The sequence below is a fragment of the Antechinus flavipes genome, chromosome 3 (assembly GCF_016432865.1).
Source record: "Antechinus flavipes isolate AdamAnt ecotype Samford, QLD, Australia chromosome 3, AdamAnt_v2, whole genome shotgun sequence".
Taxonomy (NCBI): domain Eukaryota; kingdom Metazoa; phylum Chordata; class Mammalia; order Dasyuromorphia; family Dasyuridae; genus Antechinus; species Antechinus flavipes.
In genome coordinates this window covers 579,035,274-579,157,169 of record NC_067400.1, presented here as the reverse complement: position 1 = coordinate 579,157,169, position 121,896 = coordinate 579,035,274, and the positions used below count along the sequence as shown (strand labels likewise).

The following is a 121,896-nucleotide window of genomic DNA, read 5'->3' as shown; positions in this document are numbered from 1 at the left end:
CAGCCTGGAGGCCTTGACACTGCAGCTTCTAGACCCAGGGCCTGACCACTCTCTTCTGTTATCCCCAAAGACTTTTAGGAGTCAAGGTAATTACTTGAAGCCTCCAGGCTCAGGAGGAGGATGTCGGTAGCCCTTGGCCAGAGCTGGGCTTCTCTTGGGGATCGCCTAGAGGCCAATCTCATTTTACCGAGGGGACCTCCGCAGTCCAGCAAAAATCGATTTCCCAAAGAGCACGATTGGTGTAGGGTGCAGAGACTATAAGTGGGCAGACTAGTCCGACTCTGCCTACAAAGACAAAAGAAAAACCATGCTTGCCATCAAGGACTAGGTGGGGAGAAGGAAGGAAAGAACAACATACACAAGTAATGACCTCCTGTTGGAAGGAGCCCCAGAGATCAATTAGTCCATCCTCTTTTTACAATAAGGTCATCCCCAGGTCCTCGGACTCAGAAGTCTAAGTCCATTGTGCCATTTATCTCCCATCTGAAAACGTAAATGAAATAAACCCCAGGTTATTTTGGGAGTGGAAAGGGATCTCAGTTTTCCCATTTGTAAAACAAGAGGGAAGGGGTCCTCAAATTCAGAAGTTCAGCGCATCCAGCCTCCCAGTCAGTCGGTCGATTAGCATTTATGGCGCGCCTACTGCGTGCCAGGCCCTGTACTAACCGCGGGGGATGTAGTCACAGCCCCACTAACAACAACTCGCCTTTTTATGGCTCTTTCGAGTTTGCAAAGCATTTTTCATACGTGATCTCCTTTGATCCGGGACAAATCCAGGCCCACTACAGTCTGGATCTCGAGGCGCTCTGCAAGCGCTGAGCTGCTTTCGGCTTTGACAGGCGGTCTCAAGCGTCCACACGGGTCATATCATTAAGAGAGAGAAGGAAGTGTCAAAGGCTAAATGCTTATTATGGAAATTAAAAGAGAGACGCCACGACTGGCCCAAAGTCACAAATAGGAGCGGACAAAAAGGGGCTCTGAACCCGGGTTCCACTGTAAAAAGAGAGGGGTGGCGTCACTGAGGCAGACGGGTCGCTCCGGGCCTCAGTTTCCCCATCTGTAAGATGAGGGGCTGGATGGAAAGCAGCAGCAGGGCACCCTCAGCGCTCGGCAGTGCTCATGCAGACACACCCCTTGCCCAGCAGACGCGCTCACGCCGCAGGTACCGCCCGCTTTCAATCTCCTAGATCCCCTCGCACGCCCTGTAGACGTGGAGCCTAGGTCTGCTCTGGACCGGGCCCCGCCCCGCCCCGCCCCGCCGCGCAAGAACAGCTCCCCGCCTCCTGCCTGGCCCCGCCCCGCTCCGTCTCGCCCCTCCTTATCCCAGCCTAAAGACACTCGCTGGAGCAGAGACGCCTGGTGGCCCCGCCCCTGCTTTCTATTGGCTTACGGGCTGTCACCCTGTAGCGGGAGGCGGGGGCGGGGCGGGTGGTTGCGAGGGCAGGCTTTGCTTTGTCATTCGTCCCCCGTGCTGACGCTGACGCTGCCGGCGCGGCCTGGCGCTCCGGGGTCTGCGGAGAGGGCTCGCGTGGCTGCGGTCCGAATGTGTTCCGCGGGGGGTAGATGGGGGGCTCAAAGGGAAACTAGAGTGCCCCTTATATAATGAGGCGACCGCGGAGAGCGATGTAGTGCTGTGGCTTGGGGGCCCTCGTCACATGTTGTTCCGTGCGCGATGCTGGATTGCAGAAGCTTCCCGATATGATATGCCGTACAACAAATATAAGATGATGATATAAGATAATGTGGTCATTAAATATAATGCAGCGTAATGTACCGTCGCAACAAAGCATCATATAAGATGTTATATTTATAGGGCCTATTTATAAGACCCTATTTAAACTCTCGCTGATTGGCCTAGGAGCTGCTCCAGACCCCATTGTGATTGGCGCGTTCTTCCGTCCGTCAAGGAGGCTGGCTTTAGACTCGGCTGGGCCTAAGCAACCTCTAGGATTGGTTAAGGCTACAGAAAAGGTGGCTCCAATTGGTCGGTCTTGCCGTCGATCGGAGCGGGGGAGGCGGAGCCGGAGGGCGGCTGGCCGTGGGGCGGGCGGGCCCCGGAATTGTCATTTCTTTGTTTCCGAAGGCGGAGGAGGCTCCGCGGCCCCCCCCTCCCCGGCCCCCGCCCCGGCCCCGTCCCCACCCCCTCCCCCCGGGGGCTGGCTCCGCGGCGGTGACCGGCCCCAGGGTAGAGTCCAGGCCCGGAGCGCCGGGAGCAGCAGCGGCGGCGGCGGCGGAGGAGGCGGCGGCGGCGGCGGCGCGGGGCGGGAGGGCGCCGGGAGCTGCGGCTCGGGCTCGGCTCGGGCGGCGGAGGCGGAGGAAGAAGAGGAGGCGGCGGCGGCGGCGGCTCGGGCTCACGGCCCCCCAGCGGGAGGAGGATGAAGCGGCGGAACGCGGACTGCAGCAAACTCCGCCGCCCCCTAAAGCGGAACCGGATCACCGAGGGCATCTACGGCAGGTGAGGCCCCGGCCCGCCCCGGCCCCGTTATGTAAGCCCGGCCCCACTAGGCCGCACGCCCGCCGCCCGCCGCCCGCAGGGGGCTTCCCGGACGGCCCTGGGCCGTCTGCCGCCCGGCCTGCTCCGTGGAGGTGGGGCGGGACCGGCCGGGCCGGGCGGCCAGCGGGGCTAATGCTGCCGCCACCGCCGCCGCCACTGCTGCTGCCGCCGCTGTCTGCAGCCCGGGGGAGGGGGTGCCCGAAGGACACAGACCCCCGAGACTGACACATGGGCAAGGGACCCACTCCCAGACACACGCGGGAGGAGAATATCCCGACCCCCCCAGACACACACATGAGCAAGGGACCCACTCCCAGACACACGCGGGAGGGGGACCCAGACCCCACCAGGCACATGGGCAAGGGACCCATTCCCAGGTACCTTCGAGATCCCTCCATACATTAACAGACCTTTGAGTGGGGGGACCAAGAGCCCCCACCAGACACACACACACTGGGGAGGGACCTACTCACAGCCAGCCAGCCCCCTAGACAGATGCGGACACATACACATGGTGGAGGGATCCACTTACAGGACACCCCCTTCCCCAGACACACACACGCGCACACACACGCACTTGAGAGGCAGACTATCTTTACTTTCCCCACCAAGATGTGTGTATATAGGCAAGAAACCCAGTCAAAGATTACCTTCTCAAACACACATGGCCTAGAGAGACCCACTCATGTATCGCATCCCCCCACACACATGGGAAGGGGGACCTACTGAAAGACATTCCCCCCACTCCTGACACACACAGACTAGGACCTACTCACAGACTAATACCCAAAACTTGGGCTGGGGAGTCTCCATCATAGACCAGGACCCTGCCAGAGACACATAGACCCCAAAACTCCTAGAGAAGTCCCCCATCTTCAAAGGAGACCCCTCTCCATACAACAGCCACCCTGGCAAGAGACTTCTCCCAAAAGGTGCCCTCAAGATATGGACACATTCGCCCTCAACAAGAGATCCCTGTGATTAACAACTGCTAGTCCTCACAGATTGATTATCCCCTAAGAGAAAGCTCCCTACAGACAGAAACCCCCATCCTCGCACTAGACTGTGCAAAGATACTCTCATCACACACACATCCTTATCCTCACCTAAAAATCACCTCCCAAACATAGGTATTTCTTTCATCACAGGCTATATACTCCCCAAGATAGCCCACACATAGTTATCCCCTTCTTTCTGGGAGGTACCCCTCAAATTACCCACATGCAAACACGGCATCTATTTTTTCACTCTTGCTTGCCCTTCCTTATGAGAGGCCTCCCAGTAAGACAAGCTCGACACACTTGGCTATTTCCTTCCTCACAAGAATATCCCCAGAAGACAGTCTCTCCTTCCTCATAAGAGAACCTCCTCCTCAATCAGACAGACTCTACACACCTGGATAATCCCCTTATATACAGACTCCCCCCATTTCTCACAGAAGGTATCCCCCCAAACTTTTTTGTACCAGAGATCCTCCACAAGATGATCCCCTTGGGCATCAAGGGTACCTTCCTCCACTCATGGCTCCAAGGAGTCTGCACACAGCTCCCCAATACATGGCCATTCCCTTCCTCCTATGGGAGGACTTCCACAAAACAGCTCACACAGCTGGAACTTTCTCCTTAAAGGTCTGCTTCAAAAGGTGCCTTTCTATAAAAGCATCCTTATAACAGGAACTTACCTGGAAGGCCACAACAAAGACTGCCCCTACTCAGAGATTAACCCTCTCAATATTGGGGACTCCTTTCACACTCCCTGTCTTCTCAGGAGATGTCCCTCACAAGCAGCCCCCCACAAAAGACTTCCTTTCTCATAGCTCCCCAGACCCCTCCTCTGATCCTCCATTCTGGGCCACCCCCTTTTCTGTAGCCTTCCAGATACTTCCTTACTCAAGATCTCTCCACTCTTAGTGCAGCCTAGTCACACAAGACATTGCTTTCCTCAGGAGGCCCCCAAAAGAGAACTCTTCTTTAGACACCCCTTTTTTTTAGAACATCTCCGGAGACTCCCCCTTCCAGGAGACATTCTTCTATAAGACCTGCCTCTTCTCCCAGAGAAGGCCTCCACACACAGATACCTACCTTCCTGCACCCCTCCTCCTCCCCCCTTTTCCCACAGAAGCTTCCCACAGCTTCCCCCTCTCCCCCATATTCCTCTTTACACACATACATACACCCTTTTCCCCTCATATCACTATATTCAGAGAGGGGACGAGGTTTCCCTTCCCATCTGAAATCTGCCCTCATGCTCTGCTAAGAGCTGAGGAGGGGGGAAAAGAAAGCCTTTTTTGAAAGAGCATTTCTGGATGGTCCGGGACTTGAGATTCCTCAGTGGATAAGGTTTTCTGTGTGAAGAAAAGATGGTATGATCCAAATGGCAGGTGGTGCCTTTAGTCTTTCTGGCCTAGTTCAAGGGGCCAAGGCTGCTCAGCCCCTCAGCAGTTCTCTGGGCTGGTGGAGGGCTTTCCAGGCCATTTTTTTTCTTTCTATTCCACTTGGGTACCGAGGAGAAAGCTGCTGCAAAAATCAAGCACCCTGGACCAGATCCAGGCTTCGATGGGGCTACTGTTATTCTGTATTTTGCTCATTGTAGACACTTTCTTGCTTGATTGTATTTAGAGAAATGATTTTTAACATTACAAAGAAAGTTTTTCTTGGAAACTTGTGACAGATAAAAAATCCTTTTAGAGGCTTTGCCCCCAAATCTTGTGTCCTTTTTTGGCCTTAACCCCTTCTTCCCCAATTCTAAGCAACAGTAGCTTAAAGGTCTTTCTGTGCTTAGAGAAAATCTACAAATTCATGACAATTTCAGTGTTCATCATTTAAAATCCTGGGCCCTCTGCAAGATTCATGCACAACAGTCATTTCTGTTCTTCTCACGATATTAATTCTAAATGATATTTATTGTGGTCGAGGAACCTATTAAAAAGGAGAGTAAATGGAAGATATCTAGTGAGTAAAAGTTTACTTCAGTTGCCTTCAGTGTAAGGTCTTAAACTTTTGTTTTTCTAGCTAGGGGGTTTATAGGAGTAGGTGAAGTGACTGAAAACATGCAGGATGTCACTGTATACTTTTATACGTTATTGCTCCCATATATGAGATGACAAATTAACTGACTTTTTAAAGTCATTAAAATATATATATATATATCCAAGAGCACAATTAAAGCAGAATTCTAGAATTTGTCCTTATGTGATGACTAAATCTATTTCAATCAAAACTATAAATAAAAAAGTTTTCTCTCTTCTCGTTTAACTTGTAAAACTAAGTATATATTTGATTTAAGTTGAAAACCACAATTCTTCAATGAAAAGCAGATCCCTTTGTTATTAAGAAATTTATGAATAATTTAACACATGATAAGGGAGTTTGGAATAAATTATGCTAGAATAAACCTACAAGGGATAACTGGAATCTGAATATCTGCTAAGTATAGTGACATGACAGTAGTCTGCCAATTATAGGAGGAACCCTAGTATATTTATCTGTGTCCTCTTGTGGTTCAAGTTTTTTGATGCATTTTGTTCAAGGTCCATTGTCTTGTTACTATGTTGCTTGATGGTTCTTTTGATTTTGGATTCTCTTCCTTGTATAACCTGATGATAAAGCTCTTAGGGAAGCTAATGAGCCTCAAGTCATCAATTTCTTAAACTTCCTTAAGAAACATTTAATTATATCCATCATTTATTCCCTTTGTATGTGTGCAGGCATCTTAGTTGGGCCTCATGAGGTGATACATAAAAATGGATTTAGATATTTTTTCTAGAAGATATCAAGTGAAATCCTCCAGATCTTTATGTTTCTGAGTTTGTTATGGAGTACTAGGATTAAAAATTTCAGTGAGTCTCTTCTAGCTCAATACTAGTTTCTAAAGGGAGATTTATAGCAAAGTCCAAATGCTTCAGTTCTAAATTGAAGGAATAAGCAGGCTAATTGTAAATCTTAATCTGGGCAGTCTATGAAGTTATTTTTAAAAAATTGCTTGATAACTTTTTTTTTCAAAATGATTCCCTTCGAAATCCTATGTATTTAAAAAAAAAAAAAATTCATTCTGGGAAGTCCATAGGCTTCACTAGATTGTCCAGAGGCTCCACAGGACACACAAAAAAGTAAAGAACCACTATTGTAAATAGTGTTTAAAGGTTCATGAATATTAGTAATAGATATTTAATATAAGTTAAATTAATGTAATTTCTATTTAATATAAAATTTTATATGTAAGGTTTGGGCTTCCTCCTCCTCTACCCCATTTCCTGTTGTCCATTTGATTCTCCACAGGTGGCTAACTTATTTCATTCACCAAAAACTGTTTTCATCTGATGCTGGCTACTATCCTAACCAACTCGGGGCAGACTTCCCAAGTACTTTATCCTCTTTATGCCTTACTTGGAGTCAGTACTGGATAAGTGCAAGGTGGTAGATTAATGATGTGGGAGTTCAGAACTCAGTGTTGACAGAGGAACTTCTGTTATTTTAAAAAGTGTTCCAAGCAGTGTGTCAATAATTCCATGATATGACAAAGTGTGGAAACCTTATATTGTATTATAGACTAACAAACATAGGCTTCAGTGCTACAGCAACAAGCTAGTATTTGACTTTAACTTTCAAAGCTTCTTACAAGTCTGTATGACTGAAAAAGGTGGATACCTTTGTAAGCTTCGAAGCACACCTTATAATCAAAACTTACTGTAGGTTCTTCTCTTGCTCAAAAATCCATTTGGTGGTAAAAGATTCTTTGAGTAACTATTGCCACTGGTCTCCTTTCTAGCAGCTGTTATACTGTCTCTTGATTCAGATAGAGCTCATGGTCAATTTAGAGGGAATGCTAGGAATGTGTTTCAAACTCAGAAAAAATGTTTTTAAGGAAGCCAACTTTATATCATCTTAAAATTGAAGAACTGAGGAAAATTTAAAGCAAATAATATGTGAAAGAAATCAACCTGTTTAGAATCAGTGGACACCTGTCTTTCGTTCCTAGATCTTCTCCTTCCTATTCATGTGACCTGCTTGCTCTCTGAGCCTCAGTTAACTCATTTGTAAAATGAGAGGAATAGGATAGATCATCTTGAAGATTCCAGTGCTGATCTTGTGATCTATTTTTATTGATATGTTTTGTTGTTTACCAAACCTATGATTTCTTGTGTGTAGGGAACTCTTTGAAAGGATCTTTCTTTACCAATGCAGATTAATACCTTCTCTAATTTATGGAATGGAAGAGAAAAAGAAATGACTTGTCATGTAACTGGTAGGGGAACTTGAACTTCTCTCTCTCAAGAACCACTTTTCCCCCCTTCTTTTCCACATTATTTCTCATAGATCTATATAACTGTCTATTGTGTGTGTGTGTGTGTGTGTGTGTGTGTGTTTAATGGGTTCAAATCCCTTCTCAAACCCTAGTATGTGGTCTTGGGCAAGTCACTTAACCTGTATTTTAGTTTCTTTGTCTGTAACATAAGGGGGTCACACTCCATGTCCTCTGAGGTTTTTTTCCAGCTCTTAATCTATGTAAATCGAGAGGGTTGGATTGGGTCCTCTCTAAAGTTCATGCTAGTTTCCAATTCCTTTTGATTCTATTTTTTAAAAACTGGAGTATTTGTGCTGGTTAAAGGTTCTCATCACAGAATTTTGGGTTTGGAAGAGATTTCAGAGGCCAGCTAGTTCAGCCCTGATCAGACAAGAATCCCCTCAGCACATTTGACAAGTGGTCATCCAACCTTGACTTGATGCCTCTAACCTAGGAGGAGCCCATTGTTCCCTTGAGGTAACTCTCATGGTTGCAAAGAATTAAATCCTAAATTTGTTTATCTTCAACTTCCATCTTGGCTACATTTCTTTAGTTAAACTCTTGCTTATTAATGCCCTTTCTAAATTGTAGCAACCAGAATTAAATATACTTCTCCGGACATGTTCTGTCAGGGCAAAATAGAGCAGCATGATCACCTGGACACTGAACCTATCTTGATGTTGCTTAAGTCCAATGGCCATACTTGGCTTCTGTTGATATCACACTGCTGATTCCTTATAAATTTGCAGTCCTCTTTCTCCTCTACATCTTATTACACAAATTTCCCCCATATTGTAGTTGTGAATTGGCAAACACAATGCTGAGAGTTCATCCCAATTTAGTTTCATCATGTAGGATTTGGCCTAATATTTTAGCCTATCAAAATCTTTGCATCTTAACTCTCTAAATCGACGAAATTGTGAGAAAATTTAATGTATTTAGTAGAGCATTCTAGTCCATCTGTGGTTCCATATAACTATGTTTAAACTCCAGGAGACATGAGTCTAGACCAATTCCCCTTCATTTAATGCTTGGGAAATGGAAGCAAATTTTCCTGCACAGCTACTTTTAGTGACTGATTGGTTTTTGATCTCAAGTTTTTCTACTTTAAGCCCAGTCTCTTTCCATGATTCTTCACTGCCTTTTTTTTTTGCTTTTCCTTCAGACATCTAAGTTCTCTTCGTTCCAGAGAATTAAATGTTTCTTTTAGTTCTAAAGTCCAGCTTAATCTCCTGGGCTTTCATTTTTCACAGCAGCAGGAAGGCAGCCTGCTGCCATTGGCCTTCCTGGTTCATGTGTTCTGCAGCTGAAACCCTAGATATATCAGTGTTGTTGCCACGCCACCTAAAAAAGAGCAGTACTCTGCTCCTAGTCTCAAAAAGTATTCTATTAATGAAGAGAGACTTTAACTACAAGAATGCTAGCCTAGAGATGAGTGATAATGTTGGTATATTTGGGAAAGATCAGAATAGAGCAGAGAAATGGAAATGTGGGTTCTGGAAGGGATCTGCCCCTGGGTTCCCAGTTTGATAAATTTGGAAAAACTGCCAGATAAAATTTTGATAATTTTTTTATTCCCAGTTTTAAAAATGCTTTCTCTCTCCTATATTCCTTAGGGATACATCTACCAGTGCTGTTTTGTAGACTCTTTTAAATAGCTATTACTGGATTGGGAGAATAGGTCAAATTTTTTTTAAAGGATCCATTCTAGATTATTTGCTTAAAGACTGCTTATTATTAAAGGCTTATTCTTATCACAATGATATTACTACATCTTCCCCTCCCCCTCTGATTTTCCTTATTTTTCTTGTACCTCATTATCTGGAGATGAATTTTAACTCTAGGCTTTATAACTTTCTAATTATTTCCATTTTCATGCTTGTGATATTACTATTTATCATTGAATCTACTCTTGAGTTCCCTAAACCCAGAGAAACTTTCTCCTCCTCCTCTCTCTTTTGCCTGAAAAGCCTCTCAATGATGAAGATCTTTTTGATATTAACCCCTTGAATTTTGTCATTTTCTAGGCCTGCAGCCAAGTAAATAATACTTAAGCAACTTTGACATATCTGCTGGCTTCCAGAGGAGTATAGAAGTTTCCCAAACATACTTAGGAAGCTCAAAGTAGAATATTGTATTAGGTTACTTTTCTAGATAAAGTATAAGATAAAAATTAAAAATTAAAGATAAAAGATTAAAAAATAATCAAGTGATTGTTCTGTCCTCACTTCTAATCTTAGCTTACTTGTATTTGACTTGTTTTCAAGGATTAAGACCAGAATATCTGTGAATTAGCTCTTCTACAAGCTATGGAAGAAAAATGATACATACCAACAGTAGGAGCATATTCTTTGGAAGGTGTTTTTTTTTCCTCGTCTTAAAATAGCTAAGAAATGATTGCTACATTAAAATCACATCTTCAGGTGTTTATCACCTGTCAACTTAAAAAAAAATCCTTAAAGGCTACTACATTTTAATTTGACTTTAATTGAATTAAAATCAACTCAAACTCAGCATAGAAATCCTCCTCGATGTCACAGCACTTTTATGGCTCAGGTGCTTATTCCTCCTTCTTCTGCTCTATAACCTTATGGGTGGTCACTCACTATTGAGTCGTGGGATTGTGACATCAGAGGTTAAGTTTTCCCACCCTCATCAGCTCTGTTGTCTTTCTCCTTCCCACCCCTACCCCCACCCCTTTTTGAAGTGGTTTTGCATTTAGTTGGCTGAAATGGGGCAGTCCCATCACAGCATCCTGGGATCCATTTCCTGTCCATCGTAGGGGAGGTGGCCAGAAATAATCTTTCATTATTATTACTATTACCTTGTTCGAACGCCAAATAAACCTCCCAATGCCACTGTAAGTACTTTGCCTATGTCAAAAATGAAACAGTTGAAGATTCTCTGAAGAGAATCAGAGACCTGTCCAAGCCTGCTGCAGGAACCCCTGACAGGGCTAAGATGATCACTGCCTTACATCTTTTGTATGTGACAGATGGATCAGGAGCTAGATTTTCTTTTCTTGTGCCTTTGTTGCACTGACCATCTATACGTCATGTGTCACCATATGATCTATGGCTTTTTTTTTTTTTTTTGCATTCTCTTTGTTGCCATACTACAGAGTAGAAATTGTACTGAATGTGGAGCTAGAAGACTTCTAGGTTTGAATTGCAGCTCTACTGTCCGCAAAGTTGGGGTTAAGTTACTTAATTGCCCTCCACCTCGGTTTCTTCATTTGTAAAAATAAGGGGGCTAGACAAGCTCCCTAAAGTATCTCCCAACTCCACATTTCATGATACTTTCCATCTGTATAATGTAGTTATTTTACACTAGCTACTCCAGGATGTTGTTTATTGTTAGTGGTTTTTTTTTATGGTGAACTGGAAACTGACCAAAAAAAAAAAAAAAAATCACCTGGCATATCAATGAGGAGACTCTCATCTAATTAACATTTGTTTCTAGTTTGGTTATTTATCCTCATTGTGTTTTCTCATACAAATAAAGATACTGAGAAGTAATCTTTCTTGAATTCTTAAAAGCTCATTGCTTGTTCATGCCTTTGGCCCAGAGATGTAATACATTTATAAAGGGCTCTATATTTTTCAAAGTTGGTTCATGCTTGTTACCTAATTTGCTTCTTACAAGCTTGTGAAGTAGGTAGAGGTAAAATGAATCTAATAATATCTCCCTCACAAAGTTGTTGAGAAGCATATGAGATAATTTAGCTACATGATTTGTAAATCTTAAATGCATTAAAAATGCTAGTTTGTCTTATCTGTTCTTATTCCCATTTCCCAGATGGGGAAACTTAGATACCAAGAGATAGTGATCTGCCCTAGATCTTGTATTTTGTTTAGTAACAAAATTAGGGATAACAGTCCTGCCCTCCTCATTCTTAATCCATTTTTTTTTTTTTTTAAACTCTGCATGGAAATTGTTATAGTCTTTTCTTCATCATAAGTTCCCAATGCAGCTCAGGGTTGTCAGTAATAACTGATATTTTTATAGAGGCTTATTTATATGGATAGTATTCACAACAGCCCTGTAAGGTGAGTACCATGAATGTGATACTCATTTTATAAAGGAGAAAATGAGGGCTTAGAGATCTTAAGTGATGGCCCACAGGCAGGTCAGTCAGTGGCTCTGCTGGAACTTAGAAATCAGGTTTTCTAATCATTTTGAGGTATGAGATGTAAAAATAGTTTTGGAAAAAATCAAATAGATGGAAGATAGATTTTATTGTTACCTTATCCATAACGAATAACAATATTCTTAGTTGTCACAAAGACCCTGCTCCCTCCCCTTACACAGTGCAAGTGGCCTGGAGTTTTTGAAGAGAGGTGATTTTGCATAGTGGATAGAATGCTGACTTGGATTCAGAAAGACCTGTGTTCAAATCCCACATTTAACTGTGGGACCAAGAACAAGTAACTTAATCTGAGCCTCGGTTTCCCCATTTGCAAAATAGAGATGCCTATCGCAGTTACCTCACATGTTTTTTGTGAGGTTCAAACGATGTAATCCATGCAAAATACAAACTTTAAAACACTATATAAATATCAGTTATTAATTATTACTGAAGCTTCTGCCAGTGTCGCATAAACTAAAACAAATCTTACCAAGCTGAAATGGCATTGAATATAGACTCAATGGCAAGTTAATATTTCTCTGATTTGGGGACCAGCCCGACATCCAGAAAAAGTCATGACTGCTTGATCTTCAGGTGATGGATATTTTTTTGAAAATAGTTGTTCATAAAGCCTTAAGACAGAGGGGATAGAAATTTGCATTGGTGAAGGAAGGAGTATCTTTAGTGATGAAATCACTTATCTTGGATATATCTTCTGCCTGCCCTCCATCAGCTGTTAGACATTGGCAGGCCCATCACTCCTGAGGCCTTCTCAGAAGTAAGATGGAGGTTTGGGGGAGCACTACTCAGTGATTTCTAGTGTCCCAGCTTGTGTAATTCATAGCTTATAAATGCCTTTCACATAAGAAATGTTTATGGATTTTCTATCCTTTTAAAATATACTTTGCAGTGGGGGGCTTGCAATTCCCTGTGCTGTTGAGGTCGTGTTCACCACCCAAGAGTAGGAATGCTGCTTCTGTGCTGAAGGTTTTCCCAATAATGCATCTAGAAGTCCAAACTTGAAACTTGCACCACTTGACCCAACTTGAAATGCCTTCTTCTCTTTTTTGTATGAGCTTGTGGAAGAGAACCACACCCCATTTTTTTTCCTAAAGCCACCTCACCAAGTTTCTGAGGTAGGCATTTTCCATCAAGGCTTTTGTGTTTTACATTATGCTGTAAAACAGTAGCTGTTGTTGCAATCTTTGGTTCTGGTGGCTGAGGCATTATCCAGGAGTAGAGTTTAACAAAGTCTTCAATCTGTTGTCTTTTTTGGGGGGAGGTGGAGGGTGGGGGAGGTGGTTGATGGAAGTATTTCTTCACATGAAGAGAAACCCCTGTGGTTTCCAGTACATTTCACCAGATAATTCAGCAGAGCCTTCATAAAGTGGGGATTTAGGTAGGAGAGAGAAGAGAGAGAGACAGAGACAGAGAGGCAAAATGTCATAGTGGATGGGTCCAGAAATCTTGGAAGGACTCTTCTCTTCCAAAAAGAAGAAATACAGTCAATGAGAACAACGAATCTGCAGTATTTGTGTGTGTGTGTAAATCTTATAATTGTGGGTTTCTATGTTGGTGGTATAGCGTTCAGCCTCTCTTCCCATTCCCTATCATCTCTCCCCCTATTCTTAATTGTCTGGTGAAATTTTGTGGTCATTTAAATATCCCTTTTGGTTATTGCCAAATTCTTTTCTCTTTTTACAAACAGATTATTTTAAGTCTTTTCATTTAAGTTGTATTTAGGTAATGACCTTCTTCTTGGCTAAAAGAACTTTAGAAAATGAAAGTTAGGACTCTGCAAAAATTTGGATGTTTCTAATTTTGGGACAGGCAGCTGAGGATGCCCAGATTATTGGCGATCGTATTTATGAGGAGGCAGGGGACAGGGCAGAATGGGAAGTACTTTGGATTTGGAATCCAAGAGACTTGGTGTCCAGTCCCAGCTTGGCCAATGTTACGTAGAGTAAATCTTTTTGCTCCAAAACTTGAGGTTTTGCCCTGGAGAATGTAGAGATTTGACTGGATAACTGGAAAAAGTAGATTTTGAGAATAATGAGAATAGACATTTTGTTTCACTGGAAATCTTGATGCAAAGTCTGAATGTCATTCCTTGAGTGTGTTGGAACTGGAGTTCTTGGTAAAGTCTGGTTGTCCTTTGTGGCCCTCAAGGTGGCTTCCAACTCTGATGACAATGTGAGCAGTCCTTGAAAAGAGACTTGGTGACTATGAGATTCTCAGAGATGACCTGTGAGAGACCAGGAATTTGATGGGGGGGAGAGGGGGGAGGGGCAGCATGGCTCCCTCATAAAAGCCTTAAAGGGGACGTTCACTTTATAATAACAAAAGGATGAAAAAAAGGAAAAAGCAGCCGAACCAGGAGTATTGAGAGCTGAAAGACATAAAAGGCGAGACAGAATCCAGGCTAAAAATGCTGAGCAAAGAAAAGCAGGCAAGGATTGAGAGCTGGGGCTCCTAAACTTAGGCTCTGAAGTTTTCCACTTATTCTGTAAATGACCATTAGTCTTCCTTGAGAAAAGTTCTGGTTTTGAGAAGTAGTGACAGTACTGTCTGTGGTGATTATATGGGCTAAGCCAGTGGAAGTGACAAACCTCTCATGATACAGGAAAAAAAAAAGTGTTCTTTACTTGGAAACAGAGTTTAAGTATAAAGTATTCAGTATTTTTCTTCCCACTAATTCATGTAAACACATCTGGAAAACCAGTCCTGGATGGCATGGTATTACCATGGGAAAAATCAGTCACATTTGGCAAGAGATGGTTACAGAGTTCTCTCAGGAAAGGAGAGCAGGGTAACGGGGCCTAGGCCTTAGCACTGACTTGGAGCAGGTTGCTTCCCTTCACTCTGCTTCATTTGGTTTATCCATCTAAGAAAAGGGGGAGAAAACAGGTTATTCTAAGACTCTTTGATGGAAGTTAGGAAGAATGAAAATTGATTTTAGGAAGCTCAGGAGCATAACAGCAAAAGAGTAAGAAGAGAATATTAGGATAGGGTGGGGAGACAAAAAAGATTACTGCCCTTTTATAATTTATGTTCAGTGGAATTCAATTTAAAATGTAAAGTTCCAGCATCAGTAAGCTTAATAATTGCATACCTTTATTTTTTTATTTCTTGCTTCCACAAATAGTAACCTGCAATATTAGATTTCACCTTTCTGCCCTCATTTTTTTTTTTTTAATATAGAAAGGTTGAAAAATGCCTTGTAGTAAAACATTTTCTTTGTCAAGGTTTTTCCTCCCACAGCTTTCTAAATCAATAGAAAAAAAATGGAGAATCTAAACTGATTTCACAATTGCCAGTCATCTTTGGATATGGCAGAATCTTAATTGATCTTTAAAGAATGAGGCAAGAGATATTCATTAGAATTAATATCTATCCTGAAGTGTTAACTTTCTGATGAAATAATCCTAGATTATTTGGTAGATACACTTGTAAACTTCAGAATATTGATGTGTATAAGCATGTTGATGTGACTGAATAAATTACTGTATTTTGTAAAGCTATCTTTTTTCATGAAATTTCCTAAATCTTTTAGTTCTATGAGATGGGGCCCTTTGACCAAAATAAAGAGCAAGTATACGAATTAAAAAAAAAAAAAAAAACGCCCAACCTTGCTTATTAGGTTATGCCCTTTGGTTTTTAGAATGGGGTCAGTCAGAAAGATGAGCCTTGGGGGAAGCAGGTTGAAGGTAAGTAGCAAACATGCACTTGCGACCCAAAATATGCCCAAGTGCCCCTGAATTAGATTAAAAAATAATTGGAAGATTTAACAAAGTACATAAAAATACAATAAAATATAGGCAGTATGTTACTTTCTAGGTTTATATGTGGCCTACAAGCCTCCTTTTCTATTTGAGTTTACACCACTTTGTTGTAGGGTACTGCTTTGTCAAAGACCGTTTTTCATCCTCATGGTGTCACAACCCTGCTCAGAAATCTCTCAAAGCTGGCAATTGCCTACAGGATAAAATCTAAACTCTTTAGACTGTCATTTAAAGCCCTCCACAGTACAACTCCAACCTACTGTTCCAGTCTTGTCTCCTACTGTTCCCCTCACATACTCTGTGCTTCTGTTAAATTGGATTATTTTCCCATTTCCAGGCCTACTCCCTATCTCTCTTTCCCTAATCCCCTCCTCCAGGAATGCTTTACTTCCCTAGCTCTGTCTTTTTGAAATCCTATATATTCTTTTAAACTGTTGAAAGGCTACCTTTTTCCTAAAACCTTTCCTGACATCAACACAATTTTACATGCTTGCCCTTTACATAATTATACTGCACCAACCTGGACTGCTCAGCCATTTCCTGCTCACATCTGCTCCCTTTCTCTTCTTCTCCATGCTCTTACCTATGCTGAGATGTACTTCGCACTTAGCTTCAGCTGTTTGAATCATTCCTTTAAAGTCTAAATTAAGCTCACTTTCTTTCAATCAACCTACCCTAATTTCCCAAGCTAAAATTACTGTCTCCCTTCTCAAAAGTTTCTGGGACTCTGCCTCAAGTACATTCTACCTTATGTTACATTTGGTTTTGTGCACTTGTATCTATCTCTTTTTTTTAGGTCATATTTATTTAATATTTTCCCCAGTTACATTTACAACAATTTTTTTACATTTTTTTTTTTTTTTGGATTCCAGATTCTCTCCCTTATCTCCACCCCCAACCCCATTAAGAATATATGAAGTTATGCAAAACAACTTGTATCCTCTTATGGCACTGTATAACTTCTGTGGGTAGAGACTGATATTTTTTAATCTTTGCATTCCCAGTTCCAAACACAAAGTCTTGTAAATACTTACTAAATCATGCTGACTTGCATATACCTTCTTTCCCTGACTAATAAGCCTTTTTTAAGAGGAAGACTCAAGGCTAGAATGGACCCTTATGTATAGTTGGGATACAGTAAATATCTATTTAATTTTAATAAGAGAGCTGCATTTCTAAACTGTACCAAAAAGAGTAACCCTGTGAAGCTGTGAAGTTAGTTGTTGAAAAAAAAAAAAATGAAACAGGTAAATGGTACCTATATCAAGTAGTCAAGCCAGAGCAGAAGAATCAACAGTATTGGTCCAATATATGATCATTTCTTCTTCCTTCCTAAGTATAAGACAGAATTTTTCTTTATCCATCTAATTCTAACACATTGTCTGTCATTTGAATGGTTGTTTTTAACTGATGAAACAAGGTGCTACATCCTCTATTGGGATTCTGCCTTGCCTTGGAGGGACTGGGGCAGAGAGCAGGAGCAATTGTTGCCCACTTGGGCAGTAGAGATAGTTAAGGTGCACCTTTTTATTTGTTTTGGAACTGAGTCCCCCAGATCCTGAAAATAAATGCCTTTCCATTCTGTTTTTTAAAATGCATTAGACTAGTTCAGCAAGGATGTTAAATTATTCTCCAAAACAAATAAATTTCCTGAAACTGGAGGATAAATATTTTAATGAAAAGTAGTGCTTCAAATCAAGTCAGCAGAGGAATCAATTACCTTTCTGAATTCATGGAGAATTTTGCCAGATACCTGTTTAACTTTTCCTTCCAATGAATTGCATTATCCTTTTCTGCCACCTTGCTAGAAGATTTAATATCTTTTAGTGAGAATGAGGGCACAGTTCTCCTATGGACAACAGGAATATCAAAATGAAACTGAAAGGTGACCGGTGATTATGAATATCCTTTTCTGGTTGGCATGGATTTCCTGATTACACAGCATTCCTCCCTGCCCCTCCCCACCTCAGCCAGCAGAAGCTTATCATGCTGCCAGAATATGTTCTTAGCGAAAGTGTTTCTTGGAAATTAACCATATTTGACATGTAAATGATGTGCTACTGTGGCTCTCATATCCATGAATGCACTTAATTGTCTTTAAAGGCTCTTCAGCAACTGATAGTCTGAATCTCTGTGAACTGTCCTTCTCCATTATGGTCTGGAGAGTGACTTCTGACTGAGTAACCAGCAGAACTCCAGCCCTGCTAGGTTCTTTTGGGTTGGTAAGGGTTCCAAGGAGTAATCCCCATTCAAAGTTCCTCCATCTTAGACTTTTTTCTCTTATATGCCTTTTGATTTCCTGTCACTCAGAGACAACCAGCTCTCTCCAGACTGCCCATGGTCCATCCTCTACAATGTTGCACCTTCCTTGGTGCCCTCTAATATTGCACCAAAAGGAGGCACAGGTGTATTCCTTGAAGCCTACTGCCACTTTCAGATCTTCCTGACACTTCTCTTCCTTTGAAGGTTACTCCATTTTTATTTATCATTTGTGCAGCTCCTGATGGCATCTACCTGCTGGCTCTCAAGACATTCTTCCTCTTAAGAAATTCAACACTCATCTTCCACTTTACCTCATATCCACAATTATGCAGAGGAACTTCAACATGCATATTGATGTTCTGAGATATCCTGTCCTCCTAGTTCTTTGGTCTCCTAATTTTTGAACCTCCTCAATTTTTGTGACATATACTTTCCCTCAGCCATACAAAGGAATAATCACATCATCATTTCCTATGTGTCTTATTTTAAAAACTCTGAAAATCCAATGAACCCTTGAAATATCTTCTATTTTCAACTTTCCCTCTGCCTCATACTTTGCTTTCCCTGTGATCTTTCAAGGAATCATCTTGTTCATTGCATTTTCTTTCTCTCTTTTTTTTCTTGATCTTATCTTTAATCTGTTCAGCTTTATGCTGCCTTCCATTCTTGAGGTTCCTTGGACGAAGTCCTTTCTCACTCCTTGCCCCAGATGTGGATTACCTCCCACCATCTTCTTCCTCCACTCTTACTCATGTTTTCCTGAATGAAAGGAAGTTGTATTGAATGGATCATTTTAAAATCTGTTATGTAGTTTTAACTGAGCCCTAACTGCTATTAGTTATTGTCATTTAGTAATTGACTCTATTGTATTTCTCACAGCAGCATTCCAAATCTTTCCTCTCAAGTCCTTCATGATAGCCTTTTTTTATCTGTTCTCAGGCTCAACTTCTTACTAAGAAGATAGACACCATTCATCCTGAGCGCTTTTTCTCTCCTCTGTTTTAGGTTTTCAAAGACCTTATCATCTCTACTCCTTCCAAAAATTGGGCCAATCTCTTTATCAAAACTTTGTCCTGTGCCCATGGTGCTGCCCTCTTCCAACTTCTCTTGAAAATTTCCCACAAAATCATTCTCTTCTCTCTCTCCTCTTTTATTATTCCCTCTTTAGTCTCTTACTTTCTGGTTCCTTTCTGCTCCCTACAAAGATACCCAGTCCCTACCCCATCCTTCACTTACCGATAATATCCCCTAAAACTAATATACTGTTTTCCTCTTACATCGTACCATTCCTAGAAAAAGATGCATGCAATATTGTTTTTACCATCTATCTCCACTCACTTCCCACCTCCTTGTCTGCCAATATTATTGTACAACTTGAAACTATTCTCTTTAAGGTTACTCTTTTTTTAAAAAATTACTTTTTATTGATAGAACTCATGCCAGGGTAATTTTTTACAACATTATCCCTTGCATTCACTTCTATTCCGATTTTTCCCCTCCACCCCCTCCCCCAGATGGCAAGCAGTCCTTTACATGTTAAAAAGGTTATAGTATATCCTAGATACAATATATGTGTACAGAACCGAACAGTTTTCTTGTTGCACAGGGAGAATTGGATTCAGAAGGTATAAATAATCCGGGAAGTAAAACAAAAATGCAAGCAGTTTATATTCATCTCCCAGTGTTCTTTCTTTGGGTGTAGCTGCTTCTGCCCATCTTTGATCAATTGAAACTGAATTAGCTCTCTTTATCGAAGAGATCCACTTCCATCAGAATACATCCTCAAACAGTATCATTGTTGAGGTATATAATGATCTCCTGGTTCTGCTCATTTCACTTAGCATCAGTTCACATAAGTCTCGCCAGTCCTCTCTGTATTCATCCTGCTGGTCATTTCTTACAGAACAATAATATTCCATAACTTTCATATATCACAATTTACTCAACCATTCTCCAATTGATGGGCATCCATTCATTTTCCAGCTTCTAGCCACTACAAACAGGGCTGCCACAAACATTTTGGCACATACAGGTCCCTTTCCCTTCTTTAGTATCTCTTTGGGGTATAAGCCCAGTAAAAACACTGCTGGATCAAAGGGTATGCACAGTTTGATAACTTTTTGAGCATAGTTCCAAATTGCTCTCCAGAATGGCTGGATGTGTTCACAATTCCACCAACAATGTGTTAGTGTCCCTGTTTTCCCACATCCCCTCCAACATTCCACATTATCTTTCCCTGTCACTCTAGCCAATCTGACAGGTGTGTAGTGGTATCTCAGAGTTGTCTTAATTTGCATTTCTCTGATTAATAATGATTTGGAGCATATTTTCATTTGTCTATAAATGGTTTCAATTTCTTCGTCTGAGAATTGTCTGTTCATATCCTTTGACCATTTATCAATTGGAGAATGGTTTGATTTCTTATAAATTAGAGTCAATTTTCTATATATTTTGGAAATGAGGCCTTTATCAGAAGGGTTACTCTTTTTTTTCTTTTTTGAATTTTTGTTTTCCCCAGTTACATGTAAAAAATTTTTTTATTATATATGTACATTTGGTTTTTTACATATTTCCTTATGAATCATGTTGGGGAGAAAAACCATAAGAGAAAGAAAAAAAACAAGAAAAAGGAAAAAAAAAGGTGAACATAGCATGTGTTGATTTACATTCCATCTCGTCTCCATAGTTCTTACTCTGAATGCAGATGGCTTTTTCCATCCATAGTTTATTGGAGTTGCTTTGCAACCCTGAACTGCTGGGAAGAAGAAAGTCTGTCGTAGAGTTGATCATCACATAAACTTGTTATTGCTGTGTACAATGTATTCCTGATTCTCTGTTTCACTCAGCATCAGTTCATGTAAGTTTTTTCAGGCCTTTCTAAATATCAGCCTGTTCCTTGTTTTTATAGAACAATAACATTCCATTACTTTCATATATGATAACTTATTCAGCCATTCTCCAGTTGATGGGCATCTACTCAGTTCCCAATTCTTTGCCATCATAAAAAGAGCTGCTGCAATAATTTTTTTGTACATGTGGAATCCTTTTTTTTTTTTTTCCTTTATGGTTTCCTTGGGATAAAGACCCAGTAGTATAACTGCTGGATCAAAGGATGTGTACAATTTTATAGCCTTTTGGGCATGGCTCCAAATTGCTCTATCATGAGAAGGTTGTATCAGTTCACAATTCCATCAACAATGCATTATTGTCCCAATTTTCCCACATCCCCTCCATTTTCATTAACTTTTCCTGTCATCTTAACCAATCTGAGAGGTATGAGATGAGATTTCAAGAGTTGTTTTAATTTGTATTTCTCTAATCAATAGTGATTTAGAGAATTTTTTCATGACTATAGATGGCTTTAATTTTTTCATCTGAAAATCGTGTTTATATCTTTTGATCATTTATCAATTGGGGAATGACGTGTATTCTTATAAATCTGACTCAATTCTTTATATATTTTAGAAATGAGGCCTTTATCAGAAACATGGACATAAGAATTTCCCCCAACTTTCTGTTTCTCTTGTAATCTTGGCTGCATTGGTTTCGTTTGTTCAGAACATTTTTAATTAAATGTAGTCAGAGTTGTCCATTTTGCATTTCATAATGTTCTCTAGTTGTTTTTTGACCATAAATTCTTCCCTTTTCCAAAAATCTGATAAATAAACTATCCCTTGCTCTCCCAATTTGCTTATAGTTTCACCCTTTATGCCTAAATCATGTATCCATTTTGATCTTGTTTTGGTATGGGGTGTGAGATGGAGGCCTATGCTGAGTTTCTGACATATTATTTTCCAGTTTTCTCAGCAATTTTTTTTAATGAAATAGCAAGTTCTTAGCCCAGAAACTGGAGCTTGGGGGTTTGTCAAATACTAGGTTACTCTACTCATTGATTATTGTGTCATGTGTATCTAACCTATTCCACTGTTCCATCACGCTATTTCTTAGCCAGTATCATATGATTTTGATAACTACTGCTTTATCAGTCTGGCAGTAGAACACTGGTAGCCAGTGTTCTTTGTATTTTTTTTTTTTTTTTAGTCATCAGTTCCCTTGATATTCTTTTGTTCTTCCAGATGAATTTTAGTATTATTTTTTCTAACTCCATAAAATAATTTTTTGGCAGTTTGATTGGTAGGGCACTGAACAAATAGACTAATTTAGGTAGAATTTTCATTTTTATTATAGTAGCTTGGCCTTCCCAGGAACAAATAATATTTTTCCAATTGTTTGGATCTGACTTTATTTGTGTGAAATGTGTTTTGTAATTGTATTTATATAGTTCCTGGCTTTGTGTTACCACATAGACACACAAATATTTTATTTTGTCTACAGCTATTTTAAGTGGAATTTCTCTCTCTCTTGCTTCTGAGCTTTGTTAGGTAACATAGAAATGCTGATGATTTGTGTGGTTTATTTTATGTCCTTTAACTTTGCTATTAATTAATTAATAAAAAGTTATTTTTTTTTAATTGTTTCAAGAAGATTATTGAATGATTCTCTAGGATTTTCTAAGTATACTATCACATCATCTGCAAAGAGAGAGTTTTATCTCCTTGTTGTCTACTCTAATTTCTTTAATTTCTTTTTCTTATTGCTAAAGTCAACATTTCTAGTACAATATTGAAAAATAATGGTGTAATGGGCATTCTTGTTTCATCCCTGATCTTATTGGCAATGTGCCTTGCTTCTTCCTATTATAAATAATGCTTGCTATTGGTTTTAGATAGATCTACTTATTATTTTAAGGAAAACTCCATTTATTTCTATTTTCTCTAGTTAGCAGTGATGCCCTCATTGCCAAATTCACCAACTTTTTTCTTAAGTCTTCAGCCTCCATGATGTCTTCAAAACATTTTACAATGTTGATTTTCTGCATTTTCATTACACTTTTCACTTTTATTACTGATTCAGATATTTTTCTGCACATATAGCATCATTGTTTATCCAATCCTAACCTCTCTCCTGAACTCAAGTCTCACAGCTGCCCATTAGACATGTCAGATTGTGTCCTATAGACATACTGAACTCGGTATCCTTCCCCCATGCCCTTTCTCCTTCTGACCTTTCCTAATATTGTGAAATGTGCCACTATTCTCCCTGTTACCTAGATACATAACTTAGGGGTTATCCTAAGCTCCTGACTCTTTCACCCCATGTCCCATCTGTTGCTTCTATCTTTGATACATCTCTCCCACATGCTCCCCTCATCACCTCATGCCTAGCCTATTAAGGCAGTTTTCTAGATGGCTTCCTTGCCTCCAGTCTTTCCCACACTCCAGTTTATTCACTATTCAGCTTTTAAGTGATCTTCCTCAAGTGTAGCTTCTGACTTTGTCACCACTCCCTTCTCAATCCTCTCCCCTACAGTTCAGAAAAGGCCATTTTAGCCTGGCCTCTTCTACCTTAATAATTCGCTAGCATCTTATTCCCTTTTATGATGACCCTGGTTTCCTTTCTGTTCTTTGAACAAGATTCATTCATATTCTCTCTCTCTCTCTCTCTCTCTCTCTCTCTCTCTCTCTCTCTCTCTCTCTCTCTCTCTCTCTCTCTCTCTCCTCTGCTTTTTCTACTGACTTTTCCCCATGCTTGGGATGCCTTCTCTCCTCCCCTCTGCCTCCTGCCTTCATTTCTCAGCTAAAATCCTACCTCCTGCAAGTTCCTCCTTAATGGTAGTGCCTTCCTTCAGATTACCTCCAGTTTATCCTCTCTCTATTTTGTTTATTCATATTTGTTTACATGTTATCTCCTCCATTAGAATGTGAATCTCTTAAAATAGGGAGAGTTTTTTGCCTTTCTTTATATCCTTAGCACCTGGTGCATGATAGGTGCATATTCACATATCTTTCTCCCTGTCGGTATACCTTAAAGTTTCCACAAGTTCTGTGACCCTTTTAATGAAGATAACTCAGAGATCTAATATCTGACCCAGGACTCTCTCCTAAATTCTAGTCCAGTATTACCAATTGCTTATTAGATATTTCCAATTAGATGTCCTGTTACCATTTCAAATTAATTGTACCCCAACTTGAACTCATTATCTCTCCCCTTAAACCTGCCCCTCTTCCAAACTTCCCTCTTTCTTTCAAGTTTTTCTTGTCACTTTGTTTTGCAGCTTTTGGATTAAGCTTGACTCTTCACTCTCCCACACCCTCCAAGTCCAGTCACTTGCCAAATCTTGGCAGACCCACCTTCATTACATCTTTTCCTCCTCTCAATGTCCTTCCCCTCCCAATACCGTGACCTGATTCAAGCGCTCATCGCTTCCAACCTGGATGATTGCGGGAGTCTCCCAGTTGGTTTCATGGACTTGAGAATTTCCCTTTTCTATTACCTACACAGCTATCAAAGGGATAGTTTCCTAAAACACAGGTCTAACCACCTCATTGCCTCCTCCAGAGACTCTAGTGGCTTCCTATTAGCTCTAGAATAAAATGCAATCATCATTGTGGCTTAAAGCCCTCCCCCCTCTTAAGTTTTCATTCTTAGTACTCCCTTCAGGCACGAGGCATGATGGCCCCCTTAGTGTACAACATTCTGCTCTTCCCTCTGGGAGCTACTTCCCTGTGCCAAAGTTTTCTCAGAGCTTTCCTTCTACATGCGCAGGTTGTCATCTCCTTCAGAAAACCTTTCTGAGTCTGATTGGTCCTTATTTCGTGTTTATCCTGTATTTGCATAATTGTGGGATGTTTATAGCCCTCAGGTGGAATATTCACTCTCTGGGGGTTGGAAAGCTATTTTATTTTTAATATTATATTTATATTTATAATCTCTATATACATCACGCATTATTTAATACATAGTAGGTGCTTAATAAATGGTTGTTCATTTTTGTATACATATTCTCCCACAAGGCTATTTGGATACTTAATAAATGTTTGATTAATGAATAATTTTTTTTATCTAATTGTATTGTCTATTAGTTCAGCATTGAAATGTATATTAAAATTAAAATTCAAGGCAAAATTGTTTTGTACATTTCTAGTACATTTAAAAAAACTTTAACTTCATCTAGTTCAGAACTGATGGGGGTAGACTATGGGGTGGACTGCTGGATGCACTCTAAAGATTTGCTAAGCATAGGGCAATATAATGGCCAAAGACATCAAAAATAGGCAGGTTTGAAAAACATTTCCTTTCCTTAGTCTTATGTATTTTGAGATAATGAATATGAAGTATATTTGTTAACTTGAGGATCTTAAAAATATTTAAATGAATAAATGAATCTGAGAACTACAAAGAATCTTGGCCAATCTAGACCTATCTATGTAGCCTTCTGGAAGAAACAGCTAAGAAACTTGCCAAAGTGGACTACTGATTCTATTTATTTGTTTAACAGGCGTTCCTTTGCTCATATCTTGGGATCTTTCTAAGAGAAAGACCCAACCTAAATTGAAAGCTAGGTTTTCTAATGCCATGTGAATTTCTCTTGCCCTCTTTTATTTCTGTGCTCTTTTTTAGTTCTAGGCAAACCACTCTCAAACTCTAGGCTTTCTCTCTGTGTAAAAAGAGAGGATTTGGTCTCTAAAATTCCTTCCAATTCTAATATCTTGTTAATCTACTTTACTTCTGAAGAGAATTGGGAGAGAAGAGAATCATAGAGAGGCAAGGAAAATTACTAAGGAATATGGCCACATGCTATATGATTTTTGTAAATGTACAGTATTTTTTTTTTTTTGGGGGGGGGTAATGATTTAATTCTGTAGGAAACTTGCAATTGACATCTGTTCCCTAAGTTACTTTCACTACCCTTGGCTATTTTGGAGGGTTGTTTGTTTTTTTATTTGAATGCAGATTAGCACAGAGTGGGCCAGAGGAGAAAAGGAAAAACAGACTGAGCACTTGAAGCATATACGGATATGCATCAAGAATTTCATGGACCTCTGCAAACAGATGTAAAAGGGGTGGGGAAACAGCAAATTTGAGGCCTTTCAACCATGACATTTTCCTCTAATGAAGAACAGCTTGCAAGCTATAATTTCGAGTGTGTGTGGCAGTATTTTGAAGCCAGACAAATAACACGTTTTTAAATAGTGGTGAAATTTAAATGTTTTTGCCACTCTAAATGTAGTTAAGTACTTTTGGTCATCACCAGACTTGGCATAGGAGTATCATCTGTCTTGTCTTGATAATACATAGGACTTTAATTAAGAAGTATTTTTTTTTTAAAGACTGAGGTGGGTTATAATAGCATCTCTTTTTATCTTTGACTTTCTTCATTTTCATGATGAACACCAGAGCTATCAGATAGGCAACCCATAGGCCCCTTGTGCAAATATGTGCATCCTGATTCAATTCAAAATCTAATTGGGAAATGTCTAGATAACTAACTAAAAATGTAATAGAACATACATAATGTTAATATGTAGTTTTTTTGAGTCACTGTGTAGTCTGCAGGGATGCTTATGCACATTTTGGTGGCTCCTTTTCTGTTTGAGTTTGTCACCCCTGGTGAACACAATTACTTAGATGCTTCTCTTGATCAGAAGTAGTAGATGTTTTTCCAGCTCTTAACAACTGTCAGTGAATTAACACTTTTATTTTTATTTTCTTTTGCAGTACATTTTTATACCTGAAATTCCTGGTAGTGTGGGCGCTTGTGTTGCTGGCAGATTTTGTCCTGGAGTTCAGATTTGAATACCTTTGGCCATTCTGGCTTTTCATCAGAAGTGTTTATGATTCCTTCAGATATCAGGGTTTGGTATGTTTACTAAAAATTATTTCCAATCACATTGTCCAATAATACATAATAAATTTCATTTCATGGTCATATCAGGGATACCTCTAATAATGGATAATGGAAATGATTTAGTATGGGTACAAATTGAATTTCCTTACCTTAGTCTTTGGCCCCAGTATATCTCTAAATGGCATTTTGTCTCATTACATTAGGCAAAACCAAAACTCCTTAGGAGTTTGTAGAAATAAAAACACTTAGATGATTTTTTCTAAAGACTTTTCAAACTTCCCAAACCCTATGATCCTTTTTATTCCTCAATCCAATAGAAAAAGTTGAAGGCCAGAGTTGTTAGTGAAGAGTGAAACATTGATTCAGATCAGATGAGATAATGAATTTTTAAAGTGCTGTTGTTATCAACATTCTCATTATTTCAGCTGGTTTGTTTTATTGTTTTTACTGTTAATACCCATGGCTGTTAGTTCATTAGTAGAACCAAGGCCAGAGGTTTCTATTGTGGCCCAGTAAGTATTGTTCTAAAGCATACTCATTGTAGAACCTCCTTAGCTCCCTCATACCCTTATCTGCCTCCTGTGTACCATAGTTCATAAAAGGAGCCTACTCAAAGATTGCAAATGGGTCTGGGTAAATCAGTGGCTTGAAAAGACCACATCTTAAGTATCATAAAATGACTTGTTAAACTGCTGCCTCCACTCTTAAAGATAGATAAGTCTGTCATGAAACCTTGTAGTAGTGAAGTTGACTCAGAAAAGATTATTCTTTTTGAGGGATAAAACTCATGGTCTTTCAGGTTTAAAACCTGTGAAATTCCCATGAAGTTAGTGCTGGCTAATTTTGCTTTGGAGAAAGGGACCTTTCTCCTTAGAGAATTAAGTATTATAAATAGTAGTCATCTTTAATGTAGAGACTTGGTCCTTTGCTTAATGAGTTACTGCTTAAATATTTACATTGAATTTAAGTATTGTGAGCTTACTTTAGAGTTTACTGTATTCAGTTCTTTTAGAAACTTATTTTCAAATGTTTAACAGATGTTTAACTGCTGCCTTTTGATGGAAAGTAATTTGTGTTCTGATATTTTGTTTTGCTTTTTTTTTCTTTCAGGCCTTCTCTGTGTTTTTTGTTTGTGTAGCATTCACCTCAAATATAATATGTCTCCTGTTCATCCCTATACAATGGCTTTTTTTTGCTGCCAGCACCTATGTATGGGTACAGTACGTCTGGCACACAGGTGAGTCTTTTGGATTTTTAAATGAATTGAAACTTTGAATAGTTTTGAATTCTAAAAGAAAGGAGAAAATACTTTTGGTGTAAAATGTGATAGAATAAGGATGAATGTGTGCATTTTAAACTGTTTTCTGGATTACTATTAGATTACTATTAAGAGTCAGTTTGGTTAGTGGACCTGGGAGTCCAGAGGCTAAGATTCCAGTTCTCAACAACTGTGGGGTAATACTCAAAATCACAGTTAAAATCTATCAAGATAAATCACTCTGTGTAAGCTTTAGCTTTTTTGTCTGTAAAAAAGAGAGAAAGAGTATATGTCAGGTTAATCTCGTATTCTGAGATCCAAATTTCTGTATAGATTGAGTTCATCAAAAGTTTGGCCTTCAGCTTATTAGTTATCTAATTAAAACTTTTTAGTAGTTTTCAGTCCAACATCTTTGTGATCTCAGTTAAGTTGCAGGCACTGAAACGTGTGAAACCTTCAGTATGTAACTTTTGATGAAAAAATCTGCCGCATGTCTGCAACCATTCACTCTTCAGAGTTAGCCATTAACAAATAATATCTAGCTTATTTATTTAATAACAAGAGTGCTGATACTATGTGGTCTAAATGAAAAGATTAGGCTGGTATAATTTTTATATTTCTTCAGAGGCCAAGGAAAACCTGACTTTTTGGACCAATTCTGAACCTGTAGGATTTCAGCACTAATGAAAAACAAACAACAATAAATGATAAATCTGTCATAGAATAATAAAACTGAAAAGGCTTTAGAAATAATCTAGTCTAGCCCATCATTCTTCAGATAAGGAAATTGAGGGTGGTGGTAGTTACGGTGGTGGTTTTATTTGTTTGGGGGAGGCTTTGGGATTAAATGACTTCCCCAGGGTGACACAGCTGGTGTCTGAGGCAAGATTTGAACTCAAGCCTTCCTGACTTCATAGTGGGTGCTATATTCACTGTACCCCTTAGCTATTCCCACATTGATATCTTGTAGAGCAACTTCTGTTCATATTCTTCTATAAGCTTAATAAAGTATGATATTTAAATACTTTAAGGAGCCATGATTTTATGAATGTGGGTTCTTCCAGCAGTGGATGGGGATCACAGGGCCTGGAGAGTCTTTGACAGTTGCTAATAAATTATCCTACAGAAACCTATGTGGTAATGATGAGCTGGAAGGGTCCTCAGAGGCCATCCTGTCGTGGACAGGCCTGAGAATGAGACTTGCTGCCACACTGCCTCAGTGTGAGGGCCTCTGCTTACCCAGATTGGTCCACGGATAGCAGACCGAGGTCATGGCCAGCTGGGAGTTCTAGGCTCTAAACTATTTTTTGGAATAAGTTAACAGGTTTCTCATTTAGCATGAGAAATATTTCTTAACCTTTGAGTCCCCAACTTGCTGTGCTGGAGTGTAATAAATCAGTGATGATCTTCCTATTGTTCAAAGGAACTTTTCTTTGGTGTTAAAATTGTAGTGGGAGAGTGGGGCATGATTAAAAGGTGTTTCCAGAAGGTCCTGGGGAAATGGGAAAATTTAGTAACTTGGAAATTTCTGAAAGAGGGTATGGCTTATAACTGGATTATGAAAAGCTGTTGTCTTGAGAATGACTCGGTTTGGGTATGTTTTTTACACATATTCATGAAGCACTTCTGCTCTCTTGGTCTGGGGAAAGCCAATTTCTTGTGTGCTGCATCTACAATAATGCTACCTGTTGTTGTCACTGTCTTCAGACAGCTCTGTTACAGCACTATGATGCTAGAAGAAAAGCACTAGGGAAAGAGTAAAGACCAGGATGGCAGTTCCTGTTCTGCCACTAATTTCCTTAGTGACTGACCTTTGGTTTCCTCTGTGAAACGACAGTATTAGAAGTGATGGAAGATGCCTTCCAAATCCCGTGGGACTAGTCTTTTCCCAGTTATCATTAGGAAAAGGATCTTGAATATTTTCAAGTTATTGATAGAACTTTTTCTGTCTTTTCTTATGCACTCTTCTGTAGTTATATTTTCCCATCTGATTAATCTCTCATGGTTTCTCTCATCAAGTTAGTGTGGATGTTCTCCCTCCCCTTATCTTCCCTTTCCTCTTCATCTCCTCCTCTTTTCCCTTATTCTCTTCATCTTCCTTTCCTTGTCCCTTTCCCCTCTTCCTCTCCCTTTCCCTCTTTAATTTTTAATTTCTAAAGAACACCTGTATTGGACAGAAGTATTCAACTTTGTCTGCATACACCTTCTAATCCTGGACTTTCCTTCCTCATCTGTAAACTAGAACAGATTGGACTAGATGGTCTCAAAAATCCTTTTCAGCTCTAAATTCTGTGATTGTAAAGTCAAGTCTAAAATATTTCCATAGTTTTGACTTTGAGAAAACAGACAAAAAAAAATCTATCGGAAAAACTAATTTTTCTTGGTTCTTTGGAAGGGTAAGTGTTTTTTTAATTCCCAGCAAGTTGAAAGCTTTAATGAAAATCATGGAAATTAAGTCAAGAACTGCTTCAGAGTCACTTCAGTTAATGTATTGCTGATATCTGTTTCTGTGGTGCTTTTTTTTCCCCTTTTTTTGCAGAAAGGGGAGTATGTTTGCCCACAGTGTCCCTGTGGATACTCTTTGTTTATATTGAAGCAGCAATTAGATTTAAAGATCTCAAAAACTTTCATGTAGACCTCTGTCGTCCATTTGCTGCTCACTGGTGAGTATAGTATGCTTTATTAAGTTGTCTTTAAATGCTTTTTTTTTTTTTTTTAGCTTTTTTATTACATATTTTAATCATTGCCAGTATTGTAAATTTCTCATTTTGCACTCATTAGATTTTTGCACAGAAGGATATCTTCATGAAAGAATAAATTTCACAAAGAGTGCACTTGAAATTTCCAGGATATAGGGTCTGGCCCAGAGAGTGTCTATGTCAAATCCCTATTGGCTCAAATTGTAGTGTAGAGTTTGTAATGTAGAGAAAGAAGTTCTGAACTGAGAATCAGCTTCCAGGCAGAATCCTGTTCCTCTTCTTCCAGAACTCTCTATTTGTAAAAACTCTCAATAAGCCATTTACCTTGAAGAAACCTCCATTTCTTTAGCTGTGCAATAGAGACAATAATGGTCATATAACCTACTTCATGGGATTATTAGGAGCACCAAATGAAATATGTGATAGAATACTTTATTAATCTTAAAATGCTGGGTAAACATAAGGTATCATTATTATTCACAACTTAATAGAGGAGTATTCCAACCAATGAAATAATGAAGTGCATTATAAACTTACCTGCTGGCTCCTTTCCCTCATTATTGCAGAGTTCAGAAACTATATATGTTATGTAACATTGCAAAGCGATTCAGACTTTGCCAGTGTATGAGTTAGTTTGGCTAAACTGTTATATCTTTTGTTTATTCTTTGTTATAATGCACAGTTCTTTGAAAGAGAAGTTTATATTGAAAGATTTTGTAATGATATAAAAACAATAGTTGTCAATAAAAATTTCTTTAAAAAAAAACAATAAAGTAACAAGTATTTCTGAGGAAAAATTAATGAATGCCTTTAAGCAAAAAATAAAATCTTTAAAATATTAGTATTTAGATGTATATCATTTATCATTTATCATCAGTTTATCAGTTATCATTTATCAAGAAAATCTTTTTCTTCCTCTGAAACATGCAAAAATTGTGATCTTTTAAAATAAGGCTTAGTTGTCATTTCTTTCCCATTGCTAAAAACCAATTTGCTTAATTATAATTTCTCCCAAATATGTCCATGTTTGCTAATATTTAATGCATAGACTACAATTAACTTGTTTCCAAGCCAGAAACATAGATCTTTTCTTTTGAACTTTTAGCATAGTTGTATGAGTAAAATAAACCCATTATAACCTTTTGCTTTAATTTTTATAATATGCCTTCATTTGGACTCATTATGGTGATTGATAGAATTTGGATGCCAATAAGTTTATTCCCAGGTTATTAAAGTATTTGTTTGCTGAAATGACATCAGGTTGGCTGATGAGTTGACTGAAAACATTTCAACTTGTCATCTTCCTAAAGACCGGGATAATTAACTGGAGCTGGCTTCCTGATGTGTTACCAACCAGATGCTGGTGCTGATGCCATTATATGTTTATCTAGATCAGTGGTGTCAAAGCCCAGTAGAGACAGGAGCCACTGAGTTGCACATAAGGATTCCTTTGGGCACATATTGACTCAAAAAAACCCATATTAACATTATGTTTTATTGTGTTTTTATTCATTTTGTTAAATATTTCCCAATTACATTTAGTCTGGTTGGGACCTCACTCTCAAGAGTGTTGTTTGCTGGGCTACATGCTTGACATCTTTGGTCTAGATGAAGATTCTATTGAGGTTATGGTATTGTGTTTGCAGAACAGTTTTCCAGAAATAGGTGATGGTGGTACCCTTCTGGCAACAAGAAGATTAAAAAGCTAAAGCATTCGTCTGAATTTGAATCCTGCCTTCTGGTACTCAAGAGTCTCGGATGATGGCCTATTGGATTTGTTTTTCTAACTTTGAGATCAGTTTATATTCACCCAAAGAAAGGAGGTCCAGTGCTTTTCACATAGTATTTTTAAAGGGCAATCTTTGCACAGTTAGTACTTAATGGTTGATGAATGAAAGAATGAATGAATGAAATTATATAGACCACCCTGCCTAACATTAAGGTAAAGAGTATTACAGGAGTGGATCAGTTCCATAGGAGCTCTGTTGCAATGGCAGTTGACCAAATAGTGTTAAGAGTGGGATTCTGGGACATTGACAATAGCCTGTGATGACACATTAATGTGAAATTAGGTTGGCAGTGCTCTTCGAAATATTCTTGTGCTCTAGTAACTCTTATTAGAAGACAAATATTCCTTTTTAAAAAACACATAATCTAGTGTGAGGTTAAATTTATTTTGTATGAAAATCATGTTTCTCTAAAGGTGATAAAGACCTGGTGACATCTTTAATTAGATTGAAGTCACAGAGAGCGTCAGACTTGTCAGAGAGTCAGTCTCATTGGTCAATTAGGAATGAGCCATTCTTGTCACAGTGTTTCTTTTCTCTTTCATATGTTCTCAGAGCACTTTGTTTCTTAGGTACTCTTCATATTATGATCTAGATTCCATTTATTCAGATGTAAATTATCTGATTCATGTTACTTTTCTTTTCCCTTTCTATTAGTTAATGAGCTCTTTGGGGACCGGGACCTTGTCATATGTACCTCTGTATCTTCTCTGATACCCAGTACAGTGTTCTGCCTTGAATGAATGAATGAATGAATGAATGATTTCCTGTAGTCAATGTCACCATCACAATCACCTAGAATTTCTCAGTAGTTCTAGTTGTAGGGGCTCTCACAGGTACATGAAACACGTGGTCTCTCTCTTGTATCTTAATGTGCTTTTATTGACTGACCTGTCTTCTTTCTAGTATTGGGTACCCTGTGGTGACCTTGGGCTTTGGCTTCAAAAGTTACGTAAGCTATAAGATGCGGTTAAGAAAACAAAAAGAGGTGCAGAAAGAGAATGAATTTTACATGCAGCTTCTTCAACAGGCTCTCCCTCCAGAGCAACAGATGCTGCAGAGGCAAGAGAGGGAGGCGGAGGAAGGTAGGTCCAAAAGCTCCATATCTGCTTCCTTACCATTCAGTGTGCCTGAGGGCGATGAACATTGGACTGGATGCACAAGACCTGGTTCCAATGCTGGCTGCCCCACTGAGTGGCTGTGTGACCACAGACAAGTGGGTATGAGAACGTTTGTCCTCCCAGCATCATGGGGGATTTGTGAGGAAAGTGCTGAGGAAGGTTCTTAGACAGTTGGAAAGGGTGCGGCCTTGAAGGCATGGTGTTGCGTTGTTTATTCTTAGTATCAAAACACAGGTACTTTGAATGAACAATTACTAGATGAGTTTAAGAACCAAAATGTTACCAAGATTAGGATGCTGAGGGGTGTGTGTGTGTGTGTGTGTGTGTGTGTGTGTGTGTGTAATTGCATTTTTATCTATACACAAACATACATATATATACTCACACACATTTATGCAAGTATGTCTCTGTGTATACATATATATGTGTACACACACACACACACATATACATGCATACATATAAGTTTATATTGCATTTACCCAGAATAAAAATAAGAAAAACAAAGTCGGGCCCATTTGAAATTGATTTTATTTAATATACTGTAAATGAGGCTTTGAAGTGGAGCTTTTTCTAATGAGATTCAGCCACTGGGAACCCTAGCTAATAGAAATGGAAAAATTAACAGTGGCATTTGTTGACTTTAATTCAGGAAGAAAAGGATGGTGTGTATTCCATGAACCTAGCTACATTCTGGCTGACTGGCTCGGATGACTTAATAAGCCCCTCCCAAAACTAAATCCAAGTCATCAAATATTTATTAGTAGCCACTTGTACTGAATGAATTTGTCCTAGTTAATCTCTGGAGAATAAGGCACAATTTTAGATAAGACCCAGTCTGTGCCCTCATTCATTGTCTGGTTTAATAGGGGAATGTTAGATACCTACTCATAATTCTTACACTTACTAGTGTTAGAACAACAGGATGCTCTGAGAGTTACAGGGGAAGATTGCTTTGCTGGGCATGGGAAGAGTCAGGAAAGGCTTCTTTGGGGTAATGTTGTAGTCATGATTTAAAGGATGAATCAGAGCTTGGGGGAGGAGGGTAGGGAAGGAGGAGAAGGACAAGACATTGGGAATATCATGGACAAGGGCATGGAGGTAGAAAGTATCATGATTTGAGAGCGATATATGTATGACAGAGTATAGTTTGAAAATATATTTCCTTCCTTGGCAGAAATATTGCGATTGAAGGTATGAAGGTAAAGAAGGAAATTACTTTTAAATCTCCCATTAATGTGATATTGATTACCTGTTTAAATTTTGGAATCTTCCATTTCACTAGCAATCCTATTTTTACATTTTTAATTAAAATAATAGTTCATATGATTATAGTTGTTTATTATTTTTAGGCAGGGAGATGTAGTGGTTATAGAGCTGCCCTTGGAATGAAAAATCCCTGGGATTCAGATCTTACCTCTGGTACTACTGTGACCCTGGACAAGTAACTTAATCTATTAGTGCCCCTGTCAGTTGTTTTATGGAATAGTTGCCTGTTTGTCTTAGGTGAGGAAGCTTCTTTACTATGGTTCCCAAGGCCAATGAAATCACAAGCCTAGATAAAAAATAATTTTTAAGTATTCTTTCTAGAAGAAGTGTGGTATGTTGGAAAGAACCTAAAACTGGAAGTCAGGAGACCCAGGTTCTAGGTCCAATTCTACCTCTGATTTTTGTGAATGCCAACTCTAGGCATTCACTATTTTTGTGAATACCCTTGTTAATGCCCACTCTGCATTCACTATTGCCAGTCTCTCCTAATTCTCAGGCCCTCAGAGAAATCTCCGGTCACTGTCTTTTGCAGTGCTTACACCAATGTTACCAAGCTTCAGAGATCTCTGGCTATCATTTCATAAGAACGATGGTTTAATTGCACAATAGAGCACTGGAGAACAGCCATGTGCAAACTCAAGGTCTTTTATTCACGTGTTCACATCCTGCCCCCAGCTGACCTCCTGCTGACTCCCAATGAACACCAGGTCAGAGAGAACCTACTTCCTCAGCCCCCAGCTTAAATAGGGTCTATGAGGTCATATGCACAACTAATCAGAGAAAGAGATGCCTCCCGTTAATGTTGTGATCTCAATGTAGCCAGAGTTCCCGCCCACGAGGCGTCTTTGTTTACCCATAGAAACCACTTCTGGGGGTCTCAAGCATTATTGCCTGTAACTTCTGATGCACTGTATGTGACCCGACCCTTACAGATTTTACTGATTACCTTGTAAATCACAACACTGTTGAACTTCAGTTTCTTCATCTGTAAAATGGGAATATAATATTGCCATTGCCTGTTTCACAGTGTACCCATTTACTCACATTTTTGTAGTCCTCTGTGATTATAAAGCATTTTCCTCAAGAGTCCTGTGGAACAAGTTTATTATAATATCCTATTTTTCAGATGAGGAAACTGAGACTCTGAATGAGGGTAAAGGTGATTGACATGTCAAACATTAATAAGTAGTGAAGCCTGGCTGGGTCTTCTGGACTACAAGAGTAGTGTTCTTTCCTCCATGCTGTGCTGCTGCTTACCGAGCTCTCCGTTTAATTTAGATGTCATCTTAAGAAGAATGGCTTCGAATAATATAGACCTGATCTTGACACTTCCTAAGAACCTGACTTAGCCCACTTTCCATGAAAGTGGTTTTTCCAGGCGTTCAGCTCCTCGAGCCTACTTAGTTGTTTTTCAAAGCTGTATAATGTGATCGGGTTGTTGCTTCCAAATGAGGATGCAAATGGAGGGAGTGTCCCAGCCCTGGATAATGTAATGTGCTGAATTGATCTGTTCTATGTCTGTAGAAAACTAAATCCTGTTGTGTGCTGTTTGTTTTTGGTCTTCTAGCAGCCAAAGGATTGTCTGATGTGGACTCCTCGATGCTGTTACACCACAACGGAGGCATTCCAACCAGCAAAAAGTTATCTACAACTTTGCCAGAGCTAGAATACAGAGAAAAGGGGAAAGAAAAGGAAAAAGATGCCAAGAAACACAATCTTGGAATAAATAACAATATTTTACAGCCCGTAGACTCTAAAATACAAGAAATTGAATATATGGAAAACCATATCAATAGTAAAAGATTGAATAATGACCTGGTAGGAAGTACAGAAAACCTCTTAAAGGAGGACTCATGCACTGCCTCCTCAAAGAATTACAAAAACGCCAGTGGTGTTGTGAACTCCTCCCCTCGAAGTCACAGCGCCACAAATGGGAGCATCCCTTCCTCATCCAGTAAGAATGAGAAAAAGCAGAAGTGCGCCAGCAAAAGTCCAGGCGTGCACAAGGACTTAATGGAGAACTGTATTCCTAACAACCAGCTCAGCAAACCAGATGCCCTGGTAAGGTAAGTGTACAGCAGGCCGCACGCACATTGAGAGGTGCCTTTCTCGCACCTCTGTATTTGCCTTGGACAAGATTGTCCCTTGTGAGCTTGTTGAGAAGCTGTTTATTGAACAGATTTTAAGACTTCTCATCATCTAGCTTCCTAGCCTATGGATAAGATCCACATCCCTTACCTTTGTAGTGGTTGAGACTTTCTCATTTTATAGATTTCTGTTTAGGGCTCGGTCAAGGAACTGTTTCTTTTTCCAGAAGTGTGCCATTGTAGCAGACACTGGACTGGGAACATGGGCTGTGGAGATTCGGAGGGGTTGAGGGTCATGAATTAAAGGAGGAGGAGGAGGATTCATATTGGATCAGCATTCATAAAATATAGGTATTAAAAGGATGTTCTTGACTCTTGGCCCTTTTTATTTGTTTGTCCAAAGTTCTCTTGACTCACTTTTCCCAAGAGAAGAGCTCAAGGCCTGTTCTCTCAGGTGATGATATTTGTTTTAAGTTTCTAAGAGGAAAAGTGGTTGTTATTATTTCCCCCTGGGGCTTGTTTCTACCTATAGCCCCTGTTCTCTGAAATTTAGTTTTCTTGGGGTCACTTTCCTTCTAAGTAGAGAACATTGGGTTGGGAGATTTAAGAGAAGCTTTTTAAAAATTTCCATAGGCACATATAATGTCAGAAGAATGTTGGTCCAAAGGTTTAGATTTGATGGTCAGATAGCTGAGAAAAAAGACCCGGTAATTTTGTTGGGTTGTCATACCTGAAATTCAGGCTGCATTATGTTTATAGACATATTTACATATTCCTAGTTTGGGGTCATGAGATGTTAGAGCATGCAGGGACCTTAGAGATCATCTGATTGTCAGAGGTTCTTAACTTGGATTCTATGAGTTGGTTTGTTTTAATATTTTGGTAACTGTTTCAATATAATTGATTTCTTTTTCAATCCTGTGTACTTTATGCATTTAAAACATTCTTCTGAGAAGAGCTCCCTAGGCTTCACCAGACTGCCAGAGGGGGTCATTCATGAAGAAAAGATTAAGATTCCCTGATCTAATCCAACTCTTCATTTTTACAGAGGTGGAAATTGAGGGCCACTTGACCATTATCCCACAGGTAGTTATTTCCGGAGTCAGGTCTCTTCCACAGCTTTGTTGATTACCCAATAACCAGTGTTCTTTCTGCTAAAACACATTTCTGAAGTTTTCTTTTATTGGTGAATATAGGGCAAATTGAAATTGATCCATTTTTATGTCCCTCAAAATTAAGGTATTAGGAGATCGGTCTCAGAGTATGTAGTTGGGACAAGGATTAAACTGATAGTTGGATTGTTTGATGTCAACTCTATCATTTCTAAAGGTCTTGGGGATCCTTATTTAGAAAAGCAGGCTTTTGCATTTAGATGAGTCATAAGTTCTTTGTGAATTAGTATACCAACATTCTCACTTATCTGGATGGGAACTTTTCTCTTTATTATTATTTTTTTAAATTTTAAGGGCAGCTAGATGGCACAGTGGATAGAGCACTGGCTATGAAGTCTGGAGGACTTGAGTTCAAATGTGGCCTCAGACACTTAACATTTTCTAGCTGTGTGACGCTGGGCAAGTCACTTAACCCCAATTGCCTCAGCAAAAAAAACAAATAACTTTAAAGAAAAATCTTGCTCATGCTCCCATTTGTTGTTGTTGTTTTGGTAAAAGATGAGAACTCTAAAAGGACTTTAATTTTTCCTCTTATATACTGTGGGATCCAAATGATTAATTTATTTGATTTTTGTTTTTGTTTTATTCTCATCTGAGAGAATATTGTCCTGACTTTTCTCCTTAAACTTGCATTTATTAGGTCAAAATACATCTGATTTATATCCAATGAAAAATATGGTAAAAAAGTAATGACTAAAATTGCATGTGGATGCCACAGCTAAAGACTCAGCAGATTTGGTGTCTCCCAGATCCTCATTGAAAAAAAAAATCACACACACACACACACACACACACACACACACACACACACACACAAACTGTATCCATTCTTTTGTGGTTGCCTATGGGAACACACTAGGGATTCCCTATCTCCATGTCACAGGGAGAATCAAATGATACCATATTGGTCAGGCTCTTGAAGGACCTATTAGTCCCCTTCCATTTCTGATACGGTGTGACAGGACACAGACTAACCCAGACTTGCAGTAAACAAAGTCCCTCCCTGCCATAAGTTACAGCTCTTTTCACCCAAGGGTGTTGGTTTTTATAGTGGGTATAACATCCGACATATAAGTTCTCCTTATAGATACAATAGACCAAGTGCTGTTCCTTAAAAGGCAAGAACAATATATCTCCATATGAGTGCTGCTCCTGATACTCTGAAGTCAAGGGTTTGCCTTACCTGACCTGATTTTTGTTACTAAATAGCTTAAGGACCATCAAAAAGGCTTCATAGGATTGACCCTAGGCCAGCACAAAAGAGGGGGCAGCCCTGCCCTTTGTGGACTGGTTATATCACGCCTGGAGTTGCAGTGCTGCTGAAAAGCGGGCGAGGACTTCTTGAAATTTCTAAGGTTCGGGTCGACTGAAATAGCAGAGATGTTTGGTGAGGCAGGTCTTCCTAATGATGTTTCGATTCGTGTCTTTGAGACACTTGTGTGGAAGGAGTATCCTCGTGGTACTGGATAGCAAAGTTTTTGGAAGCTCTACAGATATCTTGACTCATTGTAAGCCCAGCCTTCCTAACAGAACTGGTTGAAAGAGTAGTGTTTTCCCCATGTGGGATGCTTCTCAGGTGGAGTTTGGATGAATGCTTGTCAGGAGCTCTCAGAGGGGCCTTCCTGCTTCCAGACAGAGTGCACTTAGACATAGCCACCCGGGTCCCCTCTCAGAAGACTTGATGATTGTATCCCACCTGATTGTGTTCTGGTCAACCAGGGGGGCCTCCAGCTGGGCTGTGGTGCCTGGCTTTCAGCAGATTAGGTAGGGAAGATGGATCCCAGTACCCGACCTTTCACTTCTCCTCTAGGAAATCGGTGCCCTTCTGAGCGACCTGTGAATGGGATGTTTTAAGCAGTTATCCATACAACTTGTGAAGGCGGCAGCCTTTGGTTTAAGCGTAATGGAAAGTGGGCCTCCATCTGTGGCTGCCCCCCTCAGACTGCCCTCCCCTTGCTCTGGCCCTTCTCCTTCCTCACATTGACTGCATGACCTCATATTGCACTTTGTTTTGTAACTCTGTAATGCACTTGCCATGCCATGCTGGGGCTGAGAGCCGGCTTGGTGTCCTACCTGCTTGCTAGACTGTGTTTCTGTCCCAGCCTATTTCTGTGGGACTTAAAGGAGGCTTTCCCAAGAGTCAGGCCAGTAATGCTTAAAAGCAGTAGGCCTTTCTTATAGCGCGTCTCTTACTCCATCCTAGGGAAAGCTTGAGGCGTAACATGAGACGTCCTTGGGTGGAAACATAGGCCAAGGGGCAGCCCGAGAAAGCTACAGCCAAGGAGGTCATCCAAGCCTTTGGCCCAGGGGTCTTCAGCCCATGGTAGGAGGCGTGAAAGGAGCCGGTGCGGGTTCAGCAGCGGGATGGCCTTTGGCCTGTGCGTGCAGCGCGCGCTGCTGGGCGGTGCTGGCAGACGCTCTGCCTGCTCGCCTAGTTCTCTTTCAGCACAGCTCCCTGACACGGAGGCAAGCACTGGCCTTTCTGGAGGGTGCAGGGGGAGTGGTTTCTTGCTCGGGCAGGTCTGATTGGCTCTCACCCCTGATGTCACAGCAGGGAGATGCTAGGGATTAGCTGAAGGAGGATCCGGCTGTAGGGGCACAAGGCATCAAAGTTCCCAGCATAGGTTAAGGAGGTTTGGAGAAAGAAGGGAGAAGGAGGCTCCCCACCAGAGGCACCCATCGCAAGTAAGCTCAGAGAGGCCCCAGAGTGATGGGGTTTGGGAGGACCATCTTTTTCTAGAAGAGGAGGAGCCATGTCTTAAGAGACAGTGGAATGGGAGGGGCTGGATCTTTGGCCCCTGAGTCAGGAGAGGCCTAGCTTCACATCCTGGCTTCTTACCTTGGTAAGCTAGGGTACCATGGGTACCAAATGGGTACCACGGGTCTTAGTGAATGCTGCTGGTAAGAGCCCGGCTTGGGAGAGCAGGTTTACGTTTGTTCCAGATAAGCATTTTGGAGGAATCGGTTAAATAACTTTAGAAAAACCTAAAATCTACTCTTCTGACCGCTTTCAACTTAATCCCAGAAATTACATTTGTTGGCCCTAGGATACATGAGAAAACTTTCCAGACTTAGAAACTCTGTAGATAGTAGAGAAGTTAAAGGATAAAAGAGACAGGAATAAGCATTTATTAAGTGCCTATTGTGTGCCACACATTGTGTGCCACACATTGTGTCGTGTTTATATATATTTGTAATATGTATTATTTGATTTCTTCCATTTGAAAACTGGAGACACAGGAACTGATATTTCTTAGGAAGAATGGAGGGAAAGAGTGGGTGTTAAGTATTGTAAAGGTAAAGATAAACTGGTTTGGAGGCCATGCAGGAATCCGTGAGAAAAATTTGGCAACCCTTGAAAAGAACATTGTTAACCTTATTAGCGCAAAAGAAATGTGAATTGTAAATCTGAACTGTATCCTATAACTAAATGAAAAAACCCCATTTAGTTCTTCCAAAATACATTCCATAAAGGTGTGCTTGCTATAGTGGCACCCTGGACATGGATCAGTCAATTTGGACATAAGTTCTAGCCTGTTCAACTCATTGTGACCAAAGGAACCAAGGAACTGGGCTTGCCTTCCTCATTTGTGAAATGGAAAGAAGAATCATTGTATTGCCTACCTGAAAAGAAGTTGTGAAGACCAGAGAACTTGATTTGTAATCAGAAAATGCATCAGGAAAGTGCTCTGTCATTATTGCCTGGCTAATAAGTTATTTTATTTTGGTTCTTTACAGCTTTTTTTTTTTTTTTTTAATCTTGATTTAAAGTGGTGTGGGTCATTGATTATACTTTAATTTTTTTTATTTGGAAAGATATTCTAGCTGTAGAATGTTCATGAAGTATTTTAACTAACCATTGACAAAGGGTGGGAAGAAAACAGTGGAGATGACTCCGTATACATTTTTTCTTGAGGTTCTCATGCTAACAAGCCAATTAAGGATGTGATTGCACTCAACAAATATTTGTTGAAAGTGGCTGCTGTGTGCAGACCACACCATGCCAAATATTAGCAGACCCTTACTATACCAACTGGCCAAGATAGTCCGACTGCCCTTCTGAAGCTTAAAAGTTGAATGAATTTGGCAGGTATTCAAAGAGCGTGAAGAATTCCTCTATTCAATTCAGCAAGCATTCACAAAGCATCACCGCGGGGCTTTCTGAAGTCTAGGCTCAGGGCATGAGACGCAGGTAGGACTCATGGCCTTTGGGTGTTGGAAGAATAGTGGGAAAAGATGAATGCTCGGCAAGTATATTGTGAATGAGAATATGTTCAGTAAAAAACAAATTCAAGAGAGAGAGAGAAGGGGAAGACTCAGTGAAGAATTTAGCAGCTGGTCGTGTCTTTGGTGAATGGGGAGGGGTTTCAAAAGGCAAATAAAAATCAGAGAGGAGTCCATGTCAGGCATGGGAAATGGAAAAGAGTGTAAGAAGCAAGGGAAGAAAACACTTATTGAGCACTTATTGTACCTGCACTGTGCTGCCCTGGGGATACAAATACAAGCAAAAATTATGATTGTCCTCTCAGTCCTCAGGGAGTTTACATTCTAATGGGAGAAGATGGCATATAAAAGAAATATAAAGAACATGAGAACAAGGTGAAGGACCTTGCCCAAGAGCATGATTTTTGAAACCTAGAGAGTAAGGAACAGAGAGGAATGAAGGCAAGCTAACCTCTGCCCTTTCACAAAATGAAGACTCCAGGAGAAATTCACCAGTGGAGAAAGGGGACAAGCTTTTCAGGGGGACATTCCAGGATGAGCTTGCAGGTGAGACAGGATTTTGAAGTCTGGAGGGTCAAGAATAGGCCTAGTATGACCCAGAGAGGGCCCAGCATTATGGAAAACTAGCTACTTGAACATAGGAGAATAGGTTGGAGTAGACGTTGATATGAAACAGGCATTAAATCTGTTCTTCATGGTCTTAGAGGCGAGAACCAGGAATGATGAAGGAAACCCACGGAGAGGCAGATTTTGGTGAAATGGGAGGCAGAGCTTCCTAACAACTAGCATTGTCCCAAAGTGCAGTGGGATGCCTAAGGAGATAAGTTATGAGTTTCCCATCAGTGGAGGTCTTCAGGATGACCTTGGATGGATGACTACTTGTTGAAAATATTGTAAAGGAAATTTCTTTTTGGATCTGGATAAGAAATAACGTGTTAGAGTTAAAGAAAACTTTTAAGAGCCCCCTAATGCCAATACTTCATTTTGCTGATGGGGAAATTGAAGGTAGATCCAGAATTCTAAGTTAGATCTTCCGGCTTCAAGTACAGTCCTCTTTCCAGTATACCATGCCGATGAAAATTAGAGACTAGATTGTGAAAGACTTGTAATTCCAAGCTATGGAAGACAAGAATGAGCCTCTACAAAGTTTATTGACACCATCAGATCAGTTTTAAGAAGACTGATGTGGCAGGATGTGTAGAATGACTTGGAAAGAGCAAGAAGATCATCCAGGAGCTTATTGAAGGTAGTATAGGCCAGAGGTGAGAGGGGTATTAGTAGTCTTAGGTGTGGAAACAGAAATTATCCCATTACTGAAAAACTGAAGCAAAATTGCATTGTCTCGGGCTTATTTCTAGCTATGCTGTCTTCCTGCAAAGGGGAAAAGGTTCATCTTTTTAGCTTGTACTACTTATTCTTTATATTTATCAGGAACTGCTTGCTGTTCAGTTCACTAGTATCTGTAGTGTTTTTGGAATGGGTCATGTTTTTGATCACACAACTTAGATCTTAGATCATCTGCTTCAACTCACCTTCACATAGGGGAACGAGAATGTTGTTTATAATTGCATTTTACAAAATTTTGAGCAAAATTTCGAATCAGAGCAGGTGGTAAATTCTAAAAGAAGTATTACATAGCACTGGAAACAACCTTAGAATATAGACTATTAAAACTGGAGGGGGCCTCAGAACATAAAATGTCAGAACTGGGAGGGGCCCTAAAACGAGATTCCTAACCTTTTTCTACTCTTTTTCCACTTGAGAAGTCTTTACATGACCCTGGGTATATAGGTATACAAATCATATATTTAGTGATAATTCATAATTTTATAACTCCCACATTCAGTTATGAGACCCTAAACCACAATTTAAGAAGCTGGCCCTTAAAACACAGGATGTCAGAACTGGAAGGGAGCTTAATTGAATGTTAGAGCCAGAAGAAATTTTAGAGATCATCAACTCAACCATTTCATTTTTAGAGGAGTAATATAGGCTCTCAGTGGTCAGTTGACTTTCCATAGTCTCACAGCCAGTTAGTGGTAAGTCTATAATTAGAATCCAGGACTCCAGGCCCCCAGTCCAGTGTTACTCCCCCTACACTTCTCAGCTTAAGCTAATTTGGTAACTGGCTTCCTTTTTAGGTATTTGTGTTTGTTAACTCACAGTAATTAGACATATGCGGAATCTTATGTGTGTGCAATTTTTGTTGGCAAAAAACTGGGTCCCCGAAATATCTTAATCATTTATTTACTAGGGCCTAACTTTTTGCCTTAGTACCAAAAATTGTGGCACAGCATATTTTTTAGAATTGCTGGATTCATTTCTTTTGTAGCTTGCTACCTACTGGCTAATTAGTATGAATATGAGTCAGCTATTGACCTCTCTCAACCCCAGTCTCTTCCAAAAGATAATGAATGGGTCAGACTTGATGGGCTATCTTCCAGCTTTAAAAGTCTATAATTTGACTCCTTATTCCTAACAAAGACATCAAGGGCATTTCATTCCTGAATTTTTTTCCTTTAGTCTCTATCAAGGGAAAGAGGAGGCCTGGGTGGAGGAAGGAGTTCAGGCAGGATTGGAACTAGCTTTCACTGAAGGAAGTGTCCAGAAAAGGGGGTAGGTTCTTGGCTCGCCCCTATAGGACTCAGTATTATTCAGATGTCCTGAATGTGGTCACAGGATTTGGAGTTGAAAGAATCTCAGAGATCCTTGAATTCAGCAAGGCCCAGGGAGTTTGAATTAATTACCAGAACCACATGGACAGTTTGTAGCTTAGTGCCAATATGACACCTGGGGTTTAGATTCCAAATCCATTGCTCTTTGTATTATCATACAAATGATTAAAATCAGGTTTATCAGGACTTATTAAATCAATAGCTGCATTCTTAACAGACAACATTTGGCTGGTTTTGAGTGGGGAAGGGTAGAAGTGAGATTAAGATTATGTCAGAGTTCTGATCCCAACTTCATGTGACCATGAATACATCACACATCATAGGAACTTGGTTTCCTCATTTATATAATGACTGGATTGTTTATGAATTATCTCTTGTACCCCAGTCATTTTTTTTGGGAGAAGCCATTTATCCTTTCCCTAAAATCTTAACGTCATATCAACCGAAAAGATCCCTTGCCCTTTTTCCTGCCCAAAATCAGTTATCTCTTTCCTTCTTGAACTCTCTTCTAAGCACTTTGCCTGTACCTTTTTAAGCCATTTATAGAAACAAAGAATCACACAATTTCTGTTGCAGGGAATCTCAGAGGCTATCTGGCCCAGTCTGTAGCAGAAAAAGAGCTCCATATATGGAATACTTGACGAATGATCCATCTTCATTTAGAGATCTCTAAGGAAAAAAACCCACTTTGTTCTGAAGTAGTCTATTCTATGCTTGGATGGCCCCAATTGTTAGGAGGTTTATAATTATAGCCAATCTCAGTTTGCCTCTAGAATATCCATACTTGCTCCTAGTTAATGTCTTTGGGACAAGCAGAGCAAGTGTAATCCCTCTTCTCAGATATTTGAAAACAGCTCTCATATCTTATTACTTAAGTCTTTCAGGTAAAATAGTCTTAGATTCTTCAGTTGGCCCTCATACCCATGATCCTTCACTTCAGTTTCTCTTTTATGGATACTCTCCAAAAATCCTTCCTAAAATGAGTTGCCCAGACTTGGACATGACCAGAGCAAATTATAAGGCCATCATTTGTTTTTTAAAAAAATCTGGGGGTTACAGTAGTCTATAGTAAGCCAACTGTACAATGATATGGCAGCCAGATAGACTATACAATTTGGGGTTTCCTTATCTTATACTTATGAAGTCATATTTTCAAACCCAAATATTTGCTCTTATTAAATTTCATTTTATTAGATTTAACTCCACATTCTAGCCTGTCAACTATTTTTGGATCTGTTATCTCATGTATTAGCTACTCTTCCTGAGTTTGGGTCCAAGCATTGCACTTCCTAATCCTTCTAATTATTCATTGTCTAACCTACACCTTTTCATTGTTTCTATAGAAATAGCTTCAGACCAGCCCTGACATCAAGAGAACTTGAATTCAGATCTGGCTTCAGATACTTAACACTTCCTAGCTGTGTGATCACTTAACCCCAATTACCTTAGCAGAAAAAAGAAAGAAATAGCATCAGAGACTCTCAAATACTTTGCTAAATTCTAAATGAAGTACCTACTTGATCTGCTTGTTTTGAAACCCTATCAAAAAAAGAACTAAGTACAAATAAGGAAAAGAAAACATATACCTGTTCTAAATGAAGCATACAGACTCTTTTATCATCACTATTTTTCTCTCCTAAGTATTTGTAAGTTATTTTTTTTAATAGTACATCTTAGAATTTTTATGAAGAATCTAAATTAAACTATTGTACTGTAGTTTTGTAGGTCTCATATTCTCTCTCTCTCTCTCTCTCTTTCTCTCTCTCTCTTTTGGAAACTTGGTTAATTTTCTCTTCTCCAGTATTTCTCATTCTCCAAGATAGTTCAGATAATTATTTATCACCAGCAACTCACAGTCACATCTCCTTTTCAAGACTGGAGCTTCCTTAGGCTGAATGACTTAAATTTATCAAAGGGAGCTCTTAGCATCTCAGTTACCTTGGGTATCAATTTCCTATTAGTCATTTTTTATTCTCTCTTTTCTAGTCCAAAGATCATTCTCTTTGTAGAAGCAAAGTGAGAGTGGAAATCTCTGCCAATTCCCCTAACTATTGGCTCTCCTCTCTCAGCCCCCTCCCCCCATGGCCTGCCTAAATAAATGAATGAATGAATGAATTGATCATTGTTTTAATTTTCCTCACTTGCCCTTAGTTCGCTCTGAAATTTAACAGTCTTGATATTGATTTCACAATACCAAGCCTTCCTTTTGTATTCCTCCTATTACTTGCCCATGCTTCCATCTTCTTACAATATATAATTATAAAAACATTTTAGAATGTTGGAGAATTCTAATTCCCTATGCAACTACACTACTCTCTTAAGATAAGTCCCTCTTTTCCTCATCACAACTTGCTTATCTTTTTGTCCACAGAATTCCATTCCAGCAACAAATTAGTGTGCCTGTCCTCCCATCCCTCTCACAATTGTAATTTTCCTTTGTCATCTTTGCCAATCTTATGGTTGTAAGGGGAGTTCTCAGAATTGCTTCAATTTGCTTTTTCTAGTTGTTAGTGATCTTTTTTTCACATAGTAGCTGATAACTTGCATTTCTTCATTTGATAACTGTTTGTTTCCTTTGACATAGCTAATAGGGCATGGCTTTTGTTCTTATATATTTGTATTCCTGGAATATCACATTTTTAAAAAGAGGAATTTGGTGCAAAGATTTTTTTCCAAAGAATTTGGTCAGGTAATGTTCCTTTCTAATTCTAACTGCATTTGTTTTTGTTTGTAGAAAAACTTATCAATTTTATATGATAAAAGGTGTTTATTTCATCTGTTATCTTCTCTGTTTAGCCAAGAAATGTATGTCTTCCTTTATATCTAGATTGCATATCCATTTGGAGCTTATTGTGATTATACATATACATCTACATACACATACATATAGATATGTGTGTGTAAGATGTTTCCTAAAACTGATTTCTTCCAAACTCCTTTATGGTTTTACCAATAGTTTTATTGATTAGTGAGACCTTACCCCTTGTAGTTTGCTTCAGTCAAACATTTTGTTGTACTGAGTTCAACTGTTAGTGGACTTTGTCTAATTTGTTGGGTGCATTGTGTTTTGCCAAGATACAAGATGACTCATCTCTTGAGTTGGGTGCTGTTCTGGCATTACCTTCTGATCTGGGTGCCTACTACTTAACAGACTTTGCTTTCTGACTACCTCAGCTTGTCTGTGCTCAGAGCATCTCTAAGATCCTGGTAGTAATGTGTTTTATGGATTCCTGAACTAAAAATAGAACAGTTTGTAGTGCTTTTTCTTCATCATATTTTTAAAAATGTATTTTGAGAGCTTTACTAAAATGTCCCTAAGTGACCTGGACTCCTTTTAAATTTTAACTGTCACTATCCTCCCATAATGACTTTTTCTTTCTCTGCCTTATCTCTCCTTGGTTTGGATATCAGGACAATATTTGTCTTATGGAAGAAGATTATTCTTTTTCCCTATTTTTGCAATGTATGTAACATTTTAATTGTTCTTTGAATATTTGTTAGATTCACTTGTAAATCTGTTACTGAGGCTTTTTTCTTTCAGAGTCCAATATGACTCTGTTTTTAATATTTTTAAGTATTTAACATTTTTCTTAATTTTTAGCTATTCCACGTTATCAATTTTGTCATATAATTGTGCAGATTAATTTCTAATTCCTTTTCTCTTTATTTGTTGAAAAAACATTTTTTCTTCATTTTTGATGTTGATAATTTGATTAACAAATCAGATTTGTTGACAGTTTACAGGCTTATAATCTCACAGATCTAGAAAAAGAAGAAACCTTAAAAGTCATCTCATCCAATCCCTAAATTTTTCACATGAAGAAGTAGAAATCTAGCAAGTTTAAGTAACCAGGTAGTAAGCCTTATAAGTAGAGTTTTAATTCTGGTCCTCTGACTTCAGAACCAGTGTTTTGGTTGGTTTGTTTGTTTTAATGTTTACCACACTGAATATACATCTCTTTTGGTAGCTTTCTTTTAAATAAACCTAATTTCATTTATCATTTCATAGGAGTTTTGTGGTTATTTTAATTTTGTATTGCTTGTTTGGTTTTCAGAATATCTGCTTTTGTGTTTAGTTGTAGAAGTTTGGAAGGGGTTGATTTGTTGCTTTTAGTTGCTTTCCCAGTTCATTGATCCATTTTGGTTTTTAGTTTTTGGTTTATTATTATTATTATTTTGTTTTTTGTTTTTGAGGACATACGTTTTTCCTGAAAGACTAATTTTGGGTACATTGTCAAAGTTTTGGTATATTGTTTCATTGCTGTAATTTTTTAATGAAATTATCTGTTTTTAAATTTGTTCTTTGACTTATATTTCTTTAGGATTTAGCATTTAAGTTTGAATACTTTTCTTCATTATTTATTGGTTATAATTTTGTTAATTTATAGTTAGTAAAAATATGTTTAATATTTCTGCTTTTCTACATTTATTTGCGGTTTTAATTTTGTGAAGGTGACATAACTTATCTGAGAATTATGTATGTTCTTTTATATTCTTTTCTATTCCTATTCATTAGTCATTAGAAATTGTCATATTTAACTCCTCTAAAATTCTGTTTAATGTATTTGATTTTTTCTGCTTTCTTGTCTATGATCCTGTACTCTTTTGAACTGTAGGTGAGTTTATTCAGTTTACATTTATGACTATAATTGTTAATTGTGTGTTACCTTTCATCATATTCTCTAATACTTTTCCCTTTCTTTTCTTCCTGTCCCTCTTTTCAAAGAACAAGGAGATAGAGAAAGAATAGAAATCTGACTGGCATTAGAAATCTATAATTGAAATCATCTATTTCTATTACTTTGCCTTTGCCCCTTCTCCCTTCACCAAATCCAGATACCAAGTTTAAGCTCTCTTATATTTTCTTTCTCTTTTTAATCTCCCCCTTATGACCCAACTTTTAGAACTGACATTTGTTTTGCTTGGGGTCATTGTCTTTTGAACTCTACCCTCTCTCTTAGACACTCATCTCTCTTCTCCTTGTCCCCACCTGTTTCCTTGTTGAAATTAATGTATTTCTACACCAAAATGTATGTTGTAAGTGTGTATATATGTGTTTTTGTTTTAACTATCCTTTATTTGGTTAAGAATTAGGTTATGACATATTGGATTGCTTGCTGTCTTGTGGGAGGAGGGTAGTGAAATGGAGGGGAAAAAATTTGGAACACAAAGTGTTTGTAGAGGTGAATCTTGAAAAGTATCTTTGCATGTATTTGGAAAAATAAAATTTTCATTAAAAAGGATCCCTCTCCCTATATTTGTATATTCTTTCTCATATATCCTGATTTTGTGACATAGTAATTTTCTCCTCCCTTCTTTCTCATTTCTTTTCTAATATATTCCTTTTTCTCTCCCTTTTTTCCTTAAACCAGCAAAGCAGAAAAATACCATGCCCAGTTCCTGTGTTTGTATGTTACTTAATTCCTCTGTGACCCTTGAAGACAGTGAGATTCTGAAGGGACACTTGTATCTTCTCCAACTATTGGAATGTAAGCACTTCCTCTTTTAATCCATTTGCCCAGATATAATTACATTCCCAGATTTCTCTTGAATCCTATGTCCCACATTTCAGAATTCCTCTTCAACTGTGGTCTTTTCATTAGGAATGTTTGAAATTTCTGCACTTTATCACAGAACAGTTTTCTCCTACTCAGATAATATTTAGGTTTTTTTTTTTTTTTTAAGATGTAGTTCTTTTGCTTTCCATATTCCAAGATTTTCTTTCCTTTAGAGTAGTTACACCATAGTCTTATGTGATCCTGTCTTTATTTCTTGAACCTAGAACTCTTTCTTTCTGACTAATCATGTCATTATTTTCTTTGACATTAAAACTCAGAATTTTAGTAATGACAATCTTATATGTTTTCAATTTGGAGTTTCTTTCTGGGGTAATCAAGGGATTCTTTTAGTCACTTTGTCTTTTTTTCTATTAGATCAGGGCAGTTTTTTTTTATGATATCTTGAAATATGGAATTCAGGTTTTTGGTTTGATCATAGCTTTCAGAAAGTATGAGTCTTAAATGATCATTTCCTAATCTGTTCATTTACTTTTGAGAATACATATCTGATATTTCCTCCTATTTTTTTCAATTTTTTAAAACTTTGTTTGATCTTCTTGACTCATGAAATCACTGAATTCTAATTATTCCACTCTTTTTCAGGATATGCACTATTTGGGAAAGGTTTTCTACTTTCTTTCCCCAACTATATATTCCTAATTTTGTTCTTCAATTCTCATATGTCACATCTAATTTCATCTTCTAATTCTTTATTTCTTTCAGCCGTTCTTATAAAGCTCTTGTGAATTAAGTAGTTTACTTTTGCTTCTCTACATTTTCTTTATTGCTGTTCTATCCATTGCTGTCTTCAGGTATTTTCTGAGGTTTGTATTAAGAGGTGGGTTCCCCTTCAGCTTTTCACATAGCCAACTTAGCTAGAAATGTGAGGTACTTACTAGGCTTTGGTCACTCAAAAGCTTCACCAGACCAGCAGGGGAAGGGAGGGGAGGTAGTTGAAGAAGGAGATTTATTGGACCTTGGTGATTTTTTTGTCCCTCTGAGATGAGTGGGGGTCAAGGAGCATAGAGGGGGTTCACTGAATCTGGGTCAGTTGTATTGCCTGCTTCTTTAAGCCAGGCGAGGAGGGCTTGCCCTGGTCTTGGGTCAGTCCTTCCAGTTTTGGAGCATGATAAGTAAAGGATACACTGGGGTCTGTCAGTCCCATCCTCTCAAGTCACTCTTATTTAACTTTTTCTCAAGTCCTTCGTATATCTCCAAATTCAGTACCTGACTTTTTTCACAGTTTCACCATTTTACTTGTTACTTTCATAATTTTCTTATCAGTATTTATTTATCTGTATTCTTCTACTGTGCATACTTCTTTTTTTGCAGGCCATAAGTAGAATATAATGCCTTGTAGTTATCACATAATGTATTTTGATTATTTGTGTTGTTTTAGCATGTACACTATAAATATGAGATTGTATGATAGTACTAAGTACACAAGAAATGGAATAAAAACATCATCAGAAACATATATAAATGGAAAAGGGAATGGGTTCATGATGCAACAACAATCAGGAATCCCTAAAACAACCTCATGCTTAAATTGATATGCACAAAATATCAAAAGAACTATAGAAGGCTTCTCCTGTCTTGGGTAAGTCTTCAGAGGAGGATTTATGAGTAGGCTTGGACAAGAACTGAACAGGCTGATGAGGTGGAGATGTTAGGAGCTGACAGTTGTAGCTCATCCTTGATTAGATCATGGATCTATTGGAAGTGTTCCTGCTCTAGAATGTAAGCTTATTAAAGGCAGAGACTGTGCCATTTTATCTTTTTATTTATTCCTGTCCTTGAACTTCCATTTATATGCTTCTGTGATTAATTATATTTATCAAATACTATGGAAGATACATTAAGACATTATCAAAGAGCTTATACTAGGGAAATGTAAGTCGTAGATCTTGGTTAATTGATCTTTGGTGATGGATAAGGTGAGGGAAGAGAAGGAAAAGGGTAACAGGAAGGGAATAATAAACACTTAGCATCTACAATGTGCTAGGCACCGTGCTAAGGGTTTTACACAGATTATCTCATTTGATCTTCTCAAAAAACTTTAAATATAAAAGTACTTCTATTACACTCATTTGACAAATGAGGAAACTGATTAAATGACTTGCCCAGGGCCCACACAACTAGGAAATTTCAGAGACTAGATTTAAGAAATATAAGTTATGAGATAATGAAAAGTTACTTTGAATTAGGGTTATCTAGGAAGGCTTTTTGGAAAGAGAATCTTTTCTATGCTTCATCTCAAGAAGCTTTGGGAAACTCCTATACCATTTTGAAGACAGAATATCCTGATTGGTAGGGAGATTAAGTAGGCTTCTTGGGAAGAAAGGATACTGGGTACTTGAAGAATTTTTTGGGTACTTTTCTAAGCATTGCTTATCCAAGTGGATTTAAGGTGATTATCCCTTCTAAAGTCCCAAGCTTATTTTCAGAATTCAACTTAGATAATAGGTTATGATTTATAGATATGAAAGTGGTTTACAAATTATTATGTAAATCTGCATACATGGTATAAAATGTGTTATAGTCCATGAATAAGAGGGAACTGCGGTGTTATATCAAAGCACCACATCCACATCACTTTACCTCCTCAACTGGAGAATAGAGATGATAATATTTGACTACCTTACAGTATTGTTTAAAGGTTCAAATGAGATAACGTTTGTAAAATACTTCATAAAATATGAGCGATTGGCTGTTGGCTATTATATGTTGCAAGAATACATAAAGAACCTATTCACATTAAAATATTATGTAAAGTAAATTAAAATGTGTAAATTGTCACTTTCTGATCCCATCATTCCCCTTTCAAGGACAACTTCATGCTTTTGTTTTGTAATTTTATTTTAAATTCCTTCAAAGAAAAGGCATCCTGAAATGAATTGACAGATCCTAAGAGCATTCTAGCCACCTTCCCCTGGTAAACTGTTGCTCTTGGTACAAATTCACCAAATGACTTTTGTAATCTCAAAGAATTTCAGACAACCTTAAGGCCCTTAAGATGTGCAGCTCTTGGTGCACCTAGGCCTTTGGAGTTCCTGCTGGTTGATCACTCTTTCCTTAAAGGGACATGTTGTAACTTTAGATGTAAAGGACACAAAATCATTTTTTGACTTACAAAATAAACTGTGGTTTCTAGACTCACGAGTTTTTTACTCCCCACTAAACTATGATTCCCACAAAGTTATTAGAAATTATCTTTTCCTTATGAGAGTTCAACCTCCTCTGTGTATATGTTGAACATAACTGTGTATTAGGGTTTTTCTTTCAAATTATAAATTCTATCAAGGAAAACCAGGAATACAGTCTACCTCTTACTGTTACTCTAGGTTCAAAATTTGAAGTTCTGCCCATGAGTGAGTTGCAGTGTGCCATGGTGCAAAGAGCCGGGCCTCTGGATAGAGTCAGAAAGCTTGGGTCCCCATCCTGGCCCTATGCTTAATAGTTGAGCTGTCAAAGGAGAAATCCCACAACTTTCTATTTTCTCAGTGACAAACTGGGGAACCTTGAGACTTCTCTTCCTGTTTCACTGGATGGTTTTATAAACTGTAAAAATATTATAAGTATAACAGGGAATAGTCTCTAAAATGAAGATGTGTCTAATTTAAAAGGAAAGGCTATGTTCTTATGTACTAATTTTAAGGAATAACATTTGGGACAAGAAATATATGTAAATGAATACCTTAGTAAATATGAGTCCAAGCCTTTATTATACAATATTAGAAAAACTTTATTAAATCATCAAGGGAAATTGGGTTTGACTATTTTTTGCTAGATGGAAGCGGGAAAATCCAAATCCTAAATCCTTCCTATGTTTAAATCAAGGTAAGAAACAGTAGCAGTGCAATAAGAGAGAATATAAAATATTCTATTAAAATACAAAGTCCTGATATCTCTCTCTTCAAGTGATTCAGAAGCCTCTGTAATTAGAAACATTGTGTGTTAACCAATGAAAAAGCACTCTGGTTCAATTTGTAAAGGGTTTTTTTTTTTTTTTTCAGAAAACTTTTATTGATACTTCCAAGGCTAGCTACAAAAGTATTTTCAATGTTGGAGCAATACAGAGAAGCATAAAAAAGTAGTGCCCTTGAGTTGGGTAGCGTAGTGTAGTGAGGCTGCTGAAAATTGTACACAGACAAATAGGCTAGAGATACAGAGGGACTATGAGGGAAAACTAGGAGGAACCTAGAAATATAGACCATGAGCAAAAGATGAAGGAAGAGCTTAACTTCAGGGGTCAGAGAGAGATCCATGGGAACATTTGAGCTGAGCCTTCCTTGAGTGATGTAACAGGTGGAGATAGGGTGAGGGTGGGGATTTCCACCTAATGAATAAAATGAATAAATTGATGGAGTAAGGTTAAATGCCTTTTTTTTTTTTTTGAAATGTCAAGCATGGGATGATTTATTCTTTATCAGAAAAACTTTAAGGAGGCCTTTGAAGGATTTCAGATAGTGTATTAGAAAGCTTAATCCGGTAGCATGTGCATACTTGAAGATCTCCTGGGGAGGTGATTGGAGAAGGCCAGGCAAGATCTAGGAATTAACGTGTACTTGTGGTTATGGGAGTGGTAAGAATGGGACAGAGTTGAAAGAGTGAACCACATCTTGCTTCTTGGATACTGCCACAGGATGTTCCCCTGAAATAAGGAGCATCTTACTGTTCTGTAGGAGATAGCTTTCTCCAGTATTTCCTGAGATGTTTAGAAATTGAATGTGAAAGTCATGCCTTTTTTGGACTTCCTGCTGTATTTTTGTAAGAGACACAAGGGGAGAATTCCATGTTTAATTGTGCTGCTTGATGGCTGTTCATCATCTGGCAGCAGGTTAATGTACTCTGGCAAACAAGGCATCTAAGCAAGCCATGAGAACAACCATTACAAATCTAAGGGGACCTTTATTCCCATTTGTCTTCCTCCACTCCCATCCCCTTAATACACGGGAAGGATTTGCCTGTATTGTCATCTGAAACAAACGGGATCAAACCACAGATGTGTAGATATGTGTATCCATCATTTTCCCATCATCATGGCAGAATAATTGAAAGAACCCTCATTTACTCCAACCTTTAGTTAGGTGGCGCAGTGACTAAAGCACCAGCCCTGAAGTCAGGAGGCCCTGAATTGCAATTTGGCCTCAGACACTTAAGATTTCCTGGCTGTGTGACTCTAGGCAAGTCACTTAACAGTTGCTTCAGGGGGAAAAAAGTATTTAAACCTAATTGCAAAACAAGAAAAAAACAAATAGAAAAATACAGAAAAAGGTAAAACAGAACAAAACAGTCATGTGCCCAGCAGAACATCAGGAAGGTTCCAAAATATGTAAGAGATTCCCTCTCTTCACAGACTATATACTAAATGATCTATGAGCAAAAATCCATTTCTCTATTATATTTGTAGGAGTCAACATAACCTTCCCCCCCCCAATACTTCCTAGGCCTTTCAGGAATACAGATTTCCACTTCTAGAAAGCATCTATAATAGTAGAAGACATTATATTCATGAGTGTCTGTTTTTATAATAGCAGACAATATTATATTCATGAATGTCTGTCTTTTCCTTATTTCCTATAAGTTATACTTTTGTTTTCTGCTGTCTACTTTTTGCTTTATTTTTTCCATATTTTCATCTTTCCCACCTTTCCCAGGCAGGCTATAGTTAAGCATGGATATATTTTTATCTGCTTTTGCCATTAATTATAGCTAAAAAAAATGACTATATTAAAGAACATTATTTTGTGAGTATGTGAGATAATTTATTTGGTAGCAGTGTCTTCTTTGAGTGTGGATTAAAGTTATTATAAAAATATAGCAAACCATACCTTATGGACTTAGGGAAATTGTTCTCTCTAGAGGATGCTGTCTAAATTAGATATAAAGTATGTTCCCTTGAGCATAGGTGCTTCTGAATTATTTGGAAATGTGGACCCATATTTAGACATCTTTATTTTCTGTAGTCCTCAAAATCTTTTTAAAATAAATATTGTTTATTTAGCAATGTATTTACTTAATACGTATGTATTGCGTGCACAATGTAATTCACTTTTTTCAAGGATTCTCATGACATCATTCTTGTGGGTATTGCCATCATTCACACAGATTGCTGCCTTTCTGCATCTTAGTAGCCTTTTCATGAATTACTGTGGCCAAAAATTAAATAAATAAAAAGTCTGGTTGCCAGTGTGTTGGTGAAGGCCTCTATGAACTCTGTGACTGGTGATCAGTATGACAAAGTTTTAGACCATGTGCTCCACCAGGAGAGCCTTTGGGAATCCTTCCAGGCCATAAGTGGCCATAGAGTAAGATTTTGTGTGGTACACTGAAAAGAATTGCCACTGTGTGGGAGTCAGAAAACTTGACTCTGCTCTTATTCCCTTTGGCCAGAGTCTCTGGACCTCAGTCTTCTCATCTGTAAAATGAAGAGTCAGGAATGGATGGTTTTCAAGTCACCATTAATGTCCTAGCCAGCTACAGGTTTCACCCATTGTACCTTCTTTCTGATGTGTGCTGGTGAAATTTCTGTTTATTCTGTTGTAACAGGGCTTCGTAAAAAACATCCTGTCAAGTGAGAAATAGAAAGAGAACATTTTAGTAATTAGCATGGCTGCTTCATTCTGTAACCTTAAGAATGTTGCTTTTTTGAAGCTTTGATCTTAATGGGTTTTCACCAATCCCCTTGAAGCCTGTCTTTGTCCAGATAGGAAGAGAGGGGTGGGTAATAGCAATGTTTAAATGCAATGTAGATGGAGAGATCATAAACTTGAAGTTAAGGGACATGAGAGTTTTGTCATGGCCATAACCTTGACTGACCTTATGACTGGGACTAGCCCCTTCCCTTTTGGAGGTCTCTCTTTTTGTTTTCTTGAAATGCTTTTTGGATAGGGGTCGAGAGTAAAAATTGCCCCGAGTATATAGTGATTCACTTATATAGAATCAAGCTTTTGCAATAGTAAGAAGTTGTCTTAAGAAGGCAATTGTAGTGAAACGTAAATGTTCTAGATTGAAGCTTGGTGTGGTGAGCCATGAGTCAGCTCAGCCTTTGATGCAGAAAGGATAGAGATTTATGACTAATGAATGTGGGGGAGTGCCAATGAAGGGACGTGCCCTGAGGAAGAGGAATCCAGTTCTAGTTGTTACTGATGCTGCCAGTTCAAGGAAAACAGTTACTAAATATTCTGCCTAGCAGCACAAGCATGTTCTAATCTTTGTCTATCACCTAGTGCCTTCCAGCCATTCTTCTCAACAGTCCAAGCTTGTAGCAAGTTTTGGTTCCTCTTGCAGTGAGCTTCTCTAGATTAAAAACTCCCTTTAAGATCAGATGTTCAATTTACTTTGATAGTGTTGAAATAGATTGTATGTCTGGCAACCTAATATAATGCAAAGACCATTTCACTTGGAGGAGCCTAGTTTTGCCAGACACTATCAATTTATCTAAGAGTCGTTCACCTAATTTCTTTGAGATTTGTTTTCACAGTGGTAAAATAAAGTGATTTCCATAGAGGTAAGGTCCTCTCAGATGTGATATCTTGTGTTCTTAACTTCTTTCCAGCTCTAACAATCTGACTCTATGATCTAAAATTTTGGACCTTGTAGACAGCTTGCCATCTGTTGGACCAAATGATTATCCAGTAGGAAAAAATGGGAAATATGTGTAGTTTGTCTTTAACTTCTCATCTGCCTCTCAAAATATCCTCCAGGAATTGAGGGCTCTTAGTCCTCTTGCTCTGAAATTTTGCAGATAACTTTTCTCTCTTGATTTAAATGGACTCATTCTGTGTCTCAACTAATCGAGGATTGTGACTGCTATGGGATAACTGGAAGGCTACCAAGCTCTACTATTTTAATAGAGAAAGGCACAGTTAGATCTATCCTGACTCTCTCTTTTCTTATTTTCCCTTTAAGCAAATCTGTGTATGGATTTTTGTTTATTTTGTTTGTTTTTGTCTTGTCTTTTGTATAGTGGAAAGATCATTTTGACTTAGAATCTGAAGAATAAAATTTGAATGCCAACTTTTAGGACCCTTCACATTTTGTAGAATCACAGAATTAGAGACCTGTAATATTGGAAAGGATCTTGAAGGCCATCTCATTCAGTCTTTGATTTAAGCATGAATCTTTAGTAGGGTTATATCTGGTGGGAACCTAGTAGTTACCTAATGCAGCTGCTTTGTTTTACAGATGAGAAGACTAGAGCCCAAAACATTAAGTTTAAGTGACCTGCTCTGTGGCACTCAGGTAGAAAAGTGGCTAATCTGGATTCAAGGGTCTTGTGACATCAAATCCAGTGCCCTTTTTCCTAGGGTTCGCGGTATAGCCTCACTTAATGAATGTTTGTAGACTTAGATTCATTGCCTGCTCTTTGTGAGGATCTGAGAATTCAGATGCAGAAATGAAAAGTCTTGTATCAAAAGATCAGTGTGATCTTAAGAAGCAGGCTGCACTAACAGGTGGGAAGGTCAGGAAAGGGCTCATCTGGAGCACATGGGGCCTGTATCTTTGCTGTGATAGAAGCCAGATTGGGTGAGGGAAGAGGAAAAGGGAGTTCATTCAGTCATTCATTCACAGGTGTTTGCCTGTGCAGAATGACTGAGGTGGGATAAAAGCCTCATCTCACTGCCTTTTCTTAAGTTGTTCTAAAGAAAATGTTTTGGAAAAAGTAAGTTAATGCAAGTTGCTATTTTTATCATTTAAAAAGTTGTTTTTTCTGCCTCTGTCAAAGTACTTGAATGGAAACAGTACTTGAGAGAGCTTGGTCCATGTTGGGGTTCTTCCCTCAACTGGCGGCTTTTCTCCAAGGCCAATTTCTGGCACAGAAGTTTTGCTACTCATAAACCTGGGCAAAACTGGGCTAAGAGTTTCTTAACAGGAAGGGAGATCAATGTCAGCATTTTCTTCCAACTTGCCTATGTTGTCCCCCTTATTGCTAAGCCAGTCAGCATCCCTAGAGTGCTGGCCAAGCAGTAGTTTCCAAAGGGAGACAGGAACAGTAAGTTAAAGGTTTTGATCTCAAGAAACTGATGAATAATATCTATTTCACTGTTGAAGGTTAAAGGCCTGATGTTTTCCACAGCCACCTCAAAAGTTAAACTTTTCTCTCCTAGACTAATGCCCCTGAGAATTTAGCCGAAAGTTGGATTTTCCCTGAAGTGTTTAGATATCGTCTGAAATTTCCTCCAAAGACAAAAGGCAAACCAAGGAGCTGATTAATAGCACCAAGGAAGCAGGCAAGTGGGCTTCTCTTAGGGTATTTACAGAGTGCAAATTACATGTGATAGGCTAGCCAGTGAGAAGAGCTCATGTTTCTGTAGCACTTTGACAGCTTAACTAGGCTTTCCCCACAGCAACCCTTATAGGAGATGCAGGCTCAGGGACACAGTCATGAGCCCAATAGGAAATGTCAAAACAGGGTTTGGAAATCAGGTCTTCTCTTTCCAAGACCAGTGTCCTTTGCACTTCCCACTAGGCTACATAGCCCAAAATATCCTCACATAACATATAGTCAGTCAATCAAATAGGAGAAATGAGGCACATTTCCAAATAATTATGATATGGAGATAAATTGAGAGTACAACTTGTGAGAACACTACAAAGTACCTTTTTCTAGTCCCTAGGGGTCTTGGTACTTGTTCCATAGAAAAACTCAAGATTCTCAAAAGTTCATTTTACATTTTCCTGATGCTCTATTCTAGCTTCTCTATAGCATTCCCTAAAGCTTCCTGTGACGAGGAGCCAACTACATTTTGGGGCAGTTGTAATTGTTAATAAGTTCTTTCTAATCAGTCGACCAGCATTCATTGAGCTCCTGGCTCCCTTGTGCCAGAACTTGTGCTGAGCACTGGAGATACACAAAGGCCAAGACAGCTCCTGCTTTCAAGAAGCTCAGTATAAAGAGGGCACAACATGCAAACAACAGTGTGCAAACCAAATCTATTCAGGGTAAACTGGGGGCAGCTGATTACCAAAAAGGGAAGGAGATTACAGAGAACTGGCAGAGGCTTCCTGTAGAAGATGGCATTTTAGTTGAAATCTGTGGGTAACAGGAGAATCAGGAGGTAGAGACAGGGAGGGAGAGTGTCCCAGGCATGAGGGACAGCTAGTAGCAAGAATTGTCCTGATACAGTCAGATGCAAAAAACTAGAAAGGCAGGAGGGGGCCCTTCATCTGAATAAGCTCCCTATGTAGAAGTGGACTTTAGATGTGATCCTAGAAGCAATAGGAAGCCACCGGAGTTTATTGAACGGGGGGAGGGGGAGGTAGGATGTCTTCAGTCCTGTACAATTAGAAAAACTGAGTACAGGGTGGATTGGAGGGGGGAGGGCCTGTGGCTGGTAGACTATTATAATAGTACAGTTTGACAAGATGCAGGCCTGTGCCAGAGGAGAGAAGGGACCATGTGCAGCAAATGTTACAAAGGGAGAATGGGATAGGATTTGTCAAGATTGGATATTTGTGGGCTGGGGGAATGCGGAGAGAACATGAGAATGAAGAGTCAAGGATGATGCCCTGGGTGCTAGAAGGACAGTGAGGCCCTTAGTAGTAACAGGGAAGGAAGAAAAAGCGAATGCGGGACATGTTACATTTAAGATTAAGATATCGGAGAAACATCCAGTTCAAGATGTCTAATAGGCAGTTGGAGATGCAAGACTGGAGGATCAGGGCTGGACAAATAGATCTGAGACATCCTTATGGAGAGCACCAGTTGAGATAGCTATATCAGAGTCTAGAGGAACCTTCTCCAGTTATTGGGCAGGGTATGGATGGAGATCCAGCAAAAATCTGGAGAGAAGGGAGTGACTGACTTCAGAGCTGCAGAACGATCGGGAAGGAGCGGTGTTGACAAAGGACCAAGATTTGGCAGTTACAAGCTCACTGGTCACTTTGGGGGGCAAAGATGAAATCAGAAGCTGTATTGTCAAGAATTAAATAGAAAATGAGAGGGAAGTATGTGGAGGCACCTGTTGTAGACAGCCTTTCAGCCTCCAAAGGGAGCAGATTCCATCGAGCTGAAAACTCTCCATGAAATTTTAACTCCTGGTTCTGCCCCTGGAATCAAAGCAAAATAAGTCTGTTTCCTCTTAAGAGAGCTATTCCAGCCTTCTCTTTCCACTTCCCAAACCCACTGCACCTCCCAAAAAAGCTTTTTCTTCTCTACCTTAATATCCTCCTCCTTTTATCCGATCCTCACACAGAATGATGTCTGGTCCCCTTATTACCATGGTTTCCAGGTGGTCAGTATCCCTCTCAGTATGTTGCCCACCACTGTGTTCCAGATGTGTGTAATGGCGTACAGGACTGCCTTCCCCTTATTTGAACACTAGACTTCTATGAATGTAGGATAAGAACTCGTTAATTTTTCTGACTGTTCATATGCTGTTATTACAAAGGGATTGGGTCTGCTAAATGCAAAAGCCAACAAATGACACTTTTTCTTCTCTACTTTTCCTTGATTAAAACTTAATTTGTTAGCTTTTGCGTTTAGCAAACCTAAGTCTCTTTGTAATACAACTTTATTGTATAATTAGGCCAGCAGGGGGTTTATTTTTGGACACTGGTGCCTGGTAAGCAAATTGAGTAAACTCAGACTTTAGGCAACTTGATTTAGGCATTTCTGAAACAGTTTTCAAACATCAAAGTAAGTTCTCTGGGAAATGACTGATTTGAAGCCTGGTTTTGTGAACAGCACATCTGGGGAATACTTAGTTGTTAGGTTTTTTGGTTTTTTTCTGGATATCTTATAAGTTTCAGCATGTCTACAATATAAATTATCTAAAAGGGAGCAAAACTATTTCTCATAGGCACACAACTTCTGAGATAGTCATGACTTGTACCCCAAAGCTTTCTGCAAAAACAGCTGTTGAATCCCTTAACGAGTCTTGTCTTGCATGATTAATTCAGGCTTGTGCACCCTAGTGGAATTAAGTACTAAGACAAAGCAGTTTCTTCTCTCTCTTTCCATTTAGATTTGCTTCTGGAGGATAGAGAGCCCCATCTCATAGCCTTGTCTCCTACCACAGCTGCCATTCTAAACCAAAAAATTTCAACAGATCCTTAAATTCTATGAATGCTGAAACATTTTTGCATAGAGTTATGAGAATCATTGCATGTCAGGGCTGGAAAGTTTAAGAATCATCCTGGGGCATCCTGGATTTAGGGTTATGCTTTAGCAGTATCTTGCTTCACTATTACATGCTCTGTGATTTAGACAGCCACTTAAGCCTTTCTGGGCCTCTCAGTTTCCTTACCTGGAAAAGATCCAAGGTCTCTTGTAGCTTCTGAGTCTCTTGAGCAAGGAAAAGTGCCCTCTTTGGACAGTGCAATGTACTTGAGGCGGGAGACAAGCCCACCCGGTCCAGAGCAGTGTATTGTAAATGCCCACTAAGGAGCAGAGATGCTGCTGCAGAAGTCTTAGCCCACAGGAGTTGGGGAAAAATTCGCAGACACAGCTGGGCCTACAGACACATGCTTAGGCACAGGAGTCTGGTTTTGGGTGGGCCTTAAAAGAGAGATACAGATACAGACCAGAAGTAGTGGCGAGGATTGGGGGGCCAAGTTGGCCAGCAAGTAATTTGTTAAGCATTTACTGAAGGCAGAAAAGTGCAAAGATGTGTTTGGGCAAAAATTGGGCTGAGGCAGTAATGAGCAAAGCCCGAGGAGGTTGATTAGAACTACGTTGTTGGACAGATGAGAGTAGGAGCTTAAGTCTCTTTCACAGTTATTGTTCAGCTCTCTATCTCCATCCCTCTGCATTTACCCTGTTTTTGAACCAAGTTGTTTTGCAGTGCAAACTTACTATGAAAGTGGATGGGGCCCTTGTCTGCCGACTGTCCAGAGCTGCCGAGAGAGCTTTGCTAGCATGGCTCACCATAGGCCTGGGCTTCCATCCTACTCCCACAGTGCACAATGGGTTGTTTTTGTCTGTTTAGAGAATACATCTAAAAAAAAAGTATAAGTAGAGTGGAGGTTTGTTGTTGTTTATTTTATATTAAAACTTTAAAAGTCTCCACTAGCTTCTAAGAATCATCTGGTGTGGAAGCCCAAAGAACTCTGTGCTTCCTGCAGGGCAGCCACTCCTATATGCCTAAGACACACTCTGAAGTGGCCCTACAGATACACAGGTCACCCAGTTTTTAAAGTTAGAGCAGAGTCAAACATGGGCAAATCTTTGTTTCCAGTAGTTCAGCTAAGGAAAATGGTCACCAGACTTCTGTTGATTAAAGATAGTGTGGTGTGATAAGGGATTTTGGGTGCAGCCCTGACCACAGACCCAGTGTTTCGTTAAATAACCACATAAAACTTTTTTAAATTGTCAGGGTCTCAGTTTCTTCATTTGTAAGATGGGGAAAATAATACTTGCAATATTTTGCTCACAGGTTATTGTTGGTTTTTTTAAAGGCTCTAAACCTTAAAGCACAGGATGCATATTTATGTATACATGTCTGTATGCACACACATATACACATGCATACATATCTATACATATACTCACATACACCCCTGTGGGGCAGTGTGGTATAGGGGATAGACAGCTGGTCCACCTCATGAAGCCAGAAAAGCCTGAGGCTGAATTCTGCCTCCAATGCACACTGGCACTGCCTTCAGTGCCCAGCAGCCTGCTTTGGTAGGAGGAGTTTTCTAGCTTTACAATTCCCTCTTCCACACAAATCCATAGACTTAGGATATAGGCTGGGAAAGAACCCAGAGATAGTCTAGTTTTCCTTCATTTTGCAGAAAAAGAAGTCCAGAGAGAAGGGACCTATTTGAGGCAACCAAGCTGGGATCAGGTCCTTCTCCCTGGGTTCCCGGCTTTGTGCCCTGGGAAGCTAAAATCCTGAGTGTCCCTGGCAAGGCTTTTCCTCTCTCTCGCCTTCACTCTGCTCCTCTTTAAGATGGGGCATACAGAGCTGGCTTCTTAAGTCAGTGGAGGAGGTGCCCAATTCAGATTTTTTACCCTCATGATGTGTCAGGTCTTAGTACTTTTTGGGTAGGGCAGTGTGATGACATGCTTCCATTGACTATTCAGAGTGTTACTGATGGCTAACTCTCACCCTTTAGAACTTTATATCTTTAGGTTAAGGAATAAAAATTGTATCTAAATTCTAATAATTATGCTCTAGGTATGCACCATTGTATGAATTACTTTACCAGATTCTTTTGAATTTGTGTCAGTTTAGACCAAGTTTTGACACTATATGGCTGGCGAGTCGTCTGGAGGAAAGAACTAATGACTAGTGACTAACGGAAGAAAGGAGCCAAAAAGAAGAGGGTGTGTGAAGGCGCTTTCTGCCTGGGAGCCAGTCCTTAACTGCTTCTTGTATATGAGTTAGCTTCATGCCAGTTAGGTGACTACTTTTTAAACTTCAGAGGTAGCTTCACAGCACCTTTTTAAGAGACAAGTACTGTCTTTTAAACCTTTTCTGGTAAATGGGTCAAGAATGCTTACCTCACTAGCCCTGGGCATACAGCCACTGGTTTGAGGATGGACTCTACCTGCCTCTAAGATGGAGGGTGGCGTCTTTTACAGCCATTTGTGAGGAAAACTGGTTCCACAAGAATTAGGGCAAGAAGGAAACTCATTCGGTTTCAAGACTAACTAAACCTTTTCAAAATTTCCAGCAATATAGAAGCTATACCTCTGGAAAAACTAAGCTCGTCAGCCCAGGTGAATGAGCAATGGAGCTTTTGTTTGGTTATTTTTCCATTGTTTTCCTTCAAGACAGATGTCATAAAATTAATTTTAAGGGTCTTTAGATTTCCTCATTTGATTCATTTTCATTCCCAGTTCTTGCATCCAGTTTGGGCCACAACTATAGACATTTTTATGAAATTCCAAGAATATATTTGGAGATTCTCATTAACCTCTGTGATATTCTTTAATCAGAATGGGTCCCGCCGCTCAGCACCTATAAATTATCTGTTAACATTTAACCTAGAAAAATCTTGACCCTCCTTCATTATTAGAATATTAAGCACCACCTTAGGAAGACAAGTGGCTGTTACATATGTAAAAAATGTCCATAATGGGCTTGAGTAGTTGAATTCACTGCCCTTTACTAATTGAAATAATTCATCCAAAACTCAGTGCGTAAATTTTTCTACCTGCTAGCACAAAATTTATGAAGTGCACCTTCTAAATAAAAAGTTATAGCTTAAATGAAAGCATTGGAGCCATGCCATGATAAAATAGCAGCTATAAAAATGGTAAAGCCCCAACCTCAAGAATTCTCCCCCCCCCCACGGCCTCCCCTTTAACAGTATTTTATTTTTTCCAATTAGTTCTTAAAGACAGTTTTTTATAAAGATTTTGAGTTCCTACTTTTTTCTCCCTGCCTCCTTCTCCTTCCCTCCCCAACATGAGACTTTTAACGTGACTGGGATCACTTTGGATTCCACCCTGCCCTCTAGGGGACAGCAACTTCCTAGTTTCACTTTGTGATGCTATTGTTGGAAGTTTATTCGTCTTCATGTTTTTTAAAGGTCAAATATATTTTATTTGGAATTAATAACTTGATATGCTGTCTTTCCACAGGAAATAAAAATTGGGTTTGAGATGTAGTTTATAAAAAAGTACTGATTGATGTGCTCATAATATGGCTGCAGATTTAATTTTCTCATTATTGGCTGTTAAGATATTACCTTCAAAAACATGATATATGTGGAACATGATTCCTGGGTAGGCACACCCCTAAGATGCAGCTAAACCCATGTTCTAGATCCTTTTTAGTGTCTATGTCAGATTTTTGAGCTCCTAGAGATGTTAGAGTCACATAAATTTAGAGCTGAAACTAGTCTAGCCTCCTCATTTTAATTGTTGAGGAAACTGTAATGAGAGGACCTGGCTTTGAAGCCGGGTCTTCCCTCTCCAAATCCAACTCCCTTCTGTGCCATGCCATCTGCTCCCCCTAGTTCATAGAATGCCAGAGCTAGAGGGGTATAAGAAACACTGTGTCCAGCCCTCTACAGCGAAGAAGGCATTTGAGTTCTACAAACCAAAGTATGTAACTGATAAGAACCAGACTGGTATAGGTTTCTTGATTTCCTACTCCACTTCCCTTTCCTTATTGGGAAAGAGGCATTGTTTCAAAGAAGGACATAAAGTATATATAAGAGCTCAGTTCTACTAGTGGAAGGTGGGTAGGTAAATAAATAACATAACATCCAATATTTAGCACAGGATTCTGCTTATTATAGACATTTAATACATGTTTATTGAATTAAATGAATACATTTTGTAACCAAATGTTTCTTCTTCCTTTGTCTTCCTTCTCTCTCTCTCTCTCTCTCTCTCTCTCTCTCTCTCTCTCTCTCTCTCTCTCTCTTCTTCCCTCTTTCTTTCCTTCCCTCTCTTTCTCTCCCCCCTCTCTCCTTTCCTCACTCCCTCTCCCTTTCTCTCTCCCCCCTTCTCTATTTTAAAATAATTACACCTCCTACTTTGAAGAACATTCATTATGTTATTAACTCTCCTGGTCTTCCTCTTTTCTACCATACAAACCTGTGAATAGACTGATCTCCATACTGTTCCCATCAGTAGGCTCAGCAGGACGTAGTCCTACCTCAGCCTTTGACAGTGTTTTTTCCTTTCCCTAGCTTGTCTTTTGCCTACCCTTCCTAAATCCAACCCATCTTTTACATTGACTCAGGGATACCTTCTCCTTGCTGCTCTTGATGTCATCACACTTTGTGTTCTCATTCTTCTAAAGTCATTTCTGCAGCATTTTCTATCCTGACCATTATATTTTTCACTGAATCATGCATTTCCTCGAATGCTTATTTTAGCATTTTATCCATGTCTGTATTGGATCCTGACAACTTCGTAAACTCCTTGAGGGCAGGAACTGTAATGTACATTATTTTTGTGTCCCACACAGTACTACACACGGTAAACATTTGTTGAATTGAAATCTGTTGTTATACAAAAGAATTGGAATGGTGGCAAGGAAGTGAAAAGATGGGTGGCATAGCTTCCCCTTGAGGATCCTTACCATTTAGGAAATAAGTATAGGCAAGTATCTTATTTTACATTTACGATTTTTCATTATTTATTTTTTAAACTGAGCTTAATGAGGTTTTCTGCTACAATCATAAATACCAGCATAAGCATTATTTACCCATGGTTCTATCAATTTTAGGAGATTGTCTCAAGGAATTTTTATAATCTTTTAGGTGGCTTTCTTTATTGACATGAACCAGTAGGTCATGACATATTGGTGGATCTCAAAGCCTTACCTGGTAGTCCTACAAAGTGTTGACATTTCTACAGCCCCCTCCTCAAGGTCCATGGGGAGTCCTACTATAGAGGTACCTTCCCAACTTATACTCTCACAACAATTCCTGTCTTGTCCCTTGACCCTTCCCCCCTTCTATGAGCATAAGACTTCGAGGGAAATCAGAAGCAGCCCTTGTGGTAGAATGGAAGCAGGACCCAGGTTCAAATCCTGCCCTGCACTTTGTAATCTGTACATCTTGAACGAGACCCTTTGTTTCTCTCAAGATCATAGGATTTAGAAGAGACCTTGGAGAAGCCCATAAAAATTGACTAAATGATGTCTGATAGGAAGCTCTTAGATAAAGGAGCCGAACCCAGCAATTCTGATTGTAAGCCCAGGATACTGTATGCTAGACCATAGTTTCCTTTTTCCCAAAGTGAACTGTAAGACTATGGGAGCTCTAAGCTTCCTTCCAGTTCTAAAACCTAAATCATCCCCACAGAGAATGGTTGAGACCCATCTTTTAAAGATGTGACTCTGATCTGAGGTCCTAACCACTACCCAAGCTGAAGGCCTGACTCACTCCAGCAGGAGCCCATAGAGTTTCCCAAGAGCCCAGCATGTGTACCACAGCAAAAGCCCCCTCTATCTCACCTGTTCTTTCTTCTCTTAGGTTGGAACAAGACATTAAAAAGTTAAAGGCTGACCTGCAGGCCAGCAGGCAGGTGGAACAGGAGCTCCGCAGTCAAATCAGCTCCTTGACCAGCACAGAGCGGGGGATTCGCTCTGAAATCGGCCAGCTCCGACAAGAGAATGAGCTGCTCCAGAACAAGTATGCTTTTATTCCAAATCTAGTGTCAGCTTATCAAAATGCACTTGTCCTCTAACGCTGGGAAGCAAAAAATAAATTCATTAGTAAAGTGTTGTCTTTAAAAGATTTTGGCTATTTCTTTCATTCATTTTAATGCTGGTGGAAATAGTTACTTGTATAACTTGTGGAATCTGCCAATTTTTTTCTCCCAAACCCAAATAATTTTTTTTTATGACAGTCTGTTTTGTTCAAAATACCATATTTGATTTGGGATTAAGCTTGGTTGAAAATAAGTTGAACTAATAGTTATGAAAGTGATCATATTCTTTGACCTACCATTACACGAAGATGAATAAACATGTTATTAAAAGGAGAAAAGAATCCTTCTTTACAAATATATATGTAATATCTTTTTAAAAAAAATTTGTAATAACAAAAAGCTTGAAACAATCTATCCAACATTTGGGGAATATCTAGACAAATTATGGTATTTGTGGAATTCCGAAAGTACTGACATGTCCCTAACATGACCTTTTAAAAAAAATAATTTTTTGATGCCTTTTACATCACAATACTTTCTCATTCATTTACCTCAGATTCTGTTTGAGAGAACATTTTGTTTGGTGCAGTGTTAAGGGTGCTCCGCAACACTGGGATAGTCTGTAACTCTTCATCAGGGATCTCTTAGTACCTGATCAGAAGGTTTCTTTCCCTTGAATGCCTTTGTCTTTTCCCCAAATTTGTGTCTTATCTAGCCTAAGAAAGCATTTAGATTATTTCTTCCCTTTCATTAGTCCCAGAGCTGGAGCTGTGCCCATTTCTGTATGCTCAAATATACCTCCTTTAGTGAGTATTAAACAATAGCATAGATTCCATGAAAGCTGTGAATATTGATCCGTAGAGCAGTAATTCCCAGACAACCAAGAATCCTAGTGTTTTGCAGGTAACCAGACTAGTGTTCCCTTGCTTTCATAAAGTCGTCCCACCTGTTGTTTCTCTGTATTAAATGAATGAATGAAAAAGCCTTTATACGTGCTTAGTAGATAAAAAGTACTGTGCCATTATAAAAATCACTGTTGTAATCTTGGCCCTAACTAAAGTATCTCCCAACCCTCACCCTGAGTGGACTGTGACTTTAACTGGAGATGTTAGAAAATTTATGGATTCCATAAATGCATTTCATGACCCCCCCCCTCCCCCAAATGTTTCATGGCTATCTTAAACAATGATTGAGCTATTGATGATAGGAGCTACTTGTTGACTTGGCCTTGATCTGATAGAGATTATGTGTGTGCAGGATGTATAGTGGATCCCTTCAATCCTAAGCTTTTCATAAAACTCATTTCCCCACAGATTACATAATGCTGTCCAGATGAAACAAAAGGATAAGCAGACCATCAGCCAGTTGGAGAAAAAACTGAAAGCAGAGCAGGAGGCTCGAAGCTTTGTAGAAAAGCAATTAATGGAGGAGAAAAAAAGGAAGAAGTTAGAAGAAGCAACTGCTGCACGAGCTGTTGCCTTTGCTGCTGCTACCAGGTACTGACTGTGAGCCCCGACACCTGGGCTCTGAGAGTGATTTTCCCAATGTGAAGCTAAGGCTTGTAACTGGATGTGCCAGGGGCCTTTTGGAGGTCCAGCCAGGCCTGCAGAGTATGTAGGGTCATAGGGCCGGCTGGCAGCCAGAGGCGATGAGATAAATGTCAGCTTTTATGAGTTTCACTAGCCTCAGGAGGCTGAGACAGGATGCTTTTAAGCTTGGAATTCTTTCAAGGTAGGAAGCCCCAGGGTGGGTGATCCACCAGTGGAAACTTGGCAGCTCCTTTGTAGCCACATACTGAGGTCCTTATTTGTCCTTTGTTCTCAAAGAGGACCATGACATCAGGGAGGTGATACCATCACATTCAAGTGAATTGCCCCTTGGAGACCATGGGTCCAGCCCAGGAAACTGAGAGCCAGTACACAAACAACTTGTCCAGAAGCACTCAGGTGACAATAAGGAGTAGGGATAGAATTTGTATCTGGAGCCTCTGACTCCAAATCTATCATCCTTTCCACCACTGCCCTACACGTGTCTATAGCACATTTATGGTTTACAAAGTGCTTTCCTTTCAACACTTCAGTAAAGTAAGTGGTCCAAGAGATATTATTATCCCCATTTTACAGATAAAGAACTGAGGCTCCTAGATCTAAACTTGCCCTGCAAAGGATCCAGATATAATAATTAGCAGCAGGGCCAAGACTCAAAGCCAAGTCCAGGGCTTTTTCCTCTGTACTGTGCCACCTCCTCTGTTCCAGAGTGGGTGGTCAGAATTATGACTTTTATGAAAGGTTTTCTAAGAACTTACTCCAGGTCCTACCTGAATAAATGTTAAACCTGTTTCCTTCCAGGTTTGGGATTTTAGGAACCAGTGTTTCCCAAGAATTTGGTTTGAAGAGAGGCTTGTTTCATTTTGAGATCTTCCCACCTGCCCTTTAAGTTACTCCAGGTAGATGTCACATTTAGGCACAGCGAGTTCCTGGAGCCCCAGCATTAAAGTAGGCACTCTGAGGGGAAGTGTAGTGTGAGCCCTTCCATGCTGCTGACTTCATCTGTTTGGATGCTGTGAGAAGTTATGTCATGAATGGAGAAGGGCAGGGTAAAGTGAACACAGGTCTATTAGTGTTAAATTAGCCACATAGTGAAGAGAGTTTTGTATACAACAAAAGCCTGACCTCTGTGTTTGAGGTTCCCCCATCTGAAGTGTTACTGATCTGTACCAAGGAGAGATCAGAAGATTAAAAGGCAAATTTCTTCATCTCTAGCTCACTATCCATACTTGTCATTGAATTTTCTGGGCCTCACTTAATACATCTGAAAGATGGGACCATTCATACATACTGATAAAATACATGAAAATCTGCAGATACAGGTTGAGTGGAAATTATTATTTATTCTATTTTTAATTTCTGTCCTAATATGCTTATATGTGGTATAATCCTACTGTAATTCCTCCTTGAGTTTTTGCTTTGTTTTATTAAACAAGAAATTTACTTGTCAACCTTTGGCATATTAATAGCCTTCTTTTAGGTTTTTGCATATGCATAATAATTGGTGAATCATCATTTTCCTTTCAAATGGAAATAAGTAATCTAGACTTCCTGATCTTGTGCAGTGTTCCTCACTACCCAGTCTTAATGATGTGTTTTCAGCTCCATATGGGGGGTTCTTGGCAAAGATAAGTGGAGTACTTTGCCATTTTCCTTCTCCAGGGGCTTAAGTAAAACAAGATTGAGTGACTTGCCCACGATCACACAGCTAGAGTGAGTGTCTAAGGCTGGACTTGAATTCAGTTTTCCTGACCAGGCCCAGAGTTTTCTCCACTGAACCATCCTGCTGCCTTAACAGTGGAGTTTTGTGGGCAGGTTGAGGGGAGGAGCAGGGGCCACTTAGAGAAAATGTTCATGGTTTTATATAGGGTATTTTCGGCCAGCTTGCAAGCAAGACTGCACTCAAGCCACCCCCCAAATCCCACCCATCCTTTTCTTAAGTTCTCTTAAAAGAACCCAGCAATTTTGGCACTACTTTCCAAGGTCCCTCAGGCTAAGGATGAGAAAATCTTTTGAGATAGCTAACATAAGTCTTTTCTCCATAACAACTGAATCCTGTTTTTTTTCATATTGTTCTTGTTGAAAAATTGTTCACCAGTACATATGTGGAATATCTTTTGTAACATTCAAGACCCGCTTCTGAGTAAAAAGTCTTGCCAGTTCTAAAGTCTTTGCCTCTTTGGCAGATTTCTGAGTGGAATGCTTAATTAATTTTATTTCTGTCCTACATCTTAATAACTTAGGTGTATTTAATAGCTCTAGTTTATTTAATGCTTTATGGTTTATTAAGTGCAAGGTAGTACAAGAAATACCACCCCCACTTTACAGAGAAAGGAAAGGAGGGGGCTTGCCAAGATCACCCAGCCATGATTTAAGCATTCTTTTCACTCCTCCACTGTCTCCAGTGCGGCTGTCACAATGGGGTATAGGAGATAGGCTAGTGATAGCCCATCCATCACCGTAATCATGGGAAGTAGATGAACACTGCCTCCCTGGTTCTTAAGTGAAGAAACAAAGGTTCAGAAAAAAGATAGACTCTTGCTTGTATCACACAGCCTCTTACTAGAATAGTCTTGGAAACTCTGGCCCTCCCACAAGGGCCTTTCTTTTGCTTGCTATGTCCTATTGAAAAAGTCTTATGTTCCCAGGGTATTGCACATCTGACATGATCTCTAGGAATGATCTCCCATGTTTAATGGCCTTGGAGAGTTGGGAGTAGAGGTCAAGGAAGGAGTAAACTGGGCTAAAAGGGAATGCTAAGCCTTGGAGTGAATGGGAGCTTGGGATTCTGTACTGGGACTCATCTAAGAATCTTTGTGAATCCTCTCGTTCCTCCTCTTCTCTTTTCCAAAGGGGAGAGTGCACTGAAACTTTACGAAATCGCATCCGAGAGCTTGAGACAGAATGCAAGAAACTAACGATTGACATGAAATTGAAAGAAGACCAAATCAGAGAATTAGAAATTAAAGTTCAGGTAAGAAGAAAATCCCATTCTTTGATGGAGTCTCTCAGGAATGAAAAATGGTAAAGGGTGGGTGGAGCCCCATCACTCCTGGTAAACTATAGTGGAAGACTGACAGATTTCATTTTCCCTTAAGTCCATTGCCTTAGGAAAGTGTCAATCAGCCAATCAACAAATGCTTATTTTGTCTGCTACCTGCCAGACACTGTGTCTAAAGGAGGAGAGCTTTAAAATGAACCTGATGCTACAATTTTTAAGCCCACTATAAGGAATCTGACTCTTAAACTTTGTGGTATGGGAAAGGACCTTAGAGACTTTCTAGATTAGTAGCTCATTTACACTTTAGAGAACACTTGAAATCTGTCATCTAACTGGAACTGCACAGTGACCTGGGGGAGGGCAAGTCTTTTTTATCAATTTTATCAACTGGTCAGTACTTCGTAGAGAGTAACAATGGGAGTTGGCCTGGCCTGGCTCCAGTTGTGGTCTTTCAGGTGCCCAGCTGTTGAGCATGAAACCCTTCACAACAGCTTGTGAGATGTCCCCCCAAAAAACTTCCTCCTCCCCCCAGGCTTTCCTCCTCACACATCAATGCATTCTAAAGAGAGGAGCTGGATTCCAGCATGAGGCATGCGGGGTCTCTCTGTAAGCCTTTGTGGTGTTGATCCTGATAACAGCAGCTTCAGCTAGGGTGTCCTTCCTCTTCTGAGGAATCTACATGCCTCTTAAAAAGGCCATTCCAAGATTTTTTGTGGGTGTTTTTAAAAGGTGAGTTTGCTGCTGTAAAAGATCTCCTCTAGATAATCAGAATCCTAGGGAGACTGTTGGGATTTGAGAGGCTCTTACTTGGGTACAACAAGTGACCCTCTTTGCACACTGCTGTCAGGGGCCGAGCAAGGGCATTTTTAGGTCTCCCTTTCCATGTCGGAAATTGTTAGAAAATTTCTTCTTGGACTAAGACCAAGTCGGCCTTTGTATATCTCCCACCCCTAAGCCTCCATTTCACCCTCTGGGCCGAAGAAAAAAGGGCTCTCCTGGCAATTTCGCGGGTAGTCTGAGCCCATCTGTTCAGCTGCAGTTCACTGAAATAGCAGCAGGCAAGGAACTCAGCCTTTGTTGCTCCCCACAATGCTGACGAGAAAAGCTTCTCCCGGGAAGGGCAGAGTGCTTTGTTGCCTTGTCAGAGGCCAATTGCAAATGCAGATCGCTTTCCACAAAATGCCTGCATTATGCCCCCTAATCTAACATTTCTCCCAACAGCAGGACTCCAGCCCCCCAAACTCCATGGCACTTACTTGTGCTTCATCTGCTAAACTCACAGGAGTAGAATTTAAATTGAGAATTCAGAGTCTTTATTCAATTCAAATTGAGCCCCAAACTGCTTCTTAATGGTTCTTAATAATTGCTTGCCTTGTTTCCTTCCCTCCAAAAACCCTCTAAGATCTCCCCTAGTACCTTGCATTCAGTAAGCACTTAATCAATGTCTGCTGAATTGAATGCTCTTTCTGCTGATGGCCTCTCCCGTTGTCTGTCCCTCAGTCATCTTCAGGTCCTCCCTTTTTCCTTGACAATGAGTGTCCCACCCCCAACCAGTTGGCTCTGCCCCAGATGCCTCCCTCCCCTCCTCCTCGGGCTCTGGACTCTTGGTTTCTCTGTCCCAGATCCATACAGCTTCCCTGATTCAACCCTCCGCTCAGAGCTCTTGCCCGTCCCTCTGTTGTCTCCCCAGTGAGATCTACCTTCCTTAGGCAGACATGTGGAGCTAGGCTGCCTCTGCCCACTGTGGTCCACACAGATCAGATGGCGCCCACTGCCCCGTTGTCATCTGGAGCACGCCTTCCCCTTGCTCCCTATTCACGTTGGCATAATGGGATGAGGGCTGCCCATAGAGTCAAAGCATCTGAATTCAGATCCTACCCCTGCCCCATGTGTTCTGTGTGAGCTTTGCTAAGTAATTTAACGTCTCTGGGCCTCAGTTTCCTTATCTATAAAATGAGGGGCGGGGACTAGAGTGGTGATGTCCCACAAAAATAGAAATATGTTGACTTAGAGTATTGCAAATTCACATGTTTTATGTTGGGTCATATATTCATTTTGTTAAATATTTACCATGTACATTTTAATCTGATTCATCTTGGAGTCTGATACCTCTGCCCCAAAGGATTCCCAAAGCCCCTGGTACCTGCAGATCTGTGACCTTGGCTCTGTCCCCACCATCGGGATGGCACCTGCCCCTAAACTTCCCTGATTTCCCAACCTCCCCTTGCCATGGAGCTGATCCCACCTTCATCAGTCTCCAGCCCCTCCCTTGTTCGGATTTCTCCTTTGCATTTGTTATGGTTCTGTCTGGTAGGGTGGGTACTCCCACGGATATTTTAGCTGTGCTACCAAAGTGTCAATCTCTTTAGCCAGGTTATCTAGGTTATCTGCCCTGTTCATCTTTATGCATCCCGCAGAGCGTGCATAATGTCCCAGGATCGGTATTCAGCACGGACGGGGCTCTGTTGAACTGACAGGTTTTCTTGCCCTTCTCAGGAGCTCCGGAAATACAAAGAGAATGAGAAGGATACAGAGGTGTTAATGTCAGCACTGTCAGCCATGCAAGATAAAACCCAGCACTTAGAGAACAGCCTGAGTGCGGAGACGAGAATCAAGCTGGATCTTTTCTCTGCTCTAGGAGACGCTAAACGGCAGCTCGAGATTGCCCAAGGTAGGGCTGCACTGGGACGTGGGTTGGCCGGTTGCTCAGCAAGCATTTATTCATTTCTTGCTGAGAGAATGAATGGTTAAAAATACAACAAACTCACAGACCTTGATTTCAAGGACCTTACGTCCTAATGGGAAAGACAGCTTGTGAATAAGTGTGTACATATGAGATCTACATATACCTTGTAAGTGGAAAGTAATCCCAGAGAGCCGAGGAGGAAGGACCAGGAGAAGCCCCTACTAAAAGCAGGATTTGAGCTGAGTATTTAAGGACCCCAGGGAAGCTATCAGTACAAGGGGGGAAGGAGAGCATCCTGGAGCTGAGCAGGGTGGGAGGTCCTAAGGAAGAGGCACAGAGTCCACAGGTTGGCAGGACACAGGCTGGTGCAGCTAAATCCTAATAGTGTAAAGGGGACCGGGCTGTAGGAAGGAGGTGGCTTGTACAGAGCTCTAAGCACCATACAGAAGGCTTACGTTGGATCCTCGGGATACTTGGGGGTTCCTGGAATTTACTAACTGCCAAGGGATGTGGTCAGGCTGTGACAGCTGAGAATTGGATTGGGGAGAGGCAGAGAGACTGATTAGAAGGCTTTCATAGTAGTCCAGGAAAGAGGGAGGGACAGTAAAATCGAAAATATCCATGGAGATAAACAAGGCCCCATCCACTTCTCAAAAATCCAGCTTCTTGGTCATGGAGAGCAGTCCCAGACACTGACGTCAAGCAGTATGTTAACAAGTCTATGTAGATTGGGTCATTGTTCCAGCACATTTTATATATAAGAATTAGCTACCAACAGGTAAAGATTAGAATGTGGGATACTACTAACTCTGAGGCCATTAGGCTACTTTTTAAAGTCTGAAATGTAACCTGCTCTGGGCTGCCCTGCTCTTCTCCCAAGCCTCCTCCTCTTCCTCTCCTGGCCCTTCCCACACCACCAGAAATGGCTAGCTGGCTGCAGAGCAGCTTCATGCAGGCCACCATGTGTCCGAGATCTGGCAGCGCTGTGAAGCCCACATCCAAAGACTCCAGCAGTGACCCTTTGTCTTGTAAGGGTCAGACGGCTCCCATTCTGCATGCGGTCTGGGACAGCTTCCTGCCAGAGACCAAACTCTGGGTCTTGAGGATGAGCAGACTACCCAGTTCCAAAACAAGCAGGGAAACAAGGAGCCATTGTTGGGCAAGTTCTTCAAAAAAGCCAGCGGCCATATCTGTGGCATCCTTGGTGATGGAGAATTGTTGAAAGTGTCCATATAGTTGGTAACCTGGTCACAACCTCAACCAGCCAGGCTACATTGACCCTGTACCCCAGTGACACTGGGTAGACGTGAATGAACCAGAAGTGTTGGGTGTCCTGCGGGCAGAATGTCTTTGTGATGGAGATAAACACAAGCGTCCAGGAAACCTGTAGCCAGACCTAAAGCAAGAAAGTGGTTCTTGCAGCTCTCCCCAAAGAGGATTTCCCCCTTGGTTGCCCCCCACTGACATCCCAATGTCTTCTCTACCAACTGTGGCCTGGAAATGAGCTGATGCCCAGAAGCTGCCAGAGTGCTTCCAACAGTGTCACTGCCCTTCTTCAGAAACTTCAGTGATTACCCAGTAGCCCCGATATTTAGCCAATAGAAGACCTTTCTATAGGGTATTTCATTGTCACTGAACTTTTACAGGCCAGGCTGCCTTTCTTAATCACCTACATTTGCTAACCATACCCAGGAGAGAGAGAGAGAGACAGACAGACAGACACACACACACACACACACACACACACACAGAGGAGAAAGAGACAGAGAAAGACAGAGAGAGAGAGACAGAGACAGAGAGAGGAAAGAGAGAGAGAAAGGCAGTGCCCCAAATGCCACACAGCCCCTTCTCTGGCCGCTGGGGGCCCATAGAGGAGTTGGGGGGAGAGGGAGGGGTTGAAGCTGTGTTCATCCTCTTTGAGAACAAAGACATTTCATAAAATTTCCATTGGAAACCTCAGGCTCTGACTGGAAGGCAGGCCAGAATGTGATTCCAGCACTCTGTTGGCCTTTCTGATCATCCCTGAATAGAGATGTGCTCTTCTCTGGCTCAGTCTCTGCTCTCTCTTGAGACATGAGCCGGGTTCTCAGGAGGCCCCGGAGCAGCCTCCTCTCTTGCAAGAAGAGGTCCCGATCCAGCGCTATTTCAGGCATCTGTTGAGCACCCGTCATGTGCCAGGCACACAGTGGGCACTAGAGAGGGACAAAAGTAACAGCGTGAGGACTCAGTGAGCTTCCTTCTATGGGGGAAAGACAGGCTGACTTAGACACAAAGTCGATCCTAGGGGAGTGCTGGGGGAAGCACGTGCTGCAGCTGGGGCTGTCGAGGTGGGCCTCGTTCAGGGGGTGCCATCGGGGGAGCCAGAAAGAAGCAGGAATGCCCTGTGGGCATGGAGGCAGCCTGGTGCAGAGGCCTGGAGGTGCAGTACTAAATGGAGGATCAGTAAGAACCCGGGGCTAGAAGGACCACACTCCGTCAGCTGGATGGTTTGAAAGCAAACACGGTGGAATGTGTTTTATCTGGGAAGGAACTGGGAGCTAGCAGAGCTTTTTGAGCAAAGGAGCATTAGAGAAGCCTATGTGCCCAAGGCTGTGCCAGAAAACGATCCCTTTGGACTGGATCGAGAGCCCGGCAGTCAGAGCAAGGAGTGGTGAGGGCCCGAACCAGTGCTGTGTGTATGGGAGCCAGTCGGCAGAGGCGGGACCCAGTGTGACGGTCAGTAGTGGGCCTTGGCAGCTGGCTGGATGTGAGCAGTGTCCTGAGCTGGCAGACTTGGGGGAGGGAAAGAATGGCCGCACCCTCGGTAGGACCCGAGGGCTTTTTTGTGTGTGACCTGTAGGAATCAAGGAATCAGCCTCCCCCTTAGAGGGGTGCTTTGTGAAGGTAGCCCAGACATCTTGGTGGCCCGATCTCATGACACGAGAAGTGTGGGACAGGAGGGCGTTCTCTCTTGCTTGGTGCATCTGCTGTTCTGTCAGAGTGCGCAGTGTGACTCCTCAGCTCACTCAGCATGCTTGGCTAGGAAGCATGTAATCTCAGAGTTGGAAGGCACTTTGGACCCCACCCAGGGCACGTTGGGGCCGAACGGCGCCTCAGATGTAGAGCTCAGATGGTCCCAGCTAGAAGGGTCCTGAGCCCATGAATGTGATCTTACCGACCTGACCTCTCCATGTCCTCCAGCCCCGTTGGTCTGCACTCTGAAACTCGGACAAGACTCACGTCCCAACAAAAGTCACAGGGAAAATGTATTGCCAGAGGTGAGCCTGGAGCCCAGGCCCCTGGGCACCGCTGGGTGCGCCTGGTGCGCCCCTGTACACATGGCGCTGTCACTGTCCGATTCAGTGGTGGCCGTCTGGGGAGCGGGCTGCCATCCCGTACATCATCAGGTGGCTCCACCTCAGACCTGAGGCGGTAAAGGGTCCAAACCCTGCCCCCCAGACTTAAGGCGGCAGTCGTGCAGGTGGGGTTTTGCCCAAAGTCCTGGCTGTATTTCCTCCTCCTCGCTGGTCTCTAACAGCCATCCTCCCGAACCCAGAGGCCGTCAGAGGGGCAGGGCTGTGCCTATCTAATGCTGTGTCTTTGTTCTTCCAGGGCAAATCCTTCAGAAAGATCAGGAAATCAAGGACCTCAAACAGAAGATCGCAGAAGTCATGGCGGTCATGCCCAGCATAACGTACACTGCAGCCACCAGCCCCCTGAGTCCTGTTTCCCCCCATTATTCTTCCAAATTTGTGGAGACCAGCCCATCCGGACTTGATCCCAATGCCTCTGTTTATCAGCCCCTGAAGAAATGAAGGCCAACTTTGTATTTGCCCGACATTTTGGTCACATGGAAGGCATCGCAAAGGAGCATCTCTTGCAGTCAAGATAAAAAAAAAATTGTATTGTGTGGGACTGTATATGTTGTCATTTGAAAAAAAGAAAGGGGGTGGGGGGTAGGGAGAACATCCAAGTCTGATTAGAACTGCCCATCAGTTTTTCTTGTAAATTTTTAGAAAACCTCACAGAACTTTGCAATTTATTTTTCTCGGCCAATGCATTAAAACAACTCTTGGATTTCACGTAGCCAATTTTGCCTTTTATGTCCTCTTGCATGGTTTCCTCTTGAAAAAAAATGCAGGGCTTTGCTTGATTCTCAACCCTTTCTTTTGGTTTGTTGTTCCCTTTTGTTTTTGTTTTAGTTTTTAATCTTTTGTTTGAAATAATCAAGTTAAACCTGCAGATTGGATTCACATGGGATAATGGTGAAAATTCTTTTAGTTTTTAGGTGGAAAGGGTTCAATAATCTAACAAAGCTTTGATTTTTATAGCTGGTATTAAAGAAGAGGATGTTGATGTCACAGGGAAAAAAATGGATTCCCCACTAAACCCTCCCCCCCAACCCCCCAAAGGGCCAAACAAATTTAAGGAGCGTTGTGGAAGCATATGGCACACAAAAAAAATAGCATGAATGGCCGGTAATAAAATGGTGGCTATGCTTAAATTAGTCTTTCTATTCCCCTCAGTGTTTTTAGTCCGTGAGCATCGCTAGCAGTCTTACTCACAGTGCCTTGAGAAAGAGACATTTCAAGAGGAGACTTGGTAGTTGTGAAATCATTCCCCTTCACTGTCATTTAGCTTCAACATTGAGCTCATCACAGATCATCCCGCAGGAAGTGGATGTGGTGGTAGCTGCACCACTGGCCGCCGGCCACCAAGGTTCACGCCCCCTCTGAGTCTTGAGTTGTCTCTTGCCTCGATCACGCCACGCCACGCCACGCCCCTGAAAGCCCAGGTAGTGAAACAGAGAGGCGTTGTTGGGAAGGGGATCTGGGCTGGGCAGTGTACTGTACGCCAGAGACTGTAAAGATGGCCAATAAAAGCAGCAGTTCTGGGCTTGTGTTTTTTTTTTTTTTAATTTCTTTTATTTAACTGTGATTTCCACTCTGCACCATCTCGTGTTTGACAGCTGAGCATGACCGATTCTTCCTCAGCTATTGTGCCAAAGAGTTTTTTTTTAAGAGTTCATTCTTTTAAAGAAACTCATTAATTGCACAAAGATTTCAGTTTCAGATGTATTTTATACATTGGTTGAAAACTGTTTGCACTGGCGATTTTTGGAAGTGTTTTAGCATTGAGTAGGGGTGGGCAGGCAAGGCAAAATTACATTTGGACACTAAGAAAATTCAGAAACCAAGTTGGATCGATTTGGTTTTCTTGCTGGGGATTCTAGGAGAACGCAGCTCTTTTCAAAAGTTTCATGTAATTGGCATGTAATGTCTCATTTAAAACAAATTACATAGAATAAGCAAGTCAGTAAAAATAGAAATGTTAAAGATTCATCACTTAATCACAGGCCTTCTTTTGGTATTAAAAAAAAAAACAACAACTTTTAGCTTCAGCCAGATGTGCATGTTGCTGTCATCTTGCATTTTTGGATCATCTTGTGTAATTGTCACCATAAAAGTGTTACTCAGAAATGTCACAGATTTTTCATCTTTGTGCAAAACATGAAAAATTGTCACTGACTATTTGTGTTGAGGGTTTCCCCCATTTTGCTCCCCTTGGGGACATCATTTCGTTCAGTACTTGGTCTTGGCTGCATTCTTTTATTCTGTGGGGTTTAAAAGAATAAACATTTTCTTGCAGATACAACTACCTTTCTGCCGTTTTAACTTTTAAAATGAGACCAGCAATGCAGTGTGTCCTCAGTGGGATGGGGGTTCGGCACTAATTTTCCCTGCTGCCCCCTCCACCCTTCCAGGTGGTAGTTGACTGACAGAGCCCAAGTCTGCTCAAGCCAGCAAGTAGGGGAAGAAATCTGCCTTGGTGCTCTAGGAGGCCAAGTTCAAAGATAAATAGCTATATATATGTAATATACATATATATATGTGTGTGTGTGTATGTATATGTATATATATTATATAGTTTTTATGTATCCCTTATATAAAACATATCCCTTTTTTTTCTCCCTAGGCATCTCTGATTGAGGCTGTTGCTGACTTCTTGTATGTCTGTTCATCTCCCCCCCAAAAAAACTCATAGTGAATAAAGCAGTATCACCGAATCAGAGCTTGCCCAGAGCCAGAAGGAACCTTAGGGATCATTTGGGCCAGCTTCTTGTTACATAAACTGAGGCTGAGGGTGACTCTGGAGGGGCTCGCCCGAGGGGCCACATCCAATCTGTGGCAGAGCCCAAGCCAGAGTCCAAGCCTCTCGACATCTCAAGATGTCGGGGTTGTTTATGGAGGATCCAGTGGAGAAGCCCCGATTCCTTTACCCACCATCACCACCTGCTTTCTGTTTTTCTTCTCTCTGTCTTTCCCAACCCCCAGTCTGGCATAACTGCATTTTTAACAAGGTGAAAAAGAAAGGGGGAAAAGAGCCTTTGGGTTTCCATTTTGTCCCAGCCCTTGGGCTGACCTACAGAGTGACCACTCCCATCCTCCTCCTAGCTCCCTGGGGTTGTTTTCAGTAGCTTCCACTGTTTCCTTCTTCAGAGAAGCCAGATGCCTCTCTTGGCGCGGGCCGCCTCTCTTGGCCACTCTTCCCGCTGGTCTTGGCTCCAGTTTTGGAAAATTCTGCTCTTGGCGCTGCAGCCTCCATCCTCGCACCCATCCCCTCTCGGGTTCTTGCCCGCCAAGCTTCTCGCACGAGCAGTCCTTAATGCCACGGGCAGCGTCCTCCCGGGTCCCCAGACGAAGGGCCTGGCTCGGCTCGGGCCCTCTCAGGAAGACCGTTTCTGCCCCCACAGCTCCCACTGGCTCGCTGGTTCCCCCGGGGTCGCCGGCAGGAGTGTCTCCTTGTGGTTCTGTGTCCACCGGAAAGTACAGCTCTGTCCTGAAGCAGTGTTTGCCGCCCTAAGGTGTTTAAGTATTTACCAGATTGCTCGCTTTAGTTGGACCGTCTGAGGAGACACATTTACGTTTATATGAGGGAATTGCCATTGACTTCTTCACATCCCACTATAATCTTCCCAAAGTTATTATTTGAGGCAACTGGTGCTGCAGCGGACAGAGCCCGGCTCAGACGCTCACTAGCTGTGTGACCCTGGGCAGGTCATTTTACTTCTCTTTGTATCCGTTTCCTCGGCTAAAAAAAGAGACGATCATAGCTGTAATAGCAGCCACCTCCCGGGGTGGTTATGGGGACCAAAGGAGGCTATATTTTTTAAGGGGATTAGCCCGCTGCTTGCTTATTCCCAAACACCCCGCCCTCGTCCCCTCGCTTCTTTAAGATGAGCTCTGGGAGCCCGGGGTCTGGAGTTGAAAGATCAGATTTACAGTTGACAGCCTGTGTACCTTCAGATGAGGCATTTTTCACCCGGGCTTAATTTTCCTCCTCTGTGAAATGGGGAGCCTGGAGTAGGCGGCCTCTGGGCACCGTGGTCCTGTGGAGGCATCCCCAAGCCTCTGTGCCTTTGGCAGGAGGTAGTTACGCCCCGTCCTGCCCACGCATCCTGGCCCTCCTGTGCAGGAAGAGCCTCTGACGGTTCCCATCTGGCTGCCTCATCGAAAATTCACACTAGAGGGAGCTCATGGAGCTCATTGTGCATCCTTAAAAGCCAACCCACTTAGGCTAAGATAGCGCCGATGTCAGGTGGTCAGTGCGTGGGGACTGGATGACTGAGACCCGTTGCCTTAGTGGAGGTCAGAGGGACCAGGGAGCTCATGGGGGCAGGGTGGCTGGAAACACCTGGTCTGAGCAGCCCGTAAGCCAAGGGTCTGTCCCAGCTTCTGGCTTCTGAGAGCCCCCCCGCCAGTGCCCCCAGTCCCCAGCACCATAAAGACAAGAGTCAGACAGGACCGTGGCCCCCACGTGGCTCCTGCCAGGCCCTGGCCTGTTCTTGGCTGCCTGACTCCGGTCAGGACAGACTCAAACTTGTCTTCCCTTTCACAAGCCTCGGCCCCTGAGCTCGGTTGGGATGGAGACCGTACTTCCCGCAGGGGAGAGCCCCCGCCCCCTGCACCGCCTAGCTCGCTGAGAACATCTGGACCCCCAGAACCTGCGTGCAGTATCGGTTGCATTGGGGGGAGGTTGGGGCTCGGAGCCACGTGTGAGGAACTCTGTCCAAAGCCAACGAGCAGCGAATGGAGATCGGAGCCGAGGCTGAGGGTCGTGGTTCTGAGGAGAAGCAGCCTGATGGCGGAGAGAGGGGACAGCTGCCCCCGCCTGGCACCCCTGCCCACTGTTGGCGGGGGGCCGGTGCCCCCAGGCCCCCCAGAGCCTCCCGGTCAGCGCCAGCTGTCTCATCGGCGCCTTCTTCTCCACAGTCTTGCGGGATTTCGTCAGACACGAGAGACTTCCCCGTGAGTCGGGCCAATCTCGGCTCCTAGTTCTGGAGCCCCACTAGGGAAGAGCCCATGAGGTAAGTGGTTGTGACCAACTGGACTGGGGCCGTGCTGGGCCATGGGCCGGAGCTGGTGGCTGGGCTCTGGCCCTCAGTCTCCTCATCTGCAAAATGGCGCTGGTGCTTCTGTCATCGCTGCCAGGAGAGGCACAGAGATGGCACAGCGGCGGAACCCGAGGCCAGGAACGCCTCCAGGTCCAGGCTGTTTCCCCTGGGCAGCCTCTGCCTGGGAGAGGCCCCCTTTTGCCCCCAGAAGCATGTTACTTTTTGGTGGTACAGCACATAGAGCATGGGCGTAGAGCCAGAGACCTGAGTTCAAATCCACACCAGCTGTGTGATCCTGGCCACGTCATTCCTGTCTGCCTCGGTTTCCTTATCTGTAAAATGAGCTGGAGAAGGAAAGGGCAAACCCGCCCAGTGTCTCTGCCAAGCAAACCCCAATGAGGGCTCGGACAGGACTGAAAAATAACCGGGGCTCTGCAAAGGGAGGAAATGGTGCAGGGGAGGAGAGGCCCAGAGAGGAATCGGGGGCAGCCTGTGAGGAGGAAGGAGGCGAGGGGCCCGGGGGCACCCGGGGCCACTGCAGCCTCTCCCAGCGGGGACTGGCCCAGCAGGCGGGAGCGCTGCGGCAAATGGCTTTTGCTGTTTCGTTTCCTGCTCGACTCTGTGTGACCCGTATGGGGTTTTCCTGGCAGAGCACTGGGACGGCTTGCCATTTTCTCCCCTGGCTCACTGACAGGTGAGGAAACTGAGGCAAACAGGAGAAGTGACTGGCCCAGGATCACACAGCCCGCGTCTCAGCCTCCTGACCCTGCACTGTGGCGCCCCCTAGCTGCCCTCAGCACCAAATACCCCTAAGTCAGGCACTGAACGGGAACCAGGAGATTTCAGTGCCTCTGTTGGGCCGGCCCCAGGCCCCCCTCCCCCCATCTGATGTCAAATGAAGGGGTTCCCTCTGAGCTTCCCAGCTCTTGGCCACCCAGAATAGAGGTCCCAGCATCTGGGCAGCAGGCGGCCCACGCTTGGGCTCTCGGTGGGCACCCCAGCCTCCCTGTGGCGAGGTTTCCATAGGAGCTCTTTGGAGCCTGTTTCTATTCCGGGCCCTGGGACATTGATATCCCTACTGTCTGTCTCCTTGTCTCTTTCTCTCCGTGTCTCTGTGTGTTTCTCTGTGTCTGTCGGTTTGTCTCTCCGTTTTTCTGTGTCTGTGTGTGTCTTGTCTGTTTCTGTCTCTCTTACTCTGTCTATCTCTCTCCGTTTGTGTCTCCATGTCTCTCTATCTCTCTGTCTCTCCTCCTTCCCTCCATCTCTGTCTCTGTGTCTCTCTCCATGTCTCTCTGCTTCTTCCCCCCATCTCTGTCTCTGGGTCTCTCTCCATGTCTCTGTCTCTCTCCATATCTCTCCGCTCCTTCCCTCCATCTCTGTCTCTGTGTCTCTCTCCATGTCTCTCTGCTCCTTCCCTCCATCTCTGTCTCTGTGTCTCTCTCCATGTCTCTCTGCTCCTTCCCTCCATCTCTGTCTCTGGGTCTCTCTCCATGTCTCTGTCTCTCTCCATATCTCTCCGCTCCTTCCCTCCATCTCTGTCTCTGTGTCTCTCTCCATGTCTCTGTCTCTCTCCATATCTCTCCACTTCTCCCCTCCCTCCATCTCTGTCTCTGTCCCTCCCTCTTCCCACACATTATCTCCTCCTGTCTCTTCAGACAGGGCTCCAAGCTTCTCGCTCCCCTCTGGTCGCCTCTCCCCTTCACACTCTCCGGGTTTCTCTCTGGCAGCCCCCCTGCTGTTCTCCACAGGCCGTTCGGTAGCATCGCCGTTCCGGCGCTTCTCCATCTGCATCTGGGGAGCGTTCCTGCATCCCTGATGTCACTCGGTGTGGTGATTTTCTTCTTTTAAATAAATATAATATGATTCTTTCTGGGAGCGAGCAGGTCTCTTGGGGAGATTTTCTGGAGGCAGCCTTAGAATCAGTTCCGATCAATAATTACCCCAAACGCAGCCAGGTGATAAAAGTTCAGATCTTTTATTGTCTCCAAAATAGCCCCGTTAGTTGAGGCCTCTCTCTCTGCTTGGTTCCAAGAGCTCTTGCAGCTTTGTCCTTTGCTTCTGCCTCGGCCTCCAATTCAGCGCCATTCCCTTGACTGGGCTCACTGAAGCTCTATTTATGCTCCTTGGAGAGAGAGGAATTATGGGTTTCTCCCATAATGCTCTCTGGCCCTAAGTGCTTTAAGGGAGGTGTGAACTCACAGAGTTACAGAGTTTACTTTGTGAATCTCCCATACTTGTGAGCTCCGATGAGTAAAGGTGTAAACACAAGCACTGTATCAATTCCATTGAGTTAACACTAGGATTTAACATCTCCCTTGAGTTATCACCTTGTTTCAAGTTGAGTTACCACTAGGACTCCAACAACTCGGGGTCCCACTAGTGAATCAGACTCAGCCAGCGCAGAACTGGACCTGTGAGAATGCATAACTCACGCCTGTAGAAGCTGGTAAAGGGCGTTGCCTGTAACCTTGTTTGCTCTTCACAGTAACCCGGGCAGGGAGGGGCTATTCGTATCCCCATTTTACAGACAAGCTACAGAGCTTGCTCCTTGGTGCCCCCTAAAATACACAGGCCTGTTCCCGATTCCTCTCAGGCCTGGGAGATAATCCCCCTTAGGGATTTGTCTGGTGCTTCCTGAGGGCAGGCCTTGGGGCCGCTGCCCCAGCCAGGAAGTCTCTGGACAGAATTTGAACTCGGTTCTTCTTGCTCTTCCTCTTCTCCCAAACCTCTTCCTCTTCCCAGCCTCCCTACCACCCAGGCTAGAACCCCAGATCCTATTGGGCCCCGCTCATTCACTCTCCCATTCCAGTGAAGCTTCAGAGCTCACTGCTCTCCCCCCATTTTGGAGATGAGGAAATTGGGGCTCTGAGAAGAAACTTGTGTACTTTTTTTTAGCTTCTTGTAAAACTTTATTTTTTTAATAACTTTTTATTGACAGAACCCATGCCAGGGTAATTTTTTACAGCATTATCCCTTGCACTCGTCTCTGTTCCGATTTTTCCCCTCCCTCCCTCCATCCCCTCCCCCAGATGGCAAGCAGTCCTTTACATGTTAAATGGGTTACAGTATATCCTAGATACAATAATGTGTGCAGAACCGAACAGGAACTCATGTTCTTCTGATGCCCAACTGCACGTCCGTGGACCCACGCTTGTGTCCATTGCCCTCCCTGCCCTCGCTCAGCAGAGGGCTGAAGCCCCTTCTGGGCCCGTTCTCGGGCCTCGGCCCTCCCAGGCCGATCTGCCCGTCACACCGCCGCCATCATCACTTGTCCCCTATGTGTTGCTCAGGGTTTGACGGCTTCCCGCCAGCCTCCCCTTCCTTCTCCCCCCACTCCAAGCATCCTCACCTGCCTCTGGGCAGGTCCTCCCCCCAACCAGAAGCATTACCCCTGCCCACCTCTGGCTCTCTGAGGGAGCCCACGGCTCCTTCTCAGGGCCTCGAAGCCGCGGCAGAGCAGCGCATGTCAAGGAAAGAGGAGCTCTGCTCCTTACGGCAGAGAAAAGAGACCACGTGAGAAGAGTGAGAAACTGGCCTAGAGCAGACCCCCAGTGAGTCAGAGGCCTGCCTCAAGGCAGCTGGGAGACACAGGGAATGATGTCAGGCTTGGAGTCAAGGACTCAAGCTCCAGCCTGGCTTCAGATACTTAGGAGTTGGGTAATTCTGGGCAAAGCTCTGCCTTCCTCACTTTCCTCATCTGCAAAGTGGGTATCAGACTTGTTGAAGATTGAACGCTATATATTAAATATATATTAAATGCTATATTTTACATAGTTGCTAGCTGCTGCTATTGTCATCATTATCATTACTGTCAGATGGTACAGTGAATAGAGTACTGGACTGGGAATCAGAAAACACCAGGTCAAATCCTGCCTCAGATACATACTAGTTGTGGGACCTGGGGAAGTCACTTTATTACTATTTGCCTCAGTTTCCTCATGTATAAAGTGGGGGGAAATAGCTCCTACTCCCAGGGTAGTGATGAAGATCAAATGAGGTAATAATTTTCAAGTCCCCAGTATTGCCTTTTTACTGTCGAACACTTTCTCTCCCACGCATACAGCTGCCCTGTGCAATCTCTCCCTCCTCAGTTTCTTAGTTTGGCTCTCTGCTTGATGGCATTATGTGACATGTTACATTATGTTTATATAATATAAAATTATATGTATAATTTTATATATGATTATATGTGTTATACAGACATATGTGTATGCATACATATTATGTGTGCATATTGTATTATACATATATGTATTATGTATACATATATATTTAAATTTATGTATATGTTTGCCTTAATCCGCTAGAAAAGGAAATAGCAAATTCCTCTATTATATTTGCCAAAACCCAAAAAAGGGGTCATGACTGAACAACAACAAAAAGCACACACACACATACACACACGTGCGTTCATAAAATCACATTATGTTTAGGACATGCCTTTCCTTCCCCTTCTCCCACTGCCATTAGCTAGTCAGCTCACCGGGAGTGGGGAACGTGGCTATTTTTTCATATTTGTAGCCCTACCAACAAGCACAGGACCGTGCTCAGGGTAGGCCCTAGTTAAATTTTTTAAACTTAATTGAGATTATAAATCACGGAAAGATTAGACGGGACTGGCAGGAGCCAGTTTGCACTGACTTTCAAGCAGATCGTTAAATTTTCAGGGTGAGCATTTACGCCAGGGACACAGGCAGATGTCTAGAATGAGGAATTTTGTTGATTGCCTAGATTTCAGAAAACGATGGGGGAAATGTTAATGTTGCATATTAAACTAAAAAGTGTGTCGTCTTAATATTCTTTTAGAGAGTTGGTTGTTAAATATTTACCGTCACACACACACACTGTCAGGAACAGAGCTTTGGTCAAAATCTTGTTCTAGGAGCCAGGCCTGGGGAAGGAGTGAGTGACCCTTTCTATGGGGTGCTCATGTTATTTTTTTGAACAACCAAGTTTCCCACAGCAGAAGGCAAAGCCAGCATACACATGTCAAGAGAAATCCAATCCTATTTCCAAATCACACTTCGGCTGCCACAAGAGGGCACAGACAGCTTTGGAAAGCCCCATTTCTAACCCTGTCTGGGAAAATGCTTCTTTTCTAAGAATCAGAATTGTAGAATTTAAAGTCTGAGAAGGACTTTCAAACCTAGGATGTTAGAGCTGGAAGGAAATTTGGATTTTAGATTGTTTGAACGGAGGAGGCCTTGGAGCACAGAATGTTGCAGGTACAGATAGGGTCAGAGACAGAAATCTGGTTCAGTTGTGTCTGGGGGGTTGCAGGTCCACTAAAATTGTGAGGTTTCCAGCTCTTTAGTATAGTGCCTGGCACATAGACCCTTAACAAGTACTTAGTGACTATACATGGACTATTTGTGATTTTACCTCAAAGGAGTTTTGGAATTCTTTTTTTAAAAAAATTATCATTCTATAAGAATCTTCAGGAAATGGAACCATTCCCCCAGGATTATTCATGATTTTACCTCAGGAGTTTTGAAACTCCTTTTTAAAAATTGTCATTCTATAAGAATTTTCAGGAAATGGAACAATTCCCACTGGTCTTTTCCTCATAAAGATGTATAAATAAGCATGAGATTACTTTCTTATCTGAATCTTAGCTCAAGAGATGAAAGAGCCCTCCAAGATTCAACTTTGCCCCCAGAGTAGAGGGCCCCTCTGCCTAGATCTTCCCTTTCTGCTACCCTTCTAGGCACTTGTTGGACATTGCCAATGATGGGAGAAACCTCTTAGATACCACAAGACACCTCTTAAAGCAGCCCCTTCCAGTGTCAGCCAGGTCTGGTAGTTCCAGACTTGATGTGAATTAACATTTATGAAAATCTTTTAATGGTAGAGTAAGTGAGGTAAATCTCTTAATACAACAGATCAGTCTTTGTGTTCGCTTAATTCCCTTTTTCAAGCCTCAATTTTCTTACGCAATTAATGAGCCGGTTAGACCCACCAGACAACCTTGAAGGCCGATAGAATTCTACTTTCTAATATTTTGCCCCAAGATGCTTTTCTGTTGGAACATTGTGTTCTAGGGCTCCTCCCGGCTCTAACATTCTAAAACCCACCAGCTCTAAATTCTTTGTGTGATGAAAGAAACCGCGGTCCCTGTACTGTATGTAACACCTCAGAGCCAAGTTCCTGACGTGGATCTTGCTGGCTTGAAGGCCAGCTAGCGTCCTCTCCTCGACGGCACACAGTCTGAGCCATTTTACTTTGCACTTCTCAGCATATGTCAGCGATCGTGACACAGAATAAAACCTCCTTTTCCCCTGCCATCCATCTTGGAGGGCGGAACCACAAATTACCCAGACTTCCTCTTGGTGTTCTGTGCCCAGTTCACATTGGTTGCATTTGTGGGACCCTTTGACATCCGATAAAGGTGGAGGGTTGGACTCAAGTGCTGGCTTTAACATGTCTTACCTGTGTGAGCCTGTCATTTCACCCGTCTCATGGGGCTGGAAAGAGAAGGGGCTGGGTCAGCTGCTGCCTAGAGTCTGTTTCAGTTTGAGAACCTGTGATCACGGCCCTTGTGGCCCAGAAAAGGCATTTTATACACGGGTGACCAGAGTGTGACCGTCACATAGCACATGGAAGTGGCTGCAGATGGAGGAAGGTGAGTTGGGCTGGAGTGATGGGAGAGAAGGGCAAGGAGACCAATTAAGGAGGTGAGGGGGCTTCCTGAAGATGGCATCTAAGCTGGGCTTTAGAGACAGACACAGATTCACCAGGTGGAAAGATACAGTGGATACCCTGGAATCAAGAAACAGAGGCAGGAAAAAGAGAGGGCATTAAGGGGACCAGGCTAGAGCTGGTTGTCTGGGAGCATGAAACAAGGCTGGAAGGACCCTACTGGGGCCAAGAGGGAAGAGGAGGGGAGATTGACAATTTTGCTGTAGAGTCAGAGCTGTTAGTCAGCTAGCCAAAGCATCCTAGGCCCCAGCCTAGGGCCAGCTCCTGAGGAGGCCCCCCTCCCCATCCTATCCCTTCAGGTGGCATTGTGGGAAGGGGATCTGGACACAGTCCTCCCCCCCAGCTAATGATCACTGCCTAGGCAAATCACTCCCCGTCTCTGCCTGGTGGTCTCACTTTGTGAAATGGAAGGTGGGACCCGCTGTCCTTTTCCAGCCCTAAGTCCTACGTGAAATCAGCTCGCTCCCTGAATGCTTATTTTCCTTCTCCTTAAATGGAGTCAGACAGTCACTGTTTCCAGCCCAAGTCTAGGGTTCTGTGTGAGTTCCAGGAGGGGAAGGTCATTAGGACCTTTCAGTACAAAGAAGGGCGAGCCTAATTTCCAGGCCACAGAAATGACTCAGATGGTGGGAGCTGAGCATGGGGACTGGCCTCTGGGGTTCCGGGGACCTGCGGGCCCGTGGCTGCGGCCTGAGCTCGAAGGACCGAAGCCCTGGGCTCCTCGGTGGGGTGGAGGTGGAAGGCTCTGTTCACGGCTCCCCCGACCTCCCCCATGACCAGGCCGTTTCCTGGATTCCAATCCTAGTGGTCTCCCCATCCCTGACGCACCGCTGATCTGATGCTCTTTCTAGGCTGAGTAAAGGTCACGGGCGTCACTCCAAGTCTGGTTGTCAGGAAGCAGGGCAGACGGAGGGGGCTCTGCGGGGTCCTGGGGGTCTCGGCTTCAGAACCGCCTCACTGATGAGTGCGGGGACCCCGGGGTGTTAGGGCTTCTCCAGGGAGAGGAAGCCCCATGTGTGTGCTGGGAGAGCGTGAGGGAGAGCACCGATGCTTGGAAGCAGAGGGCCATCCCTGGGGCCTAGGATTTTACAATCCTTAAATACTCGGGAATACCCCCAAAGCAGTTAGACTAAATCACTGCCCGAGCACTGCCCACCCCCATCCTCCCACAGGCTCCTCCCGAGGGCCCACCCACAGTGCTGAGGCACTTCTCACGGCCCCCTCGTCCTCTGCCTGTCCCATCCCGCCTTTCCTCAGTGACAGCCCCTGTTGTTCTCCCACCGACACCATGGCACTGGATGCAGGGCTCAGCTTGGACCCAGTTCGGACCCGCTTCACCTGCCTCAGTTTTCCCAGGAAACCAGAATGAGGATAAACACCTGATGGGGGGAGCTGGGCAGTCATAAATAGACTGACTTGCCTGTCTAGATTTAGTGCATTAATTGGAGCTTGGATCGAGGGGAGAGGGCACTTCAGGGTCCCCCGAAGCTGGGGGAGAACCGGCCTCCCCGGCCAAAATGACCCCTTCCCCAGGGGCAGTCCTTGGGCCACCATGCTGCCTGGTCCAAACTCGGGAGCCAGTCACTTCTCACAGAAAGTAAGCCGAGACAGGGAGGGCCAGGAATTAGCTGGTGGGTGGCCCCAGGAGGGCCCTCCCCTCATTCCCCTCCATCATCTTCCTTGCTGAGCATCCAGGATGTTCCTCGGGCGAGTGACAGGCTCTGAAGGGGCACTTGGAGCCTGCACAGGGACATGGGCTCCGCTGGGAAACTGAGACCTGAGCTTAGAGGTCATTTAGTTCGTCTTAGGAGTGAAGAGATGTTGCTCCATTTTGGGCTGGACTTACCTGGGATCACGTAACCCGAGGGGCAGTTCCGGGAGTCCGGACGCCCGCCTCATCTTGGGGGCAGCAAGCGCAGAATGGGTTCTAGAGCAGAGGGCCGGGGGCCAAGAAGGCTTCATTAGTCCAGGTGAGAAGGGAGATTGGAAAAGGGTGGGAGGAAGAGAGGAGGATATTGTAGGTTCTATGGCTTTTCCTGGCTAGGGGGCAAGGAAGCAAGAGCATCAAGTCCCAGGGTCCGAGTTCAGAGGCCGCCGTCTTGTTCAAGCCATCCCTGAGCAGGTGGCTCTACTCAGCCTCTGCCCGAGGGCCTCCAGACATGGGAAAACCCTTCCAAGACAGCCCAGCCCGTTCCCCGGGCACAGCTCTGATTGGGAGAGTCTTTGTCTGCCATGGGCACCCATCACCTCTTGGAATAAGGAAGTCACTGTGAGTCGTTTTCATGGGGATTGATCTTTGTGATCCCATTGGGGTTTTCTTGGCAGAGATGCTGGGAGGGGATGGCTGTTTTCTTCTCCAGCTCATTTTACAGATGGAAAAACTGAGGCAAACACATAAAGGGCCCAGAGCCACAGAGCTAGTATCTGAAGCTGGATTTGAACTCACAGTCTTCCTACTTCAGGCCTAATGCTATACACTGCACCACCTGCTGCTGTTGTTGTTTGTCCTTTGTTCTGGAAGACCCCGGTCCTCTGCAAGAATGGAGGATGAATCATCTCTGGGAGCAGAGCTGCCCCACTGGGGAAACTCCTCCCTCCTTCCCTCCCTTCCTTCCTCCCTCCCTCCCTTCCTTCCTTCCTTCCTTTCTCCCTCCCTCCCTTCCTTCCTTCCTTCCTCCCTCCCTCCCTCCCTTCCTTCCTTCCTCCCTCCCTCCCTTCCTTCCTTCCTTCCTTCCTTTCTCCCTCCCTCCCTTCCTTCCTTCCTTCCTTTCTCCCTCCCTCCCTCCCTTCCTTCCTTCCTCCCTCCCTTCCTTCCAGAAAAAGAAAGATGCGAGTTCAAATCCTGCCTCAAGATCCTAGCCGGGCAAGCCTGGAAGAGACCCTGAACCTTTCTCAGTCTCAGTTTCTTCATCTGTGAAATGCACTTAATAGCTATTACTTCACAGTGCTGTGAGGATAAAATGAGATAATAAATGTAAAGTACTTTGCAAATCTTAAACCTACGGGCGAGCTATTAATATTATTCGCCCTCCAGGGCTGCAGAGAACAAGCCCAATTCTTCTTCTGCCAGGATGCTTCCATTACACAAAACCACCCTGCTGCCCGGCTTAATCCTTCTCCAAGTGCAGCCCCTCGGTTCCCACAAGCGCCGCTCACGCGCCAGGCCCCCGAGCCCCCCGCGTCCCGCCATCCTCCTGCTCACGAGCGTCCTTCCTGAAACGCGGCACTGCCCGTGGAGCCCGGACCCGAGAGCACCCGGGCCGGGCACTCCGGAGCTGCGAGCGGGTGCCCACGGGCCGCAGGGGCTCCCCTCCCCTCCGCCGTGGGCAGCCTGGCTCTAAGTGCCGCGTTAATTACTATGAACTCCCCCCGGGGAGAGCGAATTCAAACTGGGGTCACCATGGTAACCCAGACGGCTGCAATGTGACCAGATTTTTAAAGGACTCCCGGCGAGCTCAGCAAATTACCTTTCTAGGGAAGCGAGGGAGAGCGGGCCGGGATCGTGCCCGCTCCTCACGGGCCCACGTCTGACCGTGGGGGTCCCCGCGCACTTAGGGGCTCCCCTCTGCCCCGAGAGCCTGGGACGCGGCCCCCACGGTCAGGCTCCGGCCTAACTTCTCAGGCTGATTTCTTCCTTTCAGCCTCAGCTGCCCTCCCGGGGTGTTCTGCCGTTCTCTCTCCGGCCTGTTAGGGCTGTGGAAGCCGACCTGGTGGGCCAGAGGGCGCCCGAGGGGCAGCAGCAACATGTGGACCCACGGGCATGGTGTGGTGGGATGTACAAGGAAAGCCCTGGATTTACGGACCTGGATTCAAATCCTGCCTGTCGCACTTAATAGCTTGTACTCAGAGCAGGGCAGCTGGGTGGGCCAGTGGCCAGAGTCTCTGGCCTTAGTTCAAATCCTACCTCAGACACTTACGAAAGTCACTTCACCCTGTTTGCCTCAGTTTCCCCATCTGTAAAGTGAGCTGGGATGGCCCAGTGTCATTGCCAAGAAAACCCCAAATTGGGTCACAAAAAGTCAGACCTGCCTGGAATGACTCAACAACAACTAAGATTTATATAATTTTTATAGAGAGATTTAAAGCTAACAAGGCACTTTCCATATGTAATCAACCCGACAACCTGGAGGGATAGGTACTGTATCTCATGTTATAGGGGAGGCCCTGAGCCGAGGAGGGAGCAGGGTCACACAGCTTTAAGCTGCGGCAACCTTCGAACTTGGGCTTCCGAGTCCAGCCCACCACTGTCCACTCTCCCATGTCTCTGCCGCTGGTCACAAGGGTGACTTTGGACAGCCCAAGCTCCCGGACCTCAGTTCTCTCCTAGGGAGGGAGTTTTAAAGTTTGCCCCACAATTGAGGCTCTGCTGGGTGAGGGACAAACTGAGTGATGGACGGTACTGGGGGGAGGGGAAGGAGAGGGAATCATGGGGTCAGACATGGCTGAGTCCTTGGGTTAGGGGCAAGGAAGAGGATGTTCCATAAATTCTTCAGTTCACTTCGGCCCTTCCTAGAGTGAAGAAGGAACGACAGGGTTGGGGGGACCTGGGCCCCCTTCCTGGCCTTTATCCCCAAAGAACTCAGAGAAGAGCTGAAAAGGGAAAGTCCAGATCTGGGGGAGATGGGTCTGTGTGAGCTAAAACATCCCAAAAAGACGCCTGAGGTCAGCAGATGGCTCCTCTCCAATGCTGACGGTCAAGGCCCTCTTTGCCATTCCTACTCTGACACTAACGACCCAAATTTGGGTCTGGGGCAAAGAAAAAGAGGCTCGTGGGATTTAAAACTGGAAGGGACCTTAGCGATAATCTAAGCCAACCCCTCTTTGTTTTACAGATGAAGAAACTGAGGCTGAGAAGCGGTAAATGGCCCGCCCAAGGTCACACGGGGAAAAAATGCCAAAGCTATGACCCACGCCGGATCTGTAAATCCATCACTTCTCCACGGGATCCCTCTGCCTCCCCAGGGCAGCTGAAGGGTTAAGTAGCCCTGTGCAGGCGCTTTCTGCTTATTAAACCCATCCATCAGCAGACCCAACTAACCTCATTCTGTCCTGCCACGCAAGCGAGCTAGGTAGGGCAGCGATGGACAGCCCGCAGGAGGAATGGGGGACGAGGGGCAGTAACTCCCGGCTGGGCCCCACTGCTTTGGCGCAGGTTCCAGATGGCATCCTGAGTCAGTCCATTTTAGAGATGGAAAAACTGAGACCCTGAGAAACAGTGAGAGGTGTTCACATGTTGAGGGTAGTGAAGAAAGTAGGAGCCTGGGTTGGAATTCTCTGCCTTTTCCCCTGACAGAAAGCCCCCGGGGGATGCTCCCAATAAGTCCCCATCTCTCTGGGCTGATTTACGCCACTTTGTGGGCTCTGGTGGCCTGCTGGTGGTGGTCCCGGAACTCTGCAACTTGGAACTATGGGAGTACAGGGATTTTTTTCTTTTTTTAATGTAGAGGGAGAGGAGAGAAAGGAGCACACTTCTGTAAAGCGTTTAACACAATGCTCAGCCCAGAAAAGGCACTATATACATGCTCATTTACATACATGTCATAGCTGGCTTAGGTCTCCTGGCTCTGGTGCTTATTGGGCAAAACCCACACTGTTTTAAGAACATCAGAATGTTCTGTTTTATCAAGACCCAGCCTTTGATGGTATCAATCTATCTGCTATCCCCCCTCCCCCCTTTGCCACTATGAGCACAGAAAGGACTGGCAGAAGCCTCAGAATAGAATGGGGCAGAAATGTTAGGACAGGAATGTTAACTAGGATGTCAGAGCTTGGAGGGCCCTTAGAACCCAGGAGGTCAGAGCTGGGAGGGCCCTTAGAACCTGGGATGTCAGAGCTGGGAGGGCCCTTAGAACCCAGGAGGTCAGAGCTGGGAGGGCCCTTAGAACCCAGGAGGTCAGAGCTGGGAGGGCCCTTAGAACCCAGGAGGTCGGAGCCGGGAGGGCCCTTAGAACCCAGGAGGTCAGAGCTGGGAGGGCCCTTAGAACCCAGGAGGTCGGAGCCGGGAGGGCCCTTAGAACCTGGGATGTCAGAGCCGGGAGGGCCCTTAGAACCCAGGAGGTCAGAGCTGGGAGGGCCCTTGGAACCCAGGATGTCAGAGCTGGGAGGGCCCTTAGAACCCAGGAGGTCGGAGCCAGGAGGGCCCTTGGAACCCAGAAGGTCAGAGCTGGGAGGGCCCTTGGAACCCAGAAGGTCAGAGCTGGGAGAGCCCTTAGAACCCAGGATGTCAAAGCTGGGAGGGCCCTTAGAACCCAGGATGTCAGAGCTGGGAGGGCCCTTAGAACCCAGGAGGTCACATTTAAGAGGGACACTAGGAATCATCTTGTTGTTTAACAGATAAGATTAGGAGGGGAGTGACTTACCCTCAAGCAGCCCCCAGACCCCCGGGCCTCTCATGCTCTCCCTGCCTGCCCCATCTCCCCCTCTGCAAGCTCACTTTCAGGATAACCCCGGAGAACAATTCTCTTCCTTTCTGGGACATGTCTCCCCTGGCCCTACTTGACCCTGCTCAGTGCCTGGGAGAAGGGGCCCGGCTCTGGCTGGATCAGAAGGCCCCGACCTGTCCCGCTCTGAGCCTCGGCCCCCGGGGGAGGCAGCCAGGTTCCAGCAGGTTAGAGGCTGCTCACTAGTGTCTGGGCGGCAGCTGGTGGCCCGGGGAGGGAGGGGAAGGGAAAGGAATCCACTGGCCCCAGGGACCAGGATTCTGGGCTGACACTGATCAGTGGTGACAGCATCAGCGGGCAGTCTGTTAAGTAGGGCACCGGGAGGAGGGACAGCCAGGGAAGGGGGGAGGAGGAGGGACAGGTCAGGGACGGGCGGCTCCTCTGTCCCTCACCACCCCCCATCAGGGCCCCTGGGAACAGGGCCAAGGTCAGCTGCATTACCATAATGGGGAGCCTAGAAGTGGACGCCTGGAGGGCAGAGGTGCTGGAGCAGGAACTTTCCAAGTTCTCTGTGGCTCCTCCCTGCCCACCTTTGCCCGATCCCATCTGGCCCCTTCTCACCTACATCCCCGGCCATTCAAACCCGCGTCTCCACACAGTCCTGATCTCTCTGTGGCCACCGGACCAGTGGCTCTGGAGGGGAAAGTGAGGCGGGCGACCCTGCCCAGCCATCCCCCTGCAATCCAGCTCACTCACGGGCCATGGCCCTCGGAGAACCAGGGACAAAAACAACCACTTTAGGGTCAAGCTTGAGTCTGTCCCTTCTACCTTCCCCCACAGGGTGTAACTCCCTGTGCTCCTCATAACCCCATTTACTCCAGAACTCTCTACCTCCAAGTGGGCTGTGAGCTCCTCCAGAACAGGGAGCCCATGTTCCCATTCCTTTATTCCTCACAGAGCCTGGCCTAAGGCCGGGCAGGTATATAGTGGCTGTTCAGTAGATACTTGGTGAACTGAACTGAAAAACTGTGTGAGTTGGGCTAGACTTTCCACGTTTCCAGCTAACTCTGATATTCCATATCCTCAAGGCCCTTTCAGCTGTGACGTGTATTTATTTATTTTTGGTATTGAGGTCCTTCCAAATCTGACATGAGTTCTAAAGGTCTTTTCCAGCTCTGACATTTTCTATTCTAAGGCCCCTCCCAGCTCTGACCTCCTGGGTTCTAAGGGCCCTCCCAGCTCTGACCTCCTGGGTTCTAAGGGCCCTCCCCCCTCTGACCTCCTGGGTTCTAAAAGCCCTCCCGGGTTCTAAAAGCCTCCCAGCTCTGACATCCTGGGTTCTAAGGACCCTCCCAGCTCTGACATCCTGGGTTCTAAGGACCCTCCCAGCTCTGACCTCCTGGGTTCTAAGGACCCTCCCAGCTCTGACCTCCTGGGTTCTAAGGGCCCTCCCAGGTTCTAGGGACCCGCCCAGCTTTCATGGTCTGGTTTAATGCATGGACAGAAGGTGCATTTTTGGTTCCCTTCCCCCAGCCCCTGCTTTAAGTGCCCCCGGGACGAGCCCAGGTGGGCAGGTGCAGGCTACACAAGCAGTCCTGGATCAATAAATACTTGTTGAGAGGTTTCTGGATGAATCCCTGTGTGGTTATGGGAAATATCTGAGAAATCTCTGAGCTGGCCCTGGATTGGGGGTGGGAAGAGAGGGGTGAGAAAAGCACCAGACACCGCGGGAGCGAGAATTATAGATGCAAAATTACAGACATTACACATGCGACTTTTTTTCCCTGCTGATTGTCATGAAAATCATTTCCCAAATGGTATGCGCCAGTCCCTCGGTAACTCAATCAGCACAGTGCGATCTCGCTCTCCTTCCAATTTGGCTGCTAATTAATTGTTTTTAAAAATACACCCTGGCTATGTCTGGACATGTAGTCACCTAGGCATGTGCTGTCCCTGACAAAGGGCAGGCTCGTGGCCCCGCCCCCGCCCCAGGGCTGCTGTAGCCTAATTAGGGCCCTTTGGGGGGCTTCCATAATCCCAAAGAACAAACACTTCAGAGGCCTGCTGCCTTGGGATGGGGGTGGGGGGGATTAGGCCTGAATGCTAGGGGCTGATTTGGCTTGGGGCCTTTTAAGAGGCTTTCCTATTCCAATGAACAAACATTTAGGGAGCCTGCTGCATTGGGGTGGGGGGGAATCAAGGTTGGACTGCTGAATTTCCAGCCTTTTCTTCACTAAATGTCAGACTCAAATCCCTACTCTCTCACCACTTATCCCACCTATTGTCAATTCCTGTCTGTCCTCCCAGCCCCCTGCCCTGCTATTATGTCCTGCTACCCCCCCCACCCCCAAACATACCTTCCCAAATAAATATATCCCCCTACTGTGGCTCCCAAACAAGATAGCATCCTGAACTCCGCCCCTGCAGCCAAATCTGAATTGCTTCTTCCTTCAGACCGTCCCTAACCTCTTCTCTGCTCTGACTGCCAGCCCCTGATGGAGCCCTCTCCTCCGCTGGTGGGTTTCCTTGCCTCAAGTCTTTCCCCACAACATGGCTCTGACCGTGTCTCCCCCTCCCCCATTCAGTAATTCCCAGAAGCCCTCTGTCGTCTTCCGGATCAAATATAAAACCTTTTGCCGTCTCAAAGCTCTTCCTAATCCACCCTCCTCCCACTTTTCCAGTCTTCTTCGATTTAATCTCTCTGGTTGTCTGAGATCTGATGACACCGGCTTCTTGGCAGGTTCCCAAACAAGATGTTCCATCTCTAGATTACCTGGTTTTTCACCAGCCCCGTTCCATGGCCCCTAATCTCCATCAGCCGGGCTCCAACGGCGCTTCCAGTCTCAGCCACCATTCCACCTTCTGCAAGAAGCCTTTTCCAGTCCCCTCAGTGCTTCTCTCCGAGACCAGCCCTGCTTTATCCTGCTGCAACTTACTTGTGCCCACCTGCACACTGACTGCGCTCTCCTCCAGAGTGTGAACTAACTGGGTTCTGCTTTTCTTGGTATCCACAGCTCCTGGCACCAAGAAAAGTCATTAAAAGCAACTAAGAGACCAAGTGGATAAAGCCCTGGACTTGGAACCTAGAAGATCCGGGTTCAGATCTGTGGGATGTAGGCAAGACGTTTAACATCTACTTGACTCAGATTTCCTCATCTGCAAATGAGGATAAAAGAATAAAATGAGATAATATTTATAATCTATAAATGGGGATAAAAGAATAAAATGAGATAATATTCATAATCTGTAAATGAGGATAAAAGAATAAAATGAGATAATATTTATAATCTGTAAATGAGGATAAAAGAATAAAATGAGATAATATTTATAAAGCGCTTAGCACAATGTCTGGCACATTGTAAATGTTTAATAGAACTTAATAAATGCTTGTTATCGGTCTAGGTCCTTAATAAATACCTGTTATCTCTGTCTAGGAACTTAATAGATGATTGTCTGATTGAATGGGTCCTGCTTGGGACCATATGGTTTGAATTCAGTCCTGGAAAAGCCTGCCCTTGAAAAGAGAGGGGAGGGGTAAAGTTTTTTGGCTTTTCCCCATCACATTGGCTCATTATTCCTCCAAATCTCTTTGAAAAAGCTTGAGTTTGGCTCATGTATAGTAAGTATCCCCCCAAAAGACACTAGGAGGGTTCATTCTATAAGAATACACAATGGGGACAGAGCCAAGATAGTGGAATAAAATGAGTATTTTTTGCCAAGCTCTCCCAACATGTGGTGTTTTTCTTCTTTAAAATAATAATGGTTCTCTCTGGGAGCAAGTTTCTCTGGCAGGTTTTCTGGAGGCAGCCTTAGTATCAGTTAAAAGTAATAATCACTCAAATGCAGTCAGGTGATAAAAGTTCAGATCTTTTATTGTTTCCAATATAGCCCGGTTAGTTTTCTTAGAGGCCTCTTTCTCTCCTTGATTCTAAAAGTTCTTTTAGCTTTGTCCTTTGCTTCTGCCTCTGCTTTCTTCAGCCTCCAGCCAACACCAAGGTGAAAGTTGGAAATGAATCTGTCTTGCCTCTGAGAGGGCTTCTGGCTCTCATTCCCCCAGAGTGCTCCTCTCCGACCCCTGGCAATGTTCCGAAGTAACTAACTAACCCAAAGCTAAGATCCTCTTTATATATGATCTCCCAACGGTTGACTTCTCCTTCTGGAGGCAGGGATTAAGGGAGGTGTGAATTTGGATATCTCATACTAAACCCTGAAATCTCCCAAAAGTGTGAACTTCAATGAATACTGAAATACATTAGTGAGCTGAAGGATTTGCTAAGTACCATGCTAAATTAGCACTTTGTAAGGATTCCAACATCTCCCCTTTTCTTTTGATTTAGAACATAGGTGGTTTGTAAAGATTCCAACACCAACACAACTTTTTAAAGCTCATCAAACAAAATTCTGAATAGGATAACCAATAAAAAGTCACATTAAGTCATTTCTCCAGCCAAGAGTAGCTTGGGAAGACAAAAAGAGGCACTGGATAGAAAGTGGTCTGGAGGAAATAGCACTCCCTTAAAGATGGTACTGGTAGTGATGGCAGCCCAGTGCATGAAGTCAGGAAGGAGACTAAATATCTGGTAAGAAAGGAATTCCATAAGAACCCTGTATTCACCATGGGCACAGTCTTGCCTCCGCTGAACATTAGCAAGTTAGGGTCTCAATTGCAGGGTGTAGAACAATGGTGGTGGGTCATTAGAGATCAGAGGCCCTGCCTATGTAAGGACCAGAATTCTTCCAGGATCTTTGGAAACATCAAAAACTTACAGCAAAAAGGAGAAAGCAGCAGAAGGACATAAAAGATTGAAATTCAAGTTTCTTATCCCCTTCAGAAATGAACAGAGACCAACTCTAATGTTAAATCTAAAAGTAAGAAATAGTCTGGGAAAATGAACAAACAACAACAAAAACCTGTCCATAAAAAAGTACTATGGTGACAGGGAAGCTCAAAACTAACTCGGAAGATAATGACTTGGAAGTAATCTCTAAGCAAAACCTCAGCGAAAAATGCAGATTGGAGAGAAGTTCAATAGGAATTTCTAGGAAAAACTAACAGAAGATTTTTAAAAGAGCAAAAGAAATATAAAAATTTAGAAATCAGAGTGTGGGGGGAAATTGGGGAAAGAAATGGGAGCAATGCAAAGAAAATATCAAAAGAAAATAGTTTGGTTTTTTAAAAGGCACAGAAAAAATACTGAAGAAAATAATTTCTTAAAAATCAGAATTAACTAAATGATAAAACAGGCACAAAATCTCACTGAAGAAAATAATTCCTTAAACATTAGAAATGGCCCAGTGGAAGTTAATGATTCCATGAGATACCAAGATGCAATAAAACAAAGTTAAAAGATTGGGAAAAAATAGAAGAAAATGTGAAATACCTCATAAGAAAAACAGCTGACCTGGAAAATAGATCAAGGAGAGATAATTTTAAAATTACTGAACTACAGGAAAACTATAAACAACAATAGCAACAACCAAAAAACACAGAGCCCAGATATCATATGTAAAGAAATTATAAAGGAAAAATGGCCAGATAATTCAGAACCAGAGGAAGATATAAAAAGGGAAAGAATTTATTTATCTCCTCCTGAAAGAGATCCCAAAATGAAAACTCCCAAAATGTTATAGCCAAATTCCAAAGCTGCTAAGTCAAGGAAAAAATATTCGTTTATTAATTATTATTATTATTATTATTATTATTATTATAGCTTTTCATTGACAAAGCATATGCATGGATAATTTTTCAACACTGATCCTTGCAAAAACTTCTATTCCAATTTTTCCCTTCCTTCCCTCCACCCCCTCCCCTAGATGGCAGGCAGTCCCTTACATGTTAAACATGTTAAAGTATATCTTAAATACAATGTATGTATACATATGTATACAGTTCTCTTGTACAAGAAAAATTGGATTTAGAAAGAAGATAAAAATAACCTGAGAAGAAAAACAAAAATGTAAGTAAACAACAACAGAAAGAGTGCAAATGCTATGTGGTTCATACTCATTTCCCAATGTTCTTTCACTGGATGTAGCTGGTTCTGTTCATCACTGATCAATTGGAAATGAATTGGATCCTCTCATTGCCAAGGATAGCCATTTCCATCAGAATTGATCCTCATATAGTATTGTTGTTGAAGTGTATAATGATGTCCTGATTTTGCTCAAATTTCACTTAGTATCAGTTCATATAAGTCTCTCCAAGATTCTCTGCATTCATCCTGCTAGTCATTTCTTACAGAACAATAATATTCCATAACATTCATATACCATAATTTATTCAGCCATTCTCCAGTTGATGGGCAACCACTCAATTTCTAGTTTCTAGCCTCTACAAAAAGGGCTACCACAAATATTTTTGCACATGTGGGTCCCTTTCCCTTTTTAAATATTTCTTTGGGATATAAGCCCAGTAGTAACACTGTTGGATCAAAGGGTATGCACAGCTTAACAACTTTTTGAGCATAGTTACCAAATTGCTCTCCAGAATGGTTGGATCCATTCACAACTCCACCAATAATGCATGAGTGTTCCAGTTTTCCCACATCCCCTCCAACATTCGTCATTATCTTTTCCTGTCATCTTAGCCAATCTGACAAGTGTGTAATGGTATCTAGGAGTTGTCTTTATTTGTATTTCTCTGATTAATAATGATTTGAAACACCTTTTCATATGAGTAGAAATAGTTTCAATTTCTTCATCTGAAAATTGTCCATTTTGAATTGAAAATTGAAAATTTGACCATTTATCAGTTGCAGAATGCTTGATTTCTTATAAATTAGAGTCAATTCTCTATATATTTTGGAAGTGAGGCCTTTATCAGAACCTTTTACTGTAAAAATGTTTCCCAGTTTATTGCTTCCCTTCTAATCTTGTCTGCATTAGTTTGTTTATACAAAAGCTTTTTAACTTGATATGATCAAAATTTTTTATTTTGTGATTAATAATGATCTCTAGTTCTTCTTTTGTCACAAATTCATTCCTCCTCCATAGGTCTGAGAGGTAAATTATCCTATGTTCTTCTAATTTATTTACAATCTCACTCTTTATGCCCAAATCATGAACCCATTTTGCTCTTATCTTGGAGTACAGTGTTAAGTGTGGGTCAATTCCTAGTTTTTACCATACTAATTTCCAATTTTCCCAGCAGTTTTTGTCAAATAGTGAATTCTTATCCCAAAAGTTGGGATCTTTGGGTTTGTCAAACTCTAGATTGCTATAGTATTGACTATTTTGAAGGATTAAATATTGTAAGCAACTAAAAAGAAATTATTCAAATACTGTGGAGATATAATCAGCATCATACAAGATTAGCAGCTACCTCTATAAAGAACAAAAGATTTGAAGTAAAATATTCCAGAAGGCAAAGGAGCTAAGATCACCATCTACCCAAGAATCATCTACCCAGAAAAACTGAGCATAATCCTATAGGGATATTTAATGAAATAGAGGACTTACAAGTATTTCTAATGAAAATACCAGAACTAAATAGAAAATTTGATGTCCAAACAAAAGAGTCAAGAGAAGTGTAAAAAAGTGTAATTGTGTAGAAGTAATCATAAAGAACTTAGTAATTTTAGAGTGGTTACATACTATATGGGAATGTTCCTACGACCTTTTCATCCTTAGAGAGGTTAGAAAAAGTCTACTTAGAGAGAATAAGTGTGAATCTCTTATGTTGGAGTAATCTCAAAAGAAAAATTGAAGGATGAAAAAGAGGGATTCATTGGGAGAAAGAGGAAGGCTGGGGAAAAGTGAGGGAAATTATCTCATATAAAAGAGATATATAAGGAAAAGTTTTTGTGATGAAAGGGAAAATAGAGATGGGGGTAGGGGAAGTGGGCAACGTTTGAATCTCACTCTCATTTGGACAGATTCAAATAGGGAAAAATATAATTATTCACAAATTTGGCCCTACAAATTTATTTTACCTAAGTAAGTAGGAAGGGAAGGACTAAGAAAAAGGTGGAGAAGGTAAAAAGAGGATCGATTAAAGAAGGTAATGAAGAGAAACAAAACAGATTTTTGAGGAAGGGAAAGGGCATAAAAAGGAAGAATAGATAGAAGAGAATAGGACAGAGAAATAGTTATCAAGCATAACTCTGAATGTGAATGGGATCAACTCACCCATAAAACACAAGAGAATAGAAGAAATCAACAAATGCTTACAAAAAACACAGTTCAAACAGATAAACACGTGGAATTAAAAGGTTGGAGCAAAATCTATTATGCTTCAGCTTAAGTAAAAAAGGCAAGAGTAGCTACTGTGATCTCAGATAAAGCAAAAACAAAAATATACTTAGTCAAAAGGAATAATCAGGCCACTAGGTGGCGCCATAGTGCAGGGTGCTAGATCTTGAGTCAGGATGAATCATCTTCCTGAATTCAAATCTGGCCTCAGGCAGACCCTTAGCTCAGTTTTCTCATCTGTAAAATAAGCTAGAAAAGGAAATGGCATCCTAGTGTCTTTGCCGAGAAAACCCCAAATGGAACCACCAAGAATTCGACATGACTGAAAAATGATTGAACCACCGAAAACTTGGGCAAAGCTGATGGAATGGAACTGAATGCCATTTATTTTAAATAACTGCTACGTACAAAGCCCAGATACAGAAAAGGCTTTTGACAAAATATAACATCCATTACTACTTAAAAAATTAGAATGCATAGAAATAGAGATTTTTAAAATGATAAATAGTATCTATTAAAACCAAGAACAAGAATCATTTGTAATTGTAATAAACTTGAATAAACTTTCCAATAAGATCAAGGATGAAGCAAGGATGTCCATTATCACTTATTTTTTATAATGTTGGAAACACTAGCTATAATAGAGATGGAAAATAGATTGAAGAAATAAGAATAGGCAATGAGGAAGCAAAACTATCACTTTTTTTTACAGATGATAAGATGAAGAGAACCTAGAGAACCATGGAGATTCAACCAAAAAACTAGCAAAGTTACAAGATATAAAATAAACCCATGGTAATCATAAGCAGTATAAAAACATGTGGGACTCTCTTTGTGAAAATACACAAAAACTATATGAGCATACAAAAACACTCCATAAGAGCAATTTGAAACTATGCCCAATGTGTGGTAAAATTGTGTATATCCTTTGATCCAACGATACCATCACAAGTCTGTATCCCAAGGAGATCATAAAAAAGGGAAAAGGAGCCACATGTACAAAAGATTTATAGCAGCCCTTTTTATGGTGGCAAAGAATTGGAAATCGAAGGGATGCCCATCAATTATGTCTGAACAAGTTGTGAGGAATGTAATGGAGTACCATTGTTTTGTAAAAAATGATGAGAGGAAGATTTCAGAAAAACCTGGAAAGGTTTATATCAATTGACATCGAATGAATTGAGCAGAATTAGAACATTGTACACAGTAACAGCAACACTATATGATAATCAAATATAATTGAATTAGTTCTTCTTGGCAATACAAGGATCCAAAATAAGTCTAAAAGACTCCTTGAAAAATGCTATCCATATCCAGAGAAAGAACTGATGTAGTCAGAATGCAGATAGACATGCTATTTTCACTTTATTTTTCCCTTTTGTTCTGTTTCTTCTTTTACAACATGATTAATAGGAAAATATTTTACATTAACTGCACACATATAACCTATATGAAATTGCTAATGATCTTAGAGAAGTAGGAGGAGAGGGATAAAATTTGGAACTCAAAATTTTATATAAAAATGAATGTTTAAAAATTGTCTTTACTTGTAATTGGAAAAATAAGATACTATTTGAAATGAAAAAACAAAAAGCACTCCACATAAAGAAAGAAATGTAAACAACTGGAGAAATAGTTATTGCTCATTGTTGGGCCAAACCAATATCATAAAAATGACAATATGACCTAAATAAATGTATTTATTTAATGCAATACCAATCAAACTTGAATTAGGAAAGACAAAAACAAAATTCATCTGGAAGAAGAAAAGGTCAAGATTATCAAAGCAAGAATGAAGTAAATACAGGGTAGAACAGGTATGAGGCAGTCCTTTATTTCTCTCATATACACACCATAAACAAAAATTCTAAAAACCACAAAAGACTCAAATATCCACTGGTAGATACTTAGAACACAAATCTATCCAGGGGTGTTAAATTTTCATTGTGAACATTCACATCCCCCAAATTAGCAAAAATTCCAAATCAGGGTGTGATTTATTGTTTTGTTGACTATCCAGACATAAGAAAATGTTAAAGAAATTAATAATGCAGATTCAACTTGTGAACATTCCATGAGCACTTTTTTGAAAAGTTGATTATTAAACATTTGCTAGCATATTGCTGCCAGTAGCCCATTCTCTATATCCTCTCTGCAAGTTTATAGGATCTTAAGAGTTGGAAGAGACTTTAGAAACCATCTAACCCAAACCTCTCATTTACAGATGAGGAAACTGAAACACATCTCATTTCAATCACCCAAGATCATACAACCTCAGGTCCTTCCCTTTTAACCTTTTCTGGGACAGCTAAAAAGATATTTCCCTTTCTCCTCTGACATGTTTTTTCTGCCCTGGATATAATCCACGATTTTTTGCCAAACCTTGGTCTGCCTGGTTCTTTGAAACTTTTCATCTGTAGTATCCTCCTGCCCCCCTGCTCGTCCTCCTGCCCCTACCCCTGCCCTGCCCCCGCACCGTAGATAACTGCAAGGAGAAGCAGAGGTGAAGATCATCTGCCTCCTATAAAACACATCAAGCTCATCTCTTCCCTTCCTCGGGAACCTTGCCCTGGGCTCTCAGGTGGCTGGGCTTGCAGACAAAAGAAGCTTAATAACAATTTGTTGAGTGGAGTTGACTATTGCACCAATATAGACTGAGGTGTAAGTGACTCTACTCAAATAGATCTTCCATCTCATCATGTGGCTATTCCCTCTGACCATGCAGATTGTAACCTAACCATGAACGTTCCTGTTCCACTCTTGTTTCAATCACTTATTAAATATATAGTGGGTTTACAAAGACAGATCTGAACCCATCTCTACCCTCAAGAACTTACATTCTGCCAGGGAGATATATATTAGTAGTAGTATAATAATGGAGGTGATAATGATAATAATTTATACATTGCTTTAATGGCTTTACAAATATCCCATTTCATCCACACAACAAATCTTGGAGGTAAATGTTCTTATTATCCCCATTTTACAGATGAGGAAACTGAGGCAGAAAGCAATTAACTTGACTAGAGTTTACAATTAGTAAGTTTCTGGTAGTAGCTTTGGGGGGAAGCTATGTGATATAGTGGATAGAATATAGAACCTGGAATCAAGAAGACCTAAGCTCAAATCCAGTCTCAAATATTTATTAGCTGTGTGACCCTGGGCAGTCACTTTACCTTGCTTGCCTAAGTTTCCTCATTTGTAAAATGAGCTGGAGAAGAAAACAGTGAACTACTCCAGTGTTGCCAAGAAAACCCCCAAATGCGGTCATGAAGAATCAGATATGATTGAAAAAAATTGAACAAGTATCTAACACTAAATTTGAACTTTTTATCTGTATCTCTATATATCCATTTCTATATATATATAGTATAGAAATAATAGCCAACATGTATATAACACTTAGTATGTGATAAATCTATTTTAGATTTATTTATATATACCTATATGTGTACATATATATGCCTAGAAACTAATATGCTTGTCATATGTATGTGCCTTATTTTTCTGTTTATCCACACATATTTATTTATATCGATATATATGTATATATATATACATATATATACACATATATAAATACAGAGTATCTACAACTCTCTCCCTTCCTTTCTTCTTTTATTGTTTTTGACTTAATAATATTTTCTTCCAATTACATGTAAAGATAGTTTTCAACATTCATTTTTGTAAGATTTTGAATTTCAATTTTTTCTCTGAAATGCATTGGGACTCCATAGTTCTTTCTCTGGATGATCAGCATTTTCCATCACAAATCCCTTAGAATTGTTTTGAATTATTGCATTACTGAGAAGAGTTAAGTTATTAGTTGATTATTACATAGTATTGCTGTTACTGTATACAATGATCTCTTGGTTCTGCTCACTTCACTTAGCATCAGTTCATGTAAGTCTCTCCAGGCTTTTCTGAAATCAGCTTGAACATCATTTGTTATAGAACAATAGTATTCCCTTACATTCATATACCACAACTTGTTTAGCCATTCTCCAATGGATGTTTCCTTTCTGCTGCTGTGCTCCAACACTGAAAAAAAAAAGGATGGAACCCCATAAAATAGGAGGCTGTTTTGTGTTTTTCTTGATTCCACAACCAGCTATGACCAAAAAATCTCTCACCAAATTACCAGCCTATTGGTAATGATTTATTATGATTTTTAACAAATAATACTAAAAGGAATAGACATTTTTCTGGTATTTTCAGTTTTATACAGCATTTCCTTTATAATAATAAACCTCTAAAGTCATTAGTTAAGGTACTATTATTCCCATTTTATGAATGGGGAAAGTAAAGCCCAGAGAGACACAATAAAGGCAGCAGGGTATAGTGAGAATAACATTAGACTTCTTATATGAACTGATGCTAAGTGAAGTGAGGAGAACCAAGAGAACATTGTCCTCAGCAACAAGAAGATCATATGATGATCAGTTCTGATGGACGTGCCCTTTAACAGTGAGGTGATTCAGGCCATTTCCTATAGACTTGTGCTTGAGAGAGCCATCAGAGAGAGAACTATGGAGGCTGAATGTGGATCACAACATAGCATTTTCACTCTTTTTGTTATTTGTTTGCATTTTGTTTTCTTTCTCATTTTTTTCTTTTTGATCTGATTTTTCTTGTGTAGCATGATTAATGTGGAAATATGTATAGAAGAACTGCATATGTTTAATATATATTGGATTACTTGCTGTCTAGGAAAAGGTGTGGGAGGAAGGGAGGGAAAAATTTTTAGAACACAAGGTTTTGCAGGATGTTGAAGACTATCTGTACATGTGTTTTGAAAATAAAAAGCTCTAATTTTTTAAAATGCAAACCATAAAAACAAAGAGTTGGACTTGAGTTGGGAAAAGTGAGTTCCAGGCCTGGCTTTATGACTTATATTCCCTGTGTTACATTGGTCAAGATGCTTTTCTAGGTCTCATTTCCCTTCTCTGTAAAATGACAAGATTAGCTTAAAAGTTTTCTGAGGTTATGTGATTTGTCCAAAGTGATGCAGCGAGAGACCTTTGGGCCTTGACATTCAAACTCAGATCTCAGAGCCAAAGTCAGGGGGTGTCTCCCCTCCAGTCCATTGTCTCCCAGGGCTGGTACAGGTTTAGAAGAAGATGCTAGAAAGGGCAAGTGCTGACATACCATTTCAGGTGTTACCAGGAGTGCAAGAAGGTAGAAGGATTTCCCTGGGTCCGGGTGGACATCTGCTTCCTCTTCCTCTGGGTAAATCTGCGAGCCTAAGATTCATAAGAGCAATCAATCAATCAATCTAACAGCAAACTTTTATGAAGTGCTTCTTACTATGTCCCGGGCCCTGTGTCAGGAATGGGAAAGCATCTACCCTCAAGCAGCTAGTGTTCTACTGAGGGAAACGACACAGCCCATAACTACGATCACAAGGTAAATGAGGTAACTGGGGAGGGGGTGGCTGGAGAGCTTAGGAAAGATGTCGCCAGGGGGAGATCTCTTATTATGTGTCCTTTGTTCTTGAAGAGGACCATGATGGTGGGGAGGGGATGCTGGGACATCGCGTGAGTTGGATTGAAGTGAGGGAGGACTGGGCAAGGTCACCTGCCTTACTTTCCCCTCTAGAGCCATCTGGGCCCATTGGCAATACATAGGTCAGAACAACTGAAGATGGTGCTGGATGCAGTGGGAGACCTTGGCTAAAGTCTTCCACAGGTCTCAGTTTAACTGAGGCAACACCCATTCATTGACTAAGGCTAAGTAAGAAATGAGGTTGAGATTTATATAAAAAAATAATATATATATATATGCATACATACATACACATATACCAATATAATAATTAGTATCAATATCTATATCTGTCTTATCTATCTCAATCTGGGAAGGGAAGACCCTCAGAGTTTCTGGCCAAAACAGAAACAATTGCTATTTATGTTCACTCTAAATCGATCAGACCCCAAACAATGATCAAACCAACTTGGCCTGAGACCTAATGTTGGCTAATTAATGAGAGTCAGAGTGATTTGGGCACAAGCAAATATGGCATGGCCCTGGTCTATGACCCTAAGATATCTGAGTTGAGTTTTGAAGGAGACGAGGGATTCTGGGAGGTGGAGGCAAAAAGGAAGGGCATTTCAGGCTTGAGGGATAGCTGGGACAAAGGCATAAAATCTTAGAACCTTTGAAGGGGAGTGATAAGGCCAGGAAGAGTGGTTGAAGATAAGGGAGTTGAGATACCAAATTGAAGGATTTATATTTGAACCCAGAGACAAAAGAGGACCATTGAAGCTTCTTGAGCAGGAGAGAAATTCTGGGCAGAGTTTTGTCTTAGGAATATCCCTTGGTCAGTCATGTTGTGGAGGATGAACAGGTGAAACAGGAGAACAAATAGGAGGAGCTTGGAAGAGATGAGAGATGCTGAGAGCCTAATGCTGGCTGGAGATCTGCACAAACTTGGTGGCTGATTGCATAAGGGGGTAAGGGAGATTGCAGAGTCTGGTATACCAAAAGGGCAAACCTCTTTGGAGGACCCCAGGCCTGGCACCGTTGGTGGGAAGCTCCCGGCTTTGCTGGTTTCAACACTTCCTATTTTTGACTTTCTCCAAAGCATCCAGTGACTGAGACAGTTGTCACTTCAAACCCACAGTTCTGACTTTTGTCCTTTCCCCTCCCCCCCCCCCTTGTCTTGAGTTCTCTTGCAGGGAGGTCCAGCCAGAGCTTTCCACCCTTGATGGCCCCCTCTAATCCTCCTGAAGTCTTAGCCTTTGGGGAAGCCTTCCTTCCCACCTCTCCCAGACACCATTGATATGTCTGGGGGCTAAGGAACCAGACAAGTTGGGAATGGTCATGCTAATGGACTGCTTATGCCTTTATGTATTTTATTATGTATGCCCCTTGTTTGGGGGGCAAATCCTTTCCTCCATTCTAACCTGAGATATATAGAGATATGCTAGTTAATGTTTAACAATTGGATCTCTGGGGGGAATTTCTACCCCTTTTAAGTTGTTTTCCCTTTTTTAAGTTAATCTACACCATTAACATTTTTTCTATCATTTTCTTAAGTCTAGATAATCAAAGAAACTAGAAAATCGGGCCCTAATCAGTAGCATTCACCAATTTCCCAGGTATAAATGCTCACGCTGAAACTTTAACAATTGACTCTCCTAAGAAGTTAGGAATGGTTCCATTCCTTTCTTATCAGCGGGAGATCTGTGACTCAGGTTCTTATTTGAAAAGGGTACCAATTGTGGAGCTGGAAGAAGTAGGCCGGGGCCAGCGGACCGCCCTGGAGTCAGGAGGACCTGGCTTCGAATCTGCTCTCAGACACGAGCTGTGTGACATAAGTCACAAGGTCATGAAAAAAAGAAAAGGAAAAAGAAAACATAGAACAATCTCTCACCTCTGCCATTTGGCACCTTAAGCAGACATGAGGGCATGAAACATGTGGACGCTCGGGTCTGTCCCAGCTCTAAAATTCTGGGACTCGCTAATCTAGTCAAACCCAAATACAAATCCCAAACTCTGCTATTACTCTCTGAAAGTCTTGTGTGTTGGTCCCGTTTTCCAAGGATTTCTCTTCCCTCCGGCTCCAGATGCAGCCCAGTGTAGGCTGTGGGGTTAGCGTGGACTCATCAGTCACTGCTTCCTGGCCATCATTTTCTCAGCCATAGAATCCTAGTAAGATAGTTAACGGGGCTGAGATGTGGAGGTACCTGTGGGATAAGGAGATTATTACTGGCACAAGAGATGGACATGATGTCAGTGCCTAAAGGCCATCCTGGCAGGGAGAGAAATCTGACGGAAAAATAGACGTAGGATGGGGACCAAACAACACCCAGAAAGGCTCAAAAGGCCATTGCCTGGGGGGCCTTGAAGTCAGGGCTCCTGGAATTGCTGGCAGGTGGGAAGGGGCCAGCAAAAGCACAAGTGTCCAGTTTGTTTTCTGGCAGGGGCATTGAAGCCCAGAGAGCCTGTGACAATGGAGATGTGAAGGAGCCTTAAGGAAGGCTCAGGAAATGAAACATGTAGTTTATTTTGTCTACAGAAGATATGTTTGCTGAGTCACAACAAATATGTTGTTTGGAGTTAAATAAAGATGAAGATAGCAAAGCTGAGTGTTCATAGAGATTTGTGGATTCCTTCTAAGTCCAAGGCCTCTCAGTGGTTCACAGAAGTGTTGTTCTAAGGACCCTCCTAGCTCTGACATCCTGGGTTCTAAGGGCCCTCCCAGCTCTGACATCCTGTGTTCTAAGAGTCCTCCCAGCTCTGGCATCCTGGATTCTAAGGACCCTCCTAGCTCTGACATCCTGGGTTCTAAGAGTCCTCCCAGCTCTGACATCCTGGGTTCTAAGAGCCCTCCCAGCTATGACATTCTCTATTCTAAGGGCCCTCCCAGCTCTGACATTCCATGTTCTAAGGGCCCTCCTAGCTCTGACATCCTGGGTTCTAAGGGCCTTCCCAGCTCTGACTTTCTGGGTTCTAAGGGCCCTTCCAGCTCTGACATCCTGGGTTCCCTTTAGGGAAATTGAAGGAAAAAAGGGGAGGAGAAAAGGGAAGAAGGCTGAGAGAAGGGAGGGTGGATTGGGGGAGGCAGTAGTCAGAAGAAAAACACTTGTAAAGTAAGACAAGGTAAAAGGAGAGAGAGAAATGGACAAACAGGAGGAAAATAGGATGAAGAGAAATAAGTACAAGTAGTAATCATAACTATGAATGTGAATGGGATGAACTCATCCATAAAATGGAAGAGAAGAGCAGAGTAGATTAAAAACTAGAATCCTATGATATGTTGTTTACAAGATATACATGTGAAACACAGAAACACAGCATAAAGGTGAGGAGCTAGAGCAGAATCTTGTATACTTCAGGTGAAGTAAAAAAGAAAAAAAGCAGGGATATCAATCAATATCTTAGACAAAGCAAAAGCAAAAATAGCTATAATTGAGAGAAATAAGAAAGGAAATCAGATCTTGCTAACAGATACCATAGACAGTAAAATAATATCAATACTCAACATATGTGCATCAAATACTATAATATTCAAATTTTTTAAGGAGAAATCACAAGAGGAAATAGACAATAAAACTATACTAGTAAGGTAACTCAATTTTCCTCAGAATTAGATACATCTAGTAAAAAAAAAATTAAATAAGAAAGAAGCTTAGGAGGCGAATAGAATTTTAGAAAAGTTAGATATGATAGACCTCTGGAGGAAACTGAAGTGGCATTGAATGGAGTATACCATTTTTCTCAGTAGAACTGGGTAACTAGATGATACAGTGGATAGATTTCTGAACTTGGAATCAGCAAGACTCATTTTCTTGAGTTCAAATATGGCCCCAAACACTCCTAGACAAATCACTTAAATCTGCTTATTTCGGTTTTCTCATCTATGAAATTAGCTGGAGAAGGAGATGGAAAACTACTCCAGTATCATTGCCAAGAAAGTCCTAAACAACATCAGGAAAAGTCAGACACAACTAAAAATGACAGAAAAACAATATGGCACCTACACAAAAAATGACCATGTATTAGGGCATAAAAACCTCATACCTAACTACAGAAAAGCAGAAATATTAAACACATCCTTTCCAGACCATAAAGCAATAAAAATTATAGCCAATAAAAAACTGTAAAAAAAGATTAAAAAATAATTGGAAACTAAATATTCTAATCCTGAAGGATGAGTTGATCAAAGAACATATCATAAAAACAATCAATAATTTCATTAAAGAGAATGACAACAATGAGAAAATATACCAAAATTTATGAGAGGCAGTCAAAGCAGTACTTTCGGATAAATTTATATCTCTAATGCTTACATCAGTAAAAGAGCATATCAATGAATTGGACATGCAACTAAAAAAACCTAGAAAAAGAAAAAATTAAAAATTCTTAATTAAACATCAAATTGGAAATCCTGAATATAAAAGGGGAGATTAATAAAATTTAAAGGAAGAAAACCATTGAACTAGTAAATAAAAGTAGGAGCTGGTTTTATAAGAAAACCCAAAAAACAGATAAATCATTGGTTAATTTGACGTTAAAAATAAAGAAAACCAAATAACCAGTATCGAGAATAAAAAGTGAATTCACTTCATTCAGAAAAATTTACTAAGAACTATTTTATGCAATTAATAAGAACTATTTTACTCAATTATATGTTGATAATTCTAACAATCTAAATAAAGTAGATGAATAGTAACAAAAATATAAATTGCCAGATTAACAGAAGAGGAAATTGAATATTGAAATAATCCCATTTTAGAAGAAAGGAATTGAAGAAGCCATCAATGAACTCTCTTTAAAAAAAGCCCCAGGAGTCCTACCAAACTCCTTTTATGACACAGACATGGTACTGATACCTAAACCAGGTAGGTTGAAAACAGAGAAAGAAAATTATAGACAATCTCCCTAATGAATATTGATGCTAAAATCTTAAATAAAATATTAGCAAAAAGGTTACAGAAAATCATTCCCAGGATAATACACTATGAACAAGTAGGATTTATACCAGGAATGCAGGGCTGATTCAATATTAGGAAAACTATTAGCATAATTGACTATATCAATAACCAAACTGACAAAAACCATATGATCATCTCAATAGATACAGAAAAAGCATTTGATAAAATCCAACATCCATTCCTAATAAAGACACTTGAGAGGATAGGAATAAATGGACTTTTCCTTAAAATAGTCAGGAGCATATATTTTAAATGGTCAGTAAGCATCATATGCAATGGGGAAAAACTGGAACCTTTCCCAGTAAGATCTGGAGTGAAGCAATGGTGCCCACTATCACCATTATTATTCATTATTGTATTTGAAACACTAGCCTTGGCAATAAGAGCCGAGAAAGAGATTAAAGGAATTAGAATAGGCAATGAGGAAACTAAACTATCACTCTTTGCAGATGATATGATGGTATAGTTAGAGAACCCCAGAGATTCTACTAAAAAGCTATCAGAAATAATTCATAACTTTAGCAAAGTTGCAGGATACAAAATAAATCCCCATAAATCCTCAGCATTTTTATACATCACCAACAAAATCCAACAACAAGAGATACAAATAGAAATTCCATTCAAAATAACTGTCAACAGCATAAAATATTTGGGAATCTATCTACCAAAGGAAAGTCAGGAATTATATGAGTAAAATTACAAAAAAGTTTCCACACAAATAAAGTCAGACTTAAATAATTGGAAAAATATTAAGTGCTGGATAGGCCAAGTGAATATAATAAAGATGACAATACTCCCTAAACTAATCTATTTATTTAGTGCTATACCAATCAGACTTCCAACAAAATATTTTAATGATCTAGAAAAAATAACAACAAAATTCATATGGAAGAACAAAAGATCGAGAATCTCAAGGGAATTAATGAAAAAAAAAATCAAATGAAGGTGGCCTAGCTGTACCTGATCTAAAACTATATTATAAAGCAGCAGTCACCAAAACCATTTGATATTGGCTAAGAAATAGATTAGTTGATCAGTGGAAAAGGTTAGGTTCACAAGACAAAATAGTCAATTATAGCAATCTAGTGTTTGACAAACCCAAAGATCCTAACTTTTGGTATAAGAATTCATTATTTGACAAAAACTGCTGGGAATTAGTATGGCAGAAATTAGGCATGGAGCCACACTTAACACCGTATACCAAGATAAGATCAAAATGGGTCCATGATTTAGGCATAAAGAACGAGATTATAAATAAATTAGAGGAACATAAGATAGTTTATCTCTCAGACTTGTAGAAGAGGAAGAAATTTGTGACCAAAGATGAACTAGAGACCATTATTGATCACAAAATAGAAAATTTTGATTACATCAAATTAAAAAGCCTTTGTACAAACAAAAATAATGCAAACAAGATTAGAAGGGAAGCAACAAACTGGGAAAACATCTTCACAGTTAAAGGTTCTGATAAAGGCCTCATTTCCAAAATATATAGAGAATTGACTCTAATTTATAAGAAATCAAACCATTCTCCAATTGATAAATGTCGAAGGATATGAACAGACAATTTTCAGATGATGAAATTGAAATGATTTCCACTCATATGAAAGAATGTTCCAAATCACTATTGATTAGAGAAATGCAAATTAAGACAACTCTGAGATACCACTACACACCTGTCAGATTGGCTAAGATGACAGGAAAAAATAATGATGAATGTTGGAGGGGATGTGGGAAAACTGGGACACTGATGCATTGTTGGTGGAGTTGTGAATGAATCCAACCATTCTGGAGAGCAATCTGGAATTATGCTCAAAAAGTGATCAAACTGTGCATACCCTTTGATCCAGCAGTGCTACTACTGGGCTTATACCCCAAAGAGATACTAAAGAAGGGAAAGGGACCTGTATGTGCCAAAATGTTTGTGGCAGCCCTCTTTGTAGTGGCTAGAAACTGGAAAATGAATGGATGCCCATCAATTGGAGAATGGTTGGGTAAATTGTGGTATATGAATATTATGGAATATTATTGTTCTGTAAGAAATGACTAGCAGGATGAATACAGAGAGGACTGGCGAGACTTACATGAACTGATGCTAAATGAAATGAGCAGAACCAGGAGATCATTATACACTTCAACAACAATACTGTGTGAGGATGTATTCTGATGTTAGTGGACTTCTTTGACAAAGAGAAGATTTAACTCAGTTTCAACTGATCAAGGAAGGACAGAAGCAGCTACACCCAAAGAAAGAACACTGGGAAATGAATGTAAAACTGTTTGCATTTTTGTTTTTCTTCCCAGGTTATTTTTACCTTCTGAATCCAATTCTCCCTGTGCAACAAGAAAACTGTACGGTTCTGCACACAAATACTATATCTAGGATATACCATGACATATTTAACATTTATAAAACTGCTTGCCATCTGGAGGAGGGGGTAGAGGGAGGGAGAGGAAAAATCGAAATAGAAATGAGTGCAAGGGATAATGTTGTAAAAAATTACCCTGGCATGGGTTCTGTCAATAAAAAGTTATTTAAAAAAAAAAAAAGCCCCAGGGCCAGATGGATTCACAAGTGAATTCTATAAAATATTTTTAAAAAAACAATTAATTCTAATATTTATATATACATTTGGGAAAATAGGCAAAGGAGAAGCCCTACCAAATTCTTTTTATGACATAAATATAGTGCTTAGGCTTAAACCAGGAGAATGAAAATGGAGAAAGAAAATTTATAGATTAATTTCCTTAATGAATTTGGATGCAAATTGTAAAAAAATTGTAAAATTATGCAAAAATTGTAAAATAAAATACTAGCAGTGCATCTAGAAGGTACAGTACATAGAGTACTAGCCCTGAGTTCAAATATGGCCTCAAATATTTAATACTTCCTGGCTATGTGACTTTAGGCAAGTCACTTAACCCCAAATACCTTAGCCAAAAAAAAGAAAGAATTAAGTAAAATACTAGCAAGAAGATTATAACAATTTATCATGAGGATCATATACTATGACCAATTTAGATTTATATTAGAAATTTAGGACTGATTCAATATTAGGAAAACTATGAACATAATTGACCATATCAATAACAAAACCAACAGAAATCACATGATTATCTCAATAGATGCAGAAAAAGTTTTTGACAAAATAAATATCCATTACTATTAAAAACATTACAGAATAGGAATAAATTATAAGTAGTATCTATCTAAAACTATCAGCAAGCATTATCTGTAATGGGGATAAGCCAGAAACCTTCCCAGTAAGATGAGGGGTGAAACAAGTATGTCCATTATCTCTGCTAGTATTCAATATTGTATTAGAAACATTAATTATAACAAGAGAAGAAAAAGAAATTGAGGGAATAAAAATAGACAATGAGGAAACAAAATTGTCACTATAGATGATATAGTGGTATATTTAGAGAATCCTAGAAAATCAACTAAAAACTAGTCGAAATAATTAACAACTTTAGTAAAGTTGCAGGATATAAAATAAAACCACATAAATTATCCACATTTTTACATATTCAACAAAGTTCAGCAGCAAGAAATAGAAAGAGAAATTCTGTTTAAAATAATTGTAGACAATATAAAATATTCAGGAGTCTACCTAGCAAGATAAATCCAGGAACTACATGAACATAATTAAAAAATACTTCACACACAAAATCAGATCTAAACAATTGAAAAAATATTAATTGCTTTTGGTAGACTGAGCAAGCCAATGTAATAAAAATGACAATTCAATTTAAATTCAAACTATTAAAAATTATTTCATAGAGCTAGAAAAAATAAAACAAAATTCACCTAATGGAAGAAAAGGCTAAGAATATCAAGAAAATTAAAGGGGGAAAGAGTTAAAGAAGTTTGTCTAGCTGTACCAGATATCAAACTGTGTTATAAAGCAATAATCATTAAAACAATTTAATACGGGCTAAGAAATAAAGTAGTAGATTAATGAAATAGATTAACTATAAACTACACAATAGTAAATGACCATAATAATCTAGTGTTTGAGAAACCCCAAGATCCAAGCTTTGAGGACAAAAACTCACTAACAAAAAACTTCTGAGAAAACTGGAAAATAGCATGAGAGAAACTAGGTATAAACCAACATCTTATCCTAGATAAGATCAAAATGGGTACATGATTTATATATAAAGGGTGATAACCATAAACAAATTAGAGAAATGTGGATCGTTTAACCATTGAATCTATAGAGAAGGAAAAATCTATGACCAAACAAAAGATAGGGAGCATTACACTGTATTAGAAGGATAATTTTGATTATATTAAATTTAAAAAGGTTTTGCACAAACAAAACCAATGCAACCAAGGTTTCATTTTCTTTCTGCAAAGCAGAAAGCTAAGAAACAATTTTATAGCAATTCTCTCTGATAAAGGCCTTATTTGTCAAATAAATGGAGAACTGAGTCAAATTTATAATAATACAAGTCATTTCCCATGTGACAAATGATCAAAGGATATGAAAAGGCAATTTTCAGTTGAAGAAATTAAAGCTATCTGTAATCATGTGAAAAAATGTCTAAATCACTATTGACTTAAGAAATGCAAATTCAAACAACTCTGAGCAATAAATGAGGGGAAATATAGCTAGCAATAGTAATTATAAAAATAATTTTGAAGCAAGTTTCTCTGATAAGGCCTCATTTCTCAAACATAAAGGAAACTGAGTCAAATTTATAAGAAGTAAGAGTCATGTCCCAATTGATAAATGATGAAAAAACTATAAATTTATGCATATCCTTTAACCTAACAACATCATTACTAGGCATGAATACCTCAAAACAAAATAAAAGGAAAATGACCTATAAGTACAAAAATATTCATAGCATCTCTTTTCTTAGGGCAAAAATATTGGAAATTGACAGGATGCACATCAATTGGGGAATGGCTCAATAAATTGTGATATATGTTTATGTTGGGATATTATTGTTCTATGGGAAATGATGCTCTCAGGATGCTTTCAGAAAAAAACAACTTGGAAAGTCCTCCATGAACTCAAGTAAAGTGAAATGTACTGTATACAAAGTAATAGCAATGTTCTGGGTTTCCAGCAGTAAATGACTTTGTTATTCTCAGTAGTACAATCATCCACGACTACTCTGAACGGCTTACGAAGAAAAAATCTATCCATACTAGAGAAGGAACTGATTGTGTATGAATACAGACTGAAGCATTCTCTCTCTCTTTTTCTCTCTTTTTAACTTAATTTTTCTTGAGGGTTTTTATTTTCATTAAGATGAGAGAGCTATTACTTATTTCACAACTTGACTTTTATGAAAATGTTTTGCATAACTTCACATGTGGTTTCTTAATTGTAGGTAAAGATAAGGGAAAAAACTCAAACTTTAAAAGCAAATGTAAAAACAATGATTTTGAATGTAACTGGGTAAAAATGTTAAAAAAATAAAATATAAAAAAAAAATCCAACAACTCTGAGGTATTACCTCACATTTATAAAATTGGGTAATATGGCAGAAAAGGGAAATGATGAATGTTGAAGAAGATTTAGGAAAATTAATGCATTGTTGGCAGAGTTGTGAATTTGATCCAACCATTTTGGAGAGCAATTTGGAACTATAACCATAGAGCAATCAAGATGTGCATATCCTTTGATCCAGCAATACTACTAGTAAGTCTGTATCTCAAAGAGATCGTAAAAAAGGAAAAAAAAGACCTCCATGTACCAAAAACATTCATAGCAACTCTTTTTGTGGTGGCCAAGAAATAGAAATTGAGGGAATGCCCATCAATTGGGGTACAGCAGAACAAATTGAGATATATGATCATAATGGAATACTATTGTGCTGTGAGAAATGATAAGTAAGATTATTTCAGAAAAATTTGGAAACACAAGAATTGATGCAATGTAAAGTAAACAGGACATGGAGAAGAATATATTCAATAATAGCAACAGTGTACTATGATCAATTGTGAATGAGTCAGCTTTTATAATCAACATAATAATACAAGACAATTCCAAAGGATTTAATGAT

General features: G+C 41.3%; 1 protein-coding gene and 1 long non-coding RNA gene across 3 annotated transcripts; one reads left to right on the top strand and one right to left on the bottom strand.

The window, feature by feature from the left end:
- Positions 1-2,285: 2,285 nt before the first annotated feature.
- On the top strand, positions 2,286-79,855 carry MACO1 (macoilin 1). 2 transcript variants are annotated; one of them, XM_051988205.1, is made up of 11 exons: positions 2,286-2,455; positions 26,510-26,651; positions 27,750-27,876; positions 30,437-30,560; positions 33,290-33,468; positions 36,341-36,839; positions 68,379-68,537; positions 69,870-70,052; positions 72,957-73,077; positions 75,601-75,775; positions 79,382-79,855. In XM_051988205.1, exons 1-11 carry the CDS (start codon positions 2,376-2,378, stop codon positions 79,582-79,584), a joined length of 1,992 nt encoding a protein of 663 aa, XP_051844165.1. In that variant the 5' UTR covers positions 2,286-2,375; the 3' UTR covers positions 79,585-79,855. The 2 variants fall into 2 exon arrangements, with proteins under 2 accessions (XP_051844165.1, XP_051844166.1); XM_051988206.1 differs by lacking the exon at positions 2,286-2,455 and adding an exon at positions 10,615-10,637.
- On the bottom strand, positions 4,669-10,519 carry LOC127555699 (uncharacterized). The gene is made up of 2 exons (XR_007952262.1): positions 10,109-10,519; positions 4,669-5,412 (listed from the first exon to the last, which is right to left on the bottom strand). It is a non-coding gene; the product is annotated as an uncharacterized LOC127555699 (long non-coding RNA).
- Positions 79,856-121,896: the final 42,041 nt, after the last annotated feature.

Coding starts and splice junctions, on each gene's coding strand:
- MACO1 (XM_051988205.1), top strand. CDS start 2,376: ATGAAGCGGCGGAACGCGGACTGCAGCAAACTCCGCCGCCCCCTAAAG. Junction 2,456..26,509: donor ACCGAGGGCATCTACGGCAG/GTGAGGCCCCGG, acceptor TTTCTTTTGCAG/TACATTTTTATACCTGAAAT. Junction 75,776..79,381: donor GCAGCTCGAGATTGCCCAAG/GTAGGGCTGCAC, acceptor TTGTTCTTCCAG/GGCAAATCCTTCAGAAAGAT.